Source organism: Notamacropus eugenii, chromosome 5, assembly GCF_028372415.1.
Source record: "Notamacropus eugenii isolate mMacEug1 chromosome 5, mMacEug1.pri_v2, whole genome shotgun sequence".
NCBI lineage: Eukaryota > Metazoa > Chordata > Mammalia > Diprotodontia > Macropodidae > Notamacropus > Notamacropus eugenii.
This window is the reverse complement of record NC_092876.1, coordinates 131,560,520-131,704,258: the sequence shown is the minus strand read 5'-3', so window position 1 is coordinate 131,704,258 and position 143,739 is coordinate 131,560,520. Positions and strand designations below refer to the sequence as shown.

The following is a 143,739-nucleotide window of genomic DNA, read 5'->3' as shown; positions in this document are numbered from 1 at the left end:
CAGCCTAAGGTTCTCCCATTGGTGTCACCACCTCCCCAGATTACTCACTGTCCTTCATCCCACTATGGCAACATAGACCAGCATAAAAACTGTGATAGGGGAGAAAATCCAGCCAGTCATTAAACGAGACACGGGACTGAATGCATAAAGGCTTCTGTTCCACTCTTCCCCACCAAATCTGATCCCTTCCTTCCTCCCTCCTGCCTGCCTGTACTTTGCACCTACAATCCCACCATTAGAGTTGTTTTCCTTTGGATTAAATCACTGTCCTCATTAGACTCCTCTTTAAATATAAACGCCTCCCAAGATGAGTCTCTTTCATGCTCTAAGATCTCTAAGAACAAGAATCAGATTTAGACCGTAAGAGTATGTCTTGGAGGCTCAGACTTCACAGGGAAGAGGAGAATAGAAGAAGGGGGGCATTGGATACAAATCTCACTGACTTCACAGTTTGAGCCCTGGAAGAAGGTCGTGCAAAAAGCCCTAACTTGGGAGACAGGAAGCATTCAGCTCTAGTCCCAGATTTATCCTTGATTCCCTTTTTGACCATGAGCAAGTTACACCTCCTCTCTTGGCTTTAGTTTCCCCATCTGTAAAACTAGAGGGTTAAGCTGGAAGGTCTTTAGGGGCTCCAGAGTTCTATGAGGCTTTGCCATGTGTTTCCCCCAGTTCTGGTCATTCTTCTCTCCCTCTGCCTGGGGATCCACATAGCCATCCTAGAACATCTTACTTTTCTGCTAAGTGGTGGTGGCAACTGTATAGACTCTAATATTCTGTCTTTCATGTGTAGACAGAGGCTCCAGAACTCCACTAATAAAAACAGTTGTTATACTGTTCCATTGTGTCCTGAGTTTATTAGTGAGAGGACCCTTACTTGGGCCTGCCTTCCCAAGAAAGAATTCAGACCCTCCCTTGATGTTCAAGTCCATGGCTTTCATGGTACCACTGATTCAGGAATGGGCCACCTTGGCACATCAGCACCAGTCGGGCTGTGAAGGACCATGGGAGCTCAGAGGAGAGGAAACTAGAGTCAAGTTCCAGTGACATCACTAGCTCACTGGACAAGTCACTTCTATTCTCTGGATCTCAGCTGGACTAGATCAGGAATTGTTAAACCTTAGTAAGTCATGAACACTTTTGCAAGTTTGGTGAAGCCTATGAATCCCCTCCTCAGAAAAAGATTTTAAAATGCATAACATAGGTTTGTTAAAAAAAAAAAAAAAGCTAGTTATGTTGAATGAAATATGGTTATCAAAACATTGAAATTCCATGTTAAGAGACTCTTTGAAACCTACCCACAGATCCTTGCAGATCCATGTTCCCCAGATTAAGAAACCCTGGACTACATGATCTCTCCTTCCTAAACATTATGTTTTATGTCTCAGAGTTCTTCCCAGCCTTAATAATAATAATAATAGTGCGCATTTTTCCTTTTTAAAAAACATACTTTTTTTAAATTTTCATTTAAAATCAAAAGATTCTCTTTTCATCCCACCCAGTAAGAATGTAAACAATATATCAATTATACATGTGAAATCATGAAAACATCACAAAAAGGGAATTATGCTTCAATTTGCCCTCAGAGTTTATCATTTTTCCCACTTTTTTATCACGAGTCCCTTGGAATTGTCTTGGAACATTGTATTGATCACAGTAGCCAAGTAGATTATCATTACAATATTGCTGTTACAGTGCACAGTGATCTCCAATCCTGAATTCACTTTTCATTGATTCATATAGGTCTAGCTCACATTTTTAATAGTGTGCTTCAGTTTTCTTATCGGTAAAATGAAGAGGGGTTGAACTGGAAGTTTTCTAAGGCTTCTTTCTCCTATGACCTGCCTCATGGATGTTGGTTTCTCAGCAGTTTCACCTGATGTTATTCCAGAAATAACCCACAGGTGGCAGTATGCCCACAGCACATTCCCCTGCTAGGACCGGGCTTCCAGCCAAGGTGGGTTGGGCATCACTGCAGCTGCACACCAGCCTCCCTTAGCATCTGCAGACTGGTCCTGCTGCCCAGCCCCATGTCCAGGGAGGTAGCGAGCAGGTGCCCACGGGAAGCCAAGGCTGATCTCGGAGCTCCCCCATCTGTCTAGGACTCATGTTGGGGTCTGGGCCCTGGCCAGAATCCCTAGTCTCAGCCACCTAAGTATGTATATTTCCTCCCTTTAAAACCTGGGCCAAATGCAGCCACAGAATCTCAACCCAAAGAGAGGCCCCAGGTCGAGTCTGACTGGAATAGAGAGAATGGATTTCCTGTAGGGTTTCCCTCCCAAGTGGCCATCCAGCCTCTTATGGGACTTCTACCTCTACTCCCCAGGGACAGAGAACTCACTACCATTCCAAACGTCCTATTCCACTATGAAATGGCTCTAATTATTTACATTATTATTCTTTATTATTTTAAATTATATATAATATTTAATTATACACATATAATATTAATTATTTAATTATTATTCTTTCTTATATTAAGCTGAAAGCTTGTCTACTTGCAACTTCCTTCCCAGACTCCTAGATCTGTCCCCTGGGGCCACACTGAACAATGCAATCCATCTTCCACATGACAGTCCTTCAGATGAAGACAAGCTCCCCCATGCCCTGTTAGGTCTTCTCTTGTTCATTCTACACACTCTCAGTTTCTTCAGGCAATATAAGATGTAGACTACCTGGAAAAGGGAGCAGGACTTCTAGGAACACAAAAATAAGGGGAAATCCGTTCTCCCAGGTTGTGTGTTTCCAGGAAGCTTGACCCCAGGAATAACCCAGCTGCACCATGGATGCCCAGAATCACTCCCTGAGATGTCTGAACCCTCCTTCAAGGGGAGCAATATCAAAGTAGCCAGAGAAGATTAGTTCCTTGCTGGGTGTTTAAATCAGTGGCTCTGTGTATTGTTAACATAAGAGTGAGAATCCCATTTCAACTGGCCACAGGGGCTGCACAAGGATAATTATCTGTTTACCTGCCTGACTGGCCTGAGCTTTCAGACCCTGGACAGTGACTTCCCACTCATAGGATTTAAGAGATGCTTTAGTCCATCATTTTATAGACGAGAAAACTGATGCCCAGAAAGATTGTCACATCTCACCATACAAATAGTAGGTAGCAAAGCCAAGGATTGGAACCCAGGTCCTGAGACCACCCTTTTCACTGTAATATCATGCTTCCTCTTGGCTCCTTGGAACCACAGGGTAGCACCCTGATTGCCACCCCTCTGCCATCTGCAGACCCAAGGAAAGCCCCAAGTACTTCTTTCCCCTCTCCTGAGGCAAATCAATACCCCTTTCCCGGCACCTTAGCTTGCTCACCCAGTCTGTTCAGATAGCAAATTGAAATGGGGATAGGGTAAGTTGCTGCATAATGGGTGTGTATCAGTAAGAATTGATATTTCTATAGTACTTTTTTCTGGGTCTATTTATGTATTTTATTTTTTTATTCAAAAAAATTGAGGGCTGCAAAAATGTGCATACTTTTTGACCCAGCAATCCCACTGATAAGGCTGTATCCCAAAGAGATCATAAAAATAGGAAAAGGACCCACATGTACAAAAATGTTTACAGCAGCTCTCTTTGTGGTGGTCAAGAACTGGAGATTGAGGGGATGCCCATCAACTGGGAATGAACAAGCTGTGGTATATGAATGTAATGGAATACTATTGTGCTATAAAAAATGACGAACAGGTGGACTTCAGAAAAACCTGGAAAGACTTACATGAACTGATGCTGATTGAAAAGAGAGAGAGAGAGACAGAGAGAGAGACAGAGAGAGAACTAAGGAATTGGAAAGCAGAATGAAGCAGACTGTTTTCTCTTGTGTTATATTTTATTTTGTTTTTTTTCTCATGGTTTCTCCCATTTAATTCTTCTGTGCAACATGACTAATGTGAAAATGTGTTAAATAAGAATGTAGGTATAAAACCCACATAAGACTGCATGCTGTCTAGGGGAGGGAAGGAAAAGGAAAGGGGAGAAAATTTAAGACTTATGGAAGTGATTGTTGAAAACTGATAACAAATTAATTAAATTTTTTTTAAAAGGAGCACTTGGATTTTTTTAAATTTTGATTTCCAAATTCTTTCTTCTTCCAGACCCTCCCCACCCATTGAATAGGAAAGTAATGTGATGCTCATTATACATGTGAAGTCATGCAGAACATATTTCCTTATTAGCTATGTTTTTTAAAAAATCACACACATACTCAGGAAAAATAAGAAAGTGAAAAGCACTATGCTTCAACATGTACTTGGTTCATTAGTTCTCCCTCTGGAGGTGATCAACACTCTTCAACATGAGTCCTTTGGAATTGTCTTAGATCATCCTGTCCATCAGAGTAGCTAAGTCTTTTGCTGGTGATAGTTGTTACAATGTTGCTGTTACTGTGTAAGACGTTCTTCTGGTTCTGCTAGTTTTGCGTCGGTTCGTATAAGTCTTCCCAGGTTTTTCAGAACCCATCCCTCTTGTCATTTCTTACAGCACAGTAGTATTTACTACAATCATTCTATAGTGCTTTAAGATTTACTATGTGTGACCGAGAGAAACAGATCCGACCAGGCTTCAGGGACAGGATCACCAGTGGCCGCACAAGTACCTCCACCCACAGGTGACGGGGGTCAGTGAGAGAGTCTCTTTGGTGGGTGGAGAGGGGAGTGGGGTGCCCCCATAATTCAGGCCCCCCCAGGAGGTAGAAGCTGAGAGGCGGCTGCAGACAGGGGCTCCCCAAGCAGGCGGGAGCCTGAATCCATTGTGGAAGGTCTGTGCATAAACCCCCTGAGGGAACTGGGCCTGAGAGGCGGCCCTGCCCCAACCTGACCACCTGAACTTAATCTCACACTGAATAGCAGCCCTGCCCCCGCCAAAAACCCTAAGGCTGGAAGCAGCATTTGAATCTCAGACCCCAAACGCTGGCTGGGAGGATCAGGAGGAGAGGTGGATGTGAGAAGAATATTCAGAGGTCAAGTCACTGGCTGGGAAAATGCCCAGAAAAGGGAAAAGAAATAAGACAATAGAAGGTTACTTTCTTGGAGAACAGACATTTCCTCCCTTCCTTTCTGATGAGGAAGAACAATGCTTACCATCAGGCAAAGACACAGAAATCAAGGCTTCTGTGTCCCAGCCCACCCAATGGGCTCAGGCCATGGAAGAACTCAAAAAGAATTTTGAAAATCAAGTTAGAGAGGTGGAGGAAAAACTGGGAAGAGAAATGAGAGAGATGAAAGAAAAGCATGAAAAGCAGATCAGCTCCCTGCTAAAGGAGACCCAAAAAAATGTTGAAGAAATTAACACCTTGAAAACTAGCCTAACTCAATTGGCAAAAGAGGTTCAAAAAGCCAATGAGGAGAAGAATGCTTTCAAAAGCAGAATTAGCCAAATGGAAAAGGAAATTCAAAAGCTCACTGAAGAAAATAGTTCTTTCAAAATTAAAATGGCACAGATGGAGGCTAATGACTTTATGAGAAAGCAAGATATCACAGAACAAAGAGAGAAGAATGGAAAAATGGAAGATAATGTGAAATATCTCATTGGAAAAACAACAGACCTGGAAAATAGATCCAGGAGAGACAATTTAAAAATTATGGGACTACCTGAAAGCCATGATCAAAAGAAGAGCCTAGACATCATCTTTCATGAAATTATCAAGGAAAACTGCCCTGAGATTCTAGAACCAGAGGGCAAAATAAGTATTCAAGGAATCCACCGATCACTGCCTGAAAGAGATCCAAAAAGAGAAACTCCTAGGAACATTGTGGCCAAATTCCAGAGTTCCCAGGTCAAGGAGAAAATATTGCAAGCAGCTAGAAAGAAACAATTCAAGTATTGTGGAAATACAATCAGGATAACACAAGATCTAGCAGCCTCTACATTAAGGAATTGAAGGGCATGGAATAGGATATTCCAGAAGTCAAAGGCACTAGGACTAAAACCAAGAATCACCTACCCAGCAAAACTGAGTATAATACTTCAGGGGAAAAATTGGTCTTTCAATGAAATAGAGGATTTTCAAGTATTCTTGATGAAAAGACCAGAGCTGAAAAGAAAATTTGACTTTCAAACACAAGAATGAAGAGAACCATGAAAAGGTGAACAGCAAAGAGAAGTCATAAGGGACTTACTAAAGCTGAACTGTTTACATTCCTACATGGAAAGACAATATTTGTAACTCTTGAAACATTTCAGTATCTGGGTACTGGGTGGGAGTACACACACACACACATGCACACACGCACACATACATAGACAGAGTGCACAGAGTGAATTGAAGAGGATGGGATCATATCTTAAAAAAAAAAATGAAATCAAGCAGTGAGAGAGAAATATATTGGGAGGAGAAAGGGAGAAATTGAATGGGGCAAATTATCTCTCATAAAAGAGGCAAGCAAAAGACTCATTAGTGGAGGGATAAAGAGGGGAGGTGAGAGAAAAACATGAAGTCTACTCTCATCACATTCCACTAAAGGAAAGAATAAAATGCACACTCATTTTGGTAGGAAAACCTATCTCACAATACAGGAAAGTGGGGGATAAGGGGATAAGCAGGGTGGAGGGGATGATAGAAGGGAGGGCATGGGGAAGAGAGTGCAATTCGAGGTCGACACTCATGGGGAGGGATAAGATTAAAAGAGAATAGAAGTAATGGGGGACAGGATAGGATGGAGGGAAATATAGTTAGTCCTATACAACACAACTATTATGGAAGTCATTTGCAAAACTACACAGATTTGGCCTATATTGAATTGCTTGCTTTCCAAAGGGAAGGGGTGGAGAGGGAGGGAGGTAAAGAAGGTGGAACTCAAAGTGATAGGATCAACTGTCGAGTAATGTTCTTGCCACTAGGAAATAAGAAATACAGGTAAAGGGGTATAGAAAGCTATCTGGCCCTACAGGACAAAAGAGAAGACGGAGACAAGGGCAGAGAGGGATGATAGAAGGGAGAGCAGATTGGTCATAGGGGCAATTAGAATGCTTGGTGTTTGGGGGGGAGGGGATAAAAGGGGAGAAAATTTGTAACCCAAAATTTTGTGAAAATGAATGTTAAAAGTTAAATAAATAAATTTAATAATAATAAAAAAAGATTTACTATGTGTTTTTCTCATGACAGCCCTGTGAGAATGTACTTAAAGTATTAGAGGTGAGATAACAGGTTCGGAGATGGTGATTTATTCCAGGTTGTATGACTAGTAAGGGTTAGGGGGATAATTTAAACACAGGTCCAACATTCTTCCCATCATCCCCATCATTCATTCATTCATTTATTCAGCAAGTGTTTATTAAGGGCCTAACTGCTGTATGTTGGGCCCTGTGCAGTTACTGGGGATATGAATGCAGAAACAAAACAACTCGGTCCCCCGAGATGTTACATTTTATGTGTGGCTATAGAGAATACACTTCAGTTGTGTTTCCATAGAAACAATGTATTGTAAGTGTGTGTATTTACAACAAACTCCCATTTTGCCTGGGCTTTTCTCCTTTTTCCTTTATAGATCTATGTCTCCTACTCCCTCCAGAATATCTACATCTGGATGCCCCACTAGTCAATGTGTTTACTCAATGCATTTACTTTTTCCCTAAAACCTGCTTCTCCTTCTTTCTCAAAAATACTTAATTTTGTTGTTGTTGTTGTGTTTGTCCTTTGCTCTCGAAGAGGACCATGACATCAAGATGATGACATGACTTGCAGCTGACTTTGATTTGAATAAGGGAGGGCTGTGCGAGGTCACCAACCTCACTTTCTTCACCTGAGCCATCTGGATCCAGTGGCCTGATATTCAGGAGGATTGGAGATGGCCCAGGATGCAATGTGAGACATTGACCCTTTTAGCCTAAGGTCTTATCACAATTTCACTTTGAGTGAGATACACCCATTCAATGAATAGGGTTCTTTAAATTACTCAAGGGATGACCCCTTCAGTCAAAAAAAGAAAAAGAAAAATCAAACTGGGAGAGGAAGACCTGGTTCCTGGGTAAAAGAGAAACAATTACTATTTAGTTATTACAATATCTACTCTGTGCTAAGTGGGTGGGGACTTGTTATCCAGTCTACGAGCTACAGAGTGAATTGGGTTTAAGGCTTGATCTTTGAGCAAGAAAGGTAAACCCAAAGGAAAAAAGGCAGCTTTGGGGCTGAACACCAGAGAGGACAGGAGGGGAGGGGAGGGGAGAAAAGGAGCTGCTACTCATGGGGTGGGGAGAGTTTAGGCTAAATGACATCTAAGGTTCCTTCCAGTCCCAAATTTTTGATCCTATCATCTCTCTCTCATAAGCTCTCATTTTTCTCCCTCACTTTGTCATCTCTATGTTAATGATTCTCAAATCTACCTATCCTGCCCCAGACTCTCTGCTGACCTCCAGTCTCATGTAAGCCCTGTCCCAAAGCCCATTGGTAGAGAACTCTCTCCTTATATTAGTGGAGATGCATGCCTTTCCCTGCATGAGGGGTGGGGTAGAAAGGGCAAGAGAAAGAGAGCTTCAGTTTTCATCCAGTCTTATTGAGTCTTTTTTGGGACTCCAAGCTTTAAGTTACTCTGGGCATCTCTGCCTTCTAGCTTTGAAAAGGACAATGGAAGAGGCCAATCCTACTTCAGGTTGCTGAAGGAAAAGACTCTAGGAAAGACAAAGGGGAAAGCAACTTCCTTGAACTATTTAGGTTCTTTGAGTTTTCTTTCATAGTCATAAAATGATTAAGAGACATTTTGCTGAGATATCAAATAGCCAAAAAAAAAAAAAAAAGAAAATATAGAAGAAAATGGAGTTCGTCATGTGAACTCTTAACAAATCACTTTTAGCTCTTAAAAATCCTCCCTCATCATACTCTTATTATCACTTACTTGACTATTGCCTCTTTAAAACTTTTCCTTGCCTCCATTTTTTCCCCTTTCCAATCCATCTCTCATTCCACTACCAGGATAATCTTCCTATTTGTCTGATCATAGATCATAAATGTAGAACTAGAAGAGATGTCAGAGCCAGTTAGTTCATACAACATCTCCCTCCCCCCCACCTCTTTATTTTACAGATGAGGAACAGAGGTAAATAATTCATCAATTTCACACAGGTGACATTTGAAGGTGACATCTGAACCTGGGTCACAAGAGCATAGTTTTACAGCTGAAAGGAACCTTAGAAGCCCATTCACCTAGAAACTGGGACACAGAGAGGGGAAATGGTTTGTCCAGATCTGGCCTGGACTCAGAATAACCTGGCTTGTTTTATGAAACAAGTCATGTTATTAAGGGAATTTGTTTTGTGAAGTTTAATTTCCATCAGAGAACCACACTTGAGGACCTAGAGGGCCACATGTGGCCTCAAGGCCAAAGGTTCCCTACCTCTAGTCCAGCATCACACAGTAAGAGTCTGAGGTAGGATTTGAATGTAGGTCTTCCTGACTCCCAGTACAAACCTACCCACTGAGCCACCTGGCCGCTCCTAGAGTTCATGTTCTTTCCACTTGCCACATCACTTCTCTGCTTGTTAAGCTTCAAACCCCTGTGCCTGATATTCCAAGTTTCTTTAAAATTACCCACAATGACACCACCTGGCTTTTCTTTTTATTGATATATTTTTACTGTGAATTTAATAACAAACATTTCTAAATGCAAATAAAAAAGATTACATAAGCAAATGTGAACCTCCACGACATAAAATTTTTTAAAGCGTCTATTAAATGTAGCAAGATAGTAACAGCATCACCCAGTTTGTGTCCTCTTATGAGCTTCTTTGGGGATCTGTAGTTACAGGAAGGCTCTGAATGTAGTCACAAGGTGTTAATGAGGTGTTGAGCTAACTTGTCAAGGCTGCATCTAGCAACCTGTAGGAGGAACAAGTGCTCCCTCTCAGAGGGTCAAGAGTAGCTGAGAAAAGTAACTCATGCCTCAGGGGGATGAATTGAAATAGCTAAACCCTGAGGAGCTCAAGGCTCAGAGCAGGGGGCACCTGGTAGCTTTTAAAGAGAGTCACTGGTGGAGCTGCGAGCGCATCCAACCATTCTGGAGAGCAATTTGGAACTATGCCCAAAGGACTACAAAAATGTGCATACCCTTTGACCCAGCAATATCGCTACTAGGACTATATCCCCAAGAGATCATAAAAATGGGAAAGGGTCCCACATGTACAAAAATATTTATAGCAGCACTCTATGTAGTTGCCAAAAACTGGAAGTCAAGGGGATGTCCATCAATTGGGGAATGGCTGAATAAATTATGGTATATGAATGTAATGGAGTACTATTGTGCCATAAGAAATGATGAACAAGAAGACTTCAGAGAGGCCTGGAAGGACTTATATGACCTGATGCTGAGTGAAAGGAGCAGAACCAGGAGAACTTTATGCACAGCAACAACCACAGTGTGTGAGAGTTTTTTCTGGTAGACTTAGATTTTTGTAATAACACAAGAACTTCTTACCAAAAAAAAAAAAAAAATCCCAATGGAGGATCTCAAGGCAAAATGCCTGCCACACTCAGAGAGAGAAATATGGAAGTCACTCACATATTGTAGCAGATCATGTTTGTGTATGTGTATGTGTTTGTGTATCATGTTCTGATTTGTTATACGATTTTTTTCATTTATCTTAGTCTGACTACATAGCATGACTATAGTGAAAATATACTCAATAGGAAAGTATATGTAGAATCTATACAGAATTGTATGCAGTCGTGGGGAGGGAGGGGGGTAGTGGGGAGTAGGTGGGGAGGGATAAAATCGCAATTGTATGGCAGTGATTGTTAAACATTACAAAATAAAAAAAAAAAAAAGAGAGTCACATAGTACAGACAGACACAGAAACAGAGACCACAGGCAGGAAGTTGATTCCAGGAGCAGGACCTCCAGCAATCTAGAGTCAACCCAGAAGAGAAGCAGACCCTAGAAAGCCAGAGTGAGAACTCTGTAAACAGAAAAAAGACAACAAGGTCCTCAGGTCAGTCAATCAACAAGTTTTTATTAAGCACTTACTGCATGCCAGGCATTGTGCTAAACTGAGGAAGCAAAGATAGGCCAAATATAATCCTTGCTCTCAAAGAGCTCCACATCTAATGGGGGAGACAACATGAAAGCAACATGTACAAACAAAATATATATGGAGTAAATTGAAGCTAATCAATAGAGGGAATACACTAGCATGGGGGGAGGGGTAGCAGGGTTGTCAGGAAAAGCTTCTCATGGAAGATAGGATTTCAGCTGGGGCTTAAAGGAAGCCAGGGAAGTTAAGAGGTGGGGAGGAGACAGGAGAATATTCACCAGTCATGCTGACCTATTTGCTGTCCTTCACACATGATGCTCCATCACACATGATGTCTTTGCCTTTGCAGCGTCTGCCCCTCATGCTTTGAATGCCCTCGCTCCTTACCTCTGATTTCTTTAAGATTCAGTTCAAATAGCATTGTCTTTGCTGTCCAGCAAAGAGTTCATTATAACTAGGATGTCTCTCAACAGAATAGTCTTGTTCATCCATCTTTCCATTCATTCCAAACACAATCACTAAACATTCAGGCTAGGACCTAGGGTCTCTGATTTAGAAAGAGATGGGAAAGCTAAGAAGAGAGCCAGGGGTGACAGCTCTCTGATCCCAAAAGGGCAAAGAACAATGGTGGAGCTCTGAAATATGGTTCCTGAAATATGCAGAATTTAGAATAGGGAAGGTTCTATTTTAATAAGTTTTTAAATTTAAAAGAGTCCTGCCCTTATGGAGCTCACAGTATAACTGTCTAGTAAGGAGAATGTCATATTAACATAAAATAATGTAATTATATGTAATTATCAACAATCATTTCCATCTCTGCACATCTGGAAAATTAATCAACAAATCTAGAAGCATTTATTGAGTTCTTACTGTATGTCAGGCATGGAGGATACAAAGATAAAGCAAAAATAGCTCTTGCTCTCAAGGAATTTACATTCAAATGAGGGAGACAATATAGACATAGGTACAAGATACGTACACGATCAACAATGTTAGACAAGAAGGCAGTAGCAAGAGTCAATCACGAACAGCATCCTGCAGAAGTTGGCACCCTTAAAGGAAGCCAAGGGTTCTAAGAGCCAGAGGTGAGGAGTAAGGGCATTCAAAGTAGGAGGAATGGATGGTGAAAAGGCAAAGAGATAGAAGATGGAGCATCGTGTATGAGGAACAGCAAGTGAGCCAGTATGACTGGTGGGTAGACCTGGGAACAGAGAATTAGGCAAGACTGAAAAATAGGAAGGGGACAAGGTGTGAAGCACTTCAAGTGACCAACAGGAATTTAAATTTGATCTAGAGGCAATAAGAAGCCACTGAGTGGGAGGAGGAGTAACATGGTCAGAACTACACATTAGGAAAATCATTTTGATAGCTAAATGAAAGATGAATAGATGAAAGATAAAGAGATGAGGCTGAAAGATCCCTTACTTAGGAAGCTACTGCAGTAGAATTGACAAGGTGTGGTGAAAGCATGGACTGTGAGAGTAGCTGAGTGAATAGAGGTAAGGGGATGTGTACCAGGGATAATGTGGAGGCAGAACAACAAGACTGAGCAAATGACTGAATGTGTCAGGTGGTAGAGATTTAAGAGAGTTAGGAATCAAGGATAATGCCAATGTTAACTTGGGTGACTTGAAGGATAGTGGTGCCAATGAGAGGAAAAGATAGAGGGGTGGCCATGGGGAAAAAGATAATGAATTCTGTTTTGGATAAGTTGAGATTTAAATGCCTACGGGACATTCCAGTTTGAAATGTCCACTAGGCAACTGTCGACATGAGGCTGGAGCTCATAAGGGAGATTAGTTTTGGCTGTCTAGTTCCTGGAATCATTTGTATAGAAATGATGATTAAAGCCATGGGTGGTTATGAGAATGCCAAGTAAGAGATTACAGAGAGAAAAGAGAAGAGGGCCTAGGACACCCACAGTTAGTAGATGTGACCTGAATGAAGATCCTGTGATGGAGATGGAGAAATCAGAAGAAAACAAGAGGTAAGACAAGAGAAAAACTAAGAGAGCAATGTCATGAAAATTTAGAGAGGAGACCATTGAGGAGGTGGTTTATTGTGTTAAATGGATGAGGAAAGAGAAAAGGCCATGACAGTTGCCACTTTAAAAGATCATTGGTAACTTTGGAGAAAGCAGTCATGAATGATGAGGCTAATGCCAGGTTGTAGAGGGGTTTAGAAGCGACTAAGAAAAGGCAACTTCACATTCTCCAGCTGTCTTTGTCTCAGTCCTGAGAGGAGTAGGGATGGAGGGGAGCTCTTCCTGAGCCCTCTCTCCTCATATCTATACCTACTGCTCCTGACTTACTGCTTGCCAGGCCTGCCCATCTGCTTCCCATCCTCAAAACATCCTGTGTGTTTGGGAGCTACATTTCAGGGCTCCTCCATTGTTCTTACTCTCTCAGGATCAGAGAGCTGCTGGCCCCCACCCTCTTCTTGGCTTACCCATCTCTTTCTAAATCAGAGGCCCTAGGACCTAACAAAAATCCTTAGGGCTGGAGGAACTCTCCCAGCAATACTTAGTATCCTGCCCACTTCCTCTCTTCATCCTCCATTAATTAGACAGACCTGTCCAAACACAACAGAACAAAATGAGATTTAGAGGACAGCACATGGCCTCTGTGTACATAAGCTTCCAGTCTTTCTGCTTTCTCAGCACCAGGAGCTCCCATCCATCTTATACACACATTGGCCCTTTAGGAATTGTTCTGTGTGTTAAAAGCAAAGGAAGATGATCTAAGCCCTACTCGAGTCATTAAAACCCAGAAAGATGCAACTGAGAGACAGCTGAAGTACTGAAATGAAAAATATTAGGTTAGTGGTTTTCCCTCTCCCTAAGAGCTGCTAATGGCTGTACTCAGGCAGTAAAAGGTCACTAAGCTATCAGACAGGTACTTATTGGATTTGATTCTTATGACATATTTTCCAATCTTTGCCAATGCATCAAGTAGGAGGAGGTATATCAGTGTGCCAAGAATGGCAGGAATTCATAAAAGTAAAATCCCTCGGAAAGAGGCCTGAAAACAGAGAAAGAAAAAAAGCAGAGAAAGATGGTCAGAGCTGAAAAGGATCAAAGTCATTCATCATTCAAGACTGACTTCAAGTGCTACTACCCCCATGAGGCTTTTCATGAGTCCCCCAGTTATTAGCTTTCCCCCTTCCTCCTTGAAATTCATACAAATATTTTGTATTAACTCATAAGTATATATGCTGTTGCTATTCTCAGCTTTAAGTAGATGGTGTTCATTCTTCGTTGCCAAAGAAGAGGATTGTGAGTTCTTTGAAGGGACTGCTGAATTTTTTTCCCTTGTGTCCTCTGCACAGTGAATCATTCTTAATAAATATTTAAATTGAAGTGAATACAGTCCAACTTCTTCATTTTATTGGTTAGAAAAACTGAGGTGCAAAGAGAGGAAATAAGCTACTAGAGGCAATGATGGGGCTCTGACAAAATTCTCTTGAATCCCAGGTCAGTATTTTCCCACTATTCTCAATTGCCTTCCAAGTGCCCAGGGTATATCAAAAGGTTATTCAGGGAACTAGATCCCCCCTGAAGTCACAAAGTAAGATGTGAAATAATAACAGCTCTCATTTATATGACAATTTATTTACAAAACACCATCTGTAGCTCCTTACTGGCCACAGGACTTTAGCACCCAAGGTTCTCCACCATTTGATCACAGCCTTACTTGGGGCTTCATCCTATATCACACGCTTCCCTTTCACATATGCTGATATTCCATGCCAAGTTAATAAATACTTATTAAGTGCCTACTATGTGCCATGCTACTTATGTGCCAAGTACAATGGGTACAAAGAAAGGCAAAAACAGTTCCTGCCCTCGGGGAGCTCACAACTTAATGGGGAAAGACAATATGAAAACAATAAGATATATTCAGGATAAAATGGAGATAAGTGTCAGAGGAATGGAACTACCCTTAAGGAGGATGGGAAAAGCTTCTTTCAGAAAGAGGGATTTTAGCTAAGACTTGATAGAAGTGAAAAAGATAAAGGTAAGGAGGGAGAAAATTCCAAATATGAGGGACAGCCAGTGAAAATGCATGGAGTATGAAAATGCATGCTCCTAAGCTGGAGTATCTTGTATGATGAAGAGTCAACAGGCCAGTGTCACTGGATGGTTGGGTACATGGTGGGGAGTAATAATTCTCCTGCTATTGCCTAATCCTGTCCTGCTGTCCCACCTTTGTGCATGGACAGAAGGCATCCTTCATGTCATAAATGTTTCCCTTCGTCATGCGCATGTAAAATCTTTTCCTCCAAGGTCTGGAGCAGACAGCATTTTCTCAATGAAGCCTTCCTGTTTCCCCCAGCTAAAGGCAGGTTCTGGCATCTCCTGTTTTCCTAGAGTCCTTTGACTTGATTTCTCTCCTTTTCTCCAAAACCATTCTACCTTCTAGCATAAAATTACTTATGTATACGTTATAATCTCTCGATTAGATTGTAGCTCTCTAAAGAACTAAGTTACTGCTTATATTTCCAAACAAACAGTGCCAAACGAATGTCCTGCACAGAGAGAGTTGAAGGTTTGTTGAATTGAAGGAATTCGGTCTGAGAAAACTTACTGAGAGTCAAGACCATAAGATTCAGGATTTTTCACAAAGGCCTAATAGGTATGAGCACTGCCTAGCCCTTTTCAGGGCTACTTGGATTCTACTTTAGGTGTCTACCTGATTCATCCAATTCTAACCTGTGGCTCCAAAAAGTTGTATTGTGGGTAGCAGCCACACCCCAATAAAACCATCTTGGAAAATGGGCTAAACTAGGTTAAGGGAAACAGAGGGGCTTCAAACCCATCAGTGAGTTAGGGGGGTGTCTACCTCATGCAAACGAAGATTTCCCCTGGTGGAATGGGCAGATGAAAATATTTATTCCAATAGCCATGAAGGTAGCTGAAGCAGGCATTGTGGAACCCTTAGAGCTTGGCTGGACATCAAAGATGTCAAGGTCATCCACTGAATCCCATGCCATCACTACCTGTCTTGACTTGTCTTGACATTGGACTTCAAGGAGTCTAGAAGAGAGAGTGAGGCTGATGACATCATGCAACTCTGGTTCACTGAAATTCAATTTATGCAAGACATCACTTTACCATTTTTACATACCTCGAAGTCCTGTGGTGACATGAAAGTGATGAAGCAGCAGGTATGGATACACTGGGAGCTGCTGTCACAACCTGGCATACAGGCAGCTTAAGTCATAGGATCATCTTCTCATTGGACGGAAGAAGCAGTGGGATTCAGCAAAAACCCTGGGTATCTGAGCAGCATTTTTCATGAGTTACAAGTATCATTTTTCCATGTAGGAATATAAACACTTTAACCTTATTATGTCCCTTGTGATTTCTCTTTCCTGTGTACCTTTTTACATTTGTCCTGAGTCTTGTATTTGAAAGTTAAATTTTCTATTCAGCCCTGGTCTTTTCATCAAGAATGTTTGAAAATGGAGCAAAGATGGCAAAGTAGAAGCAGAGATCTGCCTGAGCTCTCCACCCAAACCCCTTCAAATACCTGTAGAAAATGACTCTGAACAAATTCTAGAGCAGCAGTAGACACAAAATGACAGAGTGAAACAGATTTCTGGGCCAAGACAATCTGAACAGGAGGGGTCTACTGCACCAGGCTTGGGTGGTCTGGCCCCAGCATGGCAGCAGCCATTGCTGCAATAGCCACTTGCCTCTGGAACTTTGAGCTTACAGATGGTTGGGGAAATCGAGTGACTGATCTGGGTCTCAGTACTGAGTGGAGATCCTGAGGTGAGAAGAAGTGCTGGCATGGCAGAGCTGGTGGCAGCTGAAGACAGGGAATCCTACTCTCAGATGCAGGGCAGAAAAGAGTGCCTGTAGTTGCTCACAGAAGAGAGTACAGGCCAGGGGAAGAGTAAATACCTCTCCTTTGATCATACCACTGGAGCTGAGAATTTACAGGTCCCTGGAGATATCTCCTGACAGCAGCTGCACAAAGCCCCTGAAACTTGGGACAGTGCACTCTCCACTTAACAGGGAGCTCAGAGGGGAAAATGACCAGAAGGGGGGAAAATAAGACCATAGAAGGTCACTTTCTGTGTGAAAAATATATTTTCTTATGACAAGAAAGATCAAAGTGTACAACCAGAGGAAGACAGCAAGGTCAAGGCTCCTACAGCCAAAGCCTCTAAGAAAAATATCAAATGGTGTGAGACCATGGAAAAGTTCAAAAAGGATTTTGAAAATCAAGGAAGAGAAGTAGAGGAAAAATTGGAAAGAGAAATGAGAGTGATGCAAGAAAATCATGAAAAACAAGTCAACTGCTTGCTAAAAGGGGTCTCCCAAAAATGCTGAAGAAAATAAAACCTTTAAAAATATAATAACCCAAATGGCAAAAGAGATCCAAAAAGTCAAAGAAGAGAAGAATGCCTGAAAAAGCAGAATTGGCCAAATGGAAAAGGAGGTCCAAAAGCTCACTGAAGAAAATAATTCCTTCAAAATTAGAATGGAGCAAATGGAAGTTAATGACTTTATGAGAAACCAAGAAATCATAAAACAAAACCAAAAGAATGAAAAGTAGAAGACAATGTGAAATATCTGACTGGAAAAACAAGTGACCTGGAAAATAGATACAGGAGAGATAATTTAAAAATTATTGATCTATCTCAAAACCATGATCAAAAAAGGAGCCCAGACATCATCTTTCAAGAAATTATTAAGGAAAACTGCCCAGATATACTAGGATCAGAGGGCAAAATAGAAATGGAAAGAATCCAATAATCACCTCCTGAAGGAGATCCCAAAAGGAAAATTCCTAGGAATATTGTAGCCAAATTCCAGAGATCCTAGGTCATGTAGAAAATATTACAAGCAGCCAGAAAGAAACAACTCAAGGATTGTGGAAATACAAACAGGGTAACACAGGATTTAGCAGCTTCTAAACTACAGGACCAGAGGGCTTGGAATAAGGAGCTAGGATTAAAACTAAGAATCACGTACCCAGAAAAACTGAGTATAATATTTCATGGGGGAAAAAAAGGAATTTCAATGAAATAGAAGACTTTCAAACATTCTTGTTGAAAAGATCAGAACTGAATAGAAAATTTGACTTTCAAATACAAGAATCAAGAGAAACATGAAAGGGTAAAAAGGAAAGAAAATCCATAAGGGGCTCTTTAAAGCTGAACTATCTATATTTCAATATGGAAAAAATGGTATTTGTATCTCATGAGACCTTTCTCAGTAGAGGGAATATGTGTGTGCATGTATGTGTGTGTGTGTGTATGTATGTGTACACACAGATGGCACAGGGTGAGTTCACTATGAAGGGAGGATACCTAAAAAATAAAATTAAGTGTTGATAGGAATGAACTGGAAGAGAAAGGGAGAGGTAGAATGTAGTAAAGCATCTCACATAAAAGAGGGAACAAAGATCTTTTACAGTGGAAGGGAAGAAGGGGGAGGCAAGAGGGAATAAGTGAGTGTTACTCTCATTGGAATTGGTATAAGGAGTAAATAACACATTCAATTGGGTATGGAAATCTATCTTAACATACAGGAAGGCAAGGGAGAAGGGGATAGGAGACGGAGAATAGAAGGGATGGAAGATTGTTGGAAGGAGTAATCAGAAGAAAACACTATTGTAGGGAGACAGGTCAAGGGAGCAAATGGAATAAATGGAGGGGAACACAGGATAGAGGGAAATGTGGTGGTTCTTCTTTCACATGACTGTTATGAAAATGTTTTGCATGGCTACACACATATGACCTATATCAAATTGCTTGCTTTCTCAATGAAGGTGGGTGAGGAGGGAGGGAGAGAATGTAGAATTCAAAGCTTTAGAGATGAATGTTAAAAATTGTTTTTGCATGCAACTGGGAAATAAGTTGTACAGGCAATGAGGCATAGAAATCTATCTTGCCCCACAGGAAAACAGAGGTGAGAGGGATGGAAGAAGCAGTGATAGAAGGGAGGGCAGATTGAAGAACGAAATGGTTGGGGTGCACACTGCCCTGGGGTGGGGGAAGGGGAGAGATGGGGAGAAAATTTGGAATTCAAAACCTTGCGGAAGTAAATGTTGAAAATTGAAAATAAATTATATAATAAAAAAAATAAAAACGCTTGAAAGTCCTCTATTTCATTTAATGTCCATTTCCCCCCTGAAGGATTACACTGAGTTTTGCTGGGTAGGTGATTCTTGGTTGTAATCCCAGTTCCTTTATCCTCTGGAATATTACATTCCAAGCCCTCTGATCTTTTAATATAGAAGCTGCTAGATCTTTTATTATTATTAGTAGTAGTAGTAGTAGCAATCTATTTGTTTTCAGTTTTCTACAATCACTTCCATAAGTCTTAGATTTTCTCCCCCTCCCTCCCCAAAACTGCATGCAATCTTATATGGGTTCTACACATACATTCTTCTTAGATACCTTTTCACATTGGTCATGTTGCATAGAAGAATTAAAATGAATGGGAGAAATCATGAGAAAAACCAAAACAAAACACAAGAGAAAATATTTTGCTTCATTTTGCGATCCAATTCCATAGTTCTTTCTCTGGATGTGAAAGGTACTTTGCCTCAAGAGCTCATTGGGAATATTTTAGGTTCCTGTATTGCTGTGAGGGGCTAAGTCTACCAGAAAAATTCTTCGCACACTGTGATTGTTAACTATGTACAATGTTCTCCTGGTTCTGCTCCATTCACTCAGCATCAGTTCATATAAGTCCTTCCAAGTCTCTCTAAAGTCTTTCTGTTCATCATTTCTTATAGCACAACAGTATTTCATTACATTCTTACACCACAACTTGTTCAGCCATTCCCCAATTGATGGGCATCCCCTCAATTTCCAGTTCTTAGCCACCACAAAGAGAGCTGAAGCTGCTAAATCTCATGAATCCTAACAAGTATCCACAACACTTGCTTCTTTCCAGGTGCTTGAAATGTTTTCTCTTTTGACCTAGAAGCTCTGGAATTTGGCTATAATATTCCTGGGAGTTTTCATTTTGAGATCTCTTTCAGGAAGTGATTAGTGGATTCTTCTGACTTCTATTTTACCCTCTGGTTCTAGGTTATCAATTTCCCTTGATAATTTCTTGAAACATGATGTCTGGGCTTTTTGTTTTTGTTTAAATCATGGTCCTCAGGTAGTTTGTATGTATGGGCGCACACACATTTACCAAGGCAATCAGGGTTAAGTGCCTTGCCCAAGGTCACATGGCTAGTAAGAGTCCAATAATTTTTTAATGATCTCTCCTGGGTCTATTTTCTCAGTCAGTTATTTTTCCAATGAGATTATTTTAAACTGTCTTCTATTTTTTTTTTCATTCTTTGGGTTTTGTTTTATTGTTTCTTGACTTCCTGTAGTCACTATAGCTTCCATTTGCTCAACTCTAATTTTTAAGGAATTATTCTTTGCTGAGGTGTACCTCCTTTTTCATCTGGCCAATTCTGCTTTTTAAGGAGCTTTTTCTTCATTCAATTTTTGTGGCTCTTTTTCTATTTGGTCAGTTCTGCTTTTCAGTGCATTATTCTCCTCACTGGCTTTTGTACCTCTTTTATTATTTGGCCTAGTCTTGTTACTTAAGATGTTATTTTCTTCAGTATTTTTTTGTGTGTCTCCTTTACCAAGCTTTTGACTTGTTTTTCACGATTTTTTTGTATCACTCTCATTTCTCATTTTTCCTCTACATTTATTTCATTTTCAAAATCCTGTTTGAGCCCCTCCAATGGCCTGAGACCATTTATATTGTTCTTGGAGGCTTTGGATGTTGCTTTGCCTTTGTTATCTCTTGAGAGTGTGTTCTGTTCTTCCTTGTCACCATAATAACTTTCTTTGGTCAGTTTTTTTTTTCTGTCATTTGCTCATTTTTCCAGTCTATTTCTTGACTTGTAAATCTTTTGTTAAAGTAGGGCTCTGCTTCCAGGATGGAGGGTACCCTATCCCAAGCTTCAAGGGTTTTGTGCCACCGTTTTCAGAGATACTTCTAGCGACCTGTAAGTTATCAGTTCTCCCAAGGTGGTATGATCTAAGGAGAGATATTTACTCCTCTCCTTACTCATGCTCTGGTCTGTGAGTGACCACAAGCACTCTTTTATGCCCTGGAACAGATTTTCTGCTCCACCCCACTGTAAATCCACGCTCTGGTGTTAGTGCTGCTCTTCGCCCTGGGAGTGGCAGACAGTGCTGAGTATGGGCAAAGCAAAAGTCCTGCTCCAATGGCAGCAAAGAGACCCCTGTTCTTCTGATCAGTTGTGCTATCCCTTTACCTTTTGTGGGTTGAGAGTTCTGGAAGCAACTGGTGCCACTACTGATTCAGTGACTCCCAAGGCCTGCTCCTGGTTTGCTGCGGCCTAGTCTGTCCTGGTACACCTTGCAATGGGCTGTACTGAGCAACTTTTTAAAAGGACCACTCTGCTCAACTCCTGGTATGACGGAGGTGTTAGAAAAGGTGCCCTAAAAATTGTCATATTCAGAGACATCACTCCAAATGTTCACATAGACTATTTGTACCTGATGTGTCTTACCTGATCAGCCAGTTGGACACACTACATCTTGATCCCAATACAGTGATGTCATTTTGGTCCTCTTTGAACATGGTCAACCAACATCTCTCAAACTATAACCTCTTTGAGAACAGGGTCTGCATTTGGACCTGACGCCTTTGTACCCTTGGCTCTCCAGTACAAGGCCCTGCATACTCAATCAACCTTATGGAATTATAGGTCATTGGCCCACTGGATGGAGGCAATTGACTGACAACAAACTGGCAACCGTTTGGGGGAAGTATTATTAGCCAGTCCCTTTGTGATCTTTAAAAAGCAATAATTCAATCTATATGCTTTACTTTTTCTCTTCCCTCTATTTGAGAGTGAAGCAAGTGAGGAAATTTCCGTTCTCTCATCCCTGAATCCCTACTAACAATGGTGACGTGAAGCAGAAACACATGGCTTACATCAAGCCTGAGAGAGGAATTCAGGGACATTAATTCCAGAATCCTAAGGCTTCAGAGCAGAGGCATGAGACCTCTGAATTCCATAGGGAGCATGATTTCTAATCCCTTGGGAAAGGAGATTTCTGGATTATTGGAGCAGTGCCCATTGAAGCAACATCCAGCAGCAACCAATTAAGTAGCTTTTGGTAGAGATCATGGTAAAATGTCAACAGAGAACCACAAAGACATCTTCAGCCAGTGTCAGAGGAATAAATTGTCTCTTTGTTCTCTATGTATGCTTCTTCACTTGTAACTTCAGTGATGTTGGGTATATTTGTAGGACAGTAAGCCCCAGGTTTATGGGGAAGATTTTTATTGCTACTTTTTTTACTATACCATTTCAGTAAATGTTTTTGCTCTGAAATGAATTCTCTGGATTACTAATGATGATAAACAAGAGCTGGGGTTTGTGAGCTATAGTTTTAGGAGTGTGGACCAACATCCTGAACTGGGGGTTAGTTGTTTTAGGGATAGGTGAAAAGCATAGTAAAACGAGGAGCAACAGCATTAGGGGGAAAGTTAAATTCAACTTTAGACAAATTTGATTCTGAGGGACCAATAGGATATAAAAGATAGAAGTTCTGGAAGTAGTTGGAGATGGGAGCAGTCTGGATGTCACAAAGTAGGCCAAGACTAGAGATAAGATTTGGGAATCACATGGACAGAGCTAGTAATTGAAGCCAAGAATGAATGAGATTGCGGAGGAAGAAAAGAAAAGGGAAAGCCAAAGAACAAAACTGAACTAAAAAACAGTAGTACATTAGGAACAGGATCAGGAGACAAGAAAGTAGACAAAGAAATTGAAATTGCAGAGAAAGCTATCTCTGAAGGAAAGGAAGAAATAAGTATAAAAGAAAAGTAGTCAAAAGGATATGTCAAAGAGAAGAAAAGAAAAAAGAAGGCACTGGATTTGGCAATTAGGTTATTGTTGATCTGAGATTATTTTAAAAAATTTTATATGTGAGAGAGACAGAGACAGAGAGAGAAAGAGATAGATGGATGTTCAGGAGAGAAAAAAATATTAGAAATGGGTCTGTAGGAAATGAAAAAATTAGTTGATAATATAGGACTGCTGGGCAGTGGCAAAGATCCAGATGAGCTAATATGCCACAAACTTGTAACAGGTTTAAGAGCCTGACTTGATCAGGGTCACACAGTTAATATATGTCTGTGGCTGAATTTGAACTCAAATCTTCCTGATTCCAGGCCAGGTGCTCCATGGAGCTGCAAAAATAAAAACAGGAAGGGTTGTTTCCTAGCAGTTATCACTACCTTCTATTAGTTCAAAAAGGAGCAATATTCCCATGACTTATAAATCAAACTGCTCCCAAGGGCCAAAATGTGAAGTATTACTTAGACTTCCTAGTCTATTTGGCAGACAACTCAATTTTTTGAGTTGATGATTTAAAACAACCTAGTCTAACCTGACCAGTTGGATGTCCTGAGGCTATGCCACATCCTCTAAGGCTGGTTTGGTCCTCACAGGAGACCAAACAACAATTCTGCCCTACACAGTTTCAACCTTGGACATCAAAACTTCTTGGAGGAAAAAAACTAGCCCCTCACCAGGAACATGCTGCATACTCTGTTCTTTCTGTTCAATATTTTCTGATAGTGATGAATAAAAAATAAATAGTACCTGTTAGCTGGGTAAGAAGCCTAGAGTAGTGAAAAACAAGATTCTCTAAAAACCAGAAGGCTCTAGGTTTAGTCCAGTATCTGCCACAAAGAACTTGTGGTCTCCAGCATGTTTCGCTCTGGATTTCAGTTACCTGATTTATACAATGAAGGTATTGGGCCAGACCAGAGTTGGGGAACTTGTGGCCTCAAGGCCACACTGACCTTTTAGGTACTTGGGTGCAGTTTTTTGACTAAGTCCAAGATTTGCTGAATAATTTCTTTTATTAAGGGACTTAATTGTTCTGTAAAGTTTGGATTCAGTCAAGAGGCTGCACATGAGGACTTCTAGAGGATCACATATGGTCTCAAGGTCGCAGGTTCCCTACCCCTGGGCCAGAAAATTCCAGAGGTCTAGTCCACTTGAAAAAGATAAAAGGAAAAAAACCTATATTTTTTAAAGTTGTGAGTTAATTGTGTTTCACCTAGAATGCTCAAGCTAATGGGAAAGATGCTACATTTGGATGGATACCCCATCCACTCATGAGATGACAAGTTCCTCTCAACTCAGGAAGCTGTTTCAAGAGTTGTGGTACAAACAATTAATCTTATCACCAACCTGTTTAAAAGCCTTTCTGCACTTAGCAAGACTGGTCCTGACAAGGCAGACAGATCCATCACTGAGCCTGTCTCTATAGTCTTTCTAGTGTGGTAGGACCTGTCAAAGCTTGTGCTTCATTGGGAGTCTTTGAGAAGCTATCACCTACACACCACAATGAGAATTTCCATGCAAAAATGATGATCATATTATAACCAACTTTTATCTCATAACATGTTAAGGTAGACAGTACTAGAATGATTCTCTCCACTTCATAGATGGCATAGAGAGAGCTACATTTGCCTCAAGTGAACTGTCAGTATGATGCTACCTCCAAAGAATCAGGATCTCTCCTAATAATTATTGTTAGAATCAAGTTAATAAAGACTCCACTGAGCATAGAATTCCAAATTTAGGACAGTTTACAAGGTAGGGACAGGAGTCAAGAGAAGAAAGGTAGAGGGAATATTTGGATAGTTTGTTTTTTATGTTACACTCATATTTTATTACCAGCAAATAATGTGGTTGTTTAAAAAATAATCTGCAACATGAATATACATCTCTACTTAAGCTTAAAATCACTAAGCTATCCCTCTCCCCAAGAATGCTTAGATCTATATAAAAAGTTGCAAACTAGTTACCTTCCTTAAAAAAATCTATAAAGGATCCAATGTTTCCATGAAAGTTTGAGTCCCATTCCCTACCCACTAGAACCTTAAAAAAAGATTGATTCATGTCATATTTAATTGATATTTATTTCAGGACATGCCATGTCAAAAAAACTTGCCTTTAACAACAATATTGCATTATAAAAGCACTTTTCATCCCAATGTGCTTTTTTTTTTAAAACATAAGTTATTGGTATGAAGACTAATGCTAGTCCTAAAACCCTGGTTGATGGATTTTTCCATTTAGTTCCATAATCCAAGCACTTTGGGGCATATTTCCTGGTGACAAAGAGGGTATGGGGAGAAAAGGAAGTGAGTGGGGATTTTCCCAGTTTGTTAGTTCTTGAAGGGCAAAGGACAGAGGGGAATGATGTTTCATTGAAATTTCACCTTTATTATATTATGTTAAGTAATGTTTACAACAGATTCTGGAATGGCCATCCTGCACTATAACTCCGCAATTCTTTCTGCAAACAATGTATTTACAAATGTGTTTATTGACTTACACAGCAATCTCACAATAACTAGTGAAGGATAAAAGGGTGCACTCCTAGTGTATTGTTTGCAGTGTTTTTTCCAGGAAGGGGGAGGGGGAAATGGTGGTTGGAGGGTGGGGAGGCGCTACATATCGCCACACTGACCAAGCTTGAGACAGATTCCTTGACACAACAGCCAAAAAGATAGGAAGTAATTAAAAAAAAAAAAAAAGAACAAAGGCAAGGAAATAAATATCACCGAAGGAAAATTGTTAATTGTATAATTATTGTAGCTTAAATATAAAACTAAATTCCTGGTTAATTAACCAAACTATACAGATCTAATGGAAAAAAACCAAACCGACCTGGAAGACCCAACATAAAAAGGCCAGAAATTAATGGCATAAGCCTGCATAATCTTGCATTTAATTTCTTCTCTCTCCTTGTCCACAAAGGCTTTGAGGGCTTTCAAGTAAACTGCTACCCTCTCCAACTTGACCTCAAATGTCCTGAGCAAAGCATGTGCTATTCTTATGAGGGTTTTGTCTTTCTGTCCACAACCTTTTCTGCCAGTGACACCAGGGCCAAACCTGAAATTCTTCCACTCTCTCTTTGGGGAGTTATACTTACACAGTGCCTTGTCTGTACTGCATTAAGGATAGAGAAAGAGGGGGAAAAGATCTGTTGCTTTTAAAAAGTGTTTCAATAATGTAATAGCTCCCACTTCACAGTCTTAAAACCTTGATGAGAGAGTATCCATAAGGTACCACAAGGAGTGGGTACAATTATTTTTTAAAACGCAACATGGATGGAAATACCTGGTTGTTTGCTGCTTGCAGTGTCTGGGTAAGCACATATGAAGGGAGTCCTTTCTCTTGGTCAAAGAGACCAGACTGTCACTATCAACTGGTTCCCTTCAGTGTGTTCAAGCTGACTCATTAAAACGAATCAGTCCCTAAGCCTATCCCCCATCAGAACACTGTTCTTTCCATAATGCCAGTTGGCTTTGTCTCAAGGGAATTCCATGAGTGAGCTAGAAGATTCATGGTATCAATCTTGGCCCAAGAACAGCTGAAGGCTGACTTAGATACTCTAAATCTGCCTGCCTTGACTGCTAATGAGCTACTTCTAATTTGCTCTGTGAGGCAGGGGTAAAGGTATCAGAGGCAGGTTGGTTTGGAGGGGATAGTGGGAGAAAGCGGGAAAGATCAGGTAGAGAGGTGAGTGCTATTCTGAACATATTGCTCCTTAACCAAGTCAAACTCAGACCTTTGAGATTTCCATAATTTCAAAGTGCACTATCATAACATATTTAAAAAAAGGAACAAATGTTAAGAAAATGTACCTAGTTTTTAAAGTTATCACTGGAATATGCTGGAATATTTTGGCTTTTTTATATAAATAATGAAGACACTGACATATTGTGTGAGTGTGAGTGTGTGTGTGTGTGTGTGTGTGTGCGCGCGTGTGCTTGTGAAGCTAATAGATCATCTCCACGAGACAGCCAGCAATGATGAATCGCAATACGTTATTACTGAAGGGGGAAGGTTCAAGCCAATATTCACACTGCAGTCAATGAAGAGTAAGGGAACAAAAGCAGTGAGGTTCTGGGGAAGGATTCAAGGAGCCACATGGTATTAGCAGGAACAGCCTCCTTCGTTAACTGGTGGCTCCTGAGGCTTTTCCAGTTTTATGTCAATCACTGAAGAAAAAATAAGTTAAGGAAGAATGAATGGGAAGGTAGCTTTCTGCTCAGGGCCCCCAGACTCCTGCAGTGATGAAGTCACCACCTAAATGGAGACCCTCACACCTGCATATGTGGCAGCTGAGACAGAATAGGAGAACAAAAACAAAACCCTTTCCTGCGATCTAAAAGTACTTGGTCACTCCCCTCGTCTCACACTTGTTCAAACACCTTTAAGCACAGACTGCGCATCCAAGAAAGAAGCCCAGGCAGCAGTGATGGTAGGTAGATACACTCAAGAGCTTTCACCTCTATAGCACTGAATGGTTTATAAGGTACATCCTCACAGACTTGTGGGATAAGGTGGTGGAAGCGTTATCACTGTCATTGAAAGAGTATGCTCAAGGCCAGACAACAAGCAGGCTGGAAGCTGGGATAGAAATCCCTGCCCTCTCATCTCCTAGTCCAGCCTTCTTTTCATTACCCTAGAATATTTTTACAACAGTAAGACACTGTTCCTTGCCCTCAAACAGCTAACTACTTTGTTGGGGGTATTTATTAGACATGTACACAGGCAAATACAAATGCCTAATGGGAGTATAAAGTGGTACAAGAATACATGGACTTTAAAACACTAGGGACAGCAAGGAGGGGGAGTCTAGCTGCCAGGTAATGTCCTGAGAGAGCCCCTTCTCTTGTGAGGTGAATACATTACCTTAGTGTGGTTCAAAACCCCCACGTCTCCAGCAACACCCAATACAGCTGTGTCCACCCAGCAGGCATCTCTGTAAAACTAATCGTCCTTTTAAATAATGTCTATAAGCATGAGCTGGCTGGTAACAGCTTTAGCACAGGGACACCCACACCTATCATTCCTTTAACTAACCAAGCTTATACTGATATGGAATAATTTTCATTAAAATCTTGTCTGGTCTCTGATAGCAGAGAATTATAAAGGAGGCTTGTTCCATTACTGCATGCCAGCAGAAAGCTGAAAGGAAAGGAATAAAAAACGACTATGGTAGCTCTGCTGGAGAGAGCCTCAAGTCACCAGGGTACATCAGGCAGGCACAGGAGAAGACCTGGGAACTCAGCTTCCTACCCACTGATTCAGGGGCACCAGCAGTCTGCTGGGGAAACGTGCCTTGATTAAGCAGAACTCTGGGGCTCACATTAAAGGCAGGACCATCCTCCCCCCAACCTATCCTAACAATGTTGGTGTTAAAAATAAAACTCTTTGAAGTCACAGAGATAGAAACATGAAGGATACTGTCTTCTCTGCTTTTGTCCTGTGTACTCTCCATCCCAGGCAAGGCTGCTGCCACACGTCGGAAAAGCTGGGGGAGAAGAAGGAAGAAAAGTTTTAAATGGAGAAAGAATTTAGCAAACATCATCAGTATAAACCAAGACAGAAACTTGGCATCTACCTGTAAAAATCTCTTTATTCCCATTTCTAGAGCCCTCATCACCACTTCCCTGGACATCTGCGACAGCGACACAAGCCTTCCTGCCTTGATTCTCTGCCTACCTCCAGATTCATCCTTAATAGTCTTCCATACTTAATCTTCCTTATAAACAAGACTGGTCATTGCCATTTCTCTGCTCCAAACCCTTCTGTGACTATTTCTTGCCTGCTTAGTAAAGTTAGCAGGGCAGCTAGATGGCACATTGGATAGAGTTCTGGGCTTTATGTCAGGAGTTCAAATCTGGCCTCAGATACTTAATAGCTGTGTGACGCTGGGCAAGACACTTAACCCAATTCGCCTCAGTTTACTCATCTGCAAAATGAGCTGGAGAAGGAAATGGTAAACCATTCCAGTTATCTTTGTCAAGAAAACTCAAAAAAGAAAATCCAAATTGGGGTAACAGAGGGCCGGACAAGACTGAAATGACTGAATCGTAGCAAAGTTAAAATTCTTGAGCTTAGAACCCTGCCTTTTCTGCGCCAGCTAAAACTAGAAGATGTAAATCTGTCTCTGGTGAAGGAGCTCCCAACACCAATGAAACCACAGGTCTTGTTAGGAATTTTCTACAAAAAAAAGAAAGGAATGAAACTGGGCTTCATGAGCGCTTACCCCAGGCTACACAATTAAGTCCAGGAAGTAATTGTTCCCGGAATAATTTTTTTCCTGGACTTATTGCTCTAATGGGAGTTTACAGGGCAGACTGTGGATATACATATATAAGGGTTCAGAGAGGTATAACCAACATGCTATCTGCGGCCTGAGGAAAGGGCCGTCAGAGGAATTTGGGGTGGGCTCTAAAACAGACTTGTCTAACACACCCCCATTAAAATATAAAACAAACAACTCATTTTAGCTGCCTGCCTAAAGTCCTGAAAGGCACCCTCACATTCTAATAGGAGAGGCAACATGCAAACAATTATGCACATACAAGATAAATACAGAGTAAAGGTGATCTCACGGAGATTCTAGCAGTGGTAGGGAAAGGAAGGAAGAATGGGACTTGGGGAAGGCCTTCTGAATGTTGAATTTGAGGTGAATCTTAAAGGAAGCTAAGGAAACCAGGGGGTAGAGATGAACAGAGAAGGCATTCCTGGCATAGGAGATAGCAGTGAAAAAGGAGAGAATCAGAAAATGGCATGTAATAATGGGTGAATAATAAAAATGTGGTCAGTAGCTGACCACAGGGTACATCATGGGGAGTAAGGTATGAGAAGATTGGAAAAGTATGGGTCCAGGTTGCAGAGAGCTTTAAAAGTTAGAGAGAGGATTTTACATTTGATCCTGAGGGTAATAGGAAGTCCCTGGAGTTAACTGAACAGGGGGAAGAAGGGGATGACATGGTTAGACATGAGATTTAGGAAGATTATTTGTAATAATTGAATGAAGGGTGGACTGGAATGGGGGAGACTTGAGGCAGGGAGATCCACCAGCAGACTACTGCAGTAGTCCAACTACAAGGTAATGAGAGGTTGTACTAAAGCAGTGGCAGTGTCAAAGGAGAGAAAAGAGACACATTACAAAAGTAGAAATAACAGGTCTTGGCAACGGATTGGTTATGAGGCATAAATTCAAGTAAAAAGCTTAGTTTGACAAAGAGATTGCGAGCCTGGGTGACTGGGAGGACAGTGGTAGCCTTGCATGGAGAAGATGAGAAAAAGGGTTTTTGGGGAAAAGATGGTGAATTTCATTTTGGACATGCTAATTTTAAGATATCCATAAGACATCCAGCTTAAAATGTCCAAGAAGCAATTCCAGATATTAGACTGAAGGTCAGCAGAGACATCAGTGCTAGATATAAGAGATCTGAGAATCATTTTCATAGAAATGAAAACTGATATCATGAGAACTGAGGAGATCACCAAGTGAGATAGTACAGAGGAAGAACAGGACCAAAAACAGAACTCTGGGGAACAAAGGAGCAGTCACACAGATTTCAGGAAAAGCAGGGGAGAGCATTGTCATGAAAACATCAAGAAATTAGAATACTATTAGTTATGGAGTTATAGAATGATAGCTTGGAAGGAGTGAGGATCTAGTTGGCTATGTAACAAATTTATGGTAGACCCAAAGAGTTTTGTAATTTTCTCCACCATTGTTCAGCAGCAGTAGCAGTATCTACCACCTAGGGCTGTTGCAAGACTCCAATGAAAATGCATGTAAAGCACTTTGTCAACTCTATACTATACACCAGAGGTGTCAAGTACACTGCCAGGAGAGATTGTCTAGCAGTCTGAACCAGACTAAAGTGTAACTGGAAAATGTTTAACAAAATAAATAAAAATACAATAAAATATAAATAATCCCCCCCCCCCCCAAAAGAAGGGAGTTTGAGGGAGAAGAGTGTGATCAAGAAATATCCAAAGGTGCAGAAGAAGTCAAGAAGGATGAAGATTAAGCAAAGACCATTAGATTTGGCAATTAAGAGATCACTGGTAACTCTGGAGAGAGTACTTTCAGTCAAACATTGAAGTTGGAAGTCACAGTACAGAGTTTAAGAGAGTGACAGGAAAGGAAGGAGACACTAGACTAATAGATGGCTTTCTCAAGGGCTTTGGCAGTGAACGCTATAGGACAATAGCTAGTAGAAATGGTCAGGTCAAGAGAAAATTTTTTAAGGATGGGGGAGATATACTCATGTTTGTAGACAGCAGGAAGTAGACAGCAGACAGGGAGAAACCAATGCTTAACGAACCAATTAAGCAGGTGTGAAAAGTTTGCCTTGTAGTAACAGCCAAGTTGTGATTATATGACAAATCTGAAGTGGACCCAGTAAGCATGTTTACAGGAATGAAGATCTGAGAATAATCCAAGGTAGGCTGGCAAGGCATGATTGGTAATAAAGGAGCAAATGACTAGAGTATAGAGAATAATGTATTGTTGAACTGTTTCACAAAACAGTCAAGATAGGGAAGGAAGAAGAGTAGAGCCATTGCAGGGTGAAAGCCTGGGAGGAACTAAGAAGATAGAGGGAGTGAAGGTCACAGTGAGGACAAAGGGGTCTTAGAGGAAAAGATAAAACTATGATGAGTTGGGGGGAGGAGCCAAGATGGCGGAGTAGAAAGATACACATATGCTAGCTCCTAACCCACAGCTCATAAAATTCTTGTAAAGAAGAACTCCCAACAAATTCTGGAGCAGCAGAAGCCACAGAACAACAGAGTGGAGGAGATTTGTGTTCCAGAGAGACCTGAAAAACCTACACCAAAGGTCTGTGGCACACCGGACCCAGAGCAGAGCCCAGCCCTGCCTTGGCTGAGCAGCACCAAGAGGAGCAGATCTGAGCAGGCTTCAGGGATGGAATCTCCAGCAGCCGAGTAGGTCTCTCCACCCACAGGAGCCAAAGGTCTGTGAGAGGCTCTTTTCAGCTCTCCAAGAGGGGAGCAGGGTGTCTCCATAATCCAGACCCCCTCGTGAGGCAGCAGCAGAGGCACCAGCGGAGGCAGCAGCAGACAGGGGCTCCCTAAGCAGGCAGGAGCTCTGATCCATTGTTGAAGGTCTCTGCATAAACCCCCTGAGGGAACTGAGCCCAGTGTGGTGGCCCTGCCCTGACCTGAGCAGCTGAACTTAATCTCACACTGAATAGAAGCCCTGCCCCCTCCAAAAGTCCTGAGGCTGGGAAGCAGCATTTGAATCTCAGACCCCAAGCCCTGGCTGGGCAGATTGGGAGGCGAGGTGGGTGTGGAAAGGAATCTCAGAAGTCAAGTAACCAGCTGGGAAAATGCCCAGAAAAGGGGGAAAAAAAATAAGACCATAGAAGGTTACTTTCTTGGTGAACAGATATCTCCTCCCATCCTTTCAGATGAGGAAGAACAATGCTTACCATCAGGGAAAGACATAGAAATCAAGGCCTTCTGTATCCCAAACATCCAAAATAAATATTCATTGGCTCAGGCCATGGAAGAGCTCAAAAAGGATTTTGAAAATCAAGTTAGAGAGGTGGAGGAAAAACTGGGAAGAGAAATGAGAGAGATGAAAGAAAAGCATGAAAAGCAGGTCAACACCTTGCTAAAGGAGACCCCAAAAAATGCTGAAGAAAATAACACCTTGAAAAATAGGCTAACTCAATTGGCAAAAGAGGTTCAAAAAGCCAATGAGGAGAAGAATGCTTTCAAAAGCAGAATTAGCCAAATGGAAAAGGAGGTTCAAAAGCTCACTGAAGAAAATAATTCTTTAAAAATCAGAATGGAACAGATGGAGGCTAATGACTTTATGAGAAATCAAGAAACTACAAAACAAAACCAAAAGAATGAAAAAATGGAAGATAATGTGAAATATCTCATTGGAAAAACAATTGACCTGGAAAACAGATCCAGGAGAGACAACTTAAAAATTAGGTGACTACCTGAAAGCTATGATTAAAAAAAAGAGCCTAGACATCATCTTTCAAGAAATTATCAAGGACAACTGCCTTGAAATTCTAGAACCAGAGGGCAAAATAAGTATTCAAGGAATCCACCGATCACTGCCTGAAAGAGATCCAAAAAGAGAAACTCCTAGGAACATTGTGGCCAAATTCCAGAGTTCCCAGATCAAGGAGAAAATATTGCAAGCACCTAGAAAGAAACAATTCAAGTATTGTGGAAATACAATCAGGATAACACAAGATCTAGCAGCTTCTACATTAAGGGATTGAAGGGCTTGGAATATGATATTCCAGAAGTCAAAGGAACTAGGACTAAAACCAAGAATCACCTACCCAGCAAAACTGAATATAATACTTCAGGGGAAAAAAATGGTCTTTCAATGAAATCAAGGACTTTCAAGCATTCCTGTTGAAAAGACCAGAGCTGAAAAGAAAATGTGACCTTCAAACAGAAGAATTAAGAGAAGCATGAAAGGGTAAACAGCAAAGGGAAATCATAAGAGACTTACTAAAGTTGAACTGTTGACATTCCTACATGGAAAGACAATATTTGTAACTCTTGAAACTTTTTTCAGTATCTGGGTAGTTGGTGGGATTACACACACACACACACACACACACACACACACACACAGCACAGGGTGAACTGAATAGGATAGGATCATATCTTAAAAAAATGAAATTAAGCAGTGAGAGAGAAATATATTAGGAGGAGAAAGGGAGAAATGGAATGGGGCAGGTTATCTCTCAAAAAAGAGGCAAATAAAAGACTTTTCAGTGCAGGGAAAAAGAGGAGAGGTGAGAGAAAAACATGAAGTTTACTCTCATCACATTCTATTAAAGGAAGGAATAAAATGCACACGCATTTTGGTATGAAAACCTATCTTACAATACAGGAAAGTGGGGGAGAAGGGGATAAGCAGGGTGGGGGGGATGATGGAAGGGAGGGCAATGGGAGGAGGGAGCAATTTGAAGTTAACACTCTTGGGGAGGGACAGGATCAAAAGAGAGAATAGAAGCAATGGGGGACAGGATAGGATGGAGGGAAATATAGTTAGTCTTACATAACACAACTATTATGGAAGTCATCTGCAAAACTACACAGATATGGCCTATATTAAATTGCTTGCCTTCCCAAAGGGAATGGGTGGGGAGGGAGGGATGAAGAGAAGTTGGAAATCAAAGTATTAGGAACAACTGTTGAGTACTGTTCTTGCTACTAGGAGATAAGAAATACAGGTAATGGGGTATAGAAAGTTATCTGGCCCTACAGGACAAAAGAGAAGATGGGGACAAGGGAAGGGAGGGATGATAGAAGAGAGGGCAGATTGGTGATAGGGGCAATTAGAATGCTCGGTGTTTTGGGGTGGGGGGAGGGGACAAATGAGGAGAAAATTTGGAACCCAAAATTTTGTGAAAATGAATGTTAAAAGTTAAATAAATAAATTTAAAAAATTATGAGTTAAAGAAATTTCAGAGTTCATGATAGCAGAACATTTGTAGGTGATGATAAGATCAAGATTATGATGGGTGTAGATGAGGTGAAGTGGAAGAATAGGTCATGGGAAATGACTAAATTGAGAAAATAGGAAGTTAGGGTGTTTGTGAAAGTAACATTACATATGCTGAAGTACACTCAGATGAGGGTAGGAGTTTAAGTGGAGAGAAAAAAATGTGAGTCAGGTACTAAACTCATTAATGAAGGAGAATGTTCTAGGTTGTAGATAACAGCTACGAGAACCGTTTTCATCCACAATCTCAGTGATACAGACTGAAGGAATCTCAAAGGAGGAAAGGTTACTGGGTAATGGTGGTAGAGGGAGAGTTTGGAAATGTCAATAAAAAGCAAAGAGTACCTCCTACCACACACCATGCAAGCTGAGAAAGGAGCTTATGAGTGTAATCCAAACTGACAAATTAGGCTGTTCTAATAATTGAGGCCCAAAGGTGCAAAGAGTCTGAACTAAAGGGGGTTGGGGGAGAGGAATACAAGGGCTTCATGAAGCTTCAGTAAAGCTTAGAGACTAGTTAGATGACAAAGTGGGTAATTTAATTCTTTTAATTCTGCTGGGTACAAGAGAATTACAAGCAACTTGGGGGGTAATTTTGGGCAGAGCAGTTTGCCCATTTGTTAATTTAAGGTTTGGATCTCTAAAATTTTTTGGCTGTGGCATTTTCTGAGTCCAGAAGTCAATGTTGATATCTGAACTCTATAGGAAGCTTTTTGTTCTGACCCTAGGCTTGACCTTGTGGAAGGAAAGTTGCCCACGATCTAAGTGTAAGCATTTGCCTACATAGATGTACACAGGTACAGGCAAAATCTCTCCCTTTCCCTTAATTAACTTCCTGAAAGGGAATTTGTGAAGCTTTGCTGGGCATGAAAGCAGTGTAGTGTGATGGAAAAATCACTGGATTTTGAAGTTAGAGAAGTGACATTCAAATCCCAGTTCTTCTTAAACTGGTATCATCCCTGCATAAGTTATTTCACCTCCTGTGGACTTTTTCCTCATTTGCAAAATAAGGAGCTTGGATGAGAAGATCTCTAAGTCCCTTCCAGCTCTAAGTCCTATGATATTAGGTACTTACAACTCATTTATGGGTACCCAAAGGGAATGAACTACTTACCACAATAATTTTTTGAGGAAATAAAATTTTGTTCTTTTAGACACCAGCACTTCAAGAAAATTGTGAGATCTTACACTTCTCTCCCTTAGAAAATAGGGGGCACCAAATGTTTATTCAAATGACTCAGGGTCATAATTGTGTTGTCACAGATAATACCGTAGGCATCTTAAATTCAACACATTCTCAAAGCAGAATTCATTATTTTTCCCTCAAACTCACCACCCTTCTTTCAAACTTCTCTGTTCCTGTCTATTATCTTCCAGGTACCCAGGTCTGTAACCTTGCTGTCAACCTCAAATCCTCACTCTTCCCCACCCTAAATATCCTACCAATTGTCAAATTGTGTCACTTTCATCTCCTCAACATCCCTCCAGTCTATTCCTTTCTCTTATCTCACAGTCTCATCTAATTCAGACCTTTTCATCTTTTGCCTAGGCTAGGCCCTAGACTATTGCTATACAGCCTTCTAACTGATCTCCCTGCTTCATGTTTCTTCCTCCCCATCCTCCACATAGATGATGAAGATCTGAACAATTCAGTCTCTTACCCAAACTCCAATGGCTCCCTTAATGTTTTAAAATCAATAAAATCTTCTATTTAGTATATAAACTCCTTCACAACCCAGACCCATCTTACCTTTCCAGTACTATCACTTCCACTCACAAAAAGTAGAGTCCAACCATACAGGCCTTCTTGCTGTCCCCCATGCAAGAAACTTTTATATTCTGATTCTGTGTCCCTGAACTGGCTGCCTCTCTGATGGGGTGTTTGTGCTCAAGCCCCCACCCTAAGATATTGTTTTACATGTTTATTTTGTGTTATCCCTTTTATATTGCTATGGAAGTTATGTTGATACAAGTTACCCCTAAAGTCCCATCAGCCTATGAAAGACATGAAAGTTACTGGAGCCAGATGTAATGTTAATGGAACAGGAACATCTTCCCCATCCATCAATAGCACTATGTGACCTGCTTTGAGCTCTGACCCAGCTCACAACTGTGGTACAGCCTGAGTCACATGGACAAAGGAAATTGAGGAAGAGGGAAAGATTACTTGTAGCTAAGAGAAAAAGGGATGACTTACTGAAGATGGTACTGAGACCTGGGCCTCAAGTAGAAATTTTGAGAGGTGGGATAGGGCAGGATATTCCACATGTAGGGAGTGGTGCAAACTAAAGGCTTGGAAGAAGGAAAGTAAGTCATACTAAAGTCACAATGAGACCCTTCAGTTTGAACAGTGAAGAATATGTGGAGAGCATCCATGATAAAGCTGAAACCAGAATGTAGAGTAAGCCTTGAATTTTAAAGTAAGATACTGACTTTATTCTAGAGTTAACAGGAAATCACAAAAGATTTTTGAGTAGTGATGGTATGGCATGAGAACTACAATTTAGAAATTTGGCTTTCATAGCACCAAATCGAATCACAAACATTTTCAAAATGCTAAAGAATCAAAAGCTCTGTCCTCTAGAACAATTCTATTGTGTTAACTAATAGTCTGAAAAAAATCTGATCATGCTATTATAGATACACTGTGTTGGCCTCCTGAACACTCACTGCAGTTTTCTATCTCTTTGCTCTTGTCCATCTTGTTTCTTATACATGGCACTGCTCCCCTTCCTGTTCTTCATTTGCTGAATCCTTAAGCCAAACTCAAATGTCATCTCCTCCAAGAAGTTTTCTCTAATCCTCACAGGTCAGACTTCATAAAGTTACTTGGGTATTATGGTTATTTATGAAATAAACTGAATATATAAGAATTATGAGATAAGGGTAAGAAAAAAGCTTCACAATGAGCTCTCTCTCCAAAATGCATAAAGGAGAGGGTAAGGTTTTCAGATTTCAAGAATGAGGTTCATTCTTGAGTCAGCAATGTATATTGTCTGTACATTTAAACAAGCTATCAATAATTAAAATGGCATGTTATTGGAGGGTGAGGGCTAAATTCAAATTCTCTCTCTTTTACTTACTAGCTGCAGGACCATAGGCAAGTCACTTCTAGCTGTTGTCTATTAAGCCAGACATTAAAGAGATTAGTAAAAATATGTAAAACACCCCTCTTTCTCACTAAACTTTTTGTTTTGAAAAATTAATTTTTTTCTTTTTTATTGCTCATTTCAGTCTTGTATGACTCTTTGTGACTCCATTTGACGTTTTCTGGGCAAAGATACTGGAATGGTTTGCTATTTCCTACCTCAGCTCATTTTACAGATGAGGAACTGAGGCAAACAGGGCTAAGTGACTTGCCCACAATCACATAGCTATTAAGTGTCTGAGGCCAAATGTGAACTCAGGAAGATGCCTTCCTGACTTAAAACCTGACATTCTACCTATCTGTCCTTTTTATTCTTTTAAAATATTATTTATCTTAGCATGTAATCAATTTTTATAAAATTTTAAATGAAGTAATAACAACTTTAAAGTTTTGTTTTAATTTCTAATATGGTAAATATCAATAAATATAATCCACATAAACAAAAGCTGTTGAGGGTGTCTCTCAATAAACTTAAAAGACCATAAAGGTGTCTTCAGTAGTTTTTAAGAGTGTTGGGATTGAGGCCCCAAAAGTTTGAAAATCATTGCCTTATCATTTCAAAGAGAAAAGCAAGAAAGGTCCTCAGAACACTGGGCAGACACCTGTGAACTTGTGCAAATAATAAACAAGACTTATACAGGATAGGGAAGCGTATAGAATGAGATCTCCAATAAGACAGGGAATACCCACATTAATGAGATCACAGATCCAGATAAACGTCTGAATAAGAATCCTGTTATCACCGGTACAGATCCTCTCACCATCAACCTCAATGTGCCTTTTCTTTTCAATTTAATCCATCAAGAAGCACCTTCTGTGGGATAGGCTCTGTGCTAGGTGCTGGGACACAAAAGCAAAGAGGGAAAAGCAAGCCTTACTAACAACCTTACACCCTAAGGTTTTTTTTTTTTTTGCTTCATTTTATGTCAACTTTATAAAAACTGAGAACTTAAGAAACACAAACCATTTCCATATATACCACAGAACAGAAGGAAAGGGCTTACATACAAAATTTAATTTCTAGGATGTAGAGCTTGCTTTTTTAAAAAAAAGAGTATGCCACAAATTCATCACATAAAAGCTGTCCAGTTTTTCTGATTCTAAAATGCCTTTTCAGCCTATAATTCTTGTCCATAAATGTTCCAATACCAATCTATCCACTGTGCTATAGGTTTCTTCTATTTCTTTTAGGTAGCACTAAGAAGCTCCATAACACCTGAGGGGTTTAACCAATGAATCTCATTTTCTCTTTCTGTTTCTCATCATACATATCCTCTGGATTTATGTATATTTCTATTATTTGCTGCTCCTTTTTCAAGTCACTACAGAACCAGATGACTATAACAATTAGAGGCCCTTTTGTATTTTTAACCACTTCATGAATTGCTATGCTCCCCTCCCACACCATGTCAACCACTGATGGGCAAACTTCTGAAAGTCATGAGTCTCTCCATATTAAGGTAAACAACAGATCTATTACTGGACCTGTACTCAAAACCTTTCCAGCTTCAAAGGACTTGCTAGAGAATATTCTGCTGGTCATTTCTATGCAAAAATGCTAGGAGTATGCCAGATTAGTCAATTAAAAAGAGAACAAAAGTAAAAGGGAATTGAATAGGTGAGCTATTAGGAATTTCTGCCTACAGAGATTCATAAAAGAAATTATCAAACACAATGATAGGAATAAGTCAACTCTAGAAGAGCAAATGGCACACAACCTATCCTATTACTAATTAGTGTGAAATCAAAAAAATATATACCAATTACTGACTTGGTATAAAACACTGTGATAGATAATAAAAGAGAGCCTCACTTCCTGAAATGTCATTTGTGGTCTCTCTATGATTTTCTTTCTGGAATGTTATGGGTGGGCATGTTACCTTAAAATAAAAAATTAAGAGGAAATAATCTACTGCTTAAGAATCAGGCCCTGCTATCAGTAACAATGAGAATGGGAAGTCAAATTTAACTCCTCACATTTATAATGTATGTTTTGTAATACTTACAACAGAATGCTTGCCTCACCATAATCCTTTGAAATGGATGTCTACACTTCTTTCCTATTTCTTCACCTCACACTCTTTAATGTCTTGCAATCTGACTTTTAACCTCCTCATTCAACTGAAATTCTCCCTCCAGAGTTTCTGATGCTTTCTTCATTGTTAAATCCAATGGCTTTCTTATTCTTTATCTTTCTTTAACCTTCCTATGGCTTTAACACATCCCTCCTCCTATAATATTATTCCTGAGCTTCTGCTGACACTGCTTTTTCCCAATGCTCTTCTGACTTCACTGCTCCCACTCTTACCTTTGCTGGATCATCTTCATTCAGTATAGGTGTCCTCTAAGACTATCCCTAACTCTCTTTCTCTTTTTCTACTCTCTCTTTTGGTGAACTCATCAACTCCCTTGGGTTCAACTACTTCTATGAAGATGACCCCCAGTTCTACAAAGCCAGTCCTAATTTCTGTCCTAACTCTAGTCCCATATTATTAATTATCTACTAGAGATCTCTGCTTGGACACTCTACAGGCACCTTATACTGCTAATAACCACCTACTAAAAACTTCCCAGTATTTCCTATTGCTTATTGGACAGGGTCTTAACACAGGGATCATGAACTTGGCTTTTTAAATATTTTGATTATGGTTTCTCAATATAATTGATTTCTTTTGTAATCCTGTTTTATGCATCTAAAGACATTCTAGAAAGGGTCCACAGACTTCAACCGAAGGGGTTCATGCCAAAGGGGTTCATGACACACATAACATTAAAAAATCCTTGCTTTGAGATAAAATACAAACTCTTTGGCCTGGTATTTTAAGTCCTCCATGATATATATGTATCCCATCTACCTTTCCAATCTTGTTTTACGTTACTCCTTCTGACACATACTTTGTTTCAGTCACAGTGATCTGGTAGCTATTCCCTGGTAGCTACTCCATCTCCCACTTTCATGCCTTTAAAAAGTGGTCTCCAAAAGACATGTCCTCCCCTTTTCTCACCTCCACCTAGTAGAAGGCCTGCTTTCTTTCTAATCTCAGCTCAGGTGCCACCTCCTACCCTGGTCTTCCCATATCTTGCAAGGCATCAGCACTCTCTCCCTCTCCTGATCACTTTTGTATTTATCTGTGTACCTGCTCTATCTTCATCTCTCCCCATGAAAGCTCACTGTGAACAAGGAATGTTTGTTTTTAGTCTTTGTTTCCTCTACAACTACAGCACAATGCCATATTCATATCAGTTTACACAACCATATTACATTGTAGCATAAAAATCAAAGGAAAGGATAAATATCCCTATTTCACAGACTGTAGTGTCTTACCAGGAACCTCCTAAATGACCAATGTTATAACTACACTTCTGATTTCAAGGTTAGAGTGACTGATGCCAATACCCTCCCAGGTTGGAGAATTAAATTTGGTGGGAGGAGTAATTTTTTAAAATTGATCAACATTTTATTGTGCAGCAATTATGCATAAAGCTGGATACATGTTAAAAGGCTCGATAAACATGAGACATGGCTCTTTTCCTACAGACTGTATGTATGGTATCTTAATTACCCCATTTTCTGGGACTAAATAGGCACAAAGATGTGCAAGTGATACAGAAACTAAATCTAAGGCTAATGACAGGCTGGGTCTGGGTATTCTATTAAAAATTGTTATACTTTCTTCAGGTCCTTTAATGGATTAATGTTATGTCAGGGCAACTATGTTCTGAGAAAAAATCGCCCAGTTCTAACAGTTCAGTTCTGGAATTCTTAACGCTACTATGATCATTTCTATTTTCAATCAATTAACAATTATTTATTAAAAAGCTTACATTTTAATGAGGGAGACAACTATTATACTGTAACATAAAGAAATACAGACAAAAGAAACACAAAATAGATTAAAGGTAACCTTATAGAGGAAGACACAAGAGCAGACAGGGAAAGGGGACAGACAGGAGAGGACTTCTACAAAAGGCAGCACTTGAGCCAAGTCTTGAAGAAAGACAAGGATTCCAAGAAGCAACAGTGAGGGAGAACATTCCAGGCACAGAGACAAGAGATGGAATATCATGTGTGAGACAGAATTAGTACAACATTATGACTAGACTGTGAAGTTCACATGAAGATGAAAATAACTGGAAAGATAAGAAAGAGCTCGGACTAACAACAGAGGAGTTTATATTTGCTCATCCAGGTTATTGGGAGTCACTGAATTTTGAATATGTGTATGAGGTGGGGGAGTAGGGCACATGGGCAGGTAAGGGCAATGAGGTGAATGACATGGTCAGTTCACATTAGAAAAATAACTTTGATAACTAAGTAGAGAACAAATCAGAGTGGAGAGAAGCTTAAGGCATAGAGACAAAATTAGAAGACTACTGCAATAGCTTTGGTGAGATGCAGTAAAAGCCGATACCAGGTTTGTGGCTATATGAGTGGAGAGAAGAGGACGTATATGGCAGATGCTGTGAAGGTATTAAAAAAAAAAGACAAGAAAATAGATTGGATATGCAGGGTTAAAGTGAGGAATAAAGAATGACATGCGATTTTGAACTGAGGTCACTGAGAGGATGGTGGTATCTTAGAGTATAATAGTGAAGTTTGAAAATGGTGTGAATTTAGGGGGTAAAAAGATAATTATTCAGTTATGAGGAGATTAAGATACCTATGAGACATATTTGAAATATTGATTTGAGAGTTGGTGATATGGAACTGTATCTTAACACAGACTAGGGCTAGATATATAGATGTGGGAATCATCTAAATAGAGATAAGTCAAACTCTGGGAGGTGATGATACTACCAAGTGAGAAAGAGAGAAAAGAAAACAGAGTCCACAACAGAGCTTTAGGGCACACCAGCCATTAGTGAGCATGATATGAAGAGCAAGAAAAGTTAACTGAGGAGTGGTCAGGAGCAGCATCAAGGAAACCCAGAGGAGAGAGTACTGAGAACAAGAATGTGGGTCAACAGGGTCAAATGCTTCAAGAAGTAGAGCAGGATCAAGATTGAGAAGAGGCCATTATATTTAGTAATAAAAGGATCATTGGTAACTCTGGAAAGCAATTTCAGTTGCATGATAAGGAATAGAGGCCAGACAGCAGGGATTTAGAAGTGAGAAGTGGGGGAGGCCCTAAATGTAGACAGCTTTTTCAATGAGTTAAGCTGAGACAGGGGGAGGAGATAATTTTATACACACACATTCTCTCTCTCTCTCTCTCTCTCTCTCTTCTTGGAACACTATAACCTAGTGAGAGTTTTTTAAGGATGGGAAAGATCTCTAAATCTACTTGTAGACAGCAAAGAACAGCAAATAGAAACTGAAGATGAGAGAAGACTGGGTATTATAGTGGGGGCTGCTGGAGAAGATTGAAGGGATGAAATCAAAAGTACATGTAGAGAGGCTGGCCTTGATAGGAAGAGTGGCTTCTTCATCTGAAAATGGAATGTACAAAGAGAGGGCAGCGATGATGTCTGAGGAATGTAAGGAAGAGAGAAGGGAAGAAGAGGGAGCTTTGATCAAGTATTTCTGGAGATCTAGCAGATGCTAAATTTTTCCAATATGCAGCCATATGTTGTACAGTTTCCACCATTCAATTATGTAATCTTTTTACAATTTCTCAAATCCATTTCTATAAACAAATCCACAAAGTCATTCATTTGATGCTTCTTTGCTGACACAGTGTTGGCTGAGCTTCTACATGTTGCCCATGAACCACCTTTTAATTCTTCTTATGTATTAGTGGTTTGACAGACTATTCACAGACAAATCATTCTTGTTTACAATTTAATAAATACACTGGGTACACCACATGCTGCTGGTTTTTACTATGGTTTTACAAAAAAAAAACTGTTCCAAATTTTTCTATATGTTTTAAACTTATAATATGTTCTGAGAACATCTATCTATAACTCTTTCTCTTCTGTGCTCTTTCTCAAGATGCCTTGGGATGAGGAACTGAAGGCACAATTTTGTTTGGATATGTTCTAGATCCATCACGGTCAATTTTATTGTGCCATAAATATGGTACAATATATGACAACATATGTTGATTGATCTTGTATGGGTGTTAATTGCTCTAAATATGTTCTTTCTGTTAAGCTTTAATTTCAAAATGCCCAGTTCTTGACACACAATGCCTAAGCTCTCTCCCTAATACTCTTTTAAGTCATGTGCCTAGCAATTGACATACCAAGGCAGTGTTATCTTCATAAAAATAAAGTCTGAAAAGCTAATGAAATAACTTAACAGAGAAGGGCACTGCTCCATATGGAGCTGGCTGGGCTGGTAGTATCAGAAAGTAACAGTAGTAGAAGAGCTGCTAACCAATATTTAGTTTCCTCACTGGGAACTCTCTAAATTACTGAAAGCACAGGTCCAGACAACAAAAATTCCAAGGGAAACAAAAGACCTATCTGTTCCAGATTTTCTGAATAATGTGAATATGGAATAAATTCCCTATTTTAAAACTGTTTACTTGTGGCTTCTTTATATAACACCCAAATATATCACCACTTAGAGAGACTGAGCTAATCCTTCTGGCAGTATTTTCATCACTTCTAAGATAGTTACTAACTGATCATACTGTTCCTGATATCAGAAAATTTTACAAATTATTGCAATTTGCTCTACTTTATCAAAAGCACTTTCTGGGGCGTCATACTTCGCTTTTTATTTCAGGTCTCGTGGATTTTTTTTGTAGGTTCAGTTTCCCTTTAATTCTCCTATCACCTAAATTTAGGCAAACATGCTAACCCACAAATGCAAGCCAACCTGAAGAATTTACTGATTTTTAAACTCTCTGGCTTGCCAAATACCTTTAAATTTCTTAATCCTTATTCTGGCCACTACAGTTGCTCCATCATGGCAGGCAGCAGCCCTCTAATTGGTTTCCTGCCTCCAATTCTATTCTTTAAGCCATCAGAGTCATCTTCCCAAATGACTCTACTGCTCAAAAACCTTCAATTCCCCCCACCTTGAAAATACCTACAGGATAAAGTCCCAACTTTCTGGTCTGGCATTCATCTTCTTCCACAATCTGGCCCCAATCTACCACCACTTCTACCTTTTCTCTTCCATTGCTATCTTATATAAATCTTCCAATTCAGGCAAACAAAGTAGTCTTTGTATTTAACACATTCCCAACTCTGATGTTTTCTAAAAATGTTCCTCCTGCCTAGAACATCCTCCTCTCCCTTATCTCTGCCTAGCCTAACCTAATCTGTCCTTTGGAGGCCTGACCAACCCAGTTGGAAATGACTGCTCCTTCCTCTCAACTCCTATAGCACTCACTACAGTGAATGAACTGCTTTTTCATCTAGACTCAGAACTTTCTAGTTAAAAGGGGACTTAAATTTAGATCAGTCCTCTGCTTTTTTAAGTTCACCCTATATCCACAAACTGAGACCCAAGAGTTGAAATGATCAGCTCAAAGTCACAAAACTAGCTAAGAATCAGAACTAAAATTCCAATATTCTGAACTTCCTTCCATTCCAGTGTTATTTCTACTCTATCACATTAAATGATAAACCTCTTAAAGGCAATGATTACAGGAAATACAGCTTATGTGCAACCTCCCACAGCACTTGCAAATCACACAGACAAAAATATAAGCCAATAGATGAAGTTTATATAACGGCATATGATTAAAAACCTCCAATGCTTATGGATCTCGTCCAATACAATTACGCCTTTGTCTATACGCAGTCTCTCTCCACTGATGTCCCTTTGTGAACGGATATAATAAAATCTCAAAATTCACACACACATTTCATGTCATCCTTAAAGCCCTTTAAAAATGCATTCATGCTGCTGCATATCAATTATTACTCTTTTTGACAAAGCTCTTATACTTTCAAACAGAACTTTTTTGGAGACTAAAAGTTTAAATCCCAGAGGCTCATATATCAGTATTTTTGTCATCCCTCACCCCATATAAAATATGCGGCACAGCAATGAAGATGAGTCATAAACCGTAGCCTATTGAAGACTTATCCTTTAAAGGAATCACAGAATCATCAATTTTTACAGCCAGATAGGACTTTGGAGTTCTAGTCAAAAACCCTCCTTTTAAAGAGCAGGAAAACTCAGATCCTGAGAAGAAAGTGACTTGCCCAAAATCCAATTCAATATAATCCGAAAAATATTTACTGACACGTTAAAAACCAGGTCTTCTGTATCATAATCAAGTTATTTTGTGCTACTCTCATCTATTCTAAGAGTAGGTAAAAGTATCATGTTCAGCTTCAGTTTCTTCATTAATATTAATATTTAGCACATAGCATATTATACAATATATAGCATATATATATGTAACACATATATATATCACATATAGTTTGTTATGGTATATAGTGTATTCAACGTAATATAATTTTCATGCAGCCATATTGTTTCTGAAATATAAAGGACATGAGAATTATTTCTCAGTGTGTCATTAAATATGAAAAAAAGACAAGTTTAAATAAAGGTTCAATACACTGTAACTTATTAGTTGATACATTAATACTTATTCTAATTTTGTTCTAAACTAACAATTTTTAAATCCAATCTTCCATTAAAGTTTTTTCTCTCAGATTTTGCTAAAAGTAGTTAAATGGACCAAAAGGTAAAATAGTTTTTAGAATAGTGTATTTTAAAAACAACAGAAGGACAATTCATGTTATTTGATGCAAGCAGATTCAATTTGTTTCATTTGAAGCCATGCTGTTGGCAATAAATGCCAATAGTTTACACTATGGGTAGTTACTAAAGGATGCATTAAGTTTAAACTCTCACTTGAATTATCTATCTAAAAAAGTAAACTTTTCAATGGAGGAAGTCTATTTTTAAGAGTTATTAACTTATATATCATCATTCAAACCAAGCAAACTAAGAAAAACATCTCATTAACTGACTGCTAGAAAATTAGATTAAAGATCTACATATGAAAGACAAAGAGAAATGGTAATTCACTAGCCCTGGGACCACAGTCCTATCTTATGAATAAAAAGGTTTTATAAACAACTGATCATCTTTATTTTTCATCTATTTAACTGTGTATCTTTTCATAAAAACCATACAGTTGTTGAAGACAGAAGCAGAATTTTTTAAAAGCCCACTTAGGATGCACTAACTCTCCATTTAGGCATTCAGGATTCTCTCTAAAGGATTAGTGCAGGATAATCCCTGACATAATTTGTCTTCTCTGGGGTTTTACTCGGTTCAGTGCTTTGTGGTAGGAGATGGCAATACTAAGCACAAAATGTGTCATTTTCAGATTCTCACCAAAAAACCCTTTTTCAACAATGCAAGCATGGTCCTCTCTTTTCCAGTCTTCCCCAGGCATAAGTCTATGCTCTACATTATGCCATACACTGTTTCATAATTCTTTCATGTGAGACTTTTATCACCCCTTCACTCCCAAAAAACCATATAGAGGTAGTGAAATATAACAAAGAATGTTGGTATGTGAATCATCTTTTCCTATCTTTCTCTATACATTAGATTTTCTACCTCTATGCTCTGAAAAGAGTTGGAGAAAAAATATATTCCCAGTGCAATGAAGAGAAGAACAAAAACAAAGATCTATCTGCCTGATAAATAAATATGACACTTACAAACTATAGATCTCTTTTAACATGGAAAGTCTCCAGGGAAATATAAATGAGTTGAACCCCTTAGGGCCAAGAATCTTAACAGGAAAAATATTAACAGATTACAGTTCATTTTCAGGAATGAATTATAAAATTTTGAATTTAGTCTCTTCAGAAAACATCAAGTGGCAGAAATTATATTACAGTTTTTAACATGAAAGTTAAAAACTCACAGAAACTTTTTCTTGGTGCAAATCCATTAAATTAATTAACAGAGTATCCTGATATGCTATCCTGTTTGTCAAGTCACTAACCTTTTTCCTTCTTCCTTATCTGACCCCTGTAGTCAGGGATGGGACTTGAATCTGTATCTTCCTGGCCTTAAGGCTGGCATTCAATCTATCTATCTACTATGCCAGGCTGCTATGTGATCCTAGACAAGTCACAACCTAATGACGAACTGGGCAACAAAGACCAGTGGTATCAGACTCAAAGAGAAACGTCCTCATGGCCACATACCATGTTATAATATAATTTTATTTACTTTGTTAAAAATTTCCCAATTACATTTTAATCTGGTTCAGGCCCACTCAAGAGCTCTATAGGCAGCTTGCAGTATATTAAGAGTCTGACGCTTCTGATCTAAGATTATAAATTTCAGAGAAAATACTAAAAGGTGTTCATTCTACTAATGAAATCACTATGTGAACCATAAGAGTTCAGCTAATCTAGTTCAGGGGTGGAAAATCTGTGACCTTTTGACTCCAAGTTTTACAGAACAAATCCTTTTATATTAAGGGGAGTGGTTCTGTTAAGTTGGATTCAGGCAAAGGACCAACTGCACTTGAAGACCTAGAGGACCACATGTGGCCTTATGGCTGCAGATAGAACACTGGGTGCTCTACAGTCAGAATTATCTGGCTTTAAAGCCTGGTACCAACAATATCTATGTGACCCTGGGCAAATCACTTAACCTCTTGTGGTATTTCAAGCTACTCCCTAGGACTTATGCACAACATAGATTGGTTGTCATTTGCTACAATCTCTGTTGTCTTACACTGTCCCATATTTGTATATCTGAACCATTTGCACTGATGAATTGTAAGAGATGAATGCTTTTAACAATATTCTAACATACAGCTGAGTGTACGTATAGGTGGGCAGACAGGAACTTGAGATTAAAAAGGAAACTATACTATGTAGTTGACCCAACAGGGAACTGTGTTTCTGATGCTGGAAAAATCCAACATACATAAAATGTATGTTTTCTATGAGAAAAACTAAATGTATGATAATAACAGCCCCTATATTCAGTATTGCTTCAAGTTTACAAAGCACTTTTCTACAATCCCCTGAGGAGGCAGAGCAAGTATTTAACCACATCTCATGAATGAAAAAAATAAGATACACAGAAGTCAGGTGACCTCTCCACAAACATATGCATAGAGCTTTAGGGCCAGGATTTTAGCTCAGGGTTGACTCCAAAGGCTATATTTGATATTTGAGAAAAACTGGATTTTGAATCTGGAGAACTCCCGCCCTGGCTTCAAATTCCAATTCTGACATTTACTACTATATGTATGTGACTCTCAAAAAGTAACTCACTACTTCAAATCTTAAATCTCATCAATAATAAAATATGAATAAAAATATTTGTTTTACCTCCCAACATGAATGTTGTGAGGAAAGTGCCCTGTAAGCATTCATATTACTACTGTCTTTGTTTCAGATGTCAGTTATCTGGATTCCAGCCAAATTCTTAAGTTATTTTCTTGAACCTATTCAGCTGATAACCTAGTTCAGCTAGGTGAACAAATGATGAGATAGAGGAGGGAATGACAACACTTCAGCAAGAGTAAGTTTCTGATGCCTATGGCTCATTGGGAACTAGATAGAGCACTGAAATCTAGGAGTAAGAAGAAAAGAGCACCTTCACATTAAGGAATAGAAAGCAAACTTGGAAGTGCTCCCCAGGGCAATCAAGCAAAACTGGCTAGCCTACCATTCCTCAGCAATTCTTATTGCATATATTACAAATTACAACCATCTGCTTCCAACCCTTTTTCCGATGTTAATAAGAAAACTAAATTTTAATGTACCTGCTACATCTGGAACATGTTTACTGAAATCCCATCATCATGATGCAAATGCTGATTTAACTGACACCCCATTACATGCTGTGGTCTTCAATATGTACCCCTCAGGAAGTTCCACCATTCAACTTCCCAGGTACTCCCAATACCACTTGATGTTACATTACTAGCTACTTTCACTGACTGCCCATACTACTCATTAACTCTACCAAAAAAATCATGATTCTCAATCTCAGCTGGATTTCCATCACTGCTTGCCAACTATTTTCATTAATTTTGTAATTTTCCAATTGTAATTCCCACAGCAAACTTTTTCCATTCTTCAAGCTTCGTTCCTTCCATTGCACAGTGCCCTTCTTCTTAGCTGTTTTCCTAAGAATAAGGTCATCCAATACAACTTCCTTCACCTTCTTCTCCACTCAAAAGTTCTGCTTCTTTACTCATCTTTCTCTTCCTTTTGTCCTGTCTCAAAAGGACTGACATCTCTCCTACTTTCAAAAGCTAATCATTTCTATCTGTGCTTTGATTATACTCTGCTCACTTCCAAAAAGAATTTGCTCTATTATTCCTCTTTCTTCCATTTTCCTTAACACTATTCTAATGGCTCTTCTAGTTCTAAAAAAAATTTCAGGTCTCTACTAATTAAAGATATTCAATTCCAAGGATTTAAGAAAAATTGAGTTTCTTTGAAGAGACAAATACAGAGAAATGGAAAGGACTGTGAAATGAAGGCTATGTAAAAACAAAAGCTAGCAAAAAATATTTTAATGACATCTTACCTCAAAAAGTACAGCTTAATTGTGTTAGCATCATAACTACTGACAGTTGTTATTACAGAAAAGACAGGAAATTTGTGAGGATTTGTTTTGGTGGTATTTGCCAAATAAACTTAAGTTTAGGACTATACAAATGTTTTTGCAATGTTATTGGGTATCTCTTCTTGTATCTTTTACAAATATATTTCATTCTTCCTGGGATTTATTTCAGGAATTCAGCTAAGTTTGGAGATGTTAAAACCAAGCAGGTGAAATTCTCAAAAAACCAAAATGATCTGTGAGCTCATCAATTTGGAAGTTCCCTAAAATGATCAACTAATCAACTAACAAAATTTATTGAGTGCTTACTGTCCTTCCCTGTACTAGTCCTGGGAAGAAGATAAAAAATTAAATAGTCCTGTCTCAAAGTTTATACTCTGTGGGGAAGACACCATATACATAACAAAATATAAATAGAATAGAGACAAAATAAATACAAGGTAATTTAGATAAGGAAGGCACGAGGAACAAGGGAGAATCTATAAAGTTTCATGTAGAAGATAGTTTCTTTTTCTCTCCCTCTCTCTCCCACACTGAAAGAGCCAGTAGTCATGATTGCTGAGCTTCTTACATAGGTACCTCAAGACTGGAGAAGAGAACCTATAAATTAAAGACCAGTTTGCTGACCTTTAATTCCTGAAACAATTCAAGAGGAGAATATTAAAAATGGTTAATGAACAACTAGCAAAAGAAGTGGTGATTAAAGACTGCCATCCCGGCTTTGAGGATCAGCTATGGCAGACTAATCCAAGACTACTAAATTTGCAGATCAGTAGAGAGCTGTAAATACAATTTACCTACACTTTATCAAAGCATTTGACCAAAACAAACAAACAAAAAAAACCACACTATTCTTGAAGGAAAAGATGGAAAGATGAGTAACAGATAATGACAATAAGATGGATTTAGAAATGGCTTCCTGGATAAAAAACTCAAAAAATTATCCCTTAATGACCCAATATCAGGGTAGCAGAAGGTCTCTAATGGAATGTCCTAGGGAATGATCATGGCTGGGTTGGCTGTGTTGTTTAACAGTTCTGTAAATGACTTGGTTTTGTAAAAGCTTCTCATCATATCTGAAAATGATATAAAGCTGGGAGAGATAGCTGACATGCTGTATACTAGCGTTAGGACTGAAAAAGATCTTGACAGGCTAGAGTACTGGGATGCAACTAATAAGAAAAATTCAAAAGGATAAAGAGAAAGTCTTATTCTTGGTTTAAAAAAACTCAACTTTATACAGGAAGACATGGTTAGACAGCAATTTGTCTGAAAAATATATTGCAAGTTCAATGAGGAAACAGTCAAAAAAGTTAAGGTAATCCTGAGCTACATAGAGACCTAGCTTCCAAGAATAAGTAGGTAATGTTACTTATGTACTATGTCCTAGTGAGACTAAATCTTAAGTACTATGCATCGTTCAGAGGGCTGCAGCTGAAGCATATGAATCAGCTGCAGAGCATCCAGAGTGAGGTTAAGTGCAAGATCACTCAGTCATTCATCAGAGGCTGCACTTGAACACAGGCCTCCTCAACTCTGAGGTTAGCTTTCTATATCCTGTGGTAGATTATCCATCCAAGACAGCATATGTCCTCATATAAGAGAACACTGGCTCTTGTGGAATATATGCCAAACACTGAAGATTCAGAGGCCAGTCAGAATTCTGTATTATTTTTTGGCACTGTTGGGGCCCCCTAGGCTGTAACTTCTGTGTTAACCCTTAAAGACAATGTGATATAGTGAAAAAGCACTTCCTCTATTAGATTATAAGGTCCTTGAGGACAGGGACTAACTTTTTCATATATGTATCTTCAGTGCTTCTAGCACAGTACCTAGTACATGGTAGATACTTAACCAATGTTTATTGACTGACAAACTCAGTTCTGCCACTTACTGGGCAAGTCAGTTCTTTTGCCTGAACCTCCGCAGCTTCCTCTATGAAATGCCACCTCCTAATGTCCTAGACATGAGTGCTGTCCTTATTATTCACTCAGACTGGAGAATCTCCTGTAGAGAGCTAGTTGTAAAGAAACAGACATTTTTCTACCCCAACTCTACCCAGCAGATGGTGCTAAGGTGCCTAAGGCCTAATAGCAAAGATTTTTAAACCACTCCTGGCAAGTCTTACCTTGCCTTATACTACACCTACCTATCTGCCTCCTTGAAAAATGGTTTACTGTTAAAATTATTTTCCACATTTCTGGATCTGGACAAAGAACCTGATTATTTTAAGATGTTGCCAATCAATGTGGAAATTTTATTGGAGCTGTGAAATTAATTAAGCTTGTTCTTTCAAAAGGAACAAAGTGCCATTCCTAACAAACAAAAAATGCAAAGTAACTTTTTCTATGGCTCTCCCCCTTCAAAACTGCAATCTTACCCTTACACTGCAAAATCTAACTCTAACTTAGTTGATAGGTTTTGGAATATCTACGAAAAAATCTATATTAATTTTTACACTCTGGAAAGTATGGTGTTTCTCTTGTGATTTTTCAGAATTATAAGTTCAACAGCTTCCAGGTGATGTAGCTCATAAAACCACTTTAACACTGCAATTTCAGTATGAGGTTCCTATATGAAGAAAATCAGGGATCCTTCGAAATACTGAAGTATAAAGTGGAGGCACTGGAGTATGTACAAAAAAACACTTCACTAAAATCCTTTCTCCCCTTCAGGCCTCTAATCTAAAGATGAGATGTTAGATAAATCTGTACTAGATGATCTCAAAGTTTTCCTGTAAACTCTATCTTATGAACTCAAGTACCAATTTTCCTTCCATGTTCATCAACGTGTTGAAAACAAGTAGAAACACGGTTGATTGTAGAAAAGCAATACAGGTATCTAATACTCTGGCACTAATAGGCACCTCAAGTTTCTCTTTAAAGGAAAAAAGTCTCCTTTGCCTATTTGTGGAAGTCTTAGCAACTTCATCCCCTCAGTTATCCCCACCTCCCATCCTTCACACAGCTTGAACACTCACCTGTTTTACATTGTATCCTGCTTTTGCACTTGTTTCAATAAACATAACATTGAGCTCTTTGGCTTTCCTCTCTCCCTCCTCAATAGACACTTGCCTGTAGAGAACAGAAAAAAGAGAGAGAGACAAAGACATGACCTGAGGTAGGAAAAGTCCATTCAAGGAGTTTTTAAGTATGAAACTTTCAAAATCCTGAGAATTAGTTTTCTCATTTAAGAAAGAAACAGAGGCATTAGCTTTCTAGAGACACAAAATGAGTTGATGGGAAGCTGAACAACAGAGAGAACTTAAACCTCATTCTTGTTTTCTTGAATCCAATCTAGAACAGATGTCAGCTGGTATACAGTAAAAGGGGTCAAGGACACTCTGCAGGAATTGCTAGGAGCCTTGAATATGATATCCAAAATATAGTTACCATAAAGGATATTAAGTACATGTTCTTGATTATCAGGTGCCTGCAACTTGTATTTTTGGAAATGCAAAAAATAGTCTTGGACATCTAAGAGCTCCTAAAACGAGATAGGTATCAATATGTACAAATACCCTGCTTAGTGCTTCCTTTAAATTTTTTAAATGTGGCCATTTAAAATGCAATATTTCTTTCTGCACATCACAGAGTGTCTCACACATTTTAAGTGTTTAATGCTTGCTGATTAATTGCATCTGAGTGGCTATAGACTGGGAGCAATGATTAGGGGAGAAAGTCATTCTTAACTTACTTAACTTAACATACCTTACTTTAAAACAGGTGGAATAATATTACTGTTTGGAGAAAAGTGCTCAGGCTGGGTATGCTCAAACATACTCAGCAGCACTAAAGAAAGAAATTGCTAGCCCTACTGTTTTTACCTTACTTTCAATAAATTTAACATTCATCTCAGGCTGAAAGCAATCAAGTCAGGAAACTTCAAAGTAATTTATTGGCAGCTAATCTAGAGAGCTGATCATTTTTCACTTTTCAAGTGCAAAAAAGTTACTCCCTTCCTTTTGTACAATACTTGTAATACCTCAAAGGTAGGTGTGTAAGGAAAGTGTATTGTAAACTATCAAGTACTACACAAATATGAGCTGTTACCATTCTTATAACTCCTCAAATTACTGTGACTTAGCTTTGTAATGAATGTATTATTAGCTTAATTAGCCCTTGAGACAAAATAAAAGGCAATGCAAGAAAAACACGTAAAATTAGACCACAGTAATTCACTTTCAAATAGACTTTCTTAAAAAAAAAAGTCTAAAAAACATTTCAAAGCAAAATATATCCTCTTTACTCTATAATGAAATCAACATTTTCAACACATTTGGTAATGGAATAAACTGGTTTATACTAAGCCCATTCCCTTGCCAAGTATTTATATATGACTGTTAATACCACCCATCATGCGATGTCAGACACTGAAATGTGCACTTTTTAAAGGTGAGTGGTCAATATACTTTATTCTTTATTCAATATTGTTTAAACCAGAACATAATAGGCCCATTAAAGTTTTCACTGAAAACAATCATTCACTCAAATTAGGGGGCTTCTGTATCCTGAAGACTATTTTATTCATTTCACTAAGGTACCAAAATGAAGCCTTTCAGGTCAATTCAGAAGTCTGATTTATTTATAACCATAAATAACTAAGGGACACAAAGTTACTAAACAAAATAACCTCATTAAACTATGATATCAAATACCACCAAGAAAAAAAATGGTGAGGCTTTAATCTATATACACAAATAATTTTAAGACACAATTCATTTTTAAAGCATTTTTTGCACAAGTTTTATGTGCAAATTGCTGCTTTGCTTGCAAAGTCTCCTGAAGTACAAGATTATTTATCAATTTCCTCTATGAACTCTCTTACACCAAAGCTATTGTAGGTGAGTTTAAAGAAATCAGAACTCACTTCATTTTAATGATTTATCTTGTCTATGCTATATATATATATATATATATATATATATATATATATATATATATATATATAAATGTTAAAATGAGACAATCAAATACATGTATGATTGGCAAAGAAGTTGGGTAGGTCATGTAAGGAGAATGAAGGAACACAGAAATGAGGAATACCTGACAGTTGGCCCCTGATATAAATCACACACTATAAAAAGACATGGATGGAATGTTTTCTGCACCAATGAAGGTTACCAAAATCAAAACAAAACAAGCCCCAAAACCCAAGTTTCAAAATAAAATTTAAAATAAGTCCTAAATTGGTTGACACTAACTCTTGCAACAGTATTTCCCAGGAGGTTAGGGGCAGGCTGCTCAAGGCAGAAATCAAATACCCTAGAAGAAAGTCACTCCATACCTCTTGTCAGCAAGATCTGTTTTATTTCCCACTAGCATAATGATGACATCACTTCCCCTTTCCGTTCTGACATCATCAATCCATTTTGTGGTTTGCTGGAATGAGTTTACATCTGGTGTGGGAGGGTGGACAAAAAGATGAGTGTTATTGTAGATGCCTCCCCAGGTGATGGAAAACCATACAACCCTGGTGGGGGCTGGCACATTAAGACCCACCCTTTTAATGTGCCTGCAACATAACTCCATTTCATCTGATGACAGCTGTCAGTAGTTTAACTATACAGAAAAGATAGTTTGTATGTTGGAAGAAATTTTTGCATTCTGAGATTTATAAAACAAGCACAAAGGGTTAATATTAAAATTTTTATGTGTATATGTATACACATACATGTATGTATTTGCAAGTAGTGACAGATGTGGCAGATAACATGGTTTTATATTGTCTCCCCGCTTTTCCATCATTTACATTTATTTCACAAAATAAAGCATGTCAAAAATATGTCAGCCATTAAATCCCAACAAGTCCAAAGAATTGGTAAAAAAAAAAAAAAAGAAAAAAAAAAAGCTTTCAAGGAGCTTTTAAACATCACTGTTTGCACTGCTTAATTAGTTTGTGATCACTTTAACAATGGAGGAGTTTAATGGTTTGGTATGCCAGAAGCACCTGTAATAAAATGCAGTTCTACAATTCGTAAGAACTCCCCATTACAGCACTTCAAAATGCTTTTGGACAATAAAAGCAGGTAATATGTTTAAACTCAAAATTTGTAGCCATTTTTCTAGGAAAATTCCCCTGTCCCCATCCTGGTTCAAACCCATTTTAGTTAAAGTAAACACAAAAACTTTTAAGCTGCAAAACTTGTCAATGCACAGTAATGGACGTACATTTTTCGGAAGAGTAGTACAAAGTGTCAGGAGAAAAGCTTGCATGTAGCAAAAGAACCTGAATCATAGACTAATTTAAACTGTTACTATCTTACTGCCAGATAAATCTAACTGATGCTTCTTTGCATACTTCAACTGAGTCAACTAGTAACAACAACAAACCACTCAGGCTCATAATGTAATAAATTGCTATTTTAAAAAATCAAAATAACCTGGACACCGCCTTCTCAATTTTCTGGTCCAGATTTGTAATTTTCTAGGTGAAGGGAGAGGAAGCAAACTCACTCCACCAATGAAGACAAGGCTTAAACCCTAGTCTTTCAGATGCAGAGGGTCCTCTTCACTAATGCTAAATTCTCTGTTCTGTATTACATTAAGGTAAAGAGTATTCTGGACCTTTTCTCTCTTTATCAAGTGGTATTTAGATAGCTTGGCTTACTTGATTTAGACTCAGTTGATCTGAACTTGAATCTTGGCTCTCATGTTCATTTGCTGTATAAGGCAAGTCACTTAACTTCTCTCACTTCCTTCATCTATAAAGTGGGGATGGGACAGGTATATTTGGAAGGGGCTTTGTCAACTTTAAAGCACTCTAGAAATCTGAACTCTTTAACCCACTTCACACGTGAATTTCATGTGGAGAATTTCAGTAACCTCTTCTTCAGTAACCAATTCCCCACAGAAAATATTAAGTAATTCAAAATACGGTCTTTCCCAGGAGCAGTAAGAAAAGAGACCTATAATAGTTTAGTCTCTAAATTTTACATATTCTTAGTGAGAAATGACAGAGTAATTTGTTAGCAAAAAAAAAAGTTTTAGTCATGGAACCTAGATTCCATCAAATGAAAATGAGTAACAGAAAAATGCGATGTTGCAGTTTCTCCACCTCCTCATTCTCTGCCCCTACTGCCACTTATAAACTGGTGAAGGTGGAGAAAAGTCAAGCAGCAGAAACTCTGCAAGAGTCTTAAACCAAGGTTTGAAAAGCTAGAAAATTAAGTGAGATGCTTAAATCCATAATTTATTTCCAAAGAAATTTTAGGGCCAGTTAGAAGAAAAGGAGGCATTCCTCCAACCAAAGTCATGGCTAGGCCTCGGGGGGTAGACTGCTATGATTAGGCAAGAGGAAGATCAAGTATAGTGTCAGTACAAGCATATTTACAAATATAAGAGTACATGTTTCTGATCTGGACTGTCTATTCTAAATTTTGCTATGATAAAGAAAATGTTTTACATGCCAGTATGAAAAATGAGCACATGATGATAGAGCATGCAGCTAAGCTAGAGGCTGAGAGAGGATTAGAAATGCAGAATTCCCCCCCACTCACTTGTGATATCATAAACAACAACTGCCACAGTGGAGTCACGAATGTAGCTAGGGATCAAGCTCCTGAACCGCTCTTGACCTGCTGTGTCCCATAATTGCAACCGTACCTGACAACAAAATCAGTCAAACAGGCAAGAAAAATAAGAAAAGTCAACCCAATGCAAAATACCTACTTGTGATATCGTAAACTACTACGGCTGCAGCGGAATCACGGATGTAACTGGGAATGAGGCTACGGAAACGTTCCTGACCCGCAGTATCCCACAGCTGCAGCCTGATCTGTGGGATGGGAGAAAATAAATAAAAAAAAAAAAGGCAAACTAATACCAAAAATTAAAAAAAGTAATGTTTTTAAAAGGAGGGGGAAAAAAACAAACTCAAGCAGGAATTAAAAGAGTGAAGAATGGATATAGGAACAAAGTGCTCATTCCCCATCCCATAAGAAAGCACCAAAGGCACCTCATGCCATTTGTTCTGTTGGAACCTGGTGGAAACGGTTCCAAGCAAGGAGATATACAGCATTCTTTCCCCAACCCTCCCCCTTCCATCCTCTGAGATTCCAAACTGTTGTTGGTCCTTCCAGATAGAGAATGGTAGACTTACTTAATGGTGTACAATTCATGATACAGTATAAAAATGGAGGGAGCAGTGAACAGGCCGCACAGATAACAGAAGGAAGGACTTACAGTTGGCTGGGCTGCCATCAAGCTCAGATATGTCACTGTGACACAGGGTCCAGGGGGAAAAGACCACCGGGATAATTACTAATGTTTTTCCTGCTACTGCCTAACTTAACCATAATAAATAAGCCAGGGAGTTCTACTTTCTCATACTTGAATGGGAGAGGGAAAACGGGAAAACAAAGAGAACAACAGCAAGTACAAAGTTCTCTTTCTGCTAGAAATTCACTTCTAAAAATTCTCCAAATTAAAGAACTCACAAGATTTGGGTTAAAATACAAAACAATACTCATAACACGATCTCTCTAGCCCAAACTGATGATGATTTTTTTTTTAAAGAGAGCTGTCAATATGGTAATGCTTCTCTGGTAAAGATATTAGTTTCTTTTCTTTTTTTTTTAAGTTCTGGCAGATGTCTTCATTTTCAATGCAACAAGCCTCTATCTCTGAAAGGTCCATACAAGTATGTATGTTATGCTTAACAGTGAATAAGTATTCAGAAATCAGAGGCAAGTGCCTGACAAAATAAGACTTCCCTTTTTTCCTTTTACCATCTTGCAACAAATCCAACAAAGATATTTTATCAGGCCAAGACCCATTTCTGCTCCAACCCAAATATCCCTCAATGCCTACACCCAGGAATGAAGGGATAAAATATCCTTTTAAGCCTTTTCCAAGCTTGTAGTTCTTTCAATTTCTCTTTCTCCTCTTGGGGTTCAAGGCAAAAGGGTTGTGTGAATCCTCTTCTCATTATGTTCTAAGTGAGTGAGATGGATGCCAGTATCTGTGTGACAGCAAATGACTGCATAAATTGTTAAATTTCTAGGAAAATTCCATGAATTTCTTATCTTTTTGGATCTAAATACAAATAGATCTTTGATCTTCATTTTCTAATACAAAATACCGAAGAAAATGGCACAAGTTAAATTCTACTTACTGTTCGATCTTCCAAATACATTGTTTTTGATAAAAAGTCAATACCAATTGTTGCCTATAAAACAAAATACAAAAAGATGACTTTTAACATTAGCCAAATAATAACAATTATACCATGGTTCAGATTGGAAATTCTGGAATGTATAAGATAAAATAACCACATGATTGTCTCAACAGGAAAAAGTCTTTGATGAAGCATGAACAACACTCATTTATCCTAAAAACCCTAAAATTGTAAGCCTGGAGGAACCTTTCTTTTAATATCTTAAAAAGTATGTATCTAAAATCAAAAGCAAGCATCATACGCAATGGGGACACACTAGAACAAAGATATCTACTCTCTCTGCTATTATTTGATATAGTTATGAAAATGCTATCAATAAAAAGATGAGTGAAAGAAATTAAAGGTGTAAAGAGAAGTTATAACTATCCCTATTATTTTAATGACATGGTTTACTTGGAAAATCCTAGGGAATCAGCGAAGATTCTAAGACAATAAGTTCAGCAAAGTTGCATGCTACAAATAAACCTCCAAAAAAATAAAGATCAACTGCATTTTTATACAGTAGTTACAAAATCTAAGAGGCAATTACAGAAAAGGAAATTCCATTCCAAAATAACTACAAAATGCATCTGGGAATCAATCTACCAAAGCATACAAAAGACTTGAATAGATCCAATTACAAAAGGATCCTGGAGGAAGTAAAGAACAAATATCTGCACAGTCAGTGGTCATGAATGGGCCATGCCAGTATTACAAAAATGACAATATTTATCAAAATTAATGAACACTTGATAAAAGTAGAACTTGATAAAATATTGACAAAACTCATTTGGAAAAACAAAGGATCTATACTCTCAAGGAAAATTATCAAAAGTAGTACAGATAAATGGGGAACAGCACTTCCAGACCTCAAACTATGTTATAAAGTAGCAGTCAATAAAACCAGTTAAAAAACTGAGAGGTAGATTCAAGGAAAGGGTAAGTCAAAGGAAAAATCAGAAATAATGCAAATCAATAACCCACTGTTCAATAAATCAGAAAACAAATTATATACAAAAGAACTCTTCATTTGATAATTTAAAAAAGATGGGAAAACTGAAAAGTAGGTTGGCAGAAATTAGGTTTAGACCACCATCTTATACAATGCTTACATTTATACACACTAAATGATGTATGACCTTAATGTTCAAGATCATACAACAAAAAAATAAGAAGAAAAACAGATCATATACTTTTCACAGCCATGAACAGATGTATTCTTAACTAAACAAAAGACAGAAGCAATTACAAAGGTAAAAATAGATAAATCTGATTACATGAAACTGAAAATTAACATACCTAGAATAAGGAAATCAGTAAAGTGGAAGAAAAAACTCTTATTAAATTTCTATAGTATCCAAAATATGTAAACAATTAGCATATGTATACACACACCTCCAAAAATCAATAATAATAAAGTGTTTGAAGGATAGAAATAAATAGTTCTCAAAAGAGGAACTGACAACTATTAACAACCACAAAAAAACCTCCAAATTACTAATATTAAGAGAAATGCAAATCAAAACAACCCTAAGGTCTTGCCCTCATACCCTGAAAATCAGAAAAAAGACAAAAGATGGGAACAGTCAGTGTGGGAGGGTTATAGGAAGATAGTCTCACCAGTGCATTGTTTGTAGAGCTGTGAATTGGGACAACCATAATAAAAGCAATCTGGAATTATGCAAATAAAATCACTAAAATGCCCAAATCCTTTGACCCAGAGATTCCCTTACCAGGCTTATACTCAAGGATATCAATGATAAGAAAGTCTGAAATACACCAAAATATTTTTGTGATGGCAAAGAATTGGTAAGAAAGTAGATGCCCTGGACTAGGGAATGGTCAAATAAATTCTGGCACATAAATGCAATGGTTAGTATCATGCTATAAGAAATGATCAATAAATGAATACAGATACAATTCATCTATATGAATCGATGCAGAGGGAAGTAAATAAAGCCGAAAAACAATATATACAGTAACTACAACAATGTAAATAGAAAGAACCAACACACATACACACACACAAAATTGAATGTTGAAAAATTATAAAGGAAAAGCATGACTTGAAAGAAGGGATATAAGATGACATTGCCATCCTTTGCAGAGGTGGGAGGTCTACAAGTATTGTACATTGTACCTATTTTCAGACTCTTTCAATATATTCATCAGTTGTGCTGATTTTTCTTCATTCTTTTTTGTCTTATTATTTGTTACATTTGTTTTGTCTTATGTTACTATTTTTGTCTGACTTTTTTTTTGCTTTTGGGGAGGGAGAGGGTCGCTAATGATGGCGTACAGGCTCTAACAATCCCCCTGAACTCTCCTTGAATCTTCCCACTTGATCTGGCATTCACCTGAAGCTATAAGCCTTTCATTATCCCTATGCCCAATCCTCTGTTACCCTTAAACTAGCCTAGCCCTCCATTGTTATCTCTAGATAACCTTCCACTACTTCCCACTCTTGATCCTATGAAAACCCCATTCTCTTAGCTCCGGCCTCCAATCTCTAGTCACCGCAGTCTACTGATCACTCCCATCAAGATCCTACCTAGACCTCCCTCCTCTCATCCCAGACTACTTGGCCAATCCTAGATTCCTCCTACAGTCTTTCTGTATATAAGACCCATCTCAGACTCCATGAAGGTGCTCAGATCCAATCTGGCCCACTTGCTAATACAAGTGTCACAAATAGTCAGATTTCTTGAGAGTCTGGCCAATATGGAGAATTTTTAATAGACTCCTTTTTTCTTTGACTGAAAGAAGACATGAGATGAATTCATTCGGGCAGGACCAGCCTGTTGCTATTTTAGGGTCCTAACCCCCCTAAACCTCAAATATTTTGGTCCAGTGGTTAGATTTCAGCACTCTCACTACTGTTAGCCAGGTTCAATTCTCAGTCAGGGAATCATATTTTGAGGTTTTTGGTGCTGGGACCCCAAAATAGTGACACATGGGTCCTGCCCAAATGAATTAGACTAAAGCCTTCATTTATTTACTAAAGATCTGCCGTACTGAGTAGATTCTTAAAGGAATCTGAACATTTGTAAAGCAAGAGAACAGGGTTTTGATAGGTTCAAGGGTGGGAAGTAGCAGAAGGTCATCTAGAGACAACAGCCAATGGAGGGCTAGGCTAGATTCAGAGTAACAGAGAATTGGGCACAGGGATAATGAAAGGCTTATAGCCTCAGGTGAATGCCAGATCAAATGGAAAGGTTCAAGGAGAGTTCAAAGGGGTTCCCAGAGCCTGTACCCTATAAATGGGGAGATTGTGGTAATAGTAAAAAAAAAATAATAATAATCAACATTTATTTTTTAAAAGAATAACTAAAAATATGAAAAATCCCAGCTCAAAAAGAAAGAAGAAACTGAAAGAATTATTTTAAGTTAGAGAAGGATTTTCCCCTACAAATTATCTAATTCAACTCATTCACTTTCACAGGTCTTCCTTGTGCCTGTTTACACAAAACAGAACCAGGATTAGAATTCCAGTGTCTTCCCAATGTACCAGAATTGGTGAGATGTAGGATCTACTCCAATATTAACTGACTAGTATTTGGCAGGTGGTAGCACAGATAAGTGTGTGATACAAAGATGAGTAATACAAAGTTTATGCTTGAGAAACTTAAATTCTAGGGGTGAGGGGGAAGAAGGTAAAGGAAGAAGAGTTAAATGTACAAGAATAACTAAAATATCAGGCAGACTTCATAAGCTACCATAAACAAACTATAAACAAAGTATTATGTGAGAGGCAGAAAGGACTCAGACTGATAGTAAGCCAGGAGGCATTACTTAATCTGAATCATAAAAGATGGATACAGGATTTTGACAAAACAGAAATATAAAAGACATTCAAAGGAAGATGAATACCATAAACCAATCTCTAAGAGTCATCTAATGTGTTCATTAGTTTAATAAACATTAATTAAGCATGTACTCTGTTAGGCCCTTCCAGATCCTGGAGATAATGTGACAAACATAGGAAGGAATTCTGTTTCCACAGAAGTGAAACGTACATACTCCCAGTCTTGTAGGAAAGATAACATGATATAAGTCAGAAGTAACTAGTTCCAACCACAGCTATGACCTAGCAAAACCAGTTTGCTGATCCAGTTAAAGGACAGAAACTTGGACACACCCCCAAGGTGGAACAAGCTAATTTGAATGCACATGCAATGCATGAGAAGGGAGGGTGAACATATCTAGGAGAAGAACATGGAATTGGCAGTTCAGGAAGTAGTATCTAGCTAATGGGGAACAGGGGAGGGACCTCATGGAGGAGAATGAGAATTAAAAAGCTGGCTGCACCCAGCACTTGGTGTACCTCCTTATGAGTCACCCAGTCTCTTCACGAGAATGATAAATAATAATCTTTTTTCCTGAATTCATTAATGGCCATGTTGAGTTTTTGGTAAGACTATTATTTCTGACAACAAGAGGACCAAAAAAGCAGGTATTTTCTGCCTTTGAGACAGGAAGAAAACAGCATGTACACAGAAAACTAAATTTAAACTATAATACACAGTAGATACAAAGTAATTTCTTTTGAGATGACACTAGCAACCAAGAGTATCAGACTAGGAAATAGTACTTTAACTTAACCTTCAAGGAAGCTAAGCAATTTTAACAAAGATGAAGGAGTACTTTCCGGCAGTCTATGCAAAAGCGCAGAAATAGGAAACGAATGCACAACCAGATGGGTAGCTAAATGGGTGGAGATCTGGGTCTAGAGTCATGAAGATCTCAGTCCAGGTTCAAATCCAGCCTCACACACTAGTTACTAGAAAGTGACCTTGGAAATTTCTGCCTCAGGTTCCTAATGGTAAAATGGGGATAACTGCACCAATCTCTCAGGATTGTTTTGAGGATAAAGGGAAATATTTGTAAAGGACTTAGACCACTGCCTAACACACAGTAGATGCTAAATAAGTGCCTGTCTGCCTTCTTTCCTTGTATCCCATGTAACCATCTCACATTCCACTTTATCCTCAAATACTTACCCACCTTTAATTCTCCTTTCAATCAACTACTAAATAATACCTTTTCTGCCTCTTGCATCCAATTCCCTCTCTCTACTCACACAACTACCACCTTAGTTGAAGGCCCTCATCACCTCTATCAGATTATCAGAATTATGACAATGAATTCCTAATTAGTTTCCCTGCCTCAAATCTCTCGCTATTCCAATCTATACTAAAACCTCTTGCCAAACAGACAGTTTTAGGAAGATGTCATTCTCCTACTCAATCAATTTCTATTGGATAAAATAAAAGCTCTTCTGCTTAATTTGTAAAGGTCTTCATCATCACGTGACCCCAGTCTATTTAAATACACACACAGTGGTCTCTTCTCTGTTCCTCAAAGTATCCAGTCTATGCCTTAGTACTGGCCTTCCTACATATCTAGAATGTACTTTCTTCAAGATGCAGTTCAAGCATCATTAGGAAGGCTCCAAACTACTAGTACCCTCCTTTCTTAAGCTACTTTGTATTTTACTTTTTTTATGCTTTTGTTTTTATTCCATTTGTAGTTATTCTATACACACATATACATTACTGTTGGCCCTCAAATTGTAATGTAAGCTCATTTTGCCTAGGGATTGTTTCGTTCATTGTGCGCTTAGTGCCCAGTAAAGTGCCTGGAATATAAGAAGTGAAATACTTTGATGTTTTTGTTGCTGTTCTTTGTGAAAGGGATGGTTTTGGGGTAGAAGAAGATATATTTGGAAATGAAGGTTGATAAATTAACAAAAGGTAGCAATTTTAAATAACAGAATCACATATTATATGATTCAATCTTATTTCCCACAATTCAGCAGAAATGGGAAAGATGGTGTGGGGGATGGTGAGACCCTACTCAAATTGACTACTCAGAGGCATCTTAAAGTACAAACAGAAAGTCCTTTATTTGGTTCTTGCAAGAACCAGACTTCACCCTCCTCCAAGCAGATTGGAGGAGGGGAAACATTTTACAGAAGCAGATGCAAGGTTATATAGCAGAAAACCACAAACCCCGCACTTACCCTTTAGGTCAAGAGCCTGAGCTAGCAGTCTCTATTTCAGAAATAGGGAAATGGGAGTCAGCAAAACTGGGGAGAGGGGCGACAGACGGCTTCACAACTTCAAGTTTCCCCATATCATATGATTTTGATAAATTGAAACTCAGACTTTATGTCTGCTTTAGTTTAGACTTAGGTCCCTGAGAAGTCTTCACTGACTTATCACATTCATTTTTTCTCCCCCTCCCCTGCCATCCTTTCTCCTCCTTCCCCTCTCCATCATTCATCTCCCTCCTCTTCCTCCTCCTTCTTCTTCTCTCCTCTCTCTACTTGAGGAACTGTATCCTTACAGGTGGGTGCCCTGTCTACAGGAATACAATTTTAGGTCATTTATATTCTGTGAGGTATTTTGGGGTCTAGGGGCTAGGTTTTTTTTTAATTTCAAAATTTTCTTTCTTTTTCATTCATTCATGTGCTGTTATTTTTCCCCTCAAAAACTGGAACAATTTAATTTTTGTCCCATGCTTGTTTCATTTATGGTTTCTGGAACTATAGCTCTGGGGAAAAAAAGGTTTTTAAAAAACCCATTGTGTTTCAAATGGAACTGTGTGACTAGCCTTTAAATACAAATTATTCTCTCTTTTATTGAATAGCCAATAATAGCCCCCAGTCCAAGCCTCAGTGGCCGACTGTTTAGGTCTTAACAGCTTAGAATGAGTTTAAATAGTTAGTAACTATTTTATGTTCAGCCTAGAAACTCTAAGGTTGTACCCCTCCCAGAATGATATTTTTGTGATGATAAATTAGGCCATCTTTTGACTCAATTTTTACCTACCTCTTAGTCATTGAATAGATGTTGCCTCAAACAATAAGAGACCTTAATTTAGAAAGGTCAAGGTCACCTACTGCATCTTGACTCTTGTCCTCGTCACTGAACTTCCTGGACTTAGATAGCTCTGGAGGGAAAGAGTGAGGGTGACTTTGCACAGATCTGCCTCTCTTAAATCCAAATTGTGATGTTCAGTGAACAACATCAGAAGACATATTTTACACTTTTTTTCTGTGTTCACTTTAAAGCTGAGCATATATTTACTGAAATGAATAATGTTGTTCAGTCATTTTCGGTCATGTCCAACTCTTCATGACTCCATTTGGGGTTTTCTTGGCAAAAATACTAGAGTGGTTTGACATTTTCTTCTCCAGTTCATTTTACAGATAAGGAAACTGAGGCAAACAGCAATAAGTGACTTGTTCAGGTTCACACAGATCAGACTCTTGTTTGAGGCCAGATCTAAATTCAGGAAGATGAGTTTTGCTAATTCTAGGTCCAGCACTATGCACATAGTTGTCCCAAAATGGATAATAGGACTTTATTAAAAGTAAAAAACACAGTACTGCTCACATCTAACAACGGTTAAGAGATAGAAAAGGGAGGGTTAATTACATCATTAGAGTCTTTCAATCATTTATTATTGCACATTACTATGTGCAAGGCATTCTACTAAGTGCCAAGGAATTCAAAAACAAATAGTTAATGACTTCAAAGAATTTACATTCTAATGGTGTATAACATGTACATATGTGTGTACATATACATACGTATATGTTTACACACATACATACATATACATATGCATACACTAAGCAGGTATAAGGTAACCTTAGAGAAGAGTCTTTCCTGCTTACTGGAAAACAAAATTCATATACTGACACTAGAATAAAATCATCCCAATTCTTCAATATGCTAAAGAAATAAATAATAAGCTATTAGAACTAAAATGTATAATAGTCGAAGGAAATTCATCAGCAATATAATCACTCCTAAAAGGATTGATTCTTCGCTGCCCCCCCACACACACACACACCCCATTTAGAGTCAGGCAGGATTCCAAATCAGTGCTTCTAGATTCTTATCTAGAACATTACCCACACACTCTATATTCAACTCTAAAAATATTTATAACTTTTAAAAATTTATTGCAATTTTTTGTTTCAACCTCCCTCCTCTATTCAATAAGCTACCTCTTATAGCCAAAAATATAAAAGAAATGGGGGAGGGGAAGCAACTCAATAAATCTTTTAGTTTTACTGAAAGATAACTCCAGGAAGATTCAAGAGCTATATTTGAAACTCACCTCTCCCACAAGTTGTGTAACCAAGGGCTTCCATTTCATTAAATGTAAACTAAGGATAAAAAGTTTTACAGTACCTACATTTCCTGGTATAGTGAGAAGGAAATAAGATAATCTAAGTAAGGCACTTCAAAAAATATCTGAACTCATTATTATTTCATATACATATGCATGCTAGTCAAGATTTGTTAAGTCTAGAGGCAGTGTGGGATAGTGACCAGAGAGATGACCTCAAAGTGACAAAGATCTAAGTTCAACTTCTGCCTCTCACACATAACTGGTTGTGTGATCCTGAGCACTTTTGTTGACAGAAATCTCTAACACTGAATGTGGTGCTGCAGGTGTGAGCCTGAACTGGGAGAGGAAGTTTCAGGGAAAGGAGAAAAGGAAAGGTTCAGGGAAGTTTCAGGGCAGGGGAGAGGGAAGAGAAGGAAAAGGAAGTTTAACAAAGCAGTGAAGGGGAAGACAGGACGGAAAATTTATGTATGCAGATAAAAGAGAATGAAAGAGGAAACAACAAATAACTAACATTGTTACTTATATTACATTTTATCCCAAATATAAATAATTCTAATATTTTGGTTTAATGGGAGAATAAATTCATATTCTATGCATATTTGTGGAGAGTTGAGTTTACAAGTTTTTGATTTGCTGAAAAAATACATCACTTGACTCAATGAAAAAGAAAAATGTCTGAGTAATAATGAAATGGTAGTTATCTTCCCTGGACATTAATAGTTCTCACTTATTAATGTCTTCATCTTTTTTATTCTCTACTGAAAAAATAGTAAAATACCTATAGGCACAAATAAGGATTTAATGACATTTTAATATAAATATGATGGAGCTGAAGGACACCCAAAAAGCAAGGACCCTGAGTCATTGAACTTTCTCTTCTTGAGTAACAGTATGAATCTAGCTGTAAGAGAGTATTGTACTGCAAATATCGCAAAATGGGTCATGTTTCTTAGTCCACCACTAAGGCCAAGCTGTGCTGCAAAAGAATATAAGCTGTTTCTTTTTAAGTTCTTTAGAGATGCAGAACTTATTCCAATTTTTCAAAAGATAACCCACAGCAAATTCTGGGAACTGAAAAGGACTGACCCATAATAGGTGTGGAGGCTGGAAGTCCCTCCATACAGGAGGATTCCGGAATAAGCCTTTGGGAAACCAAAAAGGTACCTGCAGTATTCCTAATTCTCTAGCTTCCTACAGAATTGAAAGAATTGGTAAAACACTGCCAAACAGGGCATCCTCTATACTTTGGAAGGTGTGCCTGGGTTCATGGCCTCAAAGTGAACCACTGGACCAAGAGCCTAGGAGCATCAGGCTCTAAAAGCACCTCCAAGCTGTGAGAAACAAGGAGGTTTCTATTTCCACAGTTTTGGGTGATCAGGGTTGTAACCTAGCACGGTCAGGTAGATGTCAGAAATTTGTGCACAGGCTTAATGAGCTCTTTGAGGGAAAGTCTATCAGAAAAAAACATGAAGTCATGTGGCAATGGGCAGTGTTGCGGGAGGTCCAAAATTTGGAACAGTGTAAGAAGCTTCCATTGATCTGAACAAGTTGTAGTCTGCCTGTACCCTTACTGGGAAGGTATCCAAATATAAGGAACATAGAAGGAACTCCCTCCTCTGAACTCTATTTTAATAAATTTTCCTTGATACCTTTTCAATGTCAAGGCCATCTCTTAACAATTTGGCACCCAACATAGGGCTCAACTCACTACCTAGGGCAAAGTGAGATAAAAATTTACCAAGAGAGCACTCCTGTAAATGAAATTTTTTTTACAATCCCTGTAAGTTAAATCTACTCCATGCAAGCATGCAAGCAAGTAATTCAGAGGAATTGGGGAGCAAACTTGCCAGCTGACCAGATAACTTGGTATACCTTGCAAAGATCAGGACACCCCTGAACTTGCACTCAGGATCAGTGTTTTAATGACAAGGGTGAAGCTCAGTGTGGCAAACTCTGTTGGTCATATCCCTGTCCAGGAGTTTCTAGGTTGGCCCCAAGCTAACAAGTGAACTTGGATAGAGTCCTAGGAATTTGAACAATAGCTAGAAGGAGAGCCCCTGGGGATATTGGGAGGATGTTCCCAGTCTAAAGGAATATGCTGGGTGCTGTGACCCAGGGACCTTAGTCCTAATAGTGACTGGCATTTTCCTAAGTCATCTGGTATGGGGACAAATGACCTCTAGGTTCTTGTTTGTCCCAGAAGCTAGAGTGAGCTTATTAGGGAGCAATTTAATCCTGTAAATTGGCTAGAAACAAGGTCTAAACTCAAATTTGAAATTGATAATGCTTTGTTAAATGTCTTTTCTGTGTGTGTGTATTTGTGAAGTGTTTAGTAATTGGTGTTAATAGAACTGAAAACCATTTCAAAAAAAAAAAAACTTTCTGCATTCTGAACTCTGGCCAAATTTTTGAATATGAAAAGAAAGATAAAGGGAAGGAAAATCTCTATCCTTCAGATACTCTTTGCAGAGTACTCAACTGAAAAAAAGAAAACATTAGCTCTTGATATGTAAATTAAGCCTTTAACATCTAAGGTTTTTGGGGTTTTTTTTTTTTAAGAAACTAGAAAGCTCGAAGAGATTGCCTTAAATGTGATAAGCACTTCTCTCCAGATTCTGAAAGATGAAGACAAGGAGTGTGAGTACTTAGGCAGTCAATTACTTAATCCTTTGAAACTATGGAAGCTTCTGCCTGGAGAGACTGGCAATGCCCTGTCAGCATTAAATTAAGTACCTTAGGTCTCTGCCTGGATCCAAAATCTAGTTTTAGAATACTAGCATATTTTAAGATAGTCTGAGGAGAACAGGTGCAATTTCAAACTGTAGAATTTTGTATGCTTTTCTAGTATATAGCCCCAAAATTCCCAATGGAGAAAAATATGGGTGGAACAGCAGAGCATCCATGTGCTCTCTTACCTTGTGCAAGGTGGAGGGGGAAGGGAAGAGAGGGAGTTGCTTCCACTGCCCTCCCAAGGGTGAGCCTGAGTGGGGAAAGGGGAGACAGAAGACAGTATTTCAACTCTTTAAGGAAGTAGAGTAAAAGGGTAAAAAGCTATTCAGAGCTGAAAATGGCCACCACGTGCTCCTTCAAGGGATTAATTTTGGAAGTTATGAATAGTTTTCTCTTAAGTAGCAAGAGTATTTGACTTAAGGGAAAAAAAGGGTTAAGATGTGCATCATTAGTGATTATAAATTCAGATCTAATAAGATTGAAGTCAAAATCTGTCCTGAAGGAATAAAGAACAGCATCTGAGAGTGCTCTTCCTATCAGGATTAAGCAGAAAAAGATACTGTTATTTGGCATTTATAACTGTAAAGTACTTGATACAAGGATGGGCATATGTTAGACACAACATTAATCTAATGTAGTTGTTACCATTCTTAAATTTGGAAATTTTTATATATAAATTGGGGTTTTAAAAGGATGTGACAGAAATCTGATAATTTGAAACTTACATTTGGTTATAAATAAGCAGTGAAAATGCTAATGTTTGCTATGTAATGATAGATTTTCCATTTGAAATCCTGGTTAAAAAGATTTAATTTCTGAAGTATCTCATTCTTCCAGAGTGGGTATAATTACGGAAGAATGAACAAACTTGTGAAAAGGTTAGCTATTAACCTCTTTGCTTTGCTTAAGGTGGAATAGGATTCCAGTGCAGACAGTTATGTTTAAAATGTAAAGGAAAACTGGATAACCTGAGCAATGGGATTGAGAGATTTGGAAAGATAGATCAAGGTTTGATTGAAAATATGAAAGGCAGATAAGAAGATTTGAATTGTTCTGGATGTATCAGTTTCAGATGGTTTTAAGTTGTCAGGGTATAAGGAAGAAGTCTAAGAAGGCAGAAAAATCATGTAACTTGATTTGATAATTAATAGCTCAATCTTATTTGAGATGACTGTATCTGAAAGGATACCAAGCCAATATTTATTCACTATATAAAACTTCCTGGGACTAAAAAATACATTGTCCTTCCTTTTCTTTTATAATACCAAATTTCTATAATGAAAAAGTTTTATTAAATGATCATCAAGTGACAGTATGTGCTCGTAGTATGAGGTGGGAAAGAGATGAATTTCTGTTCAATGTGATGTGGAAAGGCAGTAACCTGAATGGATAATGGGTTACCCTTAAGTTTTAAATATCTAGATGTTATATTAGGAGTTGTACTGTTAAAAAAAAAATGATGAATGGGTTTTGAATTCTGAGTAAGAGTTTCTGTGTTGTAGAATTCCTAGTGAAAATGAGAATCCTTGAAAATATACATACATACATACATATATGTATCTATATATAGATATATCCGTATCTATCCATAGATAGACAGATAGATATATGGATATATCTATATCTGTATGGATAGACAGATAGATAGACAGGTGTGATTTTTCAAGCCTGTTCTATTCTAAGGATATATTAAGTATGTTAAAAAGTTTATTTCTGCTATTAAGAAGGAAGTTTTAACTAAAATTGTTTTTGCTATAAATCAAGCATTTACAAAAGTTATGTTTCTGAAAGGAAACTTGGTAATTATGCAAAGGTCTTGGTTTTAGATCTTTTGTAATTTTTGTCAATTAGGTTCAAGAGGGTTTTGTGAAAAATTATAAACTGTTCTTAAGAGATGAAAATATTTGTTGTACGAAGAAACGCTTTGTAAAATCTTTTGTACAATTTTTGGAAGGTCTACCAAATTTATATTTCTAAGCTAATTTGTTATATAAAGGTTTTATGGGGTTTGGAAAATACAGGGGAAGATAAGGGAGACCAGGAATAGATGGCTCCAGGAAGTTCTGTGATAAATTTAAGACAGCCTCATGTCAGTCCCCTCATTCACCTTCAAAGTCTAGTCATTATTACAGAAGGACTTCTTAAAATCTAATCTGAACCCAAGAGTTGTTCAGAGAAAAGATATTAACTCTTTTCTATTGTCGAAAGAAGGGAGGAGTGCCAGGCTGGAAAAAGCCTGAAAGCATCTCCCAAGTGGCTATACCATCTATTATGCAGTGGCACCTCAGACTTGGGTTAACTCACTTTGTTAAAGTTATAGTGTATATATGGTATTCCTAAATAAGGAACTTGTTTTGGTGATAAAAAATCTCTAGAGATTGATTTTTAGGACATTTAAGATCTAAGATTTAAGTCCTGGTAAAATTTTTGATTAGTGAAACCTGCCATCTGATGCAAATCCTCTGTGACCTTTACTAATTGTGTTCTACAACTCAGAGAGGAATGTGACTGTTACAGGCAGAAGTTTGCCTCAGTGGGCAATCAGGTCAGCCTGAGATGGGATCCTTCTGCCTCAGTTTCCCCATTGTGTTCCTCTGAAAAGAAATGTTTTCCCACTTGACTATTTCTGAGTCTAGATATAAGGTAGAGGTGATATCTAATTAGATCCTTGCTTTTTATCTTCATGGCATGTTTCTCTAATCAAAGCAGATAGTTTAAGATGTAAGCACAATGCAAGCAGTGGAATCTTGCTGTTTTCAATTAATTGGGTAAATGGGTACTCTGGTATAGTCTTGTGAATGATAAAAATCCCTGAAATAGAACATTCTTCCTGAATGCTATGGGAATAATTAGATAAAGAAAAGCATAAATGTGATGTGGAATCACTGTTCCATAGAAAAATACTGGGATTTAAAGTTAATGGTAATTGTATGGAATTGTTGAGGTTAGGGGTACTTGGGACCCAAAAATAGCAACATGCTGGGTCCTGTTCAAGTCTTCTTTCGGCTAAAGAGGGTCAAAGTCTGCTGAGGTTTCTCAATATTGGGTAGACTTTTAGGGAAACTGAGCATTTGTAATGCCAAAACAAGATGTATCTTATCTACACAGTGACTAGGGAAGGAGTTTGGGGGTGATCCCAGATAGCCTGGGGGTTCAAAGGATGGTCTTTATGGGACTGGCCGGTAGCCTGGAGAATTGGATTGATAGGGCATGGTGATAGGGAAAAGCGTATGGGCCTCAGGAAAGCCAGTTCAAGTGGGGAAATTCAAGGAGCTTTCAAGGTAAGGTTTTCCAAGGTGCTTTTCAACAAATGGAACTAAAACTATTTTGGCGTAAGGGACAAAGCTCCTGACTTGGAATAAGGTCTATACATGTTACAAAGACCAAATGGGTAAATATAATTGAATGAATCAAATTACTGAGACTAAATCAGAGACATCTTCAGTTTGGAAAAAACAATTTTAGTGTAGTTTCTTAGAGGCAGGTAGCCTCTGGTAATATTGATGGAAAACTTAAATGTTTCTGTTTCGATTTGAATTCATTTCATGAACCTAAGTTGAAGTTAGTGTTCAAACTTATCATATGTATAATTCATTCTTTTAAACTGAGAATAGTTAGAAAGGGATAGAGAAGCTTGGGAAACCGATGGAAATCTATTAGAGTAATAACTTACAGTTTTAATGGTAAATCTGATTTTATGATTGTTATTTAATCAGGAACTAGAACAAGTATAGAAAGGCATGTAAGCTACTTAAGACTTGCTTTAGAAGATATTCCTTAGCCAATGTGAAATTACAGCCATATCTGAAACTGATTACTGGAGCTTGCTATTTAAGATTTTATGGGACTATTAACTGATTGTTCTTTTGAGTCTTAACTCCAGGTATGGATAGTAAGAAAGGCTGTCTGACGCTAGTGAGTCTGTGAGATGCTGGTACGAACTGCAAAATAGTGATCTCATGGAAGGTTGGGAGAACGATTGTTCTGTTCCACCTGACCTAAGGTAGGTTTCTCCTGATTGAATTTCCCCACCGACACCTGGCAGACTTTAAGCTTGGCTAAATGCCAGTTGACAATCTACTCCTACCTGGAATTGACATGAAGTTAGGGAGATGTTGTTTCCCTGAAATGTCCCTGCTCCTAATGCCAATTTCCTATAATCAAAAGTTTTTTAAGCATAATACCAGATCTATTAAATAATAGATTGTTAGGAGGGGAACATCTGAAGTTAAGTCCAAAAATTAAGCTATCAGGTTTAGGATTTTTGACCAACAACAGTAAGTTAGGGTCCTTTAATTCTTAGTAATAGTATGGAGAAAATCAAGTCAAGGGCTTGTGAAATTAGCATGCATAGTTAATGTTATTTTTGTCTCAGATGGATAATGTTAAAAGAAGAAATGTCTGTAAATGCTTTAAAAGAAGCATCAAACATCCATAAGCTGGAATTGTTTTATGATGTAATATGTACTGTGTTAAAAATGTTTACTTATTGTATTTATGTGTGTACTGGAGCCTGTTATTAATTCCTTTGTGAAATCTCATCAACCTGATTGGGGAAATGAATAATAAATTAATGTAAAATGTAAAAACTGGGCTCAAGTGTGAATTTCTTAAACATGACAACTGTTCCAAGTTCCAATTTTAATCTTGTAAGAGTGATAAGAGTATAGAGCTTAGGAATGGTAATCTAAAATTGTATTAAGGTCAGTTTTGTAGGAAAGTGGATATCTGGATTTCTACAAGAAGATAAAGGAAGAAGATGCTGAGATGCTATGACCAAAAAAATTGCATCGGATGATGATATTCCTTCCCAGACTGCTGTATGAGATGGAACTTCTAAAAGGACAATTCATTGATTTGCCTTTCTCTTTTGAGTATCTATATCTGTACTTATAAAAGGGGACTGCCTCCTTCTAATTTGTCAATGTGTTGGACAACTTTGCTCCCTTCCTATATTCATGTAAAGGAGAGATAAGATGAAGGAAAGAATTCATAAGGGAAAGAAAGTGAGGAGATACTGATAGGATTTAGGTGTGGAAACAGAAATTTTAATAGAGAAAAAGGAGGGAGTTTGGGGGAAACAAGGAAGTTGTGTTTCCAGTTTTAGGTAATCAAGGTTGTGACCTAGCATAGTCAGGTAGATGTCAGAAAGTTGTGCGCAGGCCTGATGAACTGTTTGAGGGAAAACCTATCAGAGAGGAGAACATGAAGTCATGTGGCCATGGATGGTGTTGTACGAGGTCCAAAATTCAGAACCGTGTAAGAAGTTTCCATCGATCTGAACAAGTTGTAGTCTTCATCTAGTCTTACTGGAAAGGTATATTCATAATGAATGTAGAAGGTCCTCCTTCCTCTGAACTCTATTTTAATAAATTTTCCTTGATACCGTTTTCTGTGTCAAGTCTGTCTCTAACAAAGCCTTCCCAGTTGCTTGGAGAGCTACCCCAACTGCAAAGCAAGAAAAGAGGGAGGGGGGAGGCTTACATATTTTCTGGTCTTGGCTAAGGACGAGCTTGAGGGGGGTCAGTTCCCAGTCCAGGAACCAAAATATGTTGCAATCTAGGGATGCTAGGAATCCCAAAATGCAAGGCTACACAGGGCAGGGTTCTGTCTTGACAGAATTAGACCACTCAAGCCTTCTTCCAGTCCCAAGTGGTGAATTTATTGTTAACATCAATAGAAGTGGGCCAGATTCCTACTTAGTCTGTACTGTTTGTGACACCAATACAAGCAAAGCAGATTTTAAGAATCTGAGTATTTGATGAAGATGGGACTGATATTTTTATACAGAAAGACTGTGGGAAAATCTGGATGGGATCTAGGAGTGACAAATAGTCTAGAACTGGCAAATAGCCTGGGGGGGGGGGTCTGGATGGGATTAAGAAGATGCTAGCCTGGGGTAGTCTGGAGGTCACAGAGAATGAAGGGCTGGGCTGAGTGTGGGGTGAGGACCTCACACACACAAAGAAAGGACAGTTGAAAGGATTATTGACTGGGATGGGCAATGCCTCAGGTGAATCTGGGTTCCTAAAATTTGTGGGACTGAGGATCTTTGCTTTTTGGGAGTCCCTCAGCCCAATCAAATATATAATAGGCCCTACATAGTTATATACATTTATTTAAATATTAACAACACAAGCACTGATATTCTATACCTAGGCCAACAGAAAAACTGTGGAATCATAGAATTACTCACTTTGAGATGAAAAGGTGATAGAATTTTAGACCCAAAAAAATATCCTGAAAACCAGTTGCTCTACCGCTACAAGCAAGAGATATATCTGAACCATTCTAGATTGGTTTACTATTTACTCTTTTAATAGATAGCAGAATACATGGGGGAAACTAGTCTTAATAAATGACAACCAAAACAACAACAATAACAACTTTAAACTATACCCATGATGTATGGTAGATCTAAATTTTAAAAATATATATAAAATTTTTAAAGTAAAAAGGCAAAAGAGCATAAAGAAGAAAATTTGGGAAATATTTCAGAGAGGAAAATCTAAAAGAATAGGTAGAGATATGGAGTATGAAGTTATTTGAGATTTGAAGGGTGAACTTCATGGAAAGGAAAGCATTCGCCATTTGAGAGTGGTATTAATTAGGGATAGATATATAAACTATATATCTAATAGTGAAAATGCTTGTTACTTTTATACCCCACCAAATTTAATTATGTTTTATGTTTCAATTAAAATTTAACTAATACATACCTGGTAGGTGTTATCGAAACTGTCATACATGAATCTGGTGATCAAAGATGTCTTTCCAACTGAAAAGAAAGTAAGGACAAGGTTATTCAATATTAACATTTTATGTATTACAATTTAACAGTTTTCCAATTCCCATTTAAAAAATTTTAAAGCAAGAATTAAACACTATCAGGAAAAAAAATTCTACAAATGGATCACCTAACATTTGCCAAAACAAAACAGGTAACTATTAGGATGAAAGAGGCTTGCAGGAGACAACAGAGATTAGAATAGAATGAAATAAGGATAAAAAGGTACAGTGGTCTATAATTCCTCTGAAAACTTTCTTCATTTCCTTTGATCATTTATTGATTGGAGAATGGCTCACACGTGTGTGGTGTGTGTGTGTGTTAGTTTTCTTTATATTTTGGATACCAGGTACTTAATGAGAGATTTAATACAAAGATTTCCCAATTAACAGTTCTTGTTCTGACAATTCTGTTCATACAAAAACTGCTTCATTTCATATAGCCAAAATTAATTATTTTCTCTATCCCTTGTCTGGATAAATCTTCCAGGACAGCAACAGCTAAGAAAGAAAAGTCTTCCATACAAAAAAATATTCAAAGCAGAGCAATGTTTATGAGGTAGCAACACAAAAGGTAAATGCTCACTGACTGGAGAAAAAACAAATTGTAGTACATGAATGCAAAGCACTATTACATTCAGAAACCTCTCCTCCTCTGAGGTTCATACCATACAAATATATCACCCAATCCAGATCCTGGTAACCATTATCTATCTGCCCCCAAGACATTCTTCTTCCTTCCTTAGTACCTATATCTCAGTCTCTCAACTTCCTCACACAATGGTAGCTCAAACAGGAAGCTGCCTGGCTTCTACATACATATTCAAGCAAAATCCTGAAACTAATACCAGACTAAATAAGGATCAAGAAATCCAATGAGAAACTATAATATGTGACTTTCCACCCTGAAGTGCACAAAAATCAGCTAGAAACTCAATTGGGAATAGGGACTCAAGAAAAGTTAATTCCAGCACAAGAGGGCTTTCCCTACAAAAAGTCCCAGGATAGGGACCTGTAACAGCAAGCAAAGTAGGACCTTTGTGGTTTTTCTGGATTGAGTTTTAACCAATCAGATACTGAGTGGAACTATTTATATATAGAGCACATACTGAAAAGAGCTGTATGTAAAGAGAGAGGCAGTGTTGAGAAAGTAGACATGAATAGAGCCAGCCTTGAAGGGGGTGATCCAGAGTTAAGAAGAGAGCTAGGAAGAGACCTGAGAGCTGGGAGAGGAGACCTTTGAGAGGTAACAAGAAAAGACTTTTAAAAGTAGAGACTGACCCACGCGAAGGAGGCTAACTAAGCCCCCTTTGAGAGCTGTTAAAGTGAACTGAGCTGCTAGCACAGAACCTCTGGACTTTGGAGGTAAACTGAGATGACAGTGCTTGTGGTGTGTGTCAGTACTGTTGTCCTATTGAGCTTTGTCTTCCCAGAGGTAGAAGCTGCCTGGGAGAGCTTGGAGTGGAGCAGTCCCTTGAACTGAGACATGGAGCAAGAACAGAGACCTGCCTGAGAGTGAATCCAGGTGAGGGTCAGGAATGGTCAGCTGACAGAGGAAGAGCCATGGGACTTCAAAGTTAACCACGAGTAAAGAAGAAAGAGGATTTTACTTGGACACTTGGTACTGATTAAGGACGTTGCTATGAATATTATGCTTTACTTTATCGAACAACGTTTAGTTTATTGCTGAATTAGAGTTCATTATACTACACAATTAGACCCTTAAAATTATTCACAGCAGCAGTCCTCAGGTATGCTGCCATCATTAGTATTGCAGTAGGACCCAGTAAGCCCCAAGCAATAGAAGACAAGGTGCTACAGTGCTCAGACCCAGACAGCCCTAGCCTAGAGACTCCGGAGGTCTCAAAAACTGTTCTGAGATTCTAGCACTATATACCTCAAAGATCTAGGAGTCTAAACTCCAGGCCCTGGGCAAAAACCAAAAGCAAATCCAAGTAGGGCCAACTATCCCACCCAAAAATACAGCTGCTGGGAGCAGGGAGACAAGCCTTGGCATAAAACTGCAATTCAGAAAGTAAAAAACCTGTAAAGATTAAGTACATCCAAGAATATACTGACCAGGATAAAAATTACATCCAACCTAATTTGATAACTACAAGCAAAAACTCAAAAGATAAAAAAGGATTTTCCACAATTATAAGAATACCTAGAAATAACTAGCAAAAGATTTTAAAACAAAATAAACACTCTTGGGGAAAGAACTAGAATAGTTTAGAAAATGGTAACTAAGAAATAGACACTGAAAACTAAAACAGAGTAAAACAAATCAATGACTCTTGGCACCACAGGGCACGGAGCACTTAGCCCAAGTCAGGAAGACCTGACTTCAAAATTCAACCTCAGACACTTATTAACTTGCTTGACTTTGGACAAGCCACTTAATCGACTTTTCTCTATTTGCCTCAATTTCCTCAACTGTAAAATGGAGATGACATCTTAACAAGCATCTACCTTGCAGGATTTTTGTGAGGATCACATGATGCAATATTTGTAATGCACTAAAGCACATTGCCTGGCACAGGTTGGCACTATATAAATGCTTATTTCTCTCTCTCCATCACATAACTAGGGAATTTCAACATACATACTGATACTCCCTCAACCATCCTACTTTCCAATTTTCCAACTACTCAATTCCCATGATCTACTGCGATACTATACTTCAGCCCACAAAAACTGTCATAGCCTTGATCTAGCCACCATCCACAAATATTCCACTTCCATGCTCATAAATTCTAACATCCTTTATCTGATTATAATTTTTTATCATTCCATTTTCCTCTGTACTTTAAAAGACTCAATTCTATTCTTTGTTCTCAATGACCTTGTGAGCTCAAATTCTTCCACTCCTTTGTTCTTTTCCAGCCCATCCATTCCTGGCACTGGCTATTCTGCCCTCCTCCACCACAAGGCTTTACTTTTCACAGTGGAGACTTTAACCATGTTTATTTCTCTTCAATATTCCCACAACATCCCTTTCCCAACTTCTCAGCTGGAGACCTGGGGAAAAACAGATCATTTGCTGAGCTCCTTTTTTCCCACCTCTTCATCACATATAACTCAGAAATCTCATCATACTACCTCTCTTTTAGCCTGTCTCTCCTGAGGAGGCCGCCCTCCTCCTTAGGAAGATAAAATCCTTTACATGCACCCTTGAGAACATCCCCTCCTATCTTCTCTAGAAAACTGCATCACCGCTTTCTAATTACTCTTCACTTTCTCCCTATTTATTGGATCCTTTTCTGCTCTCCAAAGATGCCCATATCTCCCCTCTACTTTAAAAAGTCACTTGATACATCTATCACTACTATCTTCTTACCCTCCCCTCCTCCTTCATGGCTATATCCTTGGAAAGGCACCTACAATCAGTACCTCCACTTCTCTTTTCACTTCTAAACTTTCTGCCATCTGGCTTCTGAAACTGTTGTTACCAATGATGTAAATTCCTAAATCTAATGATTTCTCAATTATTCCTACTTCCTGACGTCTCTTCAGCCTTTCGGTCATCACTCTCTCTTCCTAGATAATCTCTCCTTACTTTAGATTTCTGTGAAACTATTCTTGAGTGGTTTTTTCCTGTCTGTTATTTTTCTGGATCAGTGTTCAGGTCATATCCACTATCCATGAATCCTGTCACTCCTCCTCCAAAGATATATGTAGACTTTCTTTTCTCCCTCTGTACAATCTCACTCGATGATCTCATCAGCTTCCCTGAGTTTCAACTATCATGTCTATCAACATAATTCCCAGAAAGAATTTAGAACACAAAAATAAAGGTGGAAGAAAAATTTTAAGCAGAAGGAAACTTTAAATAAAACCAATAAAGCCAGAGCAAATGACTTTGAAAACAGAAAGTACAGACATAATTTAAACTTGTAGGTTTCCAGAAAAATATGACAAAAAGACCCTGACTACTAACTGAAGAATATGATGCCAAGAACTTCTCAATACGGCAAATGAAACACATGCAGAACTACACAAAAGAAAGAAAATCCCATGCTTGACATTGTACAGCATGCATTGATTAAATTTTGTAATTAAAATTAACCTTTTTTTCATGAAGTCAGGAAAAAGTTCTGGAACTACAAAGGAATGACAATTTAAACAAGCCAGTAATAACCCACAGTAACAAGAAATCAAAGTGAATGGAACAATATATTCGAATAAGAAAAGGTGCTTGAGTTATTAACACAAGATAACATACTGAAAAGCTGAACGCAATCATCAACCAGAAAGAATGGGTCTCCAAATTTCAGGGCATGGCACCTTGGGAAAGGGAGCTGACAAAACAATGACCAAAATTATTAGATATTTTCATGGACGATTACTATGTAAATACACCCACTTCTCTCAATGAAATGAAACCAGAATGGGAAGTAAACTCTGAAGGTGATTGAACCAACCACAGAGATGAAAACAGGGGAAATGAGATTGAATCAAAGTTGGCCAAATCTCAATGCATTTAGCTTGCAGTCACCATCAGAAAGTATAGGCTCAGGACACAGATGAGTTATATCTCTGCAATACTCCTTGTATTCAAACAGAAATTCTGTGAGCAAAAATAAACAATATTTATATTCAAGTTTTTAAAAACCAAAAATAAGATCTTGTATACTTCTCACATTCATTCATTTTGATAAGTATATAATAATAGGTTGGTTTCCAAAAACTGCAACCTCTTTAAAACTGAAATAATCTGAGAAAGGAAATAATTGCTTAAAATTTTAAACAAATTCAAAATTTCATGCTTTAAATTTTTACCCACAATTTTTAGAAATGCAATATCCTTTTATGATGAATAATCTGAAGAGAAAAATCCACTGATGCAACTGAAAGTACAAGCTAAAATAAAAGAGGTAGCTTAAATAAGTAAAAGTACAGAAACAGAAAAGACAACAGAAAGTAAAAAGCCCATAGTTCTTAAAATACAATTCACATATAGAATATGATATTTCAGAGGTCAAAGGAACAAGGATTAAAATCAAGAATCACCTAACCAGCAAAACTGAGTATAATACTTCAGGGGAAAAAATGGTCATTCAATGAAATAGAGGACTTTCAAGCATTCTTGATGAAAAAAAACCAGAGCTGAATAGAAAATCTGATTTTCAAACACAAGAATGAAGAGAAGCATGAAAAGGTAAACAAACAGGATAGAGAAATCATAAGGGACTTACTAAAGTGGAACTGTTTACAGTCCTACTCTTGAGACTTTTCTCAGTATTTGGGTAGTTGCAGGGTTTCTATATACATACAGATAGAGGGGCACAGGGTGAGGTGAATAGGAAAGGATGATAACTAAAAATATAAAATTAAGGGGTGAGAGGAATATGTTGGGAGGAGAAAGTGAGAAACAGAATGGGACAAATTATCTCTGACATAAGAGGCAAGAAAAAGCTTTCTTAATGGAGAGGAAAAAGTGGGAGGTAAGAAGGAAAAAGTGAAGCTTATTGTCATCACATTTGGCTTAAGAAGGGAATAACAGGCACCCTCAACTTGGTATAAAAATCTATCTTACACTACAGGAAAGTAGGGGAGAAGGGGATAAGTGGGGTATGGGGGGAAGATAGAAGGGAGGGCAAATAGGAGGAGGGGGTTATTAGAAGTAAACACTTTTGGGGAGGGACAAGGTCTAAAGAAAGAACAGAATAAATGGGGGGGCAGAATACAATGGAGGGAAATATAGTTAGTCAAAACATGACTTTTGTGGAAGTCTTTTGCATAACTACACACGTATAACTTATACTGAATTGCTTGCCTCCTCAGTGGGGATGGGTGGGGAGGAAGGACGGGAGAGAATTTGGAACTCAAATCAATGTTAAAAACTGTTTTTATATGCAACTGGGAAATAAGATATACAGGTAATGAGGTATAGAAGTCTATCTTGCCCTAGAAGAAAAGAGAGAAGGTGGGGACAAGGGAAGGGAGGGGTGTGACAGAAGGGAGGATAGATGGGGGAAGGGGTAATCAGAACACACGGTGTTTTGGAGTGGGAGGAGGGGAGAGATGGGGAGAAAATTTGAAACTCAAAATCTTTGTGGAAATGAATGATGAAAGTGAAAAATAAATAAATTGGAAAAAAATTTTAAAGAATATTTTTATATTTTCCCCAATTAAAAGAACCATGAAAAGAAAAAATAAGACTTATTAATCATTTGACAATTCAACCAAAGTAATTCTCATTTTATTTTAAAAATCTTTGTGTCTAAATATGAATGGATAAAGAACTCATTTGCTATGGACAAATATACATTTGTTATTACTTCATCAAAGGAAGAGCTACTTAAGGAGGGACAGGGTCAAAAGAAGAATAAATGGGGGGCAAGATAGGATGGAGGAAAATATAGTTAGTCTTTCACAACATGACTTATGGAAGTGTTTTGCATAATGACATAAGTATAAAACTATATTGAATTGCTTGCTTTCTCAGTGGGGATGGATGGGAAGGGAGGAAGGGAGAGAAGGTGGAACTCAAAGTTTTAAAAACGAATGTTAAAAAATTGTTTTTACATGCAACTGGGAAATAAGATATACAGGCAAGGGAGTACAGAAATCTATCTTGTCCTACAAGAAAACAGAATGGATGGAGATAAGAGAAGGGAAGGGTGTGATAGAAGGGAAGGAAGACTGGGAGAAGGAGTAATCAGAATTCATGCTGTCTTGGGGTGGGCAAAGGGGAGAGACGGGGAGAAAATTTGGAACTCAAAATCTTGGAGAAGTGAATGTTGAAAACTAAAAATAAATAATTTTTTTAAAAACTGAGTTGCTAATACTATTGAAAAGTCTTGCCCAGGGTTTTCCTGCTTCTCTTGCTGGTTCTCTAGCCACTTTGTCATGCTGCTTCTTTTTGAGGCTAAAAATTCAAACTACAACATGAAAAACAAAAAAGTACGTAGAATCTTTAACTTGATTAATAGAGTCATAGTGCCCAGTGCCAGAAAGAAGAACATAGTCTGCCTTCGTCTATACTTGGAATACTGTGTTATGTTCTGGGAACATTTTAGGAGGGACAATACTAAGCTGGACAACATATGGAGAAAAGTAACCAGATGGTAAAGAGCCTCCAAATTATGCTATATAAATATCAATTGGTACAGTGAAAAGATTGCAGAATCTGGAATGAAAAAAGCCTAGATCTGAATCTCAACTTTTTCAAGTACTTAAGAGACTTTGGGTAAGACACTTCCTCTGTGGGCCTCAGTTTCTTTACTGTAAAATGAGGGGGGTTTGGATTAAATTATTTTTAAGGTTCTTCCAGCTTTAAATCTTGGCTCCTATGAAACTGAAATATTTACCCCAGAGAAGCCCAAAATGACATCATTATGTTAGCATCAAGTTCCAAAGTTCTTAAGAGAGACCTTATGAGTGTCCTTGTATTGCTTCTTCTGAGCACCATGTTAATGCCTGCCCTGTATGAGTTCTCCATAAAACAGTCCTTTTGGCAAACCTACGATTGACTTTCGAACAATGTGGTACAGTAGAGACTCAAGAAGACAGGACTTAAAAGAAGATATGAGAGTTCAACTGTGGTTAAGCTAGTCACTTGGGCAGGGTAATTAACATGTGAAAACATTGGCTTCTAAATAAACACAAGATTTGTGGATTTAAAATACATATGTAAAATCCAAAATAGTTTTTATCAGGTATCACTAATGATATATATAGATAGATATAGATACATAATAAGTCAAATAATAATCAAATAGTCAAATAATAGTCAAAACTATTAGCAGTCAAAACTATTAGCTGTTTATATAAAGAAATGGCATGGAAAGGAGACAAAAAATGTCATATGAGGATTAGCTGAATTGAACAGACTGCCTTGGTAGATACTGAGTTCTCTGTCTCTGAAGAAGTCTAAGTAAGCCAATCTAAGACAACCACTTTTATAGGACATCATAAATAGGATTTAACCATAGGGAAGAGAATTCCATTAGAGGGTCTGTAAAGGAGGTCTCTTTCCTGCCCCATAATTCTGTATTTAGGCAGCAGCTAGGTAATGTAAAAGACAAAATGCTGGACTTAAAGTCAGAAAGATCGATGGTTAAATCCAGCCTCAGATGCTTACTAGATAGATGTGAGACTCTGGACAATTCACTTAACCTGCCTGCCTCGGTTTCCTCATTTGTAAAATGGGGACAACAATAGCACTTACTTCCAGGATTGCTGTGAGAATAAAATGAGATAACATTTGTAAACTAGAATGAATGAGTAGAATTTACAGTGAAACAGAAATCAGTTTAACACATGGGAAAACTTACTAATACAACAGGGCTGTCCAAATATGGAACAGATTATTCAAATAGGCAGGGGTTTCATGTTATTAAAAATATGTTTAAGCAGAAACTAGCTCGTTACTTGGCTAAGCATGTTATAGACTAAATTTGTATCTTATTAGATTACTTCTGATGTTCGTTTCAATTCCATCCTTTTATGACTCTATGACTTGGAGCAAATCATTTCCTCTCTGTCTCAATTTTCCCATCTGTAAAATAAGTTTATTATACTAGATCTTTAAAGTCCCTGTCTACACTATCGATGAATCCAAAATAATCATTAACTTTCATAACTGAAATATCAAGCAAAAGATGAATTTGCTGATTCTTTGCTATGGGGCTCCTGTAAGACATTTTACATGTAAATGATTCTTTCACTAAAGTCCTACTTTGATGCCCACTACACTAGAAAGCACAACACCTAGATGTCCACCATAAAGGCCTGGCAACAGACTGTATGTGTGTTATCCAAGAACCAGACAACCTAATTCTGGAGAAGTCTATTACCAGGTAGGCTGAAAGGTAACTACTTTTTTGGCCATAACAACTCTTTAAAGGACCATCAAACTGTCCTTTGAGTTTGTAGTGGAGAGGCAGGTTGTTGTATCAGGGCATTGAAAGGTCATGAAATAATGTATTCTTGAAATACAGAAGCTCAAATAAATGTTAGCTGCTATTGTTAAAATCACTGTTCCATTCACTCATCTATACAACAATACTAAATTAGATGAAGCCCATAAAATAGATTTGGACACTGAAGCAATGGGATTAACTAACATTCGATCACAGACAGAAAGCAAATTCACATAATAAACTTGTGTGGCAGATATTCAAACCTAATCTTTAAAGAGCCCTGGCTAATTTTTTTTAATGCTGCTTTCCTATCTCAATTGATTAAAGTTTCTTTCCTTCCTCCTCTACCCTCATTCCTACAAGGGATTAAGTTTATAAACAAGCCGAAATGCTAAGGTATTTAGGGCATAATATATGTGAAAAATGCATACAAATACTCAGGAGTGAATGGTAAACTTTAGAAAAGTTGTATGTTAATGTTTCTATGCTCTGTCATTCCGTATAATAATAAACAATATAATAGTCTTAACTGCTCTTTACCACAGTCATTGTTTTCAGTCAGATCTTAAAAACTTCATAGGATAAATAAAAAGCACTAACATGCTGTAATTACTAAACATAACTAGGTCTTCATCAATACAAAGCTAATCTTTATAACATTCAGATAAAATAGGACATGATAAAAAACAGTTTAATCAAAACCATTTATTTTAATAATGCAATTTTATTTTTGAGGACATATCTATTACTTTGAAGACCTAACTATTTAACTTACAAATTGGTATTCCATTCACATAATGGGTTTCAGTGTGTATCCAGGAAACCATCTGTTTCAGCTAAATCCCTTAGCCTATGGTTTACAATCCTTCCTTCTAACAGCAGTTTAAAAGAGAAAACAGTCAGCACTTTTACTTAGGCCAGAACTAGAAAGGGTGGTCTTTAAAAAAACCTCTAAGGAAATTTTTGTTTAACGTAATTAGTAATATTAACAACATGGTCTTGATGTTAGATGTTGGTGTTATAAATAATCCTGTTATGTCAAAAACCAATATACTGACAAAGTGTATTATGCAAGTTATTTTTTAAATTCCATTTTGTTTATCAAATTATACAGCTTACAGAAAATTTTAAAACACAACATCAATCTACATTGTATAGCAAACCTTTATGATAAATCAAATAAAATACTTATAAGGATTACTCAGCATTTTTCCCATAGTAACTCTTTGAAATATGGAGTGCAAGTATTATTACCCTCATTTTAGAGACCAGGGTACAGAGATATCAAGTAACTTGCCACAACTGTAGAACTCAAAAGTATCAGTCAGAACTTAAACCCAATTAACTGTAGCTAGGATCAAACAGGCACATCAGAGAAGACTATTCTGTCAACTTAGGACCCAAGAAAATGTAAGATAATCATTAGGATAAAGAAGAGAAACCCTAGGTATTGCATGAATTTGTAATTAACAACTAGCACAATCACAAACATTACTACTGTATTTACATACTGCTCTAGGTTTGCCTGGACACAAACGAGAGTCTAGACCCCAGTAAGTCCCTTGATCTGACAATGGTCTAGGTCTGACCTGGCCCTGCTGAAAGTCTGCTCAAGCTATCCCTGTGATCCTTAAAGAACACAGCACTCAAAAAATACAGTACCCTGTGTATCATTAATGATACAAGATATTTTAAGGATCAAATCACACAGTATAATAAGCACTGTATTTACTCAAAACTAAACCTTGAGCCAAGAAACCAAAGCATAACTTAACTCATCACCAGGGTGGCCACACTGCTTTAAACAGACACACAAGTAACTTGCCCTTTTCCCCCAACAAGTATGGCCGCCAGGTCTAAAATAAAACATATCATTCAGAATACAACATACATCCTTCGGGGGTCAAAATCTTTGGGGAGTAAACAACCAGCTCCTCACTCAGGAATTATCCCCAAATATCATTTATACAATCAGAGGGTCCCACTTCCCCAGAGAATACAACACATTCCCTGCCCTAGGTCACAGTAGTTTACAATCCCCTCAATCAGAACAGTGTCTAAAAGTCCTAAGGTCCTCTTGGGGATGGGTCCTTCTTCTCACCCTGCTGCTGCAGGTTCCCATCTGGCACCTTGAGGCATACACATGCTCCAATAAGCGAAAAAGTTCAAGTCCTGACACAGCTCCAGCCCCTGTTTCCAAATGCTGAGAAGCAGGAGAGCAGGCTACCTGCTCCTGCCTAGTTGCAGTTTTCTTTTCACCTGGGGCTCTGTAGTTCCTCCTCCACAGACTTGCCAGGGGCCTGACACAGGTAGCTCTCTGCTCCTGCTGCTCCTCACTTTGCTTCTCTCAGGTTGTGGCTGCCTGCTCCACAGTCACTGCCTCCTCTACTGGGCTGAGGTCTCTCTAGGGTGGTCCGTGACACTACAACTTCTGTCAATAAGCACTGACTCTCCCACTCCTCCAGGGGCTAAGTCAGTCTGGGTCTCCCATAGCATTTCCATAGCTCCCGCTGCTCTTCCAGCAATTTTCAGCAAAATCCTCTCAAGGCCTCTAGGGATGAAGGAAACATCCTCCCACTCACAGGGCAGGGTCCATATTCCATCCTCCCAATCCCATGGGAGGGCTCCATAAAACCATCGCTACAATAACTAGGAAACAATGGACATTTATCCCAGTGCCACTAAACCCCATACTAACATCATCTACTTATTCAGTGGAAAGGTCAGCATGCTAAAAGTGGAAATAATACATCATCAGACGAGGGAGCACCAAAATCTGAGTTGACATTCACAACCAGGCAAGCCCCTAGGCTACCCAGAGTCCTTGGCCCAGAAAATCAAAAAAGGTCTCAGGTGAATGTCTTTCCCATGAGTGTGTCTCAAGGCAATATCAGCCTCCCAGAATACATACAGCTTTCAAACAAAGAATCAGTACCTGATCACTTCAGCGCAGAAAGGTGTGAAAGCCCATGTGCCTCAGCACCTGATGTCACATGGAAGTCTGAGTCACATGAGTTTGTGGTGGGAGGAACTTGCCAAATGGGTAGAACAGAGCTGAAAGAAGTTGGACCCAGCAGTTGGGGTGAGGGAAAGAGAGGAAACATGCAGAGATCTGTGAGTTCTTTTGTGGGAAGTGTATATACCTACCAATGGGTACTATCTTTCCATGTGTATGACAGCCTCATTAGGAGTAGTACTCTACCTCAGTCACCTACAGGGGTAGTCACAGGAGATCTTACCATTATCCATAAATCTTCTATTACCCATAAATATTCTAATTCCTTGATTAGCAATTTTGACATTCCTCGACCTCACCACAACCTATCATTCTACATTTTCTTGTGTTATACCCTGGCTGGGCCTGTCCTCATTGAGACTTCTAGACCCTGCTAGCCTCTGCTGACTTCACATTCCTCCCTTTCTAACTTGAACCAAAAAGTCAGCCATATTAATGCTGTCACACACAAAAAAATTTTGATGAACATGAATCAATTTTCACCTCCCTCTAGTCCCCTCTCACCACTGGAAGGTGTGGGAAGTCCCTAGCAAGGGGAAGGCTTGGGGATGGTGGTGTCCCCTGCATTGTTATTGTGTATAGATTTCTTTGTTGCTATGATGGATTAGGTTTTCTGATATTTAAATAAATGTTTTGGCTCTGTCTTTCATGTGGAGAGTCTGTTATATTTTGCGATTCAGATATTCTGCATATTCTGCAATAGGCAGTGTGAATATAGCATTGATACTACATTTGATGACAAGGATGTGAAATATCAGACTCTATTTGGAGGGCTGTAGAAAGAGAAAGATATCCCAGGATGGAAGGATTTAGCTTGTTCCTCACTAGCAAGAGAATGAGCTAAAAAAAATACAGGGCTCTGTGAAAACAGGAAACGAGGCTATGGAAGAAAAAACCCAGAGATTTGGAAAGATGTTTGCAAGGAATACCTATAGAATCAGGGAGAACAGGCAGGGGTGTATAGGAGACACTGGACCTTGCTAACAAGTTATTGCCTTCCGTGTAAAATCAGTGAGAAGCTGCTGGAACAGAGAGCTCAGATGGGAAAGGAGCTGGCTGGTTTGAATAGGAATCTTTCTGTGCCACAGTGTTCAGGCTCTCTTTTAGAAGAGCAAGCTGGGGGGTCTCAGGTGGTGGAAGAACATACCACCGTTAATTTAGCTCTCAAAAAGAAGCAAAAAACAAACAAAAAGAATGTGCGTGCAGCCCTTGCACAGGCTGGGCCTAGTTGTCCCAATGACTGCCAGGAGGAAAATGAAACAAAGTTAGGTGAGGAGGCTTTTCTGAGTGCAGACCTTCAACCAGTACTAAAAAGAAAGCAGGAGATACTGGAGAGATCACACGGTGTTTAGGGAGATGATTGAGGGTTTTAATCAACAGGAAGTGACAGATATTTTGAGTAGATTCACCCAAAGGACGGGAGAATCAGTGATGAAGGCTTTGGAGGAGTAGAGATAGATAATGTAAAATGCTTGAAATTTACAGTCAGAATCCTTTTGTCCAGTAAGATTTCAGGGACTGCCATATGCAAGGAGGTAACAATGTGATTAATCTGTTAGCTTTAGTTGCAGATCCTACTGACTCTATATGGCCTAGTGTAGAGAGAGACCCTGGTACAAGCTGAGGGATTGTATGAGAAAGTTGAGGTGGTAATGAAAACAGCAATGATGATGGGAGGCTTATCACAGTACCCCCCTTAGCAGTTTCTCATAAAAATATGGTAGTGAAGGCTGCTCCTCCTGCTTACAAGAACCTAATTCTGACTCTACTAATTAGGGAAACAGGGTACCCTCCTTCGAAGATGCTGGATAAGATTTTACACTTAAGTGACTTAGGGGAATAGAGAAAAGATAAATTTCCTCAAGAGATAAGAATAAATAGCTAGCAGATTAAAAGTCAGAATAGACTGACAAGAAGAGAACTGTTTACTGCTCTACTGAGAGAAGGGGTAGATTTTGGAAGAATAGATGGTATTCCAACAAATGAACTAAATAATATGTACCAAGAAAAGGGGCTGGATATTAGACTGAATGGGAAACAACTGCCCCTACAGATCCTCTTGAAACATTTTACCCAAGTTTGTCACACCTACAGGGAGAATAGGAAATTGGCCAGGCCCCAGCTCAGATTAAAGAAAGTATACCTCTAGCCAGAATGATGCAAATTAGAAAACAGTAAAGAACCATGAATATGGCTAGGTGGTTTATGGACTCCAGAAGCATAGCTGACCCTATATCTATTCTGCTTCTGATTATTGTGTCCTTGTTTCTTTTTTGGCTTTTTTTCTGTTAAACTTGTTTACTAGATTTATTTCCTACAGGCTTACTATTACTACCCTCCACCTGTAGATGCCTAATCCAGATATCACCCCATGTCCATGAATGTGATATGTAATCCCTGGTCCTGACATCAACCAAGCTCCAGATGTCAGCTAAAGAAGTGACCCCTCGAATGGGGCAGGGACAGCTCTATGTTCAATCTCAGCAGGAAACAGATATGGAAAAAGAGGCCTTTATCCCAAGATTTGGGGCTCCATTTGTTCAAGGGAGGAATGATGGGGTGCGGATGCTCAAGCCCCACCCTAAGATATTGTTTTAAGTGCTCATTTCATTTTATTCCTGTTATACTATTGTAAAGTTCTGTTGACACCAGCTACCCCTAAACTCCTATTAACCTATGTAATGGATACAAAAGATCTTGGGGTCAATTGTATTGTTGATGTATTTTTGCATAATGGGAAGATCTTTCCCATCTATTAATAGGCCCATGTGACCTACCTGAGTCACATGAGTATGTGATGGGAGGCGTCTGCTAATCAAGTAGAGGAGGAAGAGTGGAGAAAAGCTGAAAGAAAGTTGGACACAGCAGTTAGAGCAGAGGGAGAGAGAAGCAGCAGGCAGAAACAGCTGTGAGGGTTCCACTGTGGAAAGATCCTGGTAGGGGAAGGCTTGGGGATAGTGGTGCCTCCTACACGGTTATTGTATATAGATTTCTTTGTTGCTATGATGGACTTGGATTTCCGGTATTTAAATAAATGTTTCAGGTTTGTCCCCCATGTGGAGAGTTGGTTGTATTTTGCAATTCAGAATTACGCTGGCATATTCATAGTCACTATAGGCAGGGTAAATATCATGTTTGGCACTACAAGACCTCACATCCCCACACCCCAAAAGCAAAGTCTGATCCTAACATAAAGTTAATAGCCAAGAAATGGAATGTTTTTAAAAAAAAGTAAACAATAGAGAAAGAACCTGATCACAGATAACTACTGCAATAGAGAAGATTAGGGTTCAAACTCAGAAAGACAACAAAAACAGAACAGCCACTTGTAAAGGTTCAAAGAAAAATGTAAAATAGTCACAAGCCCAAAAAGTTTTTAGAAGACATTAAAAGGGACTTTAAAAATAGAAAAGGCTAACGAAAATTTAGAGGGAAAAAATAAGAGTAATGCAAGAAAAATCAAGAAAATTATTTAAGAATAAATCAACTTTAAAAAAATCCAAAAACGTACAGAAGAATATAACTCCTTAAAAATTAGAATTAGGTCCAAAAGTGTCATTATAGGAAATGCTATCCACATCCAGAGAAGGAACTATGAAGTCTGAATGCAGATCAAAGCATACTATTTTCGTTTTATTCTCTCTTGTGGTTTTTCCCTTCTGCTGATTCTTCTTTCACAACATGACTAATGTAGAAATATGTTTAATAAGATTGTACACATATAGCTTATATCAGATTGCTTGCCACTTGGGGAAGGGAGGGAGAAAAAAATTTAGAACTCAGGATCTTTTGAAAGTAAATGCTGAAGATTTTATATATCTATAATACACATGCAGATATGTGTGTCTGTACATATATATATACACACACAAATAAAATTTAAAAATTAGAATTGGGAAAGGAGAAGCTAATGACTTCATAAGATATTAAGAAATAAGACAAAATCAAAAGAATGAAAAAATAGAAGAACATGAAATATCTCAGAAAAAAACAACTGACATTCAGGGGGCGGAGCCAAGATGGCGGAGTAGAAAGACGCACATACACATAGCTCCGAACCCACAACCCATAGAACATCTACAAAGAAGTAACTCATGGCGAATTCTGCACCCAAAGGCCACAGAACGTTGGAGCGAGGGAGATTTCTGTTCCAGAGAGACCTGCAAACCTCTCGCAAAAGGTCCTTCGCGCCGCTGACTGGGCCCTGGGACTGGGAGCTGAGTACAGCCCTGCCGCGGCCCCAGCACCGAGAGGAAAAGATCCCAGCGGGCTTCAGGGACAGAATCTCCAGCGGCCACGCGGGTCCCTCCACCCACAGGGACAGGGGTTGGTGAGAGGGTCTCTTTGGCAGGTCGAGAGGGGAGTGGGGTGCCCCCATAACTCAGGCCCCCTCGGGAGGCAACAGCCGAGACGGGAGCAGACCAGGGCTCCCCAAGCAGGCAGGAGCCGGGATCCATTGCTGAAGGTCTCTGCATAAACCCCCTGAGGGAACTGAGCCCGTGAGGCGGCCCTGCCCCTACCTGAGCACTTGAACATAATCTCACACTGAATAGCAGCCCTGCCCCAACCTCAGCACCTGAACTTAATCTCACACTGAATAGCAGCCCTGCCCCCGCCCAAAGCCCTGAGGCTGGAAGCAGCATTTGAATCTCAGACCCCAAACTGCTGCCTGGGAGGATCAGGAGGCAAGGTGGGTGTGAGGAGAATATTCAGAGCTCAAGTCACTGGCTGGGAAAATGCCCAGAAAAGGGAAAAAAACCAAGACTATTGAGGGTTACTTTCTTGGTGAGCAGGTTTCTCCTTCCCTCCTTTCTGATGAGGAAGAGCGGTGCTCACCATCAGGGAAAGACACGGAAGTCAATGCTTCTATATCCCAGCCCACTCAATGGGATCAGACCTGGGAAAAGCTCATAAAGAGCTCAGAAAATTTTCAAAATCATGATAGAGAGGTGGAGGAAAAACTGGGAAGAGTAATAAAAGACTTGCAAGCAAAGTATGAACAACAAATCAGCTCCCTGCTAAAGGTGACCCAAAAAAATGCAGAAGAAAATAACACCCTGAAAAATAGGCTAACTCAATTGGCAAAGGAGGTTCAAGAAGCCAATGAGGAGAAGAATGCTTTCAAAAGCATAATTAGCCAAATGGAAAAGGATATTCAAAAGCTCACTGAAGAAAATAATTCTTTCAAAATTAGAATGGAACAGATGGAGGCTAATGACTTTATGAGAAACCAAGAAATCACAAAACAAAACCAAAAGAATGAAAAAATGGAAGATGATGTGAAATATCTCATTGGAAAAACAACTGACCTGGAGAATAGATCTAGGAAAGACAATTTAAAAATTATGGGCCTACCTGAAAGCCAAGATCAAAAGAAGAGCCTAGACATCATCTTTCATGAAATTATCAAGGAAAACTGCCCTGAGATTCTAGAACCAGAGGGCAAAATAAGTATTCAAGGAATCCACCGATCACTGCCTGAAAGAGATCCAAAAAGAGAAACTCCTAGGAACATTGTGGCCAAATTCCAGAGTTCCCAGATCAAGGAGAAAATATTGCAAGCAGCTAGAAAGAAACAATTCAAGTATTGTGGAAATACAATCAGGATAACACAAGATCTAGCAGCCTCTACATTAAGGAATCGAAGGGCATGGAATAGGATATTCCAGAAGTCAAAGGAACTAGGACTAAAACCAAGAATCACCTACCCAGCAAAACTGAGTATAATACTTCAGGGGAAAAATTGGTCTTTCAATGAAATAGAGGACTTTCAAGCATTCTTGATGAAAAGACCAGAGCTGAAAAGAAAATTTGACTTTCAAACACAAGAATGAAGAGAAGCATGAAAAAGTAAATAGCAAAGAGAAGTCATAAGGGACTTTACAAAAGTTGAACTGTTTACATTCCTACATGGAAAGACAGTATTTGTAACTCTTGAAACTATTCAGTATCTGGGTACAGGGTGGGATAACACACACACACATGCACATGCACACGCACACACACATAGAGACAGAGTGCACAGAGTGAACTGAAGAGGAGGGGATCATATCTTAAAAAAAAAAATGAAATCAAGCAGTGAGAGAGAAATATATTGGGAGGAGAAAGGGAGAAATGGAATGGGGCAAATTATCGCTCATAAAAGAGGCAAGCAAAAGACTTTTTAGTGAAGGGAAAAAGAGGGGAGGTGAGAGAAAAACATGAAGTTTACTCTCATCACATTCCACTAAAGGAAGGAATAAAATGCACACTCATTTTGGTATGAAAACCTATCTTACAATACAGGAAAGTGGGGGATAAGGGGACAAGCAGGGTGGGGGGGATGATGGAAGGGAGGGCATGGGGAGGAGGGAGCAATTTGAGGTCAACACTTATGGGGAGGGACAGGATCAAAAGAGAGAACAGAAGTAATGGGGGACAGGATAGGATGGAGGGAAATATAATTAGTTCTTACACAACACTACTATTATGGAAGTCATTTGCAAAACTACACAGATCTGGCCTATATTGAATTGCTTGCCTTCCAAAGGGAAGGGGTGGGGAGGGAGGGAGGGAGGGCAGATTGGCAGACAGGGGCAATTAGAACGCTCGGTGTTCTGGGGTGGGGGGAGGGGACAAAAGGGGAGAAAATGTGGAACCCAAAATTTTGTGAAAATGAATGTTAAAAGTTAAATAAATTAATAATAAAAAATAAGGAAAAAAATTTTAAAAAAAATAAAAATTAAAAAAAAAAAACAACCGACATGAAAACAGATTGAGGAGAGCTAATATAAGAACTGTTGAACCGTCTGAAAGCTATGATCAAAAAAAAGAGCCTATACTACACTATACTTCACTATACTTCAAGAAACCATTAAGGAAAATTGCCCTCAAGTTTTAGAATTTGAGGAAAAAAATATAAATTTTTAAAAAATCTACCAATCATTTCCTGAAAGAAATCCCCAAATAAAAATTAACAGGAACATTATAGCTAAGTTTCAAAGCTTCCAAGTCAAGGAGAAAATACTGCAAGCAATTAGAAAGAAACAATTTAAATATTGTGGAGCTGCAGTCACAGTAACACAAGATTTAGCAGCTTCTACATTAAAAGACCAAAGGGGCATGCAACATGATATACCAAAGAGCAGAGGAACTGGGTTTGTAACCAAGAATAATATACCCAGCAAAGCCCAGTGTAATCTTATTAGAAAAAAAGAGACAATGAATATTCTTGAGGAAAAGACCAGAAGTGAAATTTGAGTTCGGAGAATTAGAAGAAACATGAAAGACTAATTATAAGGAATTTATGCTTACTTATTTACTTCTTCTATGGGAAAATGTTACTTGTAACTCCTAAAAATGTTATCATTACTAAGTGAGTTCAAAATAGTATACACAGATTAAAGGATTAGGGTTGAATTTATTATGATGGAATGATTTCAAAAAAATAAAATTTTGTAGAGAGAGGTAGCTAAAATGGAGCAAATGATCTCATACAAAAGAGGCATATATGGAAGAACTGTTACAGTGAAGGGGAGAAGGGATGGAGGGTAGATAGTGCTGGAACCTTATTTTCATCAGAACTAGTTTATAGAAGGAATAACATACATCTAATAGGTTAAAAAGTCTTCTTAACTTACAGAGAAAGAGGAGGGCAGGGAGATATGATAAGGGAGGGATTCTCAGAAAAGTGCATGGATTAAGAACTAGGAGGAACTTTTTATAAGGGTATGAATATTAGGGAAGCAGTGATCAGAAGTAACTTGGACTTCTGAGGAAAAATAGAAGGAAAGGGAGGAGAGAGAGAGAGGGAGAGAAAGTGCAGGAAAATACACAACTATTTATTATAACTTTAAATGTGAATCGGATGAATTTACCCATAAAACAAAAACAGATAGCAGAATGAATCAAAAACCAAAATCCAACAGTATACTGCTTACAAGTAACATTTAAAAATGAGGGACACACATGGAATAAAAATAAAGAGCTGGAGTATAATTTATTATACTTAAGCAGATTAAAAAAAGCAGGAATAGCAATCATGATCTCAGACAAAGTTAAAGCTAAAACAGATCAAACAGAAATTACATTGTTAGATAACATTGTTAGATAATGAAATAATATCAAGATTAAACATATGCACCAAATGCTACAGCATCCAAATTTTTACAGGAAATGGCAAATGAACTGTAGGTAGAAAGTAAACCTATAATAATGGGAAATTTCAAACTTCTCTCAGAACTAGATAAATATAACAACAAAAAAAAGAAAATTAACAGAATCTTAGTAAGCTATATAATGACAGACATCTGGGGAAAACTGAATGGAAACAGAAAGGTATATACCTTTTTCTCAGTGGAATATGACATATTTACAAAAACTGATCATGTATTAGGCCATAAAAACTTTATAGTTACATGGAGAAAAGCAGAATAATTAAGTGCATCCTTTCAAGATTATAATGTAATAAAAATTACATTTAATAAAAGACCATGGAAACACAGATTAAAAATCAACTGGAGACTAAGTAACCTAAACTTAAAAGATAAATGGGTTAAAGATCAAGTCACAGCAACAATAAATAATTTTATTAAGAACAACACTAATAATGATACAACATAGCAAAATTTATAGAAGACACAACAAAAGCAGTAATCAGAGAAAAATTTATATCTCTAAATGATTACATCAATAAAATGGAGAAAGAGAAGATTAAATGAACTGGGTATGCAATTTAAAAAACTTCTTTTAAGTTAATTAACAAATTAAAAATCCACAATTAAACACTAACTTGGAAATCCTTAAAATTAAAGGTGACTAATAAAAATGAATTAAGAAAACCACTGAATTAATATATAAAACTAGGAGTTGGTTTTATGAGGGGAAAAAACAATAAAATAGATAAACCATTGGTTAATGATTTTTTTTTAAAGAAAACCAAATCACTAGTATCAAAAAGGAAAAGGGTGAATATGTCAATAATGAAGATGAGATTAAAGCAATACTAATTAACTACTAATAAGGAGTTATTTTGCCCAATTAATATGCCACTAAATTTAACAACTTTAAGTGAAATGGAAGAATACTTACAAAAATATAAACTGCCCAAGTTAAAAGAAGAGGAAGAGGAATATTTAAATAAATCTATTTTAGAAAAAGATAGTGAACAGGCCATAAATGAGCTTACTAAGAAAAAAAATATCAGGACCAGATGAATTTACAAACAAGTAAATTCTATCAAACATTTAAAGACCCCAACTAATTCCAATACTAAGTAAGTTTGAAACAACAGGCAAAGAAGTAGTTGTAAGCAAGTTCCTTTTATGAAACAAATATGGTGCTGATATCTGAACCAGGAAGAGCAAAGAAAATTACAGATAATTTCACTAATACTGATGCAAGTAGCCTAAATAAAATACTGGCTAGGAAACTACAAAAATATATCACTAAGATTATTATACATTGTGATTTTGTAGATTTATATCAGGAATGCAGGGCTGATTCAATGAGGAAAATTATTAATAGAATTGATTATATCAATAATAAAAGTAATAAAAAGCATACAATTATATCAATACGTGCAGAAAAAAAAAACTTCTGACAAAATACAACACTTATTCATATCAGAAACATAGGTAGAAAGCATAGGTAGGAATTTTTCCTTAAAATGATAAGAAGTATCTACCTAAAACCACCAGTCAGCATTATCTGTAACAAGGATAAGATATATCCTTGTTATAAGAATAACCATTTACTTGGTTATGGAATTGTCAACATCATGGGGCTGGGGAACCATGATAGATTATATTAAAGAAAGTGGGCATAATGGAGATAAACTGGATGCCTTCTCAATAAGATCAGGAGTGGAAGGATGTTTATTATCACCAATGTTATTCAATGTTGTACTAGAAATGCTAGCAACAGCAGTAAGAGAAGAAAAACAAAGCTAAGAACTCAGAATGGTCATTGAGGTAATAAACCTACCCCTTTTTGCAGATGATAAAATGGGATATTTGGAAAATCCTAGAGATTCCACTAAAAATCTAATTGAAACAATAATTTTAACAAAATATTAGAATATAAATAAACCCACATAAATCACCAGCATTTCTATAAATCACCAACAAAACCCTGCATGACAGGACAGTAAGAGATAATTCATTTCGAATAAATGTAGATAATAAAAATGCCTGGGAAGACACTTGCCAATACAAATCCAGATTACAGGAGCCTAATTACAAAATCCTTTTTGTAAAAATGAAATCATATTTAAATAATTAGAAAAATAATAACTATTCCCAGGGGGGAGTGGAAAATAAGCTAGTATAATAAAAATGACAATTCTACCTAATCTCCTTTTTCAGTGCCATTCCAATTACATTATCAAAAATTATTTTACTGAGCTAGAAAAAAAATAACAAAATTTATTTGGAAGATCAAAAGCTTAAGAATATCAAAGGAATTAATTTTTTAAAATGCAAAAGAAAGAGGTCTAGCAGTATCAAATTTTAAACTGTATTATAAAGCAATATCATCAAAACTACCTGGTTGTTGTTGTTTAGTTGATTAGTTGTGCCTGACTCTTTATGAGTCAATTTGGGGTTTTCTTGGCAAAGATACTGTATTGGTTTGCCATTTCCTTCTCTGGCTCATTTTAGAGATGAGCACACTGAGGCAAACAGGCTTAAATGATTTTCCCAGGATCACACAGCTAATAAGTGTCTGAGGCACATTTGAACTCAAGTCTTTTTGACTTTAGGCCCAACACTCTTGTCCACTGAACCACCTTTTCTACCCAAACTAGCTGGTACTGGTTAAGAAACGATAGGGGAAGAGAGTAGAAATAAAATAACTGTAGTAACCTTGTGTGTGATAACTGTAAAGACTTAAGCTTTTTGGGATAAGAATTCACTATTTGGTAAAAACTATTGAGAAAACTGGAAAGCAATCTGGAAGAAAGTAGGTATAGTCCAATATCTTACATCATTTACTAAGATAATGATTCATGACATAGACATAAATGGAGATGTAAGTAAATCAGAAAAACATGGAGTATATTACCTATCAGATTTATGGATAGAAGAATTTATGAATAAACAAGATAGAGAACATTGAGAGATATAAAATGGATAACTGATTAAATTAAAAAGGTTTTGTACAAATAATATAGTCAAGATTAGAAGGAAAGCAGAGAATTGGGGGAAAATTTTATAGACAGTTTCTTGGATAAAGGCCTCATCTCAAAAATATAGAAAAATGCTGTTAACTTTATAAGAATATGAGTCATTCCCAAATAGATAAACGACCAAAGGACATGAACAGGCAGTTTCTGGAAGAAGAAATCAAACCTATATATATTTAACAAAATGCTCTGAGAATTAGACAAAAGCAAATTAAAACAACCTTGAGGTACCAACTGACACTTAGAATGAGTGGTTAAAATGAAAGGGAAAATGACAAATGTTGGAAGGATGTGGAAAAATTGAGACACTAATACACTGTTGGTGGAACTATGAACTGATTGATTTAATCATTTTGGGAAGAAATCTGGAATTATGCCTAAAGAGTTGTTAAACTGTATAACCTTTGACCTAGAAATACCACAATTAGGTCTGTTTTCCAAAGTGATGAGGGAAAAGGAAGAGAATATTTATGCAGTTCTTTATGGTGGCAAAAAACTGGAAATTGAAGGGATCCCCATCAACTGGGGAATGGCTAATCAGGTTGTGATATATAATTGCAATGGAATACTATTGTGCTATAAGAAAGGACAAAGTAGTTGACTTTAGAAATACATGGAAAGACTTGCATGAAATAATGAAGAGTGAAACAAGCAGAATGAAAAGAACATTGTATACAGTAATAACAATACTGTTCAAAGAATAATTGTGAATAATTAAGCTATTCTGAGTAACAGGAATATTAAAATCAACTACAAAGGACCTATGAAGGAAGATGCTATCTACCTCCAGAGAAAGAACTGATATATATATGTATGTATTGTATGGTTTCACATGTCAAATGGCCTTATGTAATGAGACTGGGAGGCAGCTCAGAATTCAAAATACAATAAATTAATAAAATTTTTGGAAAAGAGAGAAATAAGAAAATATACTATAACTCTCTCCATTTTGAGGAAATATGGGTATGTAATACTAAATGCAATGTCAAAAATCAATTGATTCACTGTTTAGTTTTGCTAAACTAAATTTGTTCCCTCTTTTTTATTTTTTGTTATGAGGTATGGCTGTTGAGGGAAGAGAGGAATATATACAGAAGTCAAGGTGAATTAAGGAAAAAAAAAACCTAACAGTAAGTGTATCAGCAGGCACCCCGACACACGCGGGGAACCTGTTATCACAGGTTCTTTGATGCTAGAAGTGAGCCCGTCTAACAAACCCCCAACAGAGAGAAACACGCTCACCTTAAACAAAGAACAATACCTGTTGTGATATCAGGAAAGTTTTTATTAATCTTTACGTCCATTCCTCCTTAATGGACAGGTAGCCTCCCCAGTAAGGTTGTAGGACAACTACAACACATTTGGAAAAATGGGGCTTCTTATTCTGTTTTCCGAACTTTGGATCTCCCATGACACCGTCCCCTGACCATGTGACTTTATGTTCCTCTCTTTATCCTCTCTGATAGGCTTTTCCTTACACAGCTCATTGAGCCAGCGCATTAGTTCCTGACCTCTAACTTGACCATGTTCAGTCACAGGACTCGATGGAAACGTAACTTCCTTGTTTCCCACATTTGATCTTCTTTTCTAAAAAGAAAGGCAACTTTTGAGGGGTTAACAATCTCCTTTAAACACTCCTATATATCATTCACCAATACAGAAAAATACAAGAAGGGAAATGAAGACCAAAAGACAGGCTTCCAATTGTCTGACCACTACATACATACATAGTTTGCCAGAGAGGGAAGCACCAACATCTGGGTTTTCAAAAGGGGGTGGGGAGGCTGCTTAGCGGCTTCCCAGAGTCTCCTCTAGCACACAAATCTTCTTCCAAAAACCAAACCCCAAAGTAAAACCTCACCCCAGAGTCTTTATAGACTTTTTTGAGCCACAGGACTCACAATCCAAAAAACCAGTGCCTCATTAGAAAATTAACAAAAGGTGTGGGCCTTCCTACAAATCTTCCCAGGCCCATTAAAAGGTAGGGAAGATCTTCCCTAATCACATTATTCAGTCACAGGCACTTTATACTAAAACAAAAACAGCAAAAGATCTACTTTGCTTATCCTTACAGTAACAAAATAAAAATAAGGATAAAATTAAAGATAGTATACTTTGTAAACCTTAAATACTCCATAAATCTGTTACTAACACCTACATTAAGAAATTACATCAATTATTTGAACCACATGCAGCTGATATCAAAGATAACAAGTATTTAGAGAAGTTCTGCAGGTACATTATCCAGACTGACCAAAAGCAGTAGGAGAATTAACTGGCCTAAATGATGTTCTTTAAACCACTCATTCTATATGTGATCTTTGTACCTTTGCCTGTACTCACTCCTCACTTCTGCCTCTTGAAACACCTATCTTCTTTCAAGGCCCAACTCAAAGGAAGTCTTCCCATGCTCTTTTGTAATCAGTGTCCTCTCCATTTTCAAATTATCATGTATATACTTGTTTTTAAAGATATTTCATTTTCCTAACAGAGGAATTCTTAATCTTTTCAACATAGGCCCTTTTGGCAGTCTAGTGAAAAACTTACAGACTCTTTTTTAAAAATACATATATCACTGTAAACAAATTTATTTAATCACTGTAAATAAATTTATGTAAATAAAATTACACAAAATAAAATACACAGGATTGTAAAGGGAATCAATTAAACATAAATAATTAGCAAAAAAATTATTTTAGGTTCACAAACCTCAGCTCAAGAACTTCTGCCCTAGTAGAAGAAAAAAGTCCTTAAGTGTAAAGGCTGCTTTTCTTCCTGTCTTCCTACCCCCAGTGTGAGATAGGTCTTTCATGTATTAGGCACTTAACACTTGCTGGAATGAATTAAAATTTAATACCTGCAAATGTATTGAAGTTATCAGTTAAAATCTCTTATATAGATACTGAAATCTGAAAATAATTTTTAGAAAAACTGAAATGATGTTCAGAGTGCATTCTTAATACCACCTCCAAATGTAAAATTTAAATTCTATCCTATACCAAACATTTGTCAGAAAATTCTTGAAATCAGACCATCTGCAAAATCCTATTTATATCCTTTCTGCATTTCTGTACAGACCAACCATGACAATCATCTCTGTCTGATTGCTATTCAGCTTTCCTGTAAGCATTAACATTCGTTTGGCAAGCAAACTAGATTGAATCTATTTCAAACTACAGAACTGCATGATTGAAACATTCTATGCCCTGGCAAATAAGAGATGAGGAGAAGCCAGAGTTTTAGCTACAAGTCATGTCTCTTAATCCCTGAAAATCAAAAGTGAACCTGAGACTGCACTGCTCATTTTCTCAATATTTACTAATATCTACAATATTAAGATCTACTATGGGCAATACAGCTAGAAAAGAAAGAACTTTGTATGGGATAAACTATTTTTCTAGAATTTCTCATGTTGAACAAATCCAGAAACATACTACTAAATATTTATATTTAATTAGTACAAGGTTAGGGTACAGAAATAGCATTTATTGCTGAGCATTATTTTTTGTCAGGAATTCCTTATTAAAAAGCATAGCTTCATGCTTTCCATATGGTCGTATATGAAAAAGGGAAATTACTCCATTATCCCAAATTCTCCTTAGTAATGGGATTTTATCTATATTACCCAATCTTTCTTTGACAAGAAACTACTGAGAAAATAAGCAATAAAACACCAGTTTTTCAGAAAATAAAGTGCATGTAAATTCAATATTTTATTAGGGGAAAGTCACTAAGACAATAAACATTCATTAAGTACTTCCTCTGTGTCTGGCACTGTGTTAAGCTCTGGGGATACAAAGAAAAGTATGAGACAGTCCCTGCCTTCGAAAGAAATGATTATTAATAACCAATGATTTGGGGAGATCCAAAGTTTTTTTCTAAAGTACTCATTTCAAACAAGGGGCATATTTGAGAGATGGTTATCAACGTGTAATTGACAGGCTTTGACCACTGATTGGACAAGGAAGGTATTAAAGAATGAGGAGTTGAGGATGAGAACTAGGCTGTGTGCCTAGGTACGACAAGGAGGATAGCAGTGCTCTTGAAGTTTGGAAGGGGGAAAGAGAATGGAGGAGAGGAGATAATGAAAAAGAAGGAAAGGTCCCATACCAACTCCCTAAATATATGCACTGCCAAGCCTACTAACATGTATGAATGCATTTAACTAGGCTCTGAAATTAATGCTTCACTGAGATGACACAGACAAAAAACATTTCATCTTCCCTCAAGATGATGATGAGAAGGAATTGTCCTTTTTTGTTCTGCTTAGTTACTGATTTGTGCAAGGCAGACTATTAAGTCTAACCAAAAAGGCAACTTGGTAGAAGGTAGTTCTCTTTGAACTAGAAAAGGACAAGAAATTCTATTTTTTTTAAATCAAGGTGTAACTTGGTATAAGAAAAAGTAATCACTCTAAATTGAAAAGGGGGAAAACAAACAAACTGGGGAAATGAGAAAGGGAAATCTTCCTGCCAAGATGTGGAAAATAGGACAGATCACGTAAGTAGAAACACTCCAACAAAACCCAGAAGCTCACATCAGAATGATTAGTGATGAAGAAATTCAATGAGAAACTACTGTGTAAAAAGTTTGCTGGAAATTCCCAGCAATAATGACCCCTAGCACTCTATCAAACTTGGCTCCCAAGAGATAGGAACTCCAAACCTCAGAAATCTCAGATCTAATCCAGGGGTGGGGACCTGCAGCCTCAAGGCCACACGTGGCCCTCTAGGCCACATGTGGCCCTTTGACTAAATCCAAACTTCACAAATTTTTGTTCCAACTTTGGATTCAGTCAAAGGGCTGCACTTGAGGACCTAGGGGCCACATATGGCCTCAAAGTGGCAGGTTCCCCAACCATAATCCCAGGAGGAAGAGTCAAAAGAGCAAGAATATAGGGGATGGCAGGCAGGGCTAGGTAGGGCCAACCACCTCCCCCCTCCAAAAACTCAAAAAAGCCCTGGCACATAACCTCAATATTCAAAAACTAAAGCTGAAGAAGATAAGTAAATCGAATAGAATATGGAATATTACAAATCCAGATTGTCTCCCAAAAGGGAACAAGTATAAAGCTACAAATAGAGAATCAAAAAAAATTTTTTTCTTCAAAGACTGCATAAATAGAAGCAAGTGATTTTAAAAATAGCTAAAATAGTAAACCCTTTTCACTAAGCTTTCCAATCAGCATTTTTTTAAAACTAATTTTCATCTTGAATTACTCCATAATCTTCCATCTATGAAAAAGTCAATTCCCATTCACATAGCAATTATTTCCTTCCAATTATGGCCTTGGGGGAAAAAATACATCAGACAGGAGGGACAGAAAAGGTATAATCTTATTTTTCATTAACACAAATACGGGCGGACTGCCCATCTAGCGCTATAAAATTACAACGAGAAGATTTTAAAAGTTCTCTGCCCACCCTCAGGCTCACCTACCAATACAGACCTTCTGAATTAAAACAATTCTATCTTGCTTCACCAAGATCTGATAACCTAAGTTCCACAAGAAATTCTGATACATGACAGCTGACTAAATACTACCTTCTTCAGGTTTTAAAGTCCTGATTTATCAATGTTATATTGGCAATATCAAGAGTCACTGTTTTAGAGGTATGATTTCTCCAAATGACAGCAATGGATGACGTTTTAAACTTTTCCCAAAGGAAAGAGATGATGGGTGGTGTTTTTAAAAGATGCCTAAATTTCCCGCCAAAGTTTAAGAGTAAAGAAGCAACCTGAGTAGTATTTATAGGTAGATTTGGTATTGTTTCTAATGTAAATACATAAAAAACAACTCATCTGCTAAAATCCCAAGTCTTTAAAACTGCAAGAAAACTATTTCCATTTCTCTAGCATAAGCTAAGAGGATTCTGATACACAAAGGCTGTTATATGAAAAAAGAACATAAAGATTGTGGGATGTAATGTAGAAAAAATAAGCCAAATCTTCTGGGAAATTAACAGCTTATCCATTAAAAAGAAGGCAGGGGAAACGTTCTCCTTAAAAAAAGAAAATGCGCCTCTAGAAAGGGAAAAAATAAGTATGTTTAGTCATTAAAATTTTTCTTTACATAATTTCTTTGGGTACTTTGAAGGGTTGAAAATGGAATTTCCTTCTTTTTAAATGATGATCAAATTAAACTCCTAATTAGAAAAGAGAACTTCATATGTATCACCAAAATCATCTTTCTGAGTGTTTCCCAGGGAGTTTAGCCAAAGACTAGATTGTACCTTCCAACTTTAACTCAATAAACATTTATTAAGTACCATATATGTATACACACAAATATACACATATTTGTTCATATATACACAATTTATATGTGTATACACATATATGTATATATGTATGTGTGTTTATGTATGCAGATATGTAGCCTTATCCAATAGCACTGTGCTAGGAAGTGGAGACATAAAAACAAAAAATAGTCCCTACCCTGGAGAAGCTAGAGTTTGGAAGGGGAGAGAAGGACTCAAGGAGATTAAGGAATGCAACAGTAAAAAGATGAAATATTTAAAAGTAATTCACAAAGAAAGAGAACAGTTAACAACTGGGGTAGATTAAGTAAAGCATCACGAATATACAGTACCTGGAAAAAAATCAATCAATTAAATAATAAGCTAACTAAATAAGATAATAAATTAATAAAGACTGAGAGTAATAAATTAGTCAAAAAACACTGATGCGTTGCTTACTATGTGCCTAGTACTATGCTAAGAGCTAGAAACACAAATACGTTTTAATATGGAGAAACAACACACATAAAAGAAGTAGAGCCAGGGAAGCTGACATTATCAATGCAAACTTAAGTGGATGGTAAGCGTAGATAACTGATTCATCTGCCCTTCCCACAGTGATGACGATATTGATTTGACTATGGTTCTCTAAAGGGGAAAAAGGGGTTTGGCATGACAAGTAGAAAAGAGAGGATGGGGTAGTAGGCTACCTGAACCACGTACCAATCAGTTCAGAGTAAGGTTTGGAGAGTTAAGTCTCCCAAGGCATGGTGTCTGGAGGTCTAGGGGTCCAAACAGTGCAGCAGCAGGGAAATTGGCAAGATGTTAGAGGTGTAATAAAAAACATGGCTCTAGCTGGTTAGACACAGTAGGCAAAATGATGCAGTCAGAAAGTCAACAAGCATTTATTAAGCACTCACTATGTCAAGAACCCTTAACCCTAAACACTGGTGATAGTTACAGGCAAACAGTCTTTGCCCCAAGAAGTCTAATGGAGGAAACAGAATGCAAACAACTATACGCAAATAGGATATACACAGGGTATATTGGAGGTAATCTCATAGGGAAGACACTTGCATTAAAGAGAGTTCACAAGAAAGGATTCCTGCAAAAGGTAGAATTTTAGCTGAGACCTGAAAGAAGTGCAGAAAGCAAAGAAGAGAAGGGAGAGCATTGTAAATTCTGTGTTCAGCTAATGAAAATACCTGGAGTCAGAAAACGGAGCATCTTGTTCAAAGAAAAGCAAGGGACCAGTGTCACTGGATCGCAAGAGTTTGTGGAAAGGAGTAATGTGTAAGAAGACTGAAGGGTGGGGAGACAGATTTTTGAATGCTAAGCAAAATCGATGTGATCCTCAAAGAGATAACAGAGTCACTGGGCAGCTAGGTGGTGCAGTGGACAGAGTACCAGTGCAGGAATCAAGAGGTTCAAATCTCACCTCAGACACTTGACACTCACTAGCTGTGTGACCTTGGGCAAGTCACTTAACTCCAATTGCCTCATCTCCAGTCATCCTGATAAATATCTGGTCACTGGAGTCAGATGGCTCTGGAGGAGAAGTGAGGTTGATGACCTGCACAGCCCTCCCTCACTCAAAACAAAGTCAAGCGCAAGTCATGTCATTACTTCTCTGATGGCATGGTCTTCTTTGGCAACAAAGGACGAACACACACAAGAGAGTCACTGATGTTAATGTGGAGGAGGGTGAAGGGGAAAGGTGAAATAATCACAGCTGAACTTAAGGAAATCACTTTGCCAGCCAAGTAGAAAATAGACTACAGTGGCCAGTGACTCAGAGAGAATAGGCAGCAAGCTACTGCAATGGTCCAGGCATGACAAGATGAGGGCCTGAACTAGGGGTGGGCAGGGTCAGAGAGATGTGAGTTGAGGAGGAGAGAAGAGTTCATTAGAGAATGGATTCAATTTGCTGAATAATAAAAATATAAGGCAAGGTCCTCAGCTGAGAATGAGGGTAGGAGGAGCCATGGGAAGTGCATCTTCTAACAGATTTTCCTTTATTCAAGAAAAGAGAGAACAAACAGTCACAGCTCTCAAAGAAATTTAAGAGTTTAGTAAGGATATATGGTATTAGACATTCTGAATAAAATACACAAAAACTAAAGTTTTTGCCTTGCATGACTCTGTAAGGAAAACAACAGAAACAGAGGAAAGTTTGAAAAATCTTATGCAAAAAGGGAGATATTCTTAAAATAAATGAAATTACAGTTATAAAAAACTTCATCAGCAACACTGCATACAGAACAATTACTAAGAACTATTATAACTGTTTTAGAGAGAAAGCACAATGTTTTTTTCTTTATCATTCCAACCCAAAATGAGAAGTGCAAATAAGAGCTACTCTTGGTCCCTTATAATGGACTAAAGGAATACAGTATAGCTGAATAATAGTAAAATAATATGGTCATAAACTTATAACTGATTCACTTAAAAACATGAAAACTTTAGATACAATGAAAAATTATTCAATAAGGAAATTTTAAATGACTTCTGCTTTTAGTTATACTATAGGGCCCACATTGAACATTAAGTCATTTTCCTTCTGGAGTTGTTTTCAAAATACACATCTGTTTAAGAGGAATATGTCTGATTAAGATGAGATCTAGGCAAAACCCATGGTATTGGAGCTAGAAAGGAGGTAGATACAGCATGAAAAGATGTGAAAGTGGACCCAAAACAAATTTTCTCAGTTGTCTTCAAACATTTTGAAAATGTTTAAATTCTTTGAAAGCATGTACTATGTCTTTGTACCCAAGAGTTCTTTGCAAAAAGTAGATGATCAATGTTTCATGAACCGAATTTAAATTAGTCTTTACAAACATCACATAATACTTTGACCTCTTATCATGTATTATTATGTATCAGTTGGCTGGCTTATCTTCTTTGTATACTGCTATAATGCTTATGAGAGTAGGTGGCACATCTCATTTCAGTAAACATCTTCTCTAGCATAATACTTTAACAGTAAGCACTTAAGAATTGTTGAGTAGGGGTAGAGCCAAGATGGCGGAGTAGAACGACACACATACAGAGGCTGCCCCCACACAGCTCATAAAACACCTGTAGAGAGCAACTCTCAACAAATTTTGGAGCAGCAGAAGTGGAAAACAACAGAATGGAGATTTCCAGCCCAGGGTGACCTGAAAGACCCACAGGAAACATCAGTTGCACTGGACTCGGAGCATGGAGCCCAGCCCAGCCTTGGCCCCGCACACAGCTTGTGAACAGCCCTCAGAGCAGAATCTCCAGTCACTGAATCCCCAGTCCCAGCAGCAGATGGTCTGCAGATCCCTCAACCCACAGGCGCCAAAGGTCAGTGATGGGGTTTATTCAGCTGGCCAGGAAGGGAGAAGGGCCTTCACATCAGGCAGGTGGCAAGAGTTCTCGGGGCAGCCCCTACAGCAGCCTGAGACCATAGCTGAATCATAAAAACCCCTGGAGGCACTGAAGAGCTGAGTCTTACCTCAGCCCTGTGTAGAGGCCCTGAGGCGGCTGGTCTTTGTCTTGCACTGAATGATGGCCCTGCCCCCACAGCTTGACTGAATCCCACCCTGCTAGTGCTACCTTGGCGGAACTGGAGGTCAGGTGCCTGTAGAGAGGAAAGGCTGCTAAGATTCTGGGCACAAAAATCCTTCCCTGCGCCCAGACCAGCACACACTTGATTGAGCCACCTTGGAGGAACTGATATCTTACGGGTCCCCAGAGTATACCCTGCTCTTGACAAAGAACCCAAAAGTCAAGTAACTGGTTGGGAAAATGCCCAAAACTGGGGAAAAAAAATAAAGACTATAGAAGGTTACTTTCTTGGTGAACAGATATCTCCTCCCATCCTTTCAGATGAGGAAGAACAATGCTTACCATCAGGGAAAGACATAAAAGTCAAGACTGCTGTATCCCAAACATCCAAAATAAATATTCATTGGACTCAGGCCATGTAAGAGCTCAAAAACGATTTTGAAAATCAAGTTAGAGAGGTGGAGGAAAAACTGGGAAGAGAAATGAGAGAGATGCATGAAAAGCAGGTCAACACCTTGCTAAAGGAGACCCCAAAAAATGCTGAAGAAAATAACACCTTGAAAAATAGGCTAACTCAACTGGCAAAAAAGGTTCAAAAAGCCAGAGGAGAAGAATGCTTTCAAAAGCAGAATTAGCCAAGTGGAAAAGGAGGTTCAAAAGTTCACTGAAGAAAAGAATTCTTTAAAAATTAGAATGGAACAGATGGAGGCTAATGACTTTATGAGAAACCAAGAAATCACAAAATAACACCAAAAGAATGAAAAAATGGAAGATGATGTGAAATATCTCATTGGAAAAACAACTGACCTGGAAAATAGATCCAGGAGAGACAATTTAAAAATTAGGGGACTACCTGAAAGCTATGATTAAAAAAAAAGAGCCTAGACATCATCTTTCATGAAATTATCAAGGAAAACTGCCCTGAGATTCTAGAACCAGAGGGCAAAATAAGTATTCAAGAAATCCACAGATCACTGCCTCGAAGAGATCCAAAAAGAGAAACTCCTAGGAACATTGTGGCCAAATTCCAGAGTTCCCAGATCAAGGAGAAAATATTGCAAGCAGCTAGAAAGAAACAATTCAAGTATTGTGGAAATACAATCAGGATAACACAAGATCTAGCAGCCTCTACATTAAGGAATAGAAGGGCATGGAATAGGATATTCCAGAAGTCAAAGGAACTAGGACTAAAACCAAGAATAACCTACCCAGCAAAACTGAGTGTAATACTTCAGGGGAAAAAATTATTTTTCAATGAAACAGAGGACTTTCAAGCATTCTTGATGAAAAGACCAGAGCTGAAAAGAAAATTTGACTTTCAAACACAAGGATCAAGCGAAGCATGAAAAGGTAAACAGCAAAGAGAAGTCATAAGGGACTTACTAAAGTTGAACTGTTTTACATTCCTACATGGAAAGACAATATTTGTAACTCTTGAAACTTTTTTCAGTATCTGGGTAATTGATGGGATTACACACACATACACACACACACACACACACACACACACACACAGCACAAGGTGAATTGAATAGGATGGGATCATATCTTTAAAAAATAAAATTAAGCAGTGAGAGAGATATTAGGAGGAGAAAGGGAGAAATGGAATGGGGCAGGTTATCTCTCAAAAAAGAGGCAAATAAAAGACTTTTCAGTGGGGGGAAAAAGAGAGGAGGTGAGAGAAAAACATGAAGCTTACTCTCATCACATTCCACTAAAGGAAGGAATAAAATGCACACTCACTTTGGTATGTAAACCTACCTTACAATACAGTAAAGTGGGGGAGAAGGGGATCAGCAGGGTGGGGGGGATGATAGAAGGGAGGGCAATGGGAGGAGGGAGCACTCTTGGGGAAGGACAGGATCAAAAGAGAGAATAGAAGCAATGGGGGGCAGGATAGGATGGAGGGAATTATAGTTAGTCATACGCAACACAACTATTATGGGAAGTCATTTGCAAAACTACACAGACATGGCCTATACTGAATTGCCTGCCTTCCCAAAGGGAATGGGTGGGGAGGAAGGGATGGGGAGAAGTTGGAACTCAAAGTTTTAGGAACAACTGTTGAGTATTGTTCTTACAACTAGGAAATAGAAATACAGATAATGGAGTACAGAAAGTTATCTTGCCCTACAGGACAAAAAAGAAGATGGGGATAAGGGAAGGGAAGGATGTTAGAAGAGAAGGCAGATTGGTGATAGGGGCAATTAGAATGCTCGGTGTTTTGGGGTGGGGGAAGGGGACAAATGGGGAGAAAATTTAGAACCCAAAATTTTGTGGAAAGGAATGTTGAAAAGTTAAATAAATAAATAAATTTTAAAAAGAAAGAAAGAAATGTTGAGTAAAAGCACATATTGTTGCTTATAGCTTATTTATAAAATGAAGACACCTTTCCTTTACACCAAAATCATTTTTCCCAAGAGCAGCTGATTAACTGAAATATTCAAAGGAGAACAATTGAGACGATGAAGAGACACATCAAATCTTCAGTCAGGAGAAGAGAAGACAGCAGAAATCTAACAGTTATCTTTAAGTTTTCGAAGGGCTGTCATGGAAAAGGGATAACACTTGTTCTACTTGGTCACAGAGGGCAGAGCTAGAAAAAAATGAAAAAAATGGCAAAAGCAAATTTACGCTTAATATAAGAAAAATGTTCCTATCACAAAAAGTGCTACTATAAATACTTTGGTATATATGAAGACTTTCTTATTTATCAATGATCTCTTTGGAGAATAAGCCCAGTGGATAAATCTGTGGGGTCAAAGGATATAGACATTTTAATAACTTAATTTGCATAATTCCAAATTGCTTTCCAAAACAGCTGTGTTGATTCACAGCTCCATCAACAATGCACTAATGTCTATCTGACAATTTTGAGATACTCTAAACTATGTTAAAGTTATAACACCATCTATTTCCAAAGTTATAACTTTGCTGAGTGTTTTGGTTTGGGTTTGTCCTTAACAGAAGCAATGTTACAAAACATAAGGTCACATTACAGCATATATCCAGAATTAATAATTAGAGAACTAAAACAACTAAGAGACAAATTAAAGTCTGGCAAATTTCAACAAATAATGGAAAAAAATAATCTTTTCTTTGGGCTCCTAAGGAGATTCACAACCCATGTAACCATCAGTTTAATAAGTATGAGACACATCTAAGTGTCACAGTGTGTATAAAGAACATTGGATATGGGAATGAGGAAGACCTAAGTTCAAATCTTGCCTCAGACACTCACTGCGTGAAGCTGAGCAGATCATTTAACTTCTCTCAGCCTCAGTTTCCTCATCTATAAAGTTAAGAATAATAAGAGCAGCTACCTTATAGAGAATTAAAAGAGATAACATGTAAAACATTTTGCAAAATTTACAGTATTATATAAATGCTAACTGATACTACCACCAGCAACTATTGGTTCTGACAACCACAATCTGGTCCCATCTAGGTCATGCAAGTAAGCAAGATACAAGCAAATCACAATTGTGGGTTTAGGTAAGACAGCTAACAGATAAGTAAAGCTTGAAAAGCAGTGTGGTGTAGTGAAAGGAGTGCAGAACTTGGAATAAGAAATACCTGAGTTCAAATCCCATTTCAAGCACTTACTATTTATATGACCCTAAATGAACCATTTAGCCTCTCAGTGCTTCAGTTTCCATTGTCTATAAAGACGGGGTTGGGCTCAATGGCCTCTCCAGTGCCATCCAACTTTAAATCTATGATCCAATGATCTCTTCTGGATAGAATTTAAACAGAAGATGAACACAGCGATTGGACTCAAAATTGTGTTACTGAACAGACAGGTAAAGGAATCTGAGTTGCCTAACGGAAGTAAGAACTCAGGAAACATGAGTACAGTCTTCAAATATCTAGAGCCCTATTAGGTAGAAGGATTAGGCTTAATATGCTTGGGCTCCAAAAACAAAAAAAAGAAAAAGGAACTAGAACTAATGAGTAGAAAAGAAAAAAAAAGGGGCAAATTCCAGAATACATAGACTAAAAGACTACAATTATAGCTGTCCATAAATGGAATGAATAGTCAGCCCTTAGACCATGAGTTCCTCCAGGAATACAGTTAATATAAGAAGAATAAAAAACCCTTGGCCTCAATTTCCTCATCTGTAAAATGAGGTTCCTTTTAGTTCTACACCTATGATTCTAGAAAACCTGTAGCATACCAAAGAACAGAGTAGAAATCTGGTGTCTGTTGTATTAAATGGAACATGCCATCATGGGCACATGAAAAATGAACTGTGTACAATGTACTCTATTCAAATCTATAATTATAATTTGGTTCATGTGCTGGACAGATCACTCATTAGCACAGATTCAGACCCTGGCCATAACCTTTATAATTTATTTCTTTTCACATTAATAAAAGCAAGCTGTTAACATTAAGGTACAAAGCAAATACTGCCTAAAAACTAGTGACTTTCAATTGAACACAATTACATGCAGTTAAGTAATAATACTAATGATGTTCACTGCTCTAATGTCACAACAAAACAGCAAGAAAGAATACCTTGGGACTATAAACAGAAAACCTCAGCTGCTACAAAACCTTCTTCATTACCAGATCCAGTGCTGCTTCTTCTATAGGTGATGCAATTCCACAGCAAAAAAGGAAAATCAATTAAACTAAAATGTTACTGCAAAATAACCAAGCAAGTTGACAAAGAGAAGACTCAATACATCTAGTAACATTTCCATAAAAATTTAAATAAAATCAAATATTAATTTCCCCACTATTTTAGTTCTGAAAAGCTTTAGAACTAGAATGTCAGGATAGAAGACCCCAAAAATCACCTAGTTCAAACCTTGACCTAGGGACCCCATTCTTGGGCACATGGTCAGTGAGGGTAAATGTATTCCAAAAACACACACACACTGTAGGATATAAAGGTGTTTTAGCTTAACTTGTTTATTACTAAAACTAAGGATTCAATTTTGACAGAGCTATTTTACTGAAATGCCTGGTGTTTCTAAAATGCATCACTAAAATTTATTTTTTTTTTAAATCATCTACTTCAACTTGAACTTGAATAGGAACAACATCATCCAACCTCTGTTTGAAGACATCCCATGAGGGAGCACCCATCACCTTCCAGGGCAAGCATCCTATTCTATTTTTGCACAGGACTGAGGAAATGTTTCCACTGTCTAAATTTCACCCATTTCTCCTAGGTAGGCTCCAGCTAATTAGAACAATTCTTATTTCTCTCCCACAGAATAGCCATTCAAATACTTGGGAAACAGAACTTACACCTGCCAAAGGGTCTTCTCCAACTGCTTCAAATGACCCTTTAAAATATGTCACACTTTCTAGACCCTGGACAACCATTCTCCAAAGGCTCTCTGCATGTGGTACTAGACCTGAACCAAATACTCCATTCAGATGGAGTGTGATTAGGACAGCAACAAGGAAAACTGGCACTTTCTTTATTCTACTTTTATTCCTCTATCAAAGCAGCCTCCAACCAAGTTGCCTTCTTTGGCCTGCCATACCACACTGTTGATAGATAAAGAAGAGTCCAGAACAAAAATTACATGGAGAAGTTACTTTTTAATTGAGATACCTGTCTATCTTCAATCCTACACCTTTTGCTAAAATTTAACCAAAAAGCATCAACAATAGTTCATCAATAATACCCCATCAATTTTTTCAGTGTTTTAACATACAGTTCTTTCTGGTCTAAAATTTGGTACTGATTAAGAACAGCAAGGTACTCCCTTATCACAATGTCATTTATCTTGCATTTCAAATCCCTGTTAAACATTTGTGTCCAAACTTGCCCAATTTGATGATCATTCTTCTTATCAATCAACTCTTAAGTACAATCCCATTACAACAAGCAGTTATTTACATTTCTCTCTTACAGTAATATGCTAACAGTGAAGAAATAATCTATTTGCCAGATCCTGGTTGTTTTTTAAATCAGTGTTTTTGGCATTGGCCATTTGTGGCAACTGAATTTGACTCAAAGAAAGAAAAAGCTTATTAGGAAATAATCAGATATCTACATAAGAAATACACAAGTAAAGGAGCTAACTACAACAAAACCAAGAACAAAATGTGAGCACCTACCAAATACTCAACTAAATTAAAATAGCACCCTACTCTATAGAGCTTCTTATAAAATACTAAATCAATTAACATTATTGTTTGAATAAGAACCACTCTAACTTTACATCCCTGGCAATTCCAGTTTAACTTAAATATTGCCAAACAGGTGAATTTTAGGCTATATTGAAAATATGACACTGTGGGTAGAACTGTAAATTGGTCCAATGATTCTAGAAAGCAACTTGAAACATAAAAAGTTATTAAATTGTGAATATCTTTTGGCTCAGTGATACCACTATTAGATCTATATCCCTAAGAGATATGTACAAAAATATACCACCTCTTTTTGTGGTAGCAAAAAACAGTAAACAAAGTTGTCGGTCATTTGGGGAATGGATGATGAAGTTTTAATGTATGAAATTTAATATAATACTACTGTCATTTAAGAAATTATACATGGAACCTCTTGGGGTGCAGAAGTCAACCTGGTTGGGAGGCTGGGGGTGGGGAGAGCATCTACAGAATGTTTTTGAGAAACTCAGATGTGGTTACTCCCACATTGTTTTGCCTGGGGTACTTCTGTGGGTGCAAGAAGTGATTGACAGCTAGCAGACCAATCGCCTCATCCTTCTTTAGCCCATACCCAACCTCTGGCCTGTGTGGTTATTCCCAGGGACCAGTTTTCTCTGTCCAGATTCATTCCAATGTTCAAGCCTGCACTATTCCAGTGATGCAGTCAAAATGTGAGTATTTATCTACTGAATACCAATACAGTATCCTATTACCACAAACCATACCAGAGTCACTGTTCTTCAGATTAATATTACAGTGAAGAAGACATCTTCCAATGGAAAGAATACTGAATACACAAACCCTGGACTGAGAATAAATCAGCTCTAGAACTAAACAAAGCCCAGTTTGATCTCAGTTTATTTATTGTTTTCATAGATTTCAGCCAAGGTTGTTATCTGGGTTTGAACCAGAGGTAAAAGTATTTTTTGTGGCTTTTCTTATGGAGATTCACCAAGACAGATACAGTGAGTTATGAATATCCAGTACAAGAATGATTTTCTCAAACTCAGAAATATCAAACACTAAGTAAAAATCAAAAGTTTATGGTATGCTATTTGCACAGTTGGAAGGGGTTAGAAGAACGATGTTGTAGACACATTCTATAAAATCAAATAGTGTACTAATTTCATTACTGGAGTTTTGAAATTAAGTAGTTTGGCTAATTTCCTGATTTTCTTTCAAAAAGGAAAAGTTTGTGAAAAAAACAATAAAACTGATAAACCTTTGGTTAATTTGATTAAAAAAGGAAGAAAACCAAATTACCAGTATCAAAAGCAAAAAGGATGAATTCAACAGCAATGAAGAAATTAAAACAATAATTAGGAATTATTTTTCCCAATTGTATGCCCATAAATTTGACAATCTTAGTGGATAAATACTTACAAAAATATAAACTGCCCAGATTAACAGAAGAGGAAGTAAAATACTTAGATAACCCCATCTCAGAAAAATAAACTGAACAAGCCATCAATGAACTCCCTAGGAAAAAAATCTCCAGGGCCAGACAGATTTACAAGTGAATTCTATCAAACATTTTAAGGACAATTAATTCCAATACCATATAGACTATTTGGTGAAATTGGCAAAGGAGTTCCACCAAATTCTTTTTATGATACAAATAAGATACTGATATCTAAACCAGGAAGAGCCAAAACAGATAAAGAAATTACAGACCAATTTCCCTAATGAATACAGATGCAAATTTTTAAATAAAATATTAGCAAAAAGATTGCAACAACTTATCATCAGAATAATACACTTTGATCAGATAGGATTTATACCAGAAATGCATGGCTGATTCAATTATTTAGGAAAACTATCAGCATAATTGATCATATCAACAACAAACCTAACAGAAACCATATGATTATCTCAATAGATGCATAAAAGCTTTTGACAAAATACAACACCCATTCCTATTAAAAACACTGGAGATCATAAGGATAAATGGAGCCTTCCTTAAAATGATTAGTAGAGCTCAGATGCAATCCAGCTCAGACTCTGTCTAGCTGGGATTGTGTCTGGCCCGCTTGTGAATACAAGCGTTACAAAAGCTTAGGCTCCTTAAGAGGCAACCCAATTAGGCGAATCCTTAATAAACTTTGTTTTCTTTGGCTTTAAAAAAAAAAAAAGATAAGTAGCATCTACCTAAAACCTTCAGTAAGTATTATATGTAATGGGGATAAGCTACAATTTACAATAAAATTGGGGGTCAAAAGGATGTCCATTTATCACCACTGTTATTCAGTATGGTGCTAGAAATGTTAGCTTTAGCAATAAGAAGAAAAATAAATTAAAGGAATTAGAACAGGTAAAGAAGAAATTAAGTTATCACTTTTTGCAGATGTTGTGATATACTTAGAGAATCCTAGAGAATCAAGTAAAAGACTACTTGAAATAATAAACAACTTTAGCAAAGTTGCAGGATATAAAATAAACACACATAAATCATTTGCATTCCTATAAATTACTAACAAAATCCAACAGCAAGAGACAGAGAAGTACCATTTAAAGTTACTGTAGACATTATAAAATATTTGGGAGTCTACCTGCCAAACAAATCCAGGAACTATATAAACACAATTACAAAACACTTTGCACACAAATAAGGTCAAATCTAAATAATTGGAAAAGCACTGGATGGGGGAACAGAACGGAGTTCCATGGACAGAGCCGGAACAGGCCTTAGGGAACTGAATCACTGGCTGAGGCTGTGGTTTCCAAACTTCTCAACTCACAAAGGCCAATAGGTTCAAAGGTCAATGGGAAGGGTCTCTCACCTGGCTGAGATGGAAGCATGGTCTGGCCCAAGCCCCAGCCCCAGCTACTGCTGAAACACAGGCTGCTTCTGGAGCCCTCCACTTAACAAAGAGCTCAAAAATCAAGTAATTGGCTGGGAAAATGAGCAAACAAGGGAAAAGAAACAGACTATATAGATTCTTACTTTCTCTTGGCTTGGTGAAGTAGTAACATTATCTAAGTTCCAAAAATTTTCTCAGCTGCTTTGGACAAAGTCTTCATTTAAGAGGATAAATTACTCAGAAACTAAAAATATAGAACATGATAATATACTTTATTTTTTAAGTATAGAAGTTTATATCTATTGAGAACTTTAATTTAAAAGCACTCTCTTCTTATTACATGTGAGGAAGACTTTGCGATTATTACCTCTGAAGCTCAGAAGGACCGAGTGGCTTTCCCTGAGTTACATATCCAGTATGTGTTAATCAACAGAGGATTTAAGATTACAAATTCAATGCTATTCCCACAATACTCATTGCCTCTCCATCTGTCTATAGAGAGAGACACATAAATCTTATTTCTCCATAGATACATTAAAAAAAGAAAAAAACAATGCACAAGGGCTTTACAGAGAGGAACATGTCCCAGAACAAGTGAATTATTGTACCTTGTGTTTGGGGCTAGTCAAGAAACTGTAATAGAAGTTAGTTTTGAGTTACCTATTAAAGAACAAGGAGAATTTGGCATAAAAAACAATGTGAAGAAGAGGGTCATGAATATCAAATAATTTAGCCTGAGTAAAACAATCTAGAGACAAGGAGAAAATCAGAGCAGGAGGGAAGGAATGGAAAGTAAAAAACTTGTAAAGTCAATACCAAATATCAGAAATTTCCCATGTATATGACTGACCAGACATAGATTCTACAAAGGAAGGAATGTCACGTAAACCAAATCACTTATTTTAAAATTTAATACTGATTATTCCCTAGCATTCTACTTCTGGATACAAAAAAAAAAAAAGCAGTAACAAACTTCAATTTCAACACAGAAAAATATCAAGGTTACTCATCAGCAGAATAATAATGAAGAAAGCTGGAGCTTAAAGCACTTAAATTAGTTAAATTGCTCATATAGGTACACTTAGTATCACTCGAAGCTTTTCCTAATTCCCCCACACCCACTCCCACCCAATGCTAATGACGTCCCTCTGAGATTATTTCCAATTTAACCTATATATGTCTTGTTTGTACATAGTTGTTTGCATGTTGTGTCATTAGACAGTAAACTTCCTGAGAACAGGGACTATTTTTTTATTTTCTTTGTATCCACCCTTAACCCCCTGGTACAGTCTGGCATACAGATTGCACTAAATAAATGCTTATTTACTTGAGGATGGACTAAAGATGCCGAAAAAAATCCAGAGGTGTCAAACTCACAGCCTGCAAAACTGGTGAGTGTGGTCTGAAGCAGATTAAAATATAATGAGGAAATGTTTAAGAAAATAAATTTTAAAAAGACAACACAGATAATGTTAATTTGTGATTTTCTAAGTCAATATGCTTTCCCCAGGGAACACCTTTCTACTAGAGTTTGACAAATTGGGAAGAGAAATGAGAGAGATGCAAGAAAATCATGAAAAATGAGTCAACAGGTTGCTAAAGGAGACCCAAAAAAATGCTAAAGAAAACAACACCTTTAAAATTAGACTAACCCAAATGGCTATGAGGTTCAAAAAGCCAATGAGAAGAATGCCTTCAAAAGGAGAATGGGACAAATGGAAAAGGAGGTCCAAAAGTTCACTGAAGAAAATAATTCCTAAAAATTAGAATGGAGCAAATGGAAGCTAATGACTTTAGGAAAAAAAAACAAAAACAAGAAATTATAAAACAAAACCAAAAGAAGGAAAACCAGAAGACAATGTGAAGTATCTCATTGGAAAAACAACTAACTTGAAAAACAAATCCAGGAGAGATAATTTAAAAATTATTCAACTACCTGAAAGTCATGATCAAAAAAAGAACTTAAGACATCATCTTTCAAGAAATACTGCCCTGATATTCTAGAACCAAAGGGTAAAACAGAAATGGAAAGAATCCACCAATTACACCTTCTGAAAGAGATCCCAAAAGGAAAACTCCTAGGAATATTATAGCCAAATTCCAGAGCTCCCAAGTCAAGGAGAAAATATTACAAACAGCCAGAAAGAAACAATTGAAGTATTGTGGAAACAGAATCAGGATAACACAGGATATAGCAGCTTCTACACTAAGGGACTGGAGGGCTTGGAATATAATATTCCAGAGATCAAAGGAGCTAGGATTAAAACCAAAAATCACCTACCAAGCAAAACTGAGTATAATACTTCAGGGGAAAAAATGGAACTTCAATGAAATAAATACAGGACTTCCAAGCATTCTTGTTGAAAAGACTGGAGCTGAATAGAAAATCTGACTTTTAAAATACAAGAATTAAGAGAAGCATGAAAAGGTTAGGGACTTACTAAAGTTGAATTGTTTACATTCCTACACGAAGAGATATTTGTAACTCATGAGACCTTTCTCAGTATTAGGATAGGATAGTTAGAGGGAATGCGCGCGGGAGGGAGGGGGAGAGGGAGAGAGAGAGAGAACGCACAGGGTGAGCTGAACGAGAAGGGATGATATCTAAAAAAGAAAATCAAGGGTTGAGAGTAATGTCCTAGGAGAAAGAGAAAGAGAGAAGTAGGGTTGTAGTAAATCATCTCACATAAAAGAGGGAAGAAAAAGCTTTTACAATGGAAGGGAAGAAGGGGAAAGTGAGAGGGAATAACTGAGCTTTCCTTTCATCAGATTTGGCTTCAGGAGGGAATAACATGCACACTCAATTGGGTATGGAAGTTTATCTTACCCTAGACGAAAGCAGGGGCGAAGTGGATAAGAGAGGGGGATAATAGAAGGGATGGCAGATTGGGAAAAGGGGTAATTGGAAGCAAATACTGTGGTAGAGGGACAAGTCAAAGGAGAGTACTGAATAAATGGAGGGTGGGAGAAGATAGAGGGAAATATAGTTAGTCTTTCACAATATCACTGTTACGGAAGTGTTTTATATGACCACACATGTAAAACTTTTATCAAATTGCTTGCCTTTTCAATGAGGGTGGGTGGGGAGAGGGGAAAGGAGAGAATGTGAAACTCAAAGCTTTAAAAATGAATGTTAGAGGGTGTTTTTACATGCAACTAGGAAATAAGATATATAGGCAATGGGGTACAGAAATCTATCTTACCCTAAGGAATATAGAAGGGAAGGGGATGGAGGGGTGGAGTGATAGAAGGGAGGGCAAATTGAAGGTAAGTGCAATCAGAATACACACTATCCTGGGATGGGGGGTAGAGGGGAGAAAATCTGAAATTCAAAATTGTGTGGAAGTGAATGTTGAAAACTTATAATAAATAAATTTATATGGAAAAAAAGAAAAGGGGATACAAATTGTTTCTTAAGGCATAATACTATTCCATTATTTTCAAATACCAAATTGTTATACAATTCCCCCAAGGCAAGATATATCCCCACTATTTTCAGTTTTTTTGTAACCACACAAAGTACAGCTATGAATATTTTCATGAAAATGGGACCTTTCTTCTTACCTTTGACTTCCCTAGGGTAATCAATCTGTAAGCCAACTGCCCTACTGCTAAATCTTGCTTGTACAAGGCTTGCCACAATTTCCTAGGAAGGGAGCAGTGCAAATGACAGTAACATCCTGCTTCCTTGGTCAGCTCAGGGACTTTAATATTTCAACAACCCTCTTTCCCTCAGCAATTCAAGACCAATCATCTCAAAGCTTCGAGAAAACGGAAGAAGTTCACATCCATTCAACAATTTCTATTATAAGCAAAGCTCCATGCTTAAGCACTGGGGCAGAGAGGATGAATGAAAACAGATATGAAATAGTCTGACCTCAAATTATTGTCTAATAAGCATTATTAGAAATACATTCATATCAGTAACTATGATTCAAAGGTGAGTGAAATAAATACAAAGAAGACCAGGCAAAGTGCTATGAGAAATTTGAGAAGAGAAAATTTCTCATTAAGGCTAGAAACTTCTCAGCTGATGTGGCTCACAACCACATACATCACTTCTGGGTTAAAATTCTCAAATTCACTTTATTAACTAACTTTTGTATACTGGATTAAAAAATTGCTTCTAGTCAAGGAATTTGATCTATAGTAATCATAGCTACTCACACTGCAACCTGTAGGAAGCAATCATCTTCCCAACCTGATCAACTTTATCTGACTTTCCTGAATATTGGGACTATCAAAAAGGGAATCATTAAATGGTGTTCATTATTTCAATATTTATGGTTCACATCCCTGTGTAACCAATGATAATGCAAAACTACATTATATTGGCTCCTAAGCACTTTGAGCCTTCAGTTCCCACATACATACCAATTTCTAGATTAAGTACAAAATAGTCAAAAAAGTATCACCTTAGGCTTTATTAATTAAAACATACTGTCCAGTATTAGAAAAATCATAGCCCTGCAGTACTCTGTCCCATTTTTACCAAAATATTCATAGCCAAGTATGGTACATCTTGCCTGGGGGAATTATTAAACAGAATCTGATATCTAAGCTAGGGTAATATGTTCAATTATTGGCATCATACTTTAGGAAGAACAACATGAGCTTGGACAGCTTCAAAAGGGAGACTCACCTGGCAGCAAAGGGGTTTAAGATCATGTCATTCAAAGTTCAACTGAAGGATGTGGGGATGGTAAGTCTCAAAGAGACTTAGATAGGGCATGATCATTTCAAGTATTTCAAATGTTGTCATGGGGTGGCAAGGATTAAATTTGTACTAGGACCAAAGGACAGAACTAGAAAATGGGCAGAATTTACAAAGAAGCAATACTAAGTTTCATATAAATAAAGAAAAACTTGCTAATAATTAGAATTATCAAAAAAGCAAATCCCAAAGAGCTTTCCCCTGCCAAAGTTGGATTTGTCAAGCACAATGCAGAGGAAGTCTTCCTCAGACATGGGTTGGACTAGATGGCTTAAGATGTTCCTTCCAATTCTGTGATTCTGTACGGATATCCACATCCACTGTTACTTCCCTCAGTACTCAAGATTTATCTTGGAATTCATCTCTCTTTGTAATGGAAAATATTCTCCACCTGATTCAGTTAACACTTCAATAAGAGTTATGTATTCTTTCATATGCAATAAGACTTTTGCTGACTGTCTAGATTACCAGGAAAGATTCACTAGTCTTAGTACATATGTACTTGAAACATAAATTCTATTATTTAACCAGAAGTTTACTATAAGATCTGCAATAGAAAACCACCTTCCATATAAAGAGAACTTAGAGAAAGATCTCTTTAATAAATTCAAATTCCTCAGGTAAAGTACAATAAAGACTTACACTCTATTCTAGTATTACTAAGTAAGTACATGTCCTAGTGAGTAAAAGCAGGCTGCAACATATCACCAACAATCACTTTTGGGAGGACGTAAAAGATATCTGGAATATGAATAAGCAAAAAAGTGGCCTTGTCATGTAACAAGGGCAATGGACAGGTAGCCCAAGAGTTGTGCTAGTTTAAAGGACTGAGAGAAAGACCAGTATGTTAATTGTTGTTGCTGCTGTTGTTTGTCCTTCTTTCTTGAAGAAGATCATGACATCAGGAAGGTGATGCCATGACAAGCAAAAGAAAATAGATTTAAGTGAAGGAGGGCTATGCAGAGTCACCAGCCTCACTTTCTCCTCCACAGTCATCTGGGTCCAGTGGTAAGATACAAATCAGGATGACTGGAGATGGCACAGGATGTTAAGTAAACTCTATAAAAGAAAGTTCATCAAAGGAGACTCAAGAGTGGTAGGAGAAACAGAAGAGCAATGTCACAATTTGACAGTACTAAAGACTGCAGAGGAGTTTAACCACAAAAGGGAAGGGAACAGCTAGAGGGCTGTGAGTAGAGAAAGATTTTACAAAGAATTTGACTAAGAAAGGCATGAGAAATCTGAACTGAGATAAGAGGATGTAGAATGATAACTTGAAGGGATGACAGCATCTAAAGAACCTTTTTCTTTTTTAAAGGATGGAGGAGACTTGGGTAAATCTGAAGGCAGTAAAGAAGGAACCTGACAAGGAGAAGCTAAAAATGTTAGCGTGGGGGAGGGAATCATTGAAGTTGCAATCTACTTGGGAAAATGGGAGGGATTGGGATCAATGGCACATGGAAGGGAGAAGGATGACCTTTGCATGGAGAATATCTTAATCGGAGACTAGGGACACACTGGAGAAAATGAAGTATGATATCAAAAGTTTTCAAGATGAAGAGAATGGAAACGAGGGAGTTGACATTGAATTGCCTCAACTTTTCAAAGAAATGAGAACTGAGGTCCTCCCCGAGAAAGGGGAAGATGGAGGTGTGGAAGGCTTGAGGAATCAGAAGATTTGGCACAGTTTCTGAATGAAGTGAGATGGGGAATCAATTAGGGAGAAAGAAATAAAAGGATTACCTTGCTACAGGGAGGACCCAGTTGAAGCTGGATAAGGCTAATTTATGCTTATCCAATTACTAAGGTTATGTGACTTTCTCTAGCTCTGTTCAGCAATATATGAGTAGAAGCACAGGTGGCAGATAGTGGGAAGAATCCAGGGCTAAGGTTTGGCAAGAAAACACAACTGGTCAAGGGGACAAGGACAGTAGAGGACAGAGTAGAGTTGAACTGGCTAACTTTAGAGTCAAGATGTGTGAAAGAGGAGGAAGTGAAGTCAAAGCAGGAGTAATGGCCTAAGAAAGTACTAAGAGAGAGAGGGTCTGCAGGTCACCATAAGAGTGAATAATAGGTTTAGGACAAGAGAGGCCTAGGAAAAGATGGAATAACAGGAGAACATGATCAGATAAAAAAATGTCAGTTTTTAATTAAGGAAGAGGAACTCTCACAGGTAATGGTGAGATCCAGTGTGTAACCACCCCTATATATGGCTGAAGTAGAATGAAGAAGTAGGATCTAAAGAGAAGAGGGAATCGGAAGATTAAAGATGAGCTTATTATTTCCTTCATATTTTCATTAAAACTCTAATAAATTTGGAAAATGTTTCTGTAAAGTCCAAAGTTCCTTCAGCATTTATTGCAAGTGACTTTCTAATACCAATAAAATGCAAAAACTAATCAATCTCTAAGCAGATATCTAATGCAGTCCTTCACAATGTTTCCCTCCCCATCATGTTGCAACTAGAAAGAGTTAAGGATGGATATGAGGAGATGCTAGGTCAAATGAGGTACATGATAAATGATTCTCTACTTCAGCAAAAGTACTGATTCACAAGTGATGATATTTATATGCAGCAGAACCTGTCATGACCATGATGCCAAAGAACTTCTGACTTTCAAGAAAACAGGAGAGAAATCAAAAGAGTAAACAACTGACTCAACAATATGATTTTGGAATCAATATTAGAGCTTCATTAAATCCCACCATCATGTAAAAAATGTAAACCATATTTCTTTAAAGATTATTTTGTCTAATGTACACAAAACTTAGCTATAAATTGCATTGCATGAATGTAATGGAATATTAATGCACCATATGAAATTATGAATAGGAAGAAATCAGGGAAGCATGAGATTTCTATAAACTGATATAGAATGAAGGTAGCAGTACCAGAAGAATATACACATACAATAACTACAACCATGTACATGAAAATAACGCAAAATGCAGACAATTAACTATAATGAACATCTTAGTCCCAGAGAGTATGGCTAACAGATGATGAAACCCACTTCCTTCCTCTAGAAGAGTTTGGAGACTACAGATGCATAATCTCTTGAATGTGCTTTCAGATGAAGTTTACTGTGATGTTGTTCTTTGCTCCAGTTTTCTATGTAGAAAGGAGAAGAAAGATAGTGGGAAAGAACAATGACAATGATGATAACAACAAGAGCTAGTATTTATATAGCACCTACTCTATGTCACTCATTATGCTGAGTACTTTACAAATACTGTCTCCTTTGATTCTCACAACAACCCTCAAGGTAAATACTATTATTATCCCCATTTTGCAGATTAGGAAAATGAGGCAAATAGGGAGAGAAGGGGTGCTGCAAATGACTTGCGCAAACTCACACAACTACTAAATGTTTGAGGCCACATCTGAATTCAGGTCTTCCTGACTCTAGAGCCAGGGTTCTATCTACTGTTCCTCCTAATTAACTATGATGTGAAAATAAAATGCATCAGAAAAAATTTTAAAATAAAAGTTAACCATACCCACATCATGTACAATTTTTGTCTTTGAAATACAGTACCTCTGATTGCTTTGAAAGTTGCATATAAAATGGAGAGTCTGCTAAATATCCCATCAGTTCTACACATTTTTAATATATTATATGGTATCCTAGAGGGAAAAAAGAAAAATGTAGCACTGTCTCATCAATTAAAGACTTAGTTTAACAAGTCTCAAATGATTTTTCTAAACTTAAGAGCAAAAATCTTCTGAAACACACTAACACCTGCATTTTTTCTTCCCAAGCAAAGTGCTATATAAATTGCAAACTACTATCATCACCATTACTTACCTATTTTATCCTTTGTAAACAACTACAACCAAAAGCCACAAGGTGTCATAGTCTTAGGCATAACACTCACAATTTATGCTGCCAACATCTTCACTATAAAAGGCTACTAGTATGTTTACTGAGCTATTATATGATATGAAACATAGCACACTCTAGTATAATGTATCAACAGGATAACTAGAAACTGAATTTTGGAATTCTAAGACTTAAAAGTAATTCGTCATCACAAAAATAGTACCATGGATTCAGAAAGCTTTTGCTAACAGAGGAGAAGAAAGCAAATGTGCCTTGAGAACCCAAATTGTTCCTGTTAAATTGAAAACAGCTATAGTTTCACCTCAAAATAACACATAACTTAAAATTTTTTTAAGATAAAAAACATGAGCCTACAAAGAAAAATATGATCAATTTAGACTAAGTTGAAGAATTTAAGGCCCTAAAATATGCAGCGTGAATCAAAATAGCATCATCCCCAAAATTCAAATGAAACCTGCTCATATTTTAATAGTAAAAAAGACAGGTACACTTGAGGCTAAAATTTTCCTTGGAGAGACATAAATTAATGGCTTTTTCAAGCAAACTAAATAGCTTTGCATCACACCAAGAGGCAAGCAATGGCATCCTCAGAGTGCACAAGAGGCACTTTACAGTCTACACATCAATATTTACTTGAGTAGGTTATTTTATACTCATACTAAGCCTAAAAATGCTATAAAATGGCAGGATCAGGAACTTCATACATACTAATACCAGGTAACTCACTGGAAAACAAGTCTAAACTTGCTTCCTGTAAATTTATAAGCCAAACATTTTCTCTGTTCACTACATAAGAACAATTTGCACATAAAGGAAGAAAAAACAGTCTGGACTGGTTTCATAGAATGAGGTACAAAAATTTGACAGATACTATTCAACTGATGCTAATCCATTTGGGGGCTACAGAAGTTTTTGTAGGCGAAAATTATATTTCTGAATTTAGTATTAACATGTTTTTTCTATGGCAAACACTAATTTTCCCAACAACTTGACTCTTAAAGATAAAAATGGGAGAAACTGGTTAATGAAGAAATAGGTGATATATAATCCTTCTTATCTCCCAATAAATAACTAGGTATCAATGCTATAAAACTGACATACAACAAATTGCTACAAATAGTAACCTTAAAGACAACCATTACAAAATTAAAACTTTGTAGCCTAATTCAGAGAACTAACCTAGGCAAATACCAAAAGGGAATCTTATTTGTGGAATTATTAATACTTAAGACTTAAGCCACTTAAAATTTCAGCTAAGTATCACTTCTTAAAATTTAAATAACGAGATCATTGACACTCTTCTTCATCCCTTCCTATCCCCTCAAAAAAGACGTTAGTTAGCTGTTAATTTTTTCCCCAACAGAACTTGTACCAAACCATCTCTCCCAAGAATCCTCAACATATTTATAACTGGAAAACACTCTAATAGAAATAACTGATGATTATCCATGGGTTCCTGTGGGTAGGAGAATCAGACACTAGTTGATGTCGGGAGGAGAGAAAGCGAAAAAGAAAGGTGAGAAATTCCAAGTAAATGGATCATGACAAGGCACCAGGCGGCGATGGGAGAAGGGGGGGGGAAGCAATCAAAACTACCCAAAAATCCTAAGTGAGGAAATGGAAAGTCAAGAGAAGAATTCTGAGATGTTTAGCACGTCGCTGCCTAACCCTTCCACGTCCAAGGGCAGTGCCGCCTACAAAAACCCCGACATCACGGCCGATTCCAGGAGATTTTTGCTCCAACCCCCCGGGGAGAGAGCGATCCAAAGACGTTCCAGCCCCCGCCCCATCCTCAGGCACGGACGACTCGATCCTCAGTTCCAAAGGCCAAAGGAGGGCGAGGGAGGAAGGGGCAACGCCCAGATCCCACCCGATCCCGACCAGCCTCCACCTTCCGCGGGTCGCATAAAGGCGCCGGGCTCCCAGGCCCAAGGGGAGGGCCCAGGGAAATAGAGACAGAGAAGAGACCTAGACTCTGGAACTCCGATAAGGGCCGAGAAAGGAGAGACGGGGAAGGACGGGGCAGGGGTCCGAGGAGGACTGAGTGCGGCACTCGGAGGAAGCGGGGGCGCCCGGGCCTGGCAGCCACCCGCACACAGTAGGGCCTCGGAGTCTGCGCCCGAAGGGGAAGGAGTCGGGGAGCGGAGGGCCGAGGCGGAGCTCAGGCCCGGGAGAAGCCGGGAAGGGAGGAGGGAGAGGCGGGGGGCGGGCAGCAGACGCACGGCCGGAGGCCGCGGGGGCAGCAGCAGCGCAGCCGGAGCGGGGGGCACTCACCGCTCTGCTCCCCCAGGAACACCAGCTTGAATTTCCTCAGGGGGTTCCCGAAGTCCCCTCCGGCAGACATGATGGAGCCGGGGCCGCCGCCTCACCCAGCGATCTCCTTAGGCCCCGCGGGCTCCCCGCAGCCCAGACACGTAGGGCGGAGGAGCGGCAGGAAGCGGGGGGGATCCTGCAAAGATGCGGGTGGAGACGGACGGACCGACCAGGAGATGGGGGTGGGGTCGGAGTCGGCCTCGTACGGCTCGACAGGAGCGGCGGTCGGCGCCGCCCTTCCGCACCACAAGCTACCCGAGGGAGAGGAGCAGAGGGACGGACAGCGCCGCAGCCACTCCTCGCCCCCTTTTCCCAGAGAGCCTGGAGATCCGCCGCCGCAGCCGAACCTGCTCAAGTGCGCGAGCCTCTCCGCTGAGGCGCGCGAGCGCGACAGCGTGACGTGCCGCGTGCGTGCGCGAGCACGGGCGGGGCTGGTGGTCGGGAGCGCGCTTGCTCCCCAGTTTCCCAGGTTCGGCGTTGGCTCCCGGGCCAGCCACCTACGCCGACCCTAAGTGGAAAAGTGGGGAGAATGGGACTGGCGAGGAGAAAGGGAGGAGGAGTGGACGGGCGTGGGGAGGGGGCGGGGCGGAGGGCGGAGGGCGGAGGGAAAGGAGGAGCAAGGGAGGAAGAAGCTGACGCCACACCCAGCGGGCCAATAGAAGGTGACCGAGGTGAATTTGCCCAATGACAGCGCGAAAGGAGAGGGCAGAGGACACACGCAGAGCCAGCGGCTCAGCGCCGGCGGGGGCAGAGGCGGCGGCGCGCGCCAGGGCGGCCATGAAGAGTGTGGCGGGAGGGCGGGGCCTGGCCGAGACCGGCGGGAGGTCCGAACGGTTCCAACGGCGGCGGGGGCGTGCCACCTGTGGACACCCCACCTCCAGCCCCGCTGTCTGGGAGTCGGGCCTCGGATTCCTCGCTCGCCTCCTCCGCCCCCCCCCACCGACCCGCCCATCGTCTGCGCCCAGCCCCCGGAAATAATCCTAATAATGCTGCCATTCAGAAGTTTGCCAACCGCCTTAACACGTGCGTTATCTCAGGTGGACTCCAGCCCCGCCGAGAAGCAGGGCTGCAGCGTCCCTTCCCCCGCCGGTTACCGCCAGAGGCCTAGCCAGGGCCTGGCGCCCGGGGCCACGTGCGCCAGGATCTCCCACTCCCCCCTCCCTCCGCTGCATCGCATGTCTACGCTCTGGCCTCGCAAACGTTAGCGTGACGTCAGTATTCGCCGGTATCACTCTACGTATCCCATTCCCCACACCCTTTCCTTTAGAGTAAATCCCTCGCTCCACCGGGTCTCCCTTTCTACTTGGGCTAGCCAGCCCATTCTGGACCGAGATAGCTACTCCATCCTGTCCTCTGGCTGCCCTTCCCCACAGCGCCCCTAAAATCAGTCCCTCTCCCCATGGGACTCCCCCACCCCATCTTCTCACAAGCCTCTCCTGCCTCTCCGTCTCCTAAACGCTGTAGACCCCCAGTGACTATTTCAGTCTCCAGCCACCTCTTCTGGACTCTTGGTACCCCTCCACTGGTCTCCCTACCACCGGTCCCCTCCTCCAGGTTCCCGACAACTGTCCAAATAATCCGTTTGTACGTAATTGTTTGCACGCTGTCTCTGCCTTTACAGACGGAGTTCCCGGAAAGAGGAGACTGCCTTTTAATGCATCCTCAGTGATGGGGTGATGGGACTTGGACCCCTAAAAGGAACAGACCATGCCCTTGGAAGCAACCCAGTCCCTGAATTTTCCGATACGTTTCAGTAGCCCAGATCACTGGTGCCTACACCAAAGCATCTGGCTCACCCAAGCTCAGCGAGATCACTCAGACTACTCCCTAACACCATCCTTGTCCTTTCACCGTCCTTTTTATCCTAACCATCATTCCCCGCCCACCCCCCATTAAGTTGCAGATTCACTAAGAATCTCACCACCACTTTTGGTGTTACAATAAACCTTGCCATTTTGACTAAAAGATGGTGTGAGTGTGTGATTCTTTCCAGGCAGACACCTCTCTGCACCCTGACATTTCAGGGTTCCCAGCAACCCTAAACCGCATCCCCCAGCACCTAGAGCTGTGCCAACAATATAGTTGTCATTGTTTAGTCCTTTCCAATTCATCGTGACCCCATTTGGGGTTTTCTGGGCAAAGATTATAGAGCAGTTTGCCATTTCCTTCTTCAGCTCATTTTATAGATGAGGAAACTGAGGCCAACAGGCTTAAGTGATTTGCGCAGGATGGCACTGCTAGTAAAGATCTGAGGCCTCAAAGATGAGTCTTCCTGACTCCAGGGCCAATGCTCTATCTGTTTCCCCATATAGCTGCCCCACCAAACATCATCACTTTATTTCTCTGTAATATGAGAGGGTCTAGTTCTGACATTCTTTGTTCTAAAGCTGAGGTGTCGAAACACATAGGTCCTAGGCCACAAGCAGCCTATCACAGTTCCATTAAAATGTAATTGGGAAATACTTAGCAAAATACATAAAAATACAACAAAACAGATGCCATTACATTTTAAAACTTAAGTCAATATAGGACACGTAGAAATCCTCATATATGTATGTGTGCCCCCTGTTTCTATTTAAATTGGATATTACTGAAATAAAGGACTTCCCAGCTCTGACATTCTGTGTTCTAAGGTCTCTCCCAGCTCTGACATTCTATGTTCTAAGCCACCTTTCACTTCTGACATTCTCTGTTTTGAAGTCCCTAACAGCTCTCATACTCAGTGTTCTAAGGTCCCTCCCAACTATGGCTAAGGGTCCTTCCAGGTCTGGCATTCTGTGTTATAAGTGTAACAACAGGGCCAAGCCAAGATGGTTGAGTAACGGCACACACTTTCTAGAGTGCTGCTCCCAAGCCCAGCTAAATACCAGTAAACTGACTCTAAACCAATTCTGGAGCTTCGGAGCCCACAGAATGATGGAATGAAGCAAATCTCCAGCCCAAGACAGCCTGGAAGGTGGCTGAGAAGTGTCTATTGCACCACTCTGGGGGCAGGACGCAGTGCAGTGTGGGCCACGCTGGCACAGACAGGACCTGAGCAGGCCTTGGGGAGACTGAGTCTCTCATATCTGTGACAGTTTCCAGACTTCAAGACCCCAAAATGCCAAGGACAAATTGGAAGTTCAGTGGAAAAAGAGAAAGCCTGTAGGACCAGTGTGGGAGAGTGGAATGATCTGGCCCCAGCCCCAGGGCAGCAGAGAGGGAAGGGGGTGGAGGAACTCCCAGCAGTAGGGGCAGAGACAGCAACTGTTTCTGGAGCTCTAGGCCCACTGACTGTGGGGGAATCGAGCTACTGACAGTACACCCCCCACCCCCACTGGAAGCAGAGATCAACCTTGACAAAAAGCTCAAAAGTCAAATAAATGGCTGGGGAAATGGGCAAAAACTGAAAAAAGAATCAGACTATAGAATCTTACTTTGGTGATAAGGAAGACCAAAACATGCAAACAAAAGACAGTAAAGTCAAAACCCCTCCATCCAAAGCCTCCAAGAAAAATATGAATTGGTCTCAGGCCATGGAAGAGCTCAAAAAGAATTTTGAAAATCAAGTAAGAGAAGTAGAACAAAAATTGGGAAGAGAAATGAGAGTGATGCAAGAAAATTATGAAAAACGAGTCAACCACTTGCTTAAGGAGACCCAAAAAAATGCTGATGAAAATAACACTGTAAAAAATAGACCAACCCAAATGAAAAAAGAGATCCAAAAAGCCAATGAAGAGAAGAATGCCCTATAAAGCAGAATTGTCTAGATGGAAAATGAGGTCCAAAAGCTCACTGAAGAAAATAATTCCTTAAAGATTAGAATGGAGCATATGGAAGCTAATGACTATGAAAAAACAAGAAATTATAAAACAAAACCAGAGGAATGAAAAAATAGCAGACAATGTGAAATATCTCATTGGAAAAACAACTGACCTGGAAAATAGATCCAGGACAGACAATTTAAAAATTATGGGACTACCTGAAAGCCATGATCAGAAAAAAAGCCTAGACATCATCTTTCAAGAAATTATCAAGGAAAACTGCCCTGATATTCTAGAACCAGAGGGTAAAATAAACATTGAAAGAATGCACTGATCGTCTCCTGAAAAAGATCCCAAAAGGAAAACTCTTAGGAATACTGTAGACAAATTCCAGAGCTCCCAGGTCAAAGAGAAAATATTGCAAGCAGCTAGAAAGAAACAATTCAAGTGTTGTGGAAATACAATCAGGATAACAAAAGATCTAGCAGCTTCTACATTAAGGGATCAAAGGACTTGGAATATGATATTCCAGAAGTTAAAGGAACTAGGACTAAAACCAAGAATCACCTACCCAGCAAAACTGAGTATAATACTTCAGGGGAAAAAATGGTTTTTCAATAAAATCAAGGACTTTCAAGCATTCTTGATGAAAATACCAGAGCTGAATAGAAAATTTGATTTTCAAACACAAGAATCAAGAGAAGCATGAAAAGGTAAACAGGAAAGGCAAATCATAAGGGACTTACTATAGTTGAACTGGAGAGATAATATTTGTAAGTCTTGAAACTTTTCTCAGTACTAGGGTAATTGGAGGAATTATATACATATAGACAGAGGGTACAGGTTAAGTTGAATAGGAAGGGATGATATCTAAAAAAATAAAATTAAGGTATGAGAGGAATATATTGGGAGGAGAAAGGGAAAAATAGAATGAGGCAAATTATCTCTCACATAAAAGAAGCAAGAAAAAGCTTTTTCAATGGAAGGGAAGAGAAGGGAGGTGAGAGGGGAAAAAGTGAACCTTATTCTCATCACATTTGACTTAAGGAGGGAGTAACATGCATACTCAATTTGCTATGAAAATCTATCTTATATTACAGGAAAGAAGGGGATAAGCAGGGGTGTAGGAGGGTGGGGGAATGATAGAAGGAAGGGCAAATGGAAGGAGGGCTTAATTAGAAGTAAATACTTTTGAGGATAGGGTCAAAAGAGAGAATAGAATAAATGGGGGGGAGGATAGGAGGGAGGGAAATATAGTTAATCTTTCACAATATGACTTTTATGGAACTCTTTTGCATAACTACACTCTACTGTATTGAATTGCTTGCCTTCTCAGTGAGGTTGGGTGGGGAAGGAGGAAGGGAGAGAAGTTGAAACTCAAAGTTTGAAAAAGGAATGTTAAAAATTGTTTTTACAAGCAATACTGCATACAGGCAATGGGGTATAAAAATCTATCTTGTCCTCCAAGAAAACAGAGGGGATGGGGATAAGAGAAGGGAAGGGTGTGTGATAGAAGCAAGGGCAGATTAGGGGAAGGGGTAATCAGAATTCATTTTGTCTTAGGGTGGGTGGAGGGGAGAGAAGGGAAAAAAATTTGGAACTCAAAATCATATGGAAATGAATGTTAAAAAATAAAAATAAAAAAAAAATTAGAATTTTTCAAAAAATAAACATAATAGCAGACCAGCCAATGATGGCTAGGTTCCTCATATAGCTAAAATTCTATATTCTCATGTGTATTCCAGCTTTAAATCCTATGGTCCTATTGTCTTAGTAATCCAACAGTGCAGGAGCCATTCCTATGAACCTCCTTTCCTGACAAAATATCCTCATTTCAGTTCAGCTCTGTGGTGGAGAAGCCTTGATGAATTTATCTCAAATGAGGTAAAGAAAAGCCTGAGTCATGATTTAAACATTTCATTTTGAATATAGCTTGACAGCCCTGATGAGTCTCTCCCACTAGAAACTGAAGACCTGGAATAGACATACATACATATATGTACACATAGACACACACACACATACACACACACATACATACCACGCTAGGAAATAGCTCTTTCAACCAAACCTAGGTGACAATTTTTTCCCCTTCTGATCAGTCCCAGTTTTTTCATTGCCTTTCCTAAAATATCCATGGAGGTAGAGCCTAACTTTAAAATTATATGATCTTTAGATCCTCTCCTGAATTTTATGAACCCCTCAGTCATAAATGCTTTGGTCTATGGCTCTTCCAGACAGGTGGCAATGCTCTGTAAGCTCCTTTGAACAAAGGTGTGGCCTGACCCTGTACCTACTTGAATCTGTTTTGATGTGAGGCTTTTAGAAGTTGTTTTTAGCTACCCAATAGTTTGCTTTGAAGTAGTTATAGGCTCAAGTTGGTATAAAGCTGTATATTGTGCTGAAGTTTATATGTGATGCCTAAGCAATGCAGGAGGGGCCTTCAGGGGCTGTTGTAAATATAAAACTAGGTGTGAGGTACCCATCCAGATAGGCTGGAGCAACTTGGCTCAATCATCAAGGCCCCAGACCCCTCTAATTTGAAGTTCAAAGCTATGTCTCTAATTCTATTGTATAGCTACTTCAACATTTTAAGGAGCTAAGTTGTGTGGGACCCTTATCCTGCCACTGATGCAAAGAGCAAACGGCCCCTCTGCATCTTGGTTGATAACCTTCATGATTTACCAAGACAAAGACAAAAATCCATTAGCAAACTTTCTTGTAATCAGTCTCTTTTTAGCTAGTTTTCCTTGCATGAAAAACATGTAAGCAGTCAGTCTCCAAGTTGATCTCAAAGCCTTCCTAAGTTTTAGGACTATCCAGAGCTACCCCTCCCACACAAATAGGTATATATGTATGTATGTATAGACAATTCAGTTCAATAAACAAATTAAACACCAACTATGCCCACAGTCATCTACTCAGGGAAGGCAGGTTATCACATATATCCTTTATATACAAAGAATATAATATAAATATATTTATATATATGAAATAAACATAGGAGTGGAGAGGGTGCTTGGAATCAGCAGAGACCTATATTCCAATTCAATCACTGATACTAATTGCTTGACTTTGGGCAAGTCACTAAACTTCCCTGGGTCTTGGTTTCCTCCTCTGTAAAACGGGGATAATAATACACATGTATACTTCCTTCACAGAATGGTTGTAAGATTTTAGTGAGATAATGTATGTAAGGTGTTTTGTAAACCTTAAAATGATATATATTATGTTAAATGATATGGTCTCTCAATAAACTAACGGAAGATATCTCTACACATATGAGTCTCAGACACGGTAAAATGCAGTTATCATTCCTTCTTACTCATTCCTTAAGGTCCAGCTTGCTCATTCATTCATATATCCTCTCCTCCATGAAGCTTTTGCTGATCCCTCGACTGGATGGTATTTCTCCTATACTCCGATAGAAGAGATGGCATCTCTTCTATATTTGGAGCACTTTGCTTGTTTCTCATGGTGCTTAGCACATTCTGCTCTGTACTGTAGCTACGTATGTAGTCAGAATATTACATGATCATAAAAATAGCTGCTCCAGTCAGTCTGAATTTGGAGCTCCTCTGCTTGAAACATGCAGTCAGTCAAACTCCTAACCTTAGAGTCATCTTTAACTCTTTCCTCTTCCTTACCTCCCACCTTCACTCAGTTGTCAAGACCTATAGCCTCTACCTTTGGAGGTATTTCTTCTCCCTATATGCCCTCTAGTTTAGTCCCTCACTTCTTCTTTATAGCCCATTATAATTGTTTCTAAAAGAGAGACTTGAGCCTGGGTTTCTCCTTTCAGTTCGTCCTTCACAGCAACACATGAATCATCTTCTTAGCACAATACTCTGATCACATCTCCCTCTTCTACTCAAAATCTTACAGTGACTTCAGTGATCAAGTTTAAACTCCTTAGCCTGCTATTCAAGGACCAAGCCTCCCTTCCCCCTTCCCCACCACAATTTGACCCATCTTTCTACCTTTGTCTCATATATTCCCCTTCACATACTCCAATTGGAATAATCTCTGCCCCTCATCCCTTCTTGTCATGCTGTTAAGATCCATTGCTGGGACTAATGGCCAGCACTGAAAGCAACAGGTCATTTTATTTGTTGTATCTAAGGAAAGGCCATGTACTGAAGCATCACCTGACACTGCCAAATTAGGGCAGTTCCCAAACTCCTCTGCACTGAGAATGAGACCTCCAAAGCAAGACTGGAAAGGTAAAGGAAAGGATAACCAGGCATGGCACCAAGGAGCCTTTGACATAATGGTCTTCAGGCCATGGCATGTAAGGTAGTTCATAATGGTCTGTCAAAAGGAAACTTCAAGAGCATTTCTCTATTCTCTCACTGGAACTACTAGATTCGTCTTCTTTTTAATCTCTGATTTATTTTTTAATTTATTACATTTTTATAAACAACAAAAAATAGAATTTCCATACAGACAGCAGAACATAAAAAAGGATTCTATTTGAAACTATTAATCTCCATTTCGTACCATTTTTTAAAATATGTATATAATAAATTCTACATGTTACATAAAACCATCTTGCTTGTCTGGGCTTCCTTCTGGACTTCCATCAGTTCTGTGCATTAAAAGAAATGTTACAATGGCCCTCTTTTTTTGGGAGGTATCACTATCGTTCCCCTCCCCCTAACTACCCAATTAAGTGAAAGGCAAAGATAATCCATACAGTGGCCATATACAAAAACTATGTCTCTACACCTTGTGTCCATAACCTCCCTCTAAAGAGTTGGTTTTTTTTTTATTTTGAACTTAATCATCAACAAACATAAACATTTCAATATACAAGGGACAAGAAAGAGGTTTGATTAAAAAAAAAAACAATGAACCTGCTTTGTACAGTTACAGATTTACAAAATATATGTATAAACATGTATATAATTTATACATAGGAACATATATACAAATTTAACAAGACCACCACAAAATTGCTTTATTTATGTCCCCTTCTATATTTTTTTGTTTTCTTCTGTGTGTTAAAAGAGATATTTTACTTGATGCCCTTTTGGGGGATACCATACCCATTTATCCCATCTCCCCTCCCCAGAAGAAGTCATTTCTTCTAATAAATGAAAATAGCCCAACAAAATAAATCAGCACATTGCTTGTATCTGACAACACTTATCTCTGTCTGCATGTCTAGTCCACACCTCTCTGTCTAGAAGTAGGAGGTATGTTCCAAAAAACCAATAATGAAACAAAACAAGTGGTTTTCCTGAACTATGGTGACTGCCCTTTCATCTCAGTGCCTTTCTGTTTAAAACAGTCTTGCTTCCCACCAAGTCTTTTGTATCACAATAATTTTCATAGCTGTCTAATCACCTAGGAGATTGAAATAGCTTTAAGGGCAGGGTCTGTGTCATGCCTTGCATGTGGTAAATGCTTAATAAAGACTTTTTGAATTTGGTGAATGCTACCTCCTTCCACCCCCACCAACCTCCACCCAATTTTGAACTTTGAACAGCCACTCAAAGCCTTAGCTCAAAAATATTTAGGCTTCCAAAAAGAGTTTACTGTGTAAATACTTACTACGTGAAGCTAGGTGGTTCAGTGAATAGAACATCAGTGCAGGAGTCAGGAGGACCTGAGTTCAAATCTCACCTCAGACACTTGACACTCACTAGCTGCATGACTTTGGGCAAGTCACTTAACTCCAGTCACCTCATACTGGGTCATCTCCAGTCATCCTAATGAATATCTGGTCACTGGATTCATATGGCTCTGGAGGAGAAGTGAGGCTGGTGACCTGAACAGTCCTCCCTCACTCAAAACAAAGTCAAATGCAAATCATGTCATTATTTCTCTGATGGCATGGTCTTCTTTGGCAATGTAGGACAAACACACACACGCACACACACGCGCACACACACACACACACACACACACACGCGCGCGCACACACACACACACACACACACACACACACACACTATGTGAAGCACCATGCTAGCACCTGCTACCAGGGATATAAAAATAAATAGCTTAGTCCCTAACCACATGGAGTTGGCAAAGCATAGAATGTTGCTATCTATATGTTTATTGTCCCATGTAAAATATTTGAGCCCTTGCTGTAACACACTGTAGAGTTGGAAGTAACCTCAGGGCCCAGGTAATCCAACTCATACCTGAGCAAGAATCTTCCCTACAACCTCTCTGACAAGTGGTCTTCTGGCATCTTCTTGAGCTCCTCTAATGAGAGAGAACTCTACCTCCCAAGGCTTCTGGTTCTGTCATCTAGGGCCAAACAGAATAAATCTACTCCTTCTTTCCCTTGAAGTAGCTTTTAGAGGTTTAGGGCTCATACTCCCCTAAATCTTCTCTTTTACAAAATAAATAAGCCTAGTTCTTCCAACGCATTGCTATACAGCACGGTCTCTAGTTCTTCACCATCCTGCTCACCTCCTCTGAACCCCCTTCATTCTGTCCATGTCATTCCTAAGGTATAGCTCCCAAACAGAACTGAGTATTCCAGATGTGTCTGACCAGGACAAAGGAGAAAAGGACCATCACCTCCCTCAATGCTGCTTATCTCCAAATGGAGACCTATGTGTCATCATGATCAAAGCTGTTCTGACATTTTAAAAATGCATTTATGGGCAAATTGTACATTTCTGTATTGTTGGAAAAAGTACCCACATCAAGATCACACATCCACTTTACTATAATTTTTTTAAATCTGAAAAGATATTCCTATTACTTTCCCTGATTGTGCCATAACCAACTTCCCAATTAACCTATCTCTGGTCCCACTTTTGCTTACAGTCTGCCAGTGAGATGTGCACAAATAACTCTGATAGGAGATAGACTATTGAAGTGCAAACTGCAGATGAAGGATATTACTTTTAGCTTAGAGTACTGGGTGGAGATGGGGTGGGGGGAGACAGGAAAGGTTTCCTGAAGGTGAAATATGATATATCCAGATTATATATTGTTACATACCTATTTGCCTCACTACAATGAATTCATTATTTCAGAGGCAGGAAATCAATGAGGGAGAGGGGGAGAAAAACCATCTATTTAAAAATGGAATATACTGCCTTCATATTTAAGACAAATAGGTTTGGCAGTAATTCAAATTCCATAACATGAAGAATACTTCTAGCCTACTCTTCTGCACAATTATTCTTAAGGACAGGCTACTAAAAATAATGGTAAGTCGATATGCAAAATATTAAGATGACAAATACTCAATAATAGAGTGACCCACTAATAGTCCAAGTCACAAGTATGTTTATAGAGATGATAAATTTAGAACTGGGAGGGACTTTAGAGATAAGTTACAGAAAAAGAAACTGAGGCCCAGACTTGCATAAGGCTCCTTAGGTTTACAGGTTCAGATCTTTGAGGTCATCTGGTTCAGTCTCTTCATTTTACAGGTAAGAAAACTGAAACCCTAGAAGGTTAAAGGCAAGGTCACCAGATAGCAATGGCAGAGACAGAATTCAAAGCCAGATCTTCTGGTTCCAAATCTGGCACTCTTTTCACTGCACCACCACAAATCAGCTGAGTGACAGACAAGGCAGTCAAATTCAGTAAGACTTCTACTAATAATAACAATCACACTTCTAAGTGCTTTAAGGCTTCCAAATCAATAAAGCATTTATTAAGTTCTTTTACATGCCAGAAACTATGCTAGGCACTGGGAACACAATGTCAGAAGTGGAGCAGACTCTGCACTCAAGGGGATATGTTCTATCATGATTCAACATATATGTGTATATATGTATAAGAGCATATGTGTATGTGTGCATAGTGAGGATACTTCGACTTCTCTCCCAGAGCAAGTTGGGATATATCTTCCCTCTTGGGGTTCCAGGGTACCCTGAGAGGTTGAGGTCTCTCTTCTCTACTGCCATTAGTTCAGGCACCCACTAGCTGTGTTCCTGCCTTGTTGCAGGCCTGTTACTAGAACCCTAGTTCAGTTTAGCTTCTTAATATTATTAGAATTTACAGAGATATCTATTTTGAAGCTATAATAGAACAAAGTACAAGCATTTCCCCCCAAACACCTTAATTTTTGAGGCAGGGAGATAACCTCCTCCACACCACCTCTGTCTTAGTTCCTACAAAACATTGGTGCCACTAAGTTAATAATGTCCACCTATGGCATGACAACTGGATGTGCTCTTTCATCTTCCACTAGCCTGAGTCCAGAAGTTCAGTTAGTCAATTAATTATTTATTAAATACTTAATATGTGCCAGGCATTGTGCTAGTCACTCCTTGATTCTAGGAGCATCAAGCTGAAATCTGCTCCTCTGAAAACTCTACCCATTACTTCTGACTTTTCCCTCTAGGAACAAACTGGAAAAGTCATTAAGAAGCCAAGTAATTATCCCCAAATCACAAAGTTCACAGCTAGAAAGTGTCAGCAAGAGTCAAACCCATGTCTCTTGACCCAAACCAAACAGTTTTTACACTTAAGGCTGCTGTCCCCATGTTTGTATGACTAGTGCTCTCCAAGTATCCAGACCCTCCTGTGTTTCCTCTCAATCTTTCCTCTTTGCGGTAGGTCTGGCTCAACTGATGGGACCAGACTCAAAAATGTTTCAGCCAGAGGCAGACAGCCAAGGAGGAAATTGGCAAAACTTCACTGGAGAGATCCCGCCATGATGACAGTCATCAATTCAGAAGCTGCATGAGTGAGTATACATTTTTGAATACAGAATGATCTACATCTTCTATTTTTGATCATTCCATTTTGTGCCATTCAGGTTAATCATGGTCCTTGTTAAAAATAACGTGGCATCTCAGTGTGTTTGAGGCAAGGGGTTCTTTGTAATTGTTTCTTCAGGCTTTGAAAATGTACTGGGAGAAGATCTGAATCCTTCTTAAACTGTGTAGGATAGAGATGAGCTCATACCTCACCCATTTGTGCTTGTGTAACTGTTCCTCTCTACAGGATAATGATGTGTCCTCTAAACTGTACAGGGGGGTAAGTCACCTTACCTGCTAGAGAAAGTCCGCCATTCCCCAGGTGGAAGGCAAGAACAGCTGCTTCAAGCAACTTTTAATCATTAAACAAGCTTTATTAAGCACCTATCTATTAAAAGTCACTGTGTTAGGCAAACAAAGATAAAATGAAAAATAATTCCTACCCTGAAGGAGCTTACGTTTCGGGGTGGGGGCATCAGTGGGTGGAGCATATAAAATATACAGTGATAAGTAAATATGAAATATGTGCAAAGTAACATGGAAGGGGTAGAAAATTGGGAAAGAAGGGAATAGGAAAGGCTTCATGTAGGAGGTTGCACATTGACTGAATCTTGAAGAGAACTAGGAATTCCAAGAGGCAGAATTAAGGAGGAAGAGCATTCCAAGCATGAGGGAAAGCCAGTCAAAGGCAGAGAGATCAGAGGTGGTGGTTTGGGGTTGCTGGGAACCCTAACGGCAGGGTAATATCCACTTGGAAAGAATTCACTCAAACCTTCCTCCAGTCAAAGTAGCAAGGTTTATTGTAACACCAATAGTAAGGGTGAGAATCTTAGGAATCTGCAATTTAAAGGGGATAAGAATGATGCTTTTATACAAAAAAGGGACAGTGAGAAGATCTAGATGGGATTAAAGAATAGTAAATAGCCTGGGGTGAGCCAGAGGCAACAGAGAAAGGAATAAAGTAGTCTGGTTTGGATAAAGAGCAACTGTGAAAGGAGTATTAAATAGTCTGGGGCTGGCCCCATGCCTTGGGTGAGATGCCAGTAATCTAGGCTGCTGAAATGCATAGGAAAAGTCAGGGTCTGGGTTGTTTTCAAAGACATAATCTTTTCCTTTTAGGGGTCCAGTCCTGTCACCCCATCATATCCACTGAAACTTCTAGAGTAGGACAGTGAGATGGTAAGATTCCTGGCTTGAGGAATGTCATTTTGGCAACTATGTGAAAGATGGGTTGGAGTAGGGAGAAACTGGGGTGGGGAGAACAATGACAAGGTTATTGCAATCACTCAGGTGAGAGATGATGAGGGCCTGAACTGGATTGGTGACTTTTCAACTAATTCGAAAACAAGGCAAACAAGATTTTTCACTTTTTCTCCTTCACCCATGAAACCAATCCATAGGTAAGACTTGGGAGTGGGGTGTTAATTCCACAATGTCAGGGAGTTGTGAAATCCAAACCTTACCCTCTGTCTCCTCTTCACCTTTCCCATTAATATCATTCTAGTTTAAGCCTCATCACCTCTGGCCTGCTTAGCCCAGTGAATCTTCTGGTGTGCTTTTAATCTTTAAATTGTTTTCCTTTCTGGGCCAATGGAGGCCAATTCACAGAGAAAAACTAGCTGAGCAGCTTCAGATGATCCTGGCAGGAGAGAGAAATTACTCCTCCCACCCTCATCTGGGGTTGAGATAAACCTCTAGATATTTTGGATGAGGGCTGGAGTCACAAGACAGGATACAGAGACACTTTGTACTTTTTAAATGCTGCCTTTTTGATGCCTTCCTCTGATCTCAAACTGGATCCTTCTCCAAAATGTAAGCATCAGAGGCAGAGAACAAAGCCGTCAGACCATGTACAGCAAGGTAACGAGAGGGAAGTCGATATACCCCAGATATGCTTCTGAACAGGAGCAGATAGCACATCAT

General features: G+C 38.5%; 2 protein-coding genes and 1 long non-coding RNA gene across 4 annotated transcripts in view; 2 read left to right on the top strand and 1 right to left on the bottom strand.

Annotated features, from left to right (window-relative positions):
- Nucleotides 1-24,885: 24,885 nt before the first annotated feature.
- Nucleotides 24,886-130,178, bottom strand: RAB6A (RAB6A, member RAS oncogene family). 2 transcript variants are annotated; one of them, XM_072610901.1, is made up of 8 exons: nt 129,354-130,178; nt 76,697-76,755; nt 59,058-59,111; nt 57,614-57,719; nt 55,230-55,341; nt 52,924-53,017; nt 28,248-28,314; nt 24,886-26,995 (listed from the first exon to the last, which is right to left on the bottom strand). In XM_072610901.1, exons 1-8 carry the CDS (start codon nt 129,421-129,423, stop codon nt 26,931-26,933), a joined length of 627 nt encoding a protein of 208 aa, XP_072467002.1. In that variant the 5' UTR covers nt 129,424-130,178; the 3' UTR covers nt 24,886-26,930. The 2 variants fall into 2 exon arrangements, with proteins under 2 accessions (XP_072467002.1, XP_072467003.1); XM_072610902.1 differs by lacking the exon at nt 57,614-57,719 and adding an exon at nt 57,442-57,547.
- Nucleotides 129,422-131,357, top strand: LOC140507689 (uncharacterized). Its single transcript, XM_072615669.1, has 3 exons — nt 129,422-129,868; nt 130,055-130,603; nt 131,014-131,357. Exons 1-2 carry the CDS (start codon nt 129,422-129,424, stop codon nt 130,595-130,597), a joined length of 990 nt encoding a protein of 329 aa, XP_072471770.1. The 3' UTR covers nt 130,598-130,603; nt 131,014-131,357.
- A 10,040-nt stretch (nt 131,358-141,397) lies between these two features.
- LOC140505188 (uncharacterized) overlaps nt 141,398-143,739 on the top strand; it is an 8,408-nt gene continuing 6,066 nt past the window's right edge. Inside the window, exon 1 of the long non-coding RNA XR_011967411.1 lies at nt 141,398-141,803. This is a non-coding gene — a long non-coding RNA (uncharacterized lncRNA). The remainder of the gene's footprint in view (nt 141,804-143,739) is intronic.

Excerpts from the sequence above, each read along its gene's own strand:
- LOC140507689 (XM_072615669.1), top strand. The coding sequence starts at position 129,422 with ATGATGGAGCCGGGGCCGCCGCCTCACCCAGCGATCTCCTTAGGCCCC. Across the intron at positions 129,869-130,054 it reads CCCAGTTTCCCAGGTTCGGC|GTGACCGAGGTGAATTTGCC; the intron begins GTTGGCTCCCGG and ends GGCCAATAGAAG.
- RAB6A (XM_072610901.1), bottom strand. The coding sequence starts at position 129,423 with ATGTCTGCCGGAGGGGACTTCGGGAACCCCCTGAGGAAATTCAAGCTG. Across the intron at positions 76,756-129,353 it reads GTTCCTGGGGGAGCAGAGCG|TTGGAAAGACATCTTTGATC; the intron begins GTGAGTGCCCCC and ends CTTTCTTTTCAG. Across the intron at positions 59,112-76,696 it reads GTTTCGATAACACCTACCAG|GCAACAATTGGTATTGACTT; the intron begins GTATGTATTAGT and ends TTTGTTTTATAG.